General features: G+C 42.2%; 2 protein-coding genes across 2 annotated transcripts in view; both read right to left on the reverse strand.

The window, feature by feature from the left end:
* Positions 1-17,356: 17,356 nt before the first annotated feature.
* LOC139385284 (C-Jun-amino-terminal kinase-interacting protein 1-like) lies at positions 17,357-72,663 on the reverse strand. Its single transcript, XM_071130450.1, has 13 exons — positions 72,634-72,663; positions 72,243-72,377; positions 71,967-72,116; positions 71,263-71,385; positions 68,282-68,408; positions 65,879-66,988; positions 52,934-53,009; positions 47,359-47,531; positions 37,697-37,800; positions 35,520-35,636; positions 34,558-34,628; positions 34,223-34,321; positions 17,357-20,507 (listed from the first exon to the last, which is right to left on the reverse strand). Exons 1-13 carry the CDS (start codon positions 72,661-72,663, stop codon positions 20,435-20,437), a joined length of 2,388 nt encoding a protein of 795 aa, XP_070986551.1. The 3' UTR covers positions 17,357-20,434.
* Positions 72,664-138,904: 66,241 nt separating this feature from the next.
* LOC139385202 (axoneme-associated protein mst101(2)) overlaps positions 138,905-144,179 on the reverse strand; it is a 280,755-nt gene continuing 275,480 nt past the window's right edge. Inside the window, exons 65-67 of the mRNA XM_071130313.1 lie at positions 142,189-142,233; positions 141,439-141,474; positions 138,905-141,225 (exon numbers count right to left, since the gene is read on the reverse strand). Of these exons, the coding sequence (XP_070986414.1) occupies positions 141,143-141,225; positions 141,439-141,474; positions 142,189-142,233 (164 nt within the window). The 3' untranslated portion in view covers positions 138,905-141,142. The remainder of the gene's footprint in view (positions 141,226-141,438; positions 141,475-142,188; positions 142,234-144,179) is intronic.

Here is a 144,179-nt window from a genome sequence, read left to right on the forward strand (position 1 = left end):
CCCTCTATTAGCTGGTAGAATGCCGTGTTTCGGAGTTGTCTTTCTGCTTCGAGGATATATTGTTGGGTAGCCAAGATGACAATAGCTGAGCCTTTATCTGCTGGTTTAATGATAATGGTGGGGTTGTTTTTAAGTTGTTTAAGCGCTGTGGTTTCCTCCTTCGTGAGGTTATTGGTAGGTTCCGGGGAGAAGGCAGTGGTGTTGAAGGTATCCCAGTCTTTATCCATAATATCTATTATCAGGGGGGGGTAGGTCTGCAATTGGGGGTACCCAACCTGTGGGTGTGCGTAGCCGTGCTAGTTTGTCCCTGTGGTCTGTAGTTTTGTGTGGTAGGGGTTCCTGCTGGTGAAAGAATGTAGCCACTTTGAGTTTGTTGTAGTTGTTGATTTCTGTTTGTAGTGTGGTACCCGTTTTTGGTGGTAGGGATGTAGGTGAGGCCTCTACGTAGGAGGCTAAGTTCCGTGGGGGAGAAGGAGCGTGATAGGTTAATCACCTCGGAGCCTTTAATAATTGGTGTTGTGTCTATGGGTATCGAGGGTGGTAACAGGGAGTTTACCCTAGTTTCAGGAGCAGGTGTGTGTGGGTTATCTGACTTTTTAGATAATCTGCTTTTTTTGGGAGGAGGGTCAAATAGTGGGGGGAATGTAATTTTTCTAGTCTTCTGTTCGGTAGGGAAGGGGAGTGCTGTCTTCAGCGTGGGTGTGTGCCTGCTCCCCCTGGTCAGGGTAAGAGAGGTAATGTGTTATGCGGTGTGTTGTTTCCACCATTTCCAAATGGCTGTGGCAGTCGTGGGAGTCCAGTGGAGGTAGTCCTGAAGGGTGTAGAATTTGGCTGTAGGTAGGAGAGGGATGTGTGGGTGGTTTTTGATAATTCTGTTGATGACGTCCAGGTTGATTCTCTCAAGTGGCATTTTGGGAGAGTAGTTGATGAGCGGGATAAATATCTCTGCGTTGGGGAAGGCTAAGGTAGCCTTCCCTAGTTCTTTTTCTAGTGTGGTAGAGGTTGGAGACGTAGGTGCGGTGTTGAGTGGCGTTCCCTAGTTCTCTGTTGTTGAGGCCGAATGAGAGGATTAGTTTGGTAACCATTGCGCTATTTGCAGCGCATTCTTCTCTGTTCCAAATGTTCCAAATACCCATATTGTTCCATTAGTCCTCTCCTCCAATCAGAGCTTTAGCTTGTTCCAAATTGGAGAAAGAGAGCAAAAACCCACCAATGAAAAGTCTAGCTTGTTCCAAATGTTTTTCAGCCAATCATCACTCTCGAAAGTCCTGGAACGTAACTTCACCACAAAAAAAATATTTTCGGGCAGCCATTGTTTGATCATACCTACCTGGTGAGTATCTGTGGTAATTTTGCTTAATTTGCAAAGAAATCCACATCAAGGACTATAAATGTGATGAAATATGACATTAACACCTCTAGCCAACCGCATTTTTTTACTACAGAGGCTACCCGAACTGTGTAATTTAACAACATCTGTAGATCGCTAGCTACTGTAAACAAGGTTTACAAAAACTCAAGTTTATTTGACTGCTGACAACCCTATAAAACCTTAGCTAACATCTATATCAACTCAAACTTGGAATTGTATACTGTTTAATTGTCTATTTTTCTTCGTTTTTTGATGGCATGCGTTTGAAGTGTATGTACAGTGCCTTGCGAAAGTATTCGGCCTCCTTGAACTTTGCGACCTTTTGCCACATTTCAGGCTTCAAACATAAAGATATAAAACTGTATTTTTTTGTGAAGAATCAACAACAAGTGGGACACAATCATGAAGTGGAACGACATTTATTGGATATTTCAAACTTTTTTAACAAATCAAAAACTGAAAAATTGGGCGTGCAAAATTATTCAGCCCCTTTACTTTCAGTGCAGCAAACTCTCTCCAGAAGTTCAGTGAGGATCTCTGAATGATCCAATGTTGACCTAAATGACTAATGATGATAAATACAATCCACCTGTGTGTAATCAAGTCTCCGTATAAATGCACCTGCACTGTGATAGTCTCAGAGGTCCGTTAAAAGCGCTGAGAGCATCATGAAGAACAAGGAACACACCAGGCAGGTCCGAGATACTGTTGAGATACTGTTGTGAAGAAGTTTAAAGCCGGATTTGGATACAAAAATATTTCCCAAGCTTTAAACATCCCAAGGAGCACTGTGCAAGCGATAATATTGAAATGGAAGGAGTATCAGACCACTGCAAATCTACCAAGACCTGGCCGTCCCTCTAAACTTTCAGCTCATACAAGGAGAAGACTGATCAGAGATGCAGCCAAGAGGCCCATGATCACTCTGGATGAACTGCAGAGATCTACAGCTGAGGTGGGAGACTCTGTCCATAGGACAACAATCAGTCGTATATTGCACAAATCTGGCCTTTATGGAAGAGTGGCAAGAAGAAAGCCATTTCTTAAAGATATCCATAAAAAGTGTAGTTTAAAGTTTGCCACAAGCCACCTGGGAGACACACCAAACATGTGGAAGAAGGTGCTCTGGTCAGATGAAACCAACATTGAACTTTTTGGCAACAATGCAAAACGTTATGTTTGGCGTAAAAGCAACACAGCTCATCACACTGAACACACCACCTCCACTGTCAAACATGGTGGTGGCAGCATCATGGTTTGGGCCTGCTTTTCTTCAGCAGGGACAGGGAAGATGGTTAAAATTGATGGGAAGATGGATGGAGCCATATACAGGACCATTCTGGAAGAAAACCTGATGGAGTCTGCAAAAGACCTGAGACTGGGACGGAGATTTGTCTTCCAACAAGACAATGATCCAAAACATAAAGCAAAATCTACAATGGAATGGTTCAAAAATAAACATATCCAGGTGTTAGAATGGCCAAGTCAAAGTCCAGACCTGAATCCAATCGAGAATCTGTGGAAAGAACTGAAAACTGCTGTTCACAAATGCTCTCCATCCAACCTCACTGAGCTCGAGCTGTTTTGCAAGGAGGAATGGGAAAAAATTTCAGTCTCTCGATGTGCAAAACTGATAGAGACATACCCCAAGCGACTTACAGCTGTAATCGCAGCAAAAGGCGGCGCTACAAAGTATTAACTTAAGGGGGCTGAATAATTTTGCACGCCCAATTTTTCAGTTTTTGATTTGTTAAAAAAAATTGAAATATCCAATAAATGTCGTTCCACTTCATGATTGTGTCCCACTTGTTGTTGAGTCTTCACAAAAAAATACAGTTTTATATCTTTATGTTTGAAGCCTGAAATGTGGCAAAAGGTCGCAAAGTTCAAGGGGGCCGAATACTTTCGCAAGGCACTGTATGTTACATTAAGACCTAGATTCAGTCCATAGCGCTGAAGATTCATATTCTAGCACAATTGAAATTTAAAGGTAATTTCCGATTGAGCATATGCAGAGTTTACCACGAATGCAGTCTCTGCCAATGTCGGAACATTGCCTTTCAATTCTACTGTAGAGCGGATATTCAGCATTACGGGTGAATCTAGCCCTTACATGCTGACCACACTGCTAATTTCGCTTGCGCTAGCGTTGCAAAATAAATGCACACATACATGTTATTCAGTCATTGCACCCACACTGCTCAAGCGCGCCAATGAGAGTCTGCGTTGCCAAGCTCGAAAATAGAAGTCAGTTCTATTTGTGACACTGAACGCAATGCAAATCCTGCCTCTACCATCTCCTCATTGGGTTATAGAAGCAAACACCCACGTGCCATCTCCTCATTGGTTATACCCATGTGGGTGATTGAAAGATGAACTGAGTTCATACTAATACTAATACTTTGAAAGTTTGATGCCAATCGCCATATAAAGTGCAAAGAAGAAAAAGACTGGAAGGAGGAGAGATGACTAGAAACGATTCAGTTGACCGTCTTGTGTGGATTAATTGTCGGTGTAGAGGACCTTGTTTATTTCCGGTGAAATAACCACTCACGTTTATATCCCAGGACAAATTAGCTAGCAACAGCAAGCTAGCTAAATAGGACAAATTAGCTAACAACTGCAAGCTAGCTAGCTAAATTGCCATGAATATTTAATGCTTTTTGACCTGTCCCCAAATTAATATAATTTGTTCAGAGTTCGTTTTGATATTCCAACCTGCGTGTTGTGATCGCGTTTGGTGTTGGGGGTCAAAATCAATTTGCGCACGATGGGGCACGTGTGCGTCCAGTTTGGGTACGGTGTCAGATGAACATTGTTTTGTACTGTTCTATCTGTCATGGAAATGCAGAGGGTGGGAATTGGAGTGTTGCACTGGACAGATATCAGTTTGAGTTCTCAAAACCTTGAATCTTGAAGTAACTTCAAGTTCAGCAAAATGCTGATTTGCTGCTAGACAGGAATTTCATAGCACTGATGCCAATGAGAGAAGGTTTTGGCAGCTACTTTACCTGAGGTCTCTAAAGTTGGATCACAGACGCATCAATCTGACCAATGCTTCAATCATTAACTACGCAAACACAGAATCCCACCCACTCAGCGAAGGTTGCTAAACTGTACAGATTTTACCATGCATTTTAAGCAGACAAATTGTCAAATATATGTTGGTGATTTTGTTGTATAGAGAGTATTTTGTACAAAGGGAATTCATGCTTGTTTTGTCTTGTATTAATATTACTCATTGGAGAAGGACATTTTGTTTTGCTGGATTATTTAACCACTGTGTTTTCAAACCTTGTAAATTATAGGGTTGCTGCCTGTTATTTAATAATGCTCTTTTATGTTATGAAATATTGGTCACATATAACTGTTGTAAAGGTAACTAACAGAGATATTTATGATTTCTTTGTTTGGTTGTCACTTGATGTGTAAATATAAAAAAGACTTATGTATTTCCTGCAGTACTAACAAGCTGTGATATCTTTTAATATAAAATTGCATTTTAATGGAAATGTGGCACACTTTTTTTGTTGTCTCACAAGTTTGAAATAATGAATCTTCCTCTCTGCAGATTTTACAGAAGCCCTGAAGTCCAGGGTTAAAAAGAAAGAAAAAAAAACATACTTAATATCTAGTTTGAACGACTTAATTGTTATGTTGTCTCTTAGGCCTCATCTGTTATGCTCCTTATCAGACCCTGTAATTGTTGCTGCAGCCATTCATTCACTGATTCCATCCATTGATATGATTATTAATTGACAATTATTTAGGCCTATTTGGTTGTAATTATTTAGCCTACCCCACCCATAGTAGCCCATATCTACTTTCTGCTCCTGAGTGGCGCAGTGGTCTAAGACACTGCATCCCAGCACAGTCCCAGTACCTGGTTCAAATCCAGGCTGCGAATTCCAATTCTCTTAGGGTGGTGCACAATTGACCCAGTGTCTTCCGGTTTTGGCTGAGGTAGGCTGTAAGTAAGACTTTGTTCTCAACTGACTTGCCTAGTAAAATGAAGAAAATAAACGTTTTGGGGGGGAACTATACCTATACTAACTACACTATAACACTATAATATAAATCAATTTAATTAAGCTAAAATATCAGAAATAAATCATAAATAATAAAAGACCGTATTAGTTTCTTTTCATAAATAAAAGGGAATAAATCATCTCAAATTAGAGTGGTTAGATGATTTGTGCACCAAAGGAAGCACCAACAAGCTTGTGCAATGAGCGTGTGAAATGTGCTTTAACAACATACTTTTATTAGCCTACCAGAATTGCCTGCAAAAAGGTTTGCTTTAGGCCATCAATTGAAAGGTTTAAATTGTTATCACCTACAGTTCACAGAAAGGTTATTTTGTTTTTATATAAATATCAATGTATTTATATATATTATAACAAATATATATAAAAACACAAAATTATAACCTGCTTTGGGCCAAAAAAGTATTTAGTCAGCCACCGATTGTGCAAGATCTCCCACTTAAAAAGATGAGAGAGGCCTGTAATTTTCATCATAGGTACACTTCAACTATGACAGACAAAATGAGAAAAAAAATCCAGAAAATCACATTGTAGGATTTTTAATGAATTTATTTGCAAAACCCATAGGGGAGGGTCTAGGTGGGCATCTGTCCACGGTGGCGGCTCTGACGCGGGACGTGGACCCCACTCCACCTTAGTCTTGGCCCATTTAGGTGGCGCCTTTGGAGCGGCAACCCTCGCTGCCGACCTCGGACTGGGGACCCTTGCATCGGCCCCAAATAGACGGGAGACCCCTGCAACGCCGGACAGGCGGGAGACTCCGGCAGCGTGGACAGGAGGGAGAACCTGGAGGGAGGAGACAGAGAGACAGCCTGGTGCGTGGGGCTGCCACAGGAGGCCTGGTGCGTGGAGGAGGCACCGGATGGACCGGACCGTAGAGGCGCACTGGAGGTCTCGAACACAGAGGCTGCACAACCTGTCCTGGCTGTATACTCCCGGTAGCTTGGCAAGTGCGGCGGGGTAGAACAGACCGCAATGGGCTGTGCTGGCGAACCTGGGACACCGTGCGTAGGGCTGGTGACATATAACCCAGGCTGAGGAAACGCACTGGAGACCTGATGCGCTGAGCCGGCTTCATTACTCCTGGCTCGATGCCCAATCGAGCCCGGCCGATACGAGGAGCTGCGATGTAGCGCACCGGGCTATGCCTGCGCACTGGGGACACCGTGCGCCTCACCGCATAACACGGTGCCTGCCCGGTCAACCTCTCGCCACCGTAAGCACGGGGAGTTGGCTCAGGTCTCCTACCTGACTTAGCCACACTCCTCGTGTGCCACCACCCAATACATTTTTGGGGCTGCCTCTCGTGCCTGTTGCGCTGCCGTGCTAACTTCTCATATCGCCACTGCTCGGCTTTAGCTGCCTCCAGCTCTTCCCTGGGGCGGCGATTTTCCCCAGCCTGTGCCCAGGGTCCCTTACCGTCCAAAATCTCCTCCCAAGTCCAGGAGTCCAGAACCCTCTGCTCCTGGTTACCACGCTGCTTGGTCCGTTGTGGTGGGTGGTTCTGTAAAGGAGGAGTATGAAATATTGGACCAATATGCAGCGTGGTAAGTGTTTGTCATATTTATTACACTGAACACAGAAAACAAACGAACAAGAGAATAAAGGAAAACCGAAACAGTCCCCTATGGTGAAAACACTGAAACGGAAAATAACCACCCACAAACAAAAGTGGGAAAACAGGCTACCTAAGTATGGTTCTCAATCAGAGACAACGATAGATAGCTGCCACTGATTGAGAACCACACCCGGCCAAACACACAGAAATAGAACACAAAAACATAGAATGCCCACCCCAACTCACGCCCTGACCAAACCAAAATAGAGACATAAAAAGGATCTCTAAGGTCAGGTCGTGACAGTATAATGCGTATGAGATTGTGTTTGTATGCATGTGTCTATGTTTGCATTGCTTCACAGTCCCCGCTGTTCCATAAGGTGTATTTTATTTGTTTTTAAATCAAATTTTACTGCTGGTATGAGTTACTTGATGTGGAATGGAGTTCCGTGAAGTCATGGCTCTCTATAGTACTGTGCGCCTCCCATAGTCTGTTCTGGACTTGGGGACTGTGAAGAGATCTCTGGTGGCATGTCTTGAGGGGTAGGCATGGGTGTCTGAGCTGTGTGCCAGGTGTTCAAACAGACAGCTCAGTGCATTCAACATTTCAATACCTCCAAAAAATATAAGGAATCATGGAGTCAATGCTTCCTCCACTTTGAGCCAGGAGAGATTGACATGTGAGAGAATGTTTGCTCTGTGTACACCCAAGGGCGAGCCGTGCTCCCCTGTTCTGAGCACTTGACCACACAACTGAACAGTAGTCCAGGTGCGACAAAACTAGGGCCTGTAGGACCTGCCTTGTTGATTGTGCTGTTAAGAATGCAGAGCAGCGCTTTATTTCTCCCCATTTTAGCTACTGTGCTATCAATATGTTTTGACCATGACAGGATTACTCCAAGCAGTTTAGTCAACAAAACTTGCTCAATTTCCATATTATTCATTACAAGATTTAGGTTTTTTTTCTCCATTTTTTTTCTCACCTTTATTTAACCAGGTAGGCTAGTTGAGAACAAGTTCTCATTTGCAATTGCGACCTGGCCAAGATAAAGCATAGCAGTGTGAACAGACAACAACAGAGTTACACATGGAGTAAACAATAAACAAGTCAATAACATAGTAGAAAAAAATAATCTATATACATTGTGTGCAAATGGCATGAGGAGGTAGGCAATAAATAGGCCATAGGAGTGAATAATTACAATTTAGCAGATTAACACTGGAGCGATAAATGATCAGATGAACATGTGCAGGTAGAGATACTGGTGTGCAAAAGAGCAGAAAAGTAAATAAAATAAAAACAGTATGGGGATGAGGTAGGTAAATTGGGTGGGCAATATACTGTACCGATGGACTATGTACAGCTGCAGCGATCAGTTAGCTGCTCAGATAGCAGATGTGTAAAGTTGGTGAGGGAGATAAAAGTCTCGAACTTCAGAGATTTTTGCAATTCGTTCCAGTCGCAGGCAGCAGAGAACTGGAAGGAAAGGCGGCCAAATGAGGTTTTTGCTTTAGGGATGATCAGTGAGATACACCTGCTGGAGTGCGTGCTACGGGTGGGTGTTGCCATCGTGACCAGTGAACTGAGATAAGGCGGAGCTTTACCTAGCATAGACTTGCAGATGACCTGTAGCCAGTGGGTCTGGCGACGAACATGTAGCGAGGGCCAGCCGACTAGAGCATACAGGTCGCAGTGGTGTGTGGTATAAGGTGCTTTAGTAACAAAACGGATGGCACTGTGATAAACTGCATCCAGTTTGCTGAGTAGAGTATTGGAAGCTATTTTGTAGATGACATCGCCGAAGTCGAGGATCAGTAGGAAAGTCAGTTTTACTAGGGTAAGTTTTACGGCGTGAGTGAGGGAGGCTTTGTTGCGAAATAGAAAGCCGACTCCAGATTTGATTTTGGATTGGAAATGTTTGATATGAGTCTGGAAGGAGAGTTTGCAGTCTAGCCAGACAACTAGGTACTTATAGATGTCCACATATTCTAGGTCGGAACCATCCAAGGTGGTGATGCTAGTCGGGCGTGTGGGTGCAGGCAGCGAACGGTTGAAAAGCATGCATTTGGTTTTACTCGCGTTTAATAGCAGTTGGAGGCCACGGAAGGAGTGTTGCATGGCATTGAAGCTCGTTTGGAGGTTAGATAGCACAGTGTCCAAGGAAGGGCCAGAAGTATACAGAATGGTGTCGTCTGTGTAGAGGTGGATCAGGGAATCGCCCGCAGCATGAGAAACATCATTGATATATACAGAGAAAAGAGTCGGCTCGAGAATTGAATCCTGTGGTACCCCCGTAGAGACTGCCAGAGGACCGGACAACATACCCTCCGATTTGACACACTGAACTCTGTCTGCAAAGTAGTTGGTGAACCAGGCAAGGCAGTCATTAGAAAAACCGAGGCTACTGAGTCTGCCGATAAGAATATGGTGATTGACAGAGTCGAAAGCCTTGGCCAGGTCGATGAAGACGGCTGCACAGTACTGTCTTTTATCGATGGTGGTTATGATATCGTTTAGTACCTTGAGCGTGGCTGAGGTGCACCCGTGACCAGCTCGGAAACCGGATTGCACAGCGGAGAAGGTACGGTGGGATTCGAGATGGTCAGTGATCTGTTTATTGACTTGGCTTTCGAAGACATTTGATAGGCAGGGCAGGATGGATATAGGTCTGTAACAGTTTGGGTCCAGGGTGTCTCCCCCTTTGAAGAGGGGGATGACCGCGGCAGCTTTCCAATCCTTGGGCATCTCAGATGATACAAAGGAAAGGTTGAACAGGCTGGTAATAGGGGTTGCGACAATGGCAGCGGACAGTTTCAGAAATAGAGGGTCCAGATTGTCAAGCCCAGCTGATTTGTATGGGTCCAGGAATTGCAACTCTTTCAGAACATCTGCTATCTGGATTTGAGTGAAGAAGAAGCTGGGGAGGCGTGGGCGAGTAGCTGCGGGGGAGGGGGGGGGGGGGGGCGGAGCTGTTGGTCCGAGGTTGTAGTAGCCAGGAGGAAGGCATGGCCAGCCGTTGAGAACTGCTTGTTGAAATTTTCGATTATCACGGATTTATCGGTGGTGACCATGTTACCTAGCCTCAGTGCAGTGGGCAGCTGGGAGGAGGTGCTCTTGTTCTCCATGGACTTTACAGTGTCCCAGAACTTTTTTGGGGTTAGAGCTACAGGATGCAAATTTCTGCTTGAAAAAGCTGGCCTTTGCTTTCCTGATTGACTGCGTGGTTGAGGTTTAGTGAATGATTTATCCCAAATGCAATGCTTTTAGTTTTTGAAATATTTAGTACTAACTTATTCCTTGCTTCCCATTCTGAAACTGCAGCTCTTTGTTAAGTGTTGCTGTAATTTCAGTCGCAGTGGTAGCTGAAGTGTATAGTGTTGAGTCATCCGCATACATAGACACATTGGTTTTACTCAAAGTGGCAGGTTGTTAGTAAAGATTGAAAAAAGTAAGGGGCCTATGCAGCTGCTCTTGGGTGATTCCTGATTCTACCTGAATTATGTTGGAGAGGCTTCCATTAAAGAACACCCTCTGTGTTCTGTTAGACAGGTAACTCTTTATCCACAATATTGCAAGGGGAGTAAAGCCATAATTCATAAGTTTTTCCAGCAACAGCCTTGTATTATTTCTTACATTGTTAGCCCAGAAAATCTTAAGTGTTATTACATACAGCTGGGAATAATTTTTGGGATATCAGAGCGACATCAACCTACAGGGAAATGGTTGCTTTCCAGAGAGACATCAGGGGTTGTAACATACTCTGTTTCATGGAAACATGGCTCTCTCAGGATATGCTGTCGGTACAGCCACCTGGATTCTCATTGCGTCGCGCCAACAGGAATTAACATCTTTCCGGGAAGAAAAAGGGTGGGGTGTATGTTTCATGACAAATGACTCAAGGTGTAATTGTTACAACATACAGGAACTCAAGTCCTTCTGTTCACCTGACAATCAATAATTCTCTTCGGTTATTGTCACAGCCGTGTATATCCCCCCTCAAGCCGATACCACGACGGCCCTCAAGGAACTTCAATGGACTTAATGCAAACTGGAAACAATATATCCTGAGGCTGGATTTGTTGTAGCTGAGGATTTTAACTAAGGAAATTTGAGAACAGGGCTACCTAAACTCTATCAACGCTGGAAAAACACTTTACCACAGTTACTCTAACTTCCGCGATGCATACAATGCCCTCCCCCACACTCTTTTGGCAAATCTGACCACGACTCCATTTTGCTCCTCCCTTCCTATGGACAGAAACTCAAACAGGAAGTACCTGTGCTAAGGAATATTCAATGCTGGTCTGACCAACCAGAATCCACGCTTCACGATTGTTTTGACCACGCGGACTGGAATAAGTTCCAGGTAGCCTCAGAAAATAATATTGACGTATATGCTGATTCGGTGAGTGAATTGATAAGGAATTGTACAGGAGATGTTGTACCCACTGTGACTATTAAAACCTAAACTAACCAGAAACTGTGGATAGATGGTGGAATTCGCGCAAAACTGAAAGCGCGAACCACCACATTTAACCATGGAAAGGTGACTGGGAATATGGCAAGGCAATCAAACAAGCTCTATCAGTATAGAGACAAAGTGGAGTCACAATTCAACGACTCAGACACAAGATGCATGTGGCAGAGTCTACAGACAATCACGGACTACAAAGGAAAACCAGCCACGTCACGCACACCGATGTCTTGCTTCCAGACAAACTAAACACCTTCCTTGCCTGCTTTGAGGATAATACAGTGCCAACAAGGTGTGGCCCGCTACCAAGGACTGTGGGCTCTCCTTCTCCGTGGCCGATGTGAGTAAAACATTTAAACGTGTTAACCCTCGCAAGGCTGCTGGCCCAGACGGCATCCGTAGCCGCGTCCTCAGAGCAGGCGCAGACCAGCTACCTGGTGTGTTTATAGACATATTCAATCAATCCCAATCCCAGTCTGCTGTCCCCACATGCTTCAAGATGGCCACCAATGTACCTGTGTCCAAGAATGCAAGGGTAACTGAACTAAATGGCTATCGCCCCGTAGCACTAACTTCTGTCATCATGAAATGCTTTGAGAGACTAGTCAAGGATCATATCACCTCCACCTTACCTGTCACCCTATGCCCACTTCAATTTTTTTTACCACCTCAATAGGTCCACAGACGATGCAATCGCCATCACACTACACACTGCCCTATCCCATCTGGACAAGAGGACTACCTATGTAAGAATGCTGTTCATTGACTTTAGCTCAGCATTCAACACCATAGTACCCTCCAAGCTCACCATTAAGCTTGAGGCCCTTGGTCTCAACCCTGCCCTGTGCAATTGAGGCCTGGACTTCCTGACGGGCCGCCCCCAGGTGGTGAAGGTATATGACAGCTTGGGGCGGCAGGGTAGTGGTTAGAGTGTTGGACTAGTAACCGGAAGGTTGCAAGTTCAAACCCCCGAGCTGACAAGGTACAAATCTGTCGTTCTGAACTGCCCCTGAACAGGCAGTTAACCCACTGTTCCTAGGCCGTCATTGAAAATAAGAATTTGTTCTTAACTTACTTGCCTAGTTAAATAAAGGTTAAAAAAAAACATACAAAACAACATCTCACACCTTCTATCTCAAGGCCATCAGACTGTTAAACAGCCATCACTATCACAGAGAGGCTTTGGTTACTTTAATGATGCCACTTTAATTCCGTTTTGCTGGTTAAAGCAAGGTTTTTCTGGTTGGTTTCCAACATCTCACAACCTAGATCCTAAATGTTTAATCTTGTGAACTAAGTTTATTTGCCACTTTAATAATTTGTACATATATTGCCTTACTTATCTCATACTGTATCAAATCGAATCAAATGTATTTGTCACATAGACATGGTTAGCAGATGTTAATGCGAGTGTAGCAAAATGCTTGTGCTTCTAGTTACGACAATGCAGTGATAACCAACAAGTAATCTAACCTAACAATTCCAAAAAGAGCATGTACATAAAGATATATGAATGAGTGATGGTTCAGAACGGCATAGGCAAGATGCAGTAGATGACTGGGAAGTTAGAATACTATTCTAACTTCCATCTAATGCATCTTAGCCTATGCCACTCTGTCATTGCTCATATATATATTTATATATTCTTATTCCATTCCATTCCTTTACTTGATTGGTGTGTATTAGGTATTTGTTGTGGAAGTGTTAGATATCACTCATTAGGTATTGCTGCAATGTCGGAACTAGAAGCACAAGCCTTTTGCTACACTCGCAATGACATCTGCTAACCATGTCTATGTGACCAATAAAATGTAATTTAATTTGATCGATAATGTCAAAAGCCGCACTGAAGTCTAACAAATCCTTAGATATCGCAAACCCTTGGATATCTGCATGAACCCTAGCCTAAATCATGAATCAGCCACATTAAAATTGGCTCAATTATTTATTTACTGGCTCAATTATATATTTGGGTTACTACATGATACAAAGAAAAAGTCCCTAGCGGACGTAACCTATATGACGGCTTGTTAGACAAAGGAAAGGGATGGGGACTGAGAAAGAGTGGCAAAAACCAAATGGATTCACTACTCATTCGAGAATAATTGCAATGTATATATTTACGCCCGTATGTCGTTGTTGTCTTCTCTGTTGGAATCCGGTCCATCTGCTGGAGAGTCTCTGGTTGTGTTCATAGTGGATACATCAGGCGTACCCATGGTTGTCGGATAGAATAGTTGTTTTGGCGGTTGTCGGAATTCTCGTACTAGACTTATGTAATTTCAAGCTGCAGACTAATAATTATACGTCTAGGATTTGCTAGATTTGCAAGAGATTGATAGTCTCAGATTTGAACCTTTTCCAGCCGTGTAGCCAAAACTACAGTTGTATTTTCTTCGTGGCCTATAGAATTTTAGCCATTCCAACATAGGGAATCTGTTCTGGCGTTCTCTGACTTAATGTAGGAAGTGGGTTTCATACTCTGTGGAAAAAGGAGCGATTCCATGACGCCAACATAATGTCTATTTTCACGTGGGCATGACCACTAATTTGGTTAACTAATATAAAAACCCATGTTTTCTCATTTAGAAGGTTAACCTCACTAGGGGGTGTGGGACAGTAGCATCCCACCTGGCCAACATCCAGTGAAATTGCAGAGCGCCAAATTCAAAAACAGAAATAATCATTATAAAAATTAATCTCGGTCTCGGTCGTGCGCATGAAAAAGCTCTGGGCCACTGCAGTGTCCACTCATTCAGAGAGGTCTTACTCCCTCATTTTTCAGAATACAAGCCTGAAACAATTTCGAAAGACTGTTGACATCTAGTGGAAGGCATAGGAAGTGCAATTTGAGTCCCAAGTCAATGGATACTGTAAAGACATTCAATAGAAAACTACAAAAATGAAACAATCCTACTTCCTGGATGGATTTTCCTCAGGTTTACGCCTGCCAAATCAGTTCTGTTATACTCACAGTTTTGAAAACTTTAGAGTGTTTTCTATCCAAATCTACCAATTATATGCATATCCTAGCTTCTGAGCCTGAGTAGCAGGCAGTTTACTTTGGGCATGCTTTTCATTCAATATACCGAATGCTGCCCCCTACCCTAGTGAAGTTAACATCACATTACATCTTTTCACAAATAGTTTCATGTTTAAATCACATACATTTTACAACATTTAGATGGAAACCTGACTGCTGGGAAATGTACACTTTAAGAGACAGTTGTGTGTTTCCAGTCCTCATGAGATCACCAAATGAAACACACTCGTCATGACTGTCCCTTAAGTTTCCACAGACCACTCCCACATTCTTAAACATATAAACATTGTTTAATTATTCAAACTTTTGATGTCCAAGGGTCTCTCTATGTTCCACAATTTACATTCCAATCTCGAACACTACAGAGCATAGGGGCAGCATATTTTATGACCGACCATAAAACAGCTGACTTCCCGCTCTCCCCCTCTATGAGAGATAGCACGCTGTAGAGTGGACCCCTGTAGAGTGGACCCCCTTTAACTTCTTGGGGATAGTGAGACACTAACGTCTCAAGTGGCCAATAGCCTCGGGAAATGCAGAGCGCCAAATTCAAATAAAACGCTATAAAACTCAAACTTTCATTAAATCACACATGCAGGGTACTCAATTAAAGCTACACTCGTTGTGAATCCAGCCAACATGTCAGAATGCTTTTCGGCAAAAGCATGAGAAGCTAATATCTGATAGCATACACCCACCTGAACTAGTTGTAAACAAAAGAACTAGCGTAGCAGGCGCTACACAAAACGCTGAAATAAAATATAAAACATGCATTACCTTTGACGAGCTTCTTTGTTGGCACTCCAATATGTCCCGTAAACATCACAATTGGTCCTTTTTTTCAATTAATTCCATCCATGTATACCCAAAATGTCCATTTATAAAGCAGGTTTGATCCGGAAAAAAACAGCTTTCCAAAACACAACGTCACTACAAAACATTTCAAAAGTTGCCTATAAACTTTGCCAAAATATTAATAATTAAATAACTACTTTTGTAATACAAATGTAGGTATTTTTAAACGTTAATAATCAATCAAATTGTAGACGTGGCAATCTGTATTCAATAGAGCAAGTCAACAAAACATGCACCATTTTCCCTCTTGCGTAACTATCAACAGTGTAACGTTGTTCCAGGATGTGCCTCTTCTTCATTTCACCAATGAGTAACTTCAACCCAATTCCAAAGACTGGTGACATCCTGTGGAAGTCGTAGGAACTGTAAAATGGTCGCTATCAAATTTCCCTTGGCAAAGACAACTGAGGGAACGGTCAGAGGAAAAAAATGGTGGTGGGGGATCGCATCTGATAGGCGAAATAAAGGGAGCACTGGAGATGGAGTACCGTCATACTTCTCCGGAAGGGACAGTCGGGCATCGCTGACCTGGGTGGATGGCTGGGTAGGCTGGGGGACTGGCTTACTGTGACGACCCATTTTAGGAAGGCCCTACATCAGAGGTATAGAGAACCTCACTGGTGGTGTCGAGGCGGTGGAGAATGTGGACGACCTCCTTCATGATCATACCCAGTAGAGCCAGCTGGTCATGGTGTTGGTGGAATAGATTACCCTGTTCCTCAACCGTCTGGAAAATGGTGTTAACTTCTACTGCTTCCATTACAAAACAGGAGAAGCATACTGAACGTGAACAAAAACCAATACTGCCTAAAGACTGAGGCCACTGAGGGCTAAATAAAGGGGAAGTAATCAGTGTAATGCTGAAGTCCAGGTGTGCAAAACGATGGGGAGCAGGTGTGCGTAATGATGGTTGCCAAGACCGGTGGTTAGTAGAGAGAGTGAACAGGAGTAGGCGTGATAGCTGATCCCTGGGGTGGCAAGGTAGCCTGGTGGTTAGAGGTGGTTAGAGCTTTGGGCCAGTAACCAAAAGGTTACCGGATCGAGTCCCCAAGCTTACAAGGTAAAAATCTGTTTTTCTGCTCCTGAACAATGCAGCTAACCCACTGTTCCCCTGTAGCCAGTCATTGTAAATAAGAATTTGTTCTTAAATGACTTGCCCAGTTAAATAAAGGTTACACACACATTCTAGCTGAGAAACCTGGCCAACCCTACTCCGGACCTCAGTGAAGACCAAATGACACCACTGTTGAAAGGTGAAGCATCACATGCTCACTTAATGGGTACGGAAGGGTCATAGTGAGTGTGTACTTCATCTGAATTTATTGAAGAGTTCTCTGAAACTGTATTCACTGTAAATGTTGCATATTTCAGATCAATTGGAGCTTGTTTACCCTCAAGCAATCTGTACTTTGTTCCAAACAAAATGGAGATCATGAAAACTATGATCCCTTATTGATATCACCTGTTAAATTCACTTCAACCAGTGTAGATGAAGGGGAGGAGACAGGTTAAAGAATGGCTGTATGTCTGCCATTCAGAGGGTGAATGGGCAAGACAACATATTTAAGTGCCTTTGAATGGTGTATGTGTGTCAAGAACTGCAATGCTGCTGGGTTTTTCACGCTCAACAATTTCCCATATATATCAAGAATGGTCCACCACCCAAAGGACAGCCAACTTGACACAACTGTAGGAAGCATTGGAGTCAACATGGGCCAGCATCCCTGTGGAATGCTTTTGACACCTTCTAGAGTCCATGCCCCAACGAATTTAGGCTCTTCTGAGGGCAAAAGGGGGTACAACTCAATATTAGGAAGGTGTTCCTAATGTTTTGTATACTCAGAATATAAGGAGGTACAGCCTTCTCACTCATCATGAATAATAATGAGTGAGAATTTTACAAAGGCTACAAAAAACAGGCAAACCTCTCACCATTACCAATAACTTTCTCTCTCATTATTATGCACTATTCATTCATGATTATCCATAATAATGTTAGCATTCTAATTAATGTAGAAGTGTTCAGAAACATATTTTATTCTTACTTACAATAATTAAGTAAATATCAATAAACACAACCAAAACGAACTGCAAATGCATCCAATAACTTTGTAGACACAAGCTTGGTGTAGTCATTGATTGCAAGGAATATTGGACAAAGTTCTACACTTCTGTCTACTTTAATACACTATACTTGAATTTAAACAAACACTTTTGTGTTTGTTTAAACAAACACAAATGACTTCTTCAAATGTGAGGGACTAGATATGTAAAGTGCTTTCATTTATAAATGGTAAAACAGATATGTATGAAAATACCCTCAAATAAAACATTTGATCTCAAATCCTGTATGCTGGAGTATAGAGCCAAATAAAATGTTTTAGCTTCACTGTCCAAATACATATGGAAAATAAGCCATTTACAGTCCCTCTTATTGCCAGAAGCTTCTTCTGAAAGACCCCTTTCAGAAGAAGGGTGAGAAATCAGACCACTAAGCCAAAAAGGACACTGACATCGTGAGGACAACCAGAGAGTTGAACCAGAGAAGTGCGTCATTGAGAAGGCTAAACGAGACCTTCAACACGTAATTACATCATTATATTCTGACTGATGTCAATGCGGCAGTTCGGGGCAAGGTTAGGGTTAAAATAAGCATAGCTGACAAATTCACCCAAATGTATATTTCTCTCTGTACTTTCTCCCTTTCGCTCTTTTTCATATCCCCATTTTGGGTAACACGCATCAGAGTGTGTTGGCCCGTTGTACTAAGTTCTAATCAATAGCCTAGACTGTGTTTTGTGTATGTGTATCTTTTATTATCATTTTAGCTTTCTAGTAAATAAATAATCAACTAAAATTGGTGTGGTACGAACTCATTGGTGGGACTCGGATGTGTGCAGATTCCCGGATTATGCGACGTTCAGAATGAGACTGGAGGAAATTGATTAATTAGTGACTGTTGTAAAATCGATATTCTTTGAGTTAATTTTCCCATGGTGCCCCAGGTTAATGAGTTAATAATTGCCTGATTAATTGAATCACGCAATTATAAACCGTTAATCATTCGATGAGCAGCAGTTGTTACATTAACTAATACAACGTCACGACAGCAGTATTGGGATGGATCCACCTAGCCTTCCAGTGAACTTAGGGTATAATTGTGGTTCCATCAGAATCTACAAGCAACAAATGGGTAAGAGCGATTGGCTGATTTCAGACCAGGCCATTGTTTCCAGAAACAAAGAACTGGCCATGGGTTGGCCATTTTGAGGTGAGGTCCTATCTTATTATGTTGAACCTTGATCTAGTCTTACTTTACTCTTGTCTTACTATCTCAACACACACATGATATCTCCTCCGCAAAAACAGCCTGTTTTCAACCTCTCCTATCAACACACCATGTGGTATATCTAAATGATATAGTAATAACTACAATGATCCTTCAAAGAGGCATTACTTGTAACACCAGTCTCCCACTGCCTTGTACCTCCTAGTCAGAGCACCTCTGTAATAGACTTAGGCTTTCCTTTAAAACTACATCTCCCATCATCCATTTCCTACACATTTCCTACAAACCTTTCATGTCCTTTTTGTGAGGGTCAGAGGTAATTCCCTTTTATGTTACCAGGGTAACAGCTTGAGTAAGCGTCTTTATCTTATACCCAGTTATCTGAATAGCAACCCCATCTGAACTCTCAATATGAACTCTCATTTCATGTTGAAACTGAGCATGAGAAGAACTATGAGGCAGTCCACAGTGACCCTTCCTGCAAATTAGAAGGCTAAAACATCCTTAAAAGCAAGCCAAATCGGTTGACTGGAAACTCTGTGGTCCACCTCTTTGTTCCTGATCATGAAATTACAATACTGTAATTCAATTAAGGAGTGTACCCTTAATGATTTATCAAGAATCAGTCTTCCCACAAATAAAATAATAACTAGGGTCATGTTCAGCACAAACAAAAGGAAACATTTTCGAACAGAAAACAACGTGAGCGCTTTTATTGGTAGGAATCTCCTTTTTTTAAATGTTCGCTTGATTCCTTAATGTGAATATATTTGAAGGCTCTGACAATGTACCAGAGATACTACCAAAGGCTTTGCAGCATATTAAAGGCTTTGCAGCATATTAAAGACACATTCCTGGTCAACAGTGTGACCCTAATGCTTACTTGTTTTTGTTTTAGTGGGAGCAACCACATGGAAAATAAGTAACAGTTAGCCACTGATAATTTGGCAGATCATTTGTCATCCCCTTAATTGTAAAGGTTGGGGTAGGGTAATTTGATCCTAGATCATTAGTTACCTTCGCCCACAGGACTCTCCAGTGAGGCCTTATCACCCTCTCCAAACACACTGCACAATTAGCTCATGCAGAATCAGTTTCCCTCACGCAATGTATCACACCAAAATGTGAGATTCCAAAGAATTAGGGATTAGAATACTCAAATACTAGTAATTTAATAGGATCTTTATGGCAGGTTCATTCATTAGTTAATTTATTTTCCCTGACCTCCATTTGCTGTTACCTTAGTGACTACTGTTTTTTCTGGGGTTCACCAAGTCCACAAAGCTCAGTGTTCTACCTGGGATTCAAGCTCCAAGTCCACAAAGCTCAGTGTTCTACCTGGGATTCAAGCTCCAAGTCCACAAAGTTCAGTGTTCTACCTGGGATTCAAGCTCCAAGTCCACAAAGCCCAGTGTTCTTACCTGGGATTCAAGTCGACAAAGATTAGTCTCAGACTATTCCAGTCCAGGTCACTATGATTTGAGCATTGTGCTTTGAGTGGACAGCCTGAGGACACCATAGGCACATTAACTTCCTCATCAGTGACTCCATTTAGCATATTTTGCAACCCTCTCTTCAACGTCTCCACTATGTTTGGATCAATTATTTGTTCAATCTTCATACTGTTTGACATATTTGGATAAACAGTAGACACCAATACCTCTCCTTCTTTCTCTCTCTCCATATTTTTGTCAGATATATTAGTTCATATTTGTTAGAAATGTTTTCTCCGTCATGCAACTTTATGTTATGATAATCTGTAATGTACAGGGTTGTGGGGGAAGTTGGGGCGGGTGCTATTCCAGGTAAATATCCACTGTTGGACAGGAGTAATCTACAAATTCCTTATAGTACAACTGGAAGGCTTTCCTGTAGAAGAGACAAGAGGGGAGAACAGAGGGGGGGGGGGGGGGGGGGGGGTAGATAAACAAAAAGGTTATTCAATCATTCAGTTCCTTATCTGACAGGTATGACAACTCTCTACAGAAGCATACACTCAGTTGTCAGTTTATTAGGTACACCCATCCTGCACCGGGTCGGAGCCCCCTTTGTGTATAAGGTGGCTGTTGTGAAATTGTTAGGTTAGATTACTCGTTGGTTATTACTGCATTGTCGGAACTAGAAGCACAAGCATTTCGCTACACTCGCATTAACATCTGCTAACCATGTGTATGTGACGAATACAATTTGATTTGATTTGCCTCCAGAACAGCCTTCATTCTTTGTGGCATGGAAACGTTGCGCAATTGGTATCAAAAGACCGAACGTGTGCCACGAAAACATTTCACACACCATTGCACCACCGCTACCAGCCTGTACCGTTGACACCAGGCAGGATGGGGCCATGGGCTCATGCTACTTACGCCAAGTCTCGACACTGCCCACAGCATGATGCAACAGCATGATGCAACATTCATTGCATCAATTGTCCAGTGTTGGTGATCGCGTGCCCACTGGTGCCACTTCTTGTTTTTAGCTGATTGTAGTGGAACCCGATGTGGTGTGGTTGTCTGCTGCAATAGCCCATCTGTGACAAGGACTGACGATTGTGTGTACTCAAATGCCGTTCTGAACACCACTGTTGTACTGTGCTGTTATTTGCCTTTGGCCCACATATTAGCTTGAACGATTCTTGCCATTCTCCTTCGACCTCTATCATCAACGTTTTTAGTTTGTCGCATTATTCTCGGTAAACTATGGACACTGTTGTATGTAAAAAGCCCAGGAGGGCTTTTTCTGAGATACTGGAACCGGCGAGCCTGACACCGACAATCATACTATGCTCAAGGTAGCTTAGGTCACTCGTTTTGCCCATTCTAACATTCAATCGAATATTAACTGAATGACTCAATGCTTGTCTGACTGCTTTATGTAGCAAGCCATGTGACTAACTGTCTAGGAGCGAGCCATTTTCGTGAACGGGGTGGTGTACCTAATAAACTGGGTGTACTGGGCCAACTGCAACCAACAGGCAGAATTTAGAGCTGGATTTCTTAAAACGCTACCTACAGGATGCTAAAACATTTGCTTGCAACCAAAAGCCCACAAAAATTAACTAGCAGATCAGTTGATGTCATGTTGTCACTGTTTCAAAAGAGTTAGATGCCAGACAGCTGCGTCTAGGTTCTCTACTCTTGGCCCAATGAAGTATTGGGAACATTGAAAATAGCAAGGCTGGTAATTAATAACACATATTTATTGTTAGAATATAAACCGAATGAATTTTAAGAAACTCGAGGACAGTAAACTCAAGCAGTGTATAGTTCAGTACAGGAAAATAGAGTATAGTTCAGTACAGTAGAAAATAGTTCAGTACCTTAAAGTTCAGGAGAGTAGAGTATAGTTCAGTGAAGTAGAGCACAGTACTGTACTGAAGTGAACTATTCTCTACTGTACTGTACTGAACTCTACTTTCCTGTACTGTACTGAACTATACTTTACTCGAGTTTACTGTACAGTAGAGTACGATACTGTATAGTTCAGTACAGTAGAGTACAATGCAATATAGTTCACTACAGTAGAGTAGAGTATAGTTCACTTGAGTACCGTACTCTACTGTACTATACTCTACTGAACTATACTGCCTGAACTATTTTGTACTGTACTGCACTGAACTATACTCTAGAAAAAACATATGGTATAGTACAATAGAGTACAGACTGTACTGAACTCCACTCTACTGTACTGAACTCTTCTCTACTTTTCTATACTGTACTGAACTATACTCAAATTTATTGTACAGTAGAGTAGAGTACAGTAATGTGCAAGACAGTACATTATAAATACCTATGTTTGGGCCACAGAATATAATTTGTAATTTGACACATTGATTATACTATAATTAATACACATATAGATTATATTAACTCAATCATGATTGGGTTGATTAGGTTACTAATTTTAGATGTAGGCAGTTCAGGAATACTTTATTTTCTCATTTTAATAAGAAATGACCATACTGTATTAAAATGTCTCTATTAATGGATACAAAACATTTGAAATTAAAAGTAATCTAACACAAGCTGTACATAAGTAAAATGTGTAGAGTAAAGATATTACGTTTAAGGGCTAAATAGTCTTGAAAAATGTTGGAAGCAAACAGGACTTAAAGGTCAACTGCCCCTTAGAACCACACTTCTCTGGGTTTAAATGGCTTATGTGGCATAGATATGAGTTAGAAACATTAATTACAGTGTCAAAATTGACTACAAAGTGTAAATCGGATAATTTTGGTTATAAAGGCAGTCTTGTCCAAAACTGAGTTTTGTAAGTTAGTTTGTTACGACTTGGGTATGGTTGGGTATGGATTACTTACTTATCATGTGAACATTTGCTGTCAAGTCAAAGTGCAACGCACGCACATTTAGCTCGGCAAATAGGAGTTAAAATGGGCTTCCATAAAGTTGGTCCAAACTTCCAATGCATTTCAACAATATGATAGATTTGATCCGACACGGTCACTTCTGCTGTTAGCAAGCCAGGCCAGCTATGATACCACATATTAAAAGGGGAATGATACTATATCTAGCTAAATACAGTGCCTTATGAAAGGATTCACACAACTTGACATTTTCCATATTATGTTATGCTACTGCCTGATTGATTACATTTAGATTTTGGGTCACTGGCCTACACAAAATACCCCATGATGTCAAAGTGGAAAATGTTTAATTTTTTTTTACAAATTAATAAAACATTTAAAGCTGAAAGAAGTCAGTAAGTATTCAAACCCTTTGTTATGGCAAGCCTAAGTACAGGATAAAAAATGTCCTTAACAAGTCACATAGGTTGCATGGACTTCTGTGCAATAATGGTGTTTAACATGATTTTTGAAGGAGTATCTCATCTTTGTACCCCATACATAAAGTTATCTAGTTATCTAAGTTATCCATCTTAGTCGAGCAATGAATTTAGAACACAGATTCAACCACAAAGACCAGGGAGGTTTTCCAATGCCTCACAAATAAGAGCACATATTGGTAGATTAGTAAAAAAAAAGCAGACATTGAATATCCCTTTGAGCATGGTGAAGTTATTAATTACACTTTGGATTGTGCATTAATACACCCAGTCACTGTCACTCCCTGACCTTAGGTCAGGGTGTGACTAGGGTGGGAAATCTATGTTTTCTATTTCTTTGTTGGCCTGGTATGGTTCCCAATCAGAGGCTGCTGTCTATCGTTGTCTCTGATTGGGGATCATATTTAGGCAGCCTTTTCACACCTGTTGTTTGTGGGATCTTGTTTTTGTGTTGTGCCTGTGAGCACACCATTACTTCACGTTTTGTTTGTTTCTGTATTGTTTTGGTGAGTTTCAATATTTAAACATGTGGAACTCTACGTACGCTGGCCTTGGTCCATTTATTCTTCCAGCGATTGTGGCAGTCACTACAAAGATACAGGCGTCCTTCCTAACTCAGTTGCTGGAGAGGAAGGAAACCGCATATGGATTTCACCATGAGGCCAATGGTGACTTTAAAACAGCTACAAAGTTTAATGGCTGTGATAGAAAACTGAGGATGGATCGACAACATTGTAGTTACTCCACAATACTAGCTAATTGACAGAGGGAAAATAAATCTGTACATAATTACCTTCTTTGGGACTGGGGGCAGTATTGAATAGCTTGGATAATAAGGTGCCCAGAGTAAACTGCCTGTTACTCAGGCCCAAAAGCTAGAATATGCATATTATTAGTAGGTTTTGATAGAAAACACTCTGAAGTTTCTAAAATTATTTGAATGATGTCTGTGAGTATAACAGACCTCATATGGCAGCCAACCAGGATGTGGGAAATTTGAGGTTGTAGTTTTTCAAGTCATTGCCTATCAAATATACAGTGTCTATGGGGTCATATTGCACTTCCTAAGGCTTCCACTAGATGTCAACAGTCTTTAGAACCTTGTTTGAGGCTTCTACTGTGAAGGGAGAGAGAATGAGAGCTGTTTCAACCAGGTGTCTGGCAGAGTGCCATGAGCTCAGTCTCGCGCGTGTCTGTGAGAGTTAGCTAGGTTCAATTGCATTTCTAAAGACAAAGGAATTGTCCGGTTGAAACATTATTGAAGATTTATGATAAAAACATCCTAAAGATTGATTATATACATCGTTTGACATGTTTCTACGAACTGTAATATAACTTTTCATCTGAACTTTCGCCTGGACTTGCCCGCGCCTCGTGAGTTTGGATTTGTGAACTAAACTCACAAACAAAAAGGAGGTTTTGGACATAAATGATGGACTTTACCAAACAACACAAACATTTATTGTGGAACTGGGATTCCTGGGAGTGCATACTGATGAAGATCATCAAAGGAAAGTGAATATTTATATTGCTATTTTTGACTTTTGTGACACCTCACTTTCCTTGGCTAGGTATGTTTCTCTGTGGTTAGGTGCTGAACTGACATAATCACAAGGTGTGCTTTCGCCGTAAAGCCTTTTTGAAATCTGACACAGCGGTTCCATTAAGGAGAAGTTTATCTATATTTCCATGCATAACACTTGTATCTTTTATCAATGTTTATTTTGAGTATTTCTGTAATTTGATGTTGCTCTCTGCACTTTCACCGGATGTTTGTTTGAGACAATGCACTTCTGAACATAAAACACCAATTTCAAATGAGGTTTATGGACATAAAGGTTAATTATATCGAACAAAACACACATTTATTGTGAAACATGAAGTCCTGTGAGTGCCATCTGATGAAGATCATCAAAGGTTAGTGATTAATTTAACCGCTATTTCTGACTTTTGTGAGGGCTCTCCTTGGCTGGAAAATGTCTTTATGGTTTTCTGTGACTAGGTGCTGACCTAACATAATCGTTTGGTGTGCTTTCACAGTAAAGCCTATTTGAAATCGGACACTTTGGCTGGATTTACAAGAAGTTAATCTTTAAAATGGTGTAAAATACTTTTATGTTTGAGGAATTTTATTTATGGGATTTCTGTTGTGTTTAATTAGGCGCCCTGCAATTTCACTGGCTGTTGGCGAGGTGGGACGCTAAAATATTCCAAAACATGCATCCTGTTTGCAAGAAGGCACTAAAGTAATACTGCTAGAATTGGGGCAAAGCAATTCACGTTTTGTCTTCAATACAAAGTGTTATGTTTGGCAGCTCCAATACAACACAGTACTGAGTACCACTCACCATTTGTTCAAGCATAGTGGTGGCTGCATCATGTTATGGGTATGCTTGTAATCATTAAGGAGTGGGGTGTTTTTTCATGATTAAAAATTAAACGGAATGGCGCTAAGCACAGGCAAAATCCTAGAGGAAAACCTGTTTCATACTGCTCTCCATCAGACACTGGGGGATGAATTCACCTTTCAGCAGTACAATTGTCATGTCTTGTCATGTTATGTCTTGTTCCTGTTCTTTCTCTTCACTCTGTCTCCCTCTGCTGGTCGTATTAGGTTACCTTCTCTTTCTCTCCTCCTCCAGCTGTTCCTCATCTCCTCTAACTACCTCGTTCACCCTCTTCCCACCCTTTATCCCTCTGATTAGGTCTCTATTTCTCTCTCTGTTCCTGCCTCTTTCTTTGTCAGATTCTCGTTTGAGTTTCTCATGCCAGAAACAAACTATCGTCTCGTTTGCTTCACCCTTGTCCTGTCCCGTCCTGTCGGAATCCGCCTGGCAAGTGCATCCTGTACTCAGCTAACTGTCTTGTCGTTTGTACTGTGTCCAGTTCATCTGATGCTACGTGAGATCAGGTACCACTGTTCCTCTACGACCCGCGCCTACCCAGAGAGACCTGCAGCCTGTCGCCGCTAACCCAGCTATTCTCCTCTGCTGCTAAGAAGGGGGCTCTTTTGTAATTATCAGGACTTTTTTTTTCATTTGTCGCCCTGTCTGCGGATTGTCTATTTTTCCATTATCTACATCTGAAGAGGATCTATGTCTTCCCTGTGTTTACATTAAAAGACTCTATTTTTGTTAAACCGCTTTTGGGTCCTCACTCACCTGCACAACAGAAGAATCTGACCAAGATGGACCCAGCGACTCCGGATCCTTTCCACTCAGCCGTCGAGATCCAGGGAGCGATGCTAGGCAGACACAAGGAGGAATTGTCTGCTGCTCGACATGCCGTTGAGACCCTGGCCGCCCAAGTCTCCGACCTCACAAGACAGATTCACCATCTCCGCCTTGATCCACCGGCCACTTCCAGGGCTTCCGAATCTCCGGAGCCCAGAATCAATAACCCGCCGTGTTACTCTGGGGAGCCCACTGAATGCCGCTCGTTCCTCACTCAGTGTGATGTTGTGTTTTCTCTCCAGCCCAACACTTACTCCAGGAGCACAGCTCGTATCGCCTACGTCATATCTCTCCTTACTGGACGGGCTCGTGAGTGGGGCACGGCAATCTGGGAGGCGAAGGCTGAGTGTACTAACCAGTATCAGGACTTTAAGGAGGAGATGATACGGGTTTTTGACCGTTCTGTTTTTGGGGAGGAAGCTTCCAGGGCCCTGTCTTCCCTATGTCAAGGTAATCGATCCATAACAGATTACTCTATTGAGTTTCGCACTCTTGCTGCCTCCAGTGACTGGAACGAGCCGGCTTTGCTCGCCCGTTTTCTGGAGGGTCTCCGCGCGGAGGTTAAGGATGAGATTCTCTCCCGGGAGGTTCCTTCCAGCGTGGATTCCTTGATTGAACTCGCTATTCGCATAGAGCGACGGTTTGATCTTCGTCGCCGAGCTCGTGGAAAGGAGCTTGCGTTCTCCGTTGCCCCCCTCTCCGCATCACTACCATCTTCCTCCGCCCGGCTCGGGTTCTGAGCCTATGCAGCTGGGGGGTATCCGCATCTCGGCTTAGGAGAAGGAACGGAGAATCACCAACCGCCTCTGTCTCTATTGCGGTTCCGCTGGTCATTTTGTCACTTCATGCCCAGTAAAAGCCAGAGCTCATCAGTAAGAGGAGGGCTACTGGTGAGCGCTACAACTCTGGTCTCTCCTTCAAGATCCTGCACTACCTTTTTGGTCCATCTCCGCTGGACCGGTTCGTCAGCTTCCTGCAGTGCCTTGATAGACTCTGGGGCGGAGGGCTGTTTTATGGACGAGACCTGGGCTCGGGAACATGACATTCCTCTCAGACAGTTAAGGGATCCCACGGCCTTGTTCGCTTTGGATGGTAGTTCTCTCCCCAGGATTCAGCGTGAAACGCTACCTTTAACCCTCACTGTCTCTGGTAATCATAGCGAAACCATTTATTTTTTAATTTTTCGTTCACCTTTTACACCTGTTGTTTTGGGCCATCCCTGGCTAGTTCGTCATAATCCTTCTATTAATTGGTCTAGTAATTCTATCCTCTCCTGGAATGTCTCTTGTCATGTGAAATGTTTAATGTCTGCTATCCCTCCTGTTTCCTCTGTCTCTTCTTCACAGGAGGAGCCTGGTGATTTGACGGGGGTGCCGGAGGATTATCACGATCTGCGCACGGTGTTCAGTCGGTCCAGGGCCACCTCTCTTCCTCCGCACCGGTCGTATGATTGTAGTATTGATCTCCTTCCGGGAACCACTCCCCCCCGGGGTAGACTATACTCTCTGTCGGCTCCCGAACGTAAGGCTCTCGAAGATTATTTTGTCTGTAGCTCTCGACGCCGGTACCATAGTCCCCTCCTCCTCTCCCGCCGGAGCGGGGGTTTTTTTTGTTCAGAAGAAGGACGGGTCCCTGCGCCCCTGCATGGATTATCGAGGGCTGAATGACATAACAGTTAAGAATCGTTATCCGCTCCCTCTTATGTCTTCAGCCTTCGAGATCCTGCAGGGAGCCAGGTTTTTCACTAAGTTGGACCTTCGTAACGCTTACCATCTCGTGCGCATCAGGGAGGGGGACGAGTGGAAAACGGCGTTTAACACTCCGTTAGTGCACTTTGAATACCGGGTTCTTCCTTTCGGCCTCGTAAACGCTCCAGCTGTCTTTCAGGCATTAGTAAATGACGTCCTGAGAGACATGCTGAACATCTTTGTTTTCGTTTACATTGACGATATCCTGATTTTTTCACCGTCACTCCAGATTCATGTTCAGCACGTTCGACGCGTCCTCCAGCGCCTTTTAGAGAATTGTCTTTATGTGAAGGCTGAGAAGTGCACTTTTCATGCCTCCTCCGTCACATTTCTCGGTTCTGTCATTTCCGCTGAAGGCATTAAGATGGATCCCGCTAAGGTCCAAGCTGTCATTAATTGGCCCGTTCCTAAATCACGCGTCGAGCTGCAGCGCTTTCTCGGCTTCGCGAATTTCTATCGTCGTTTCATCCGTAATTTCGGTCAGGTGGCAGCTCCCCTCACAGCCCTTACTTCTGTCAAGAAGCTTTTGATCTTCTCAAGAATCGTTTTACATCCGCACCTATCCTTGTTACACCTGACATCTCTAGACAGTTTGTTGTCGAGGTTGACGCGTCAGAGGTGGGCGTGGGAGCCATTCTTTCTCAGCGCTCCCTCTCTGACAACAAGGTCCACCCTTGCGCGTATTTTTCTCATCGCCTGTCGCCGTCGGAACGTAACTATGATGTGGGAAACCGCAAACTGCTCGCCATCCGCTTAGCCCTAGGCGAATGGCTACAGTGGTTGGAGGGGGCGACCGTTCCTTTTGTCGTTTGGACTGACCATAGGAACCTTGAGCACATCCGTTCTGCCAAACGACTTAATGCGCGTCAGGCTCGTTGGGCTCTGTTTTTCGCTCGTTTCGAGTTCGTAATTTCTTATCGTCGGGGCTCTAAGAACACCAAGCCTGATGCTTTATCTCGTCTCTTCAGTTCTTCAGTAGTCTACACCGACCCCGAGGGGATTCTCCCTGAGGGGCGTGTTGTCGGGTTGACTGTCTGGGGAATTGAGAGGCAGGTAAAGCGAGCACTCACTCACACTCCGTCGCCGCGCGCTTGCCCTAGGAACCTTATTTTCGTTCCCGTTCCTACTCGTCTGGCCGTTCTTCAGTGGGCTCACTCTGCCAAGTTAGCCGGCCACCCCGGCGTTCGGGGTACGCTTGCTTCCATTCGTCAGCGTTTTTGGTGGCCCACTCGGGAACGTGACACGCGTCGTTTCGTGGCTGCTTGTTCGGTCTGTGCGCAGACTAAGTCCGGGAACTCCCCTCCTGCCGGTTGTCTCAGACCGCTTCCCATTCCCTCTCGACCGTGGTCTCACATCGCCTTAGATTTTATCACCGGACTGCCTTCGTCAGCGGGGAAGACAGTTATTCTTACGGTTGTCGATAGGTTCTCTAAGGCGGCTCATTTTATTCCCCTCGCTAAGCTCCCTTCTGCTAAAGAAACGGCACAAATCATCATCGAGAATGTTTTCAGAATTCATGGCCTTCCGTCAGACGTCGTTTCGGACAGGGGCCCGCAGTTCACGTCTCAATTTTGGAGGGAGTTTTGCCGTTTGATTGGGGCTTCCGTCAGTTTCTCGTCCGGCTTCCACCCTCAGTCTAACGGTCAAGCCGAACGGGCCAATCAGACTGTTGGTCGCATCTTACGCAGCCTTTCTTTTCGTAACCCTGCGTCTTGGTCAGAACAGCTCCCCTGGGCAGAATACGCCCACAACTCGCTTCCTTCGTCTGCGACCGGTCTATCTCCTTTTCAGAGTAGCCTCGGGTACCAACCTCCACTGTTCTCGTCTCAGCTCGCCGAGTCCTGCGTCCCCTCCGCTCAGGCTTTTGTCCAACGTTGTGAGCGCACCTGGAAGGGGGTCAGGTCTGCACTTTGCCGTTATAGGGCGCAGACTGTGAGAGCCGCTAATAAGCGTAGAACTAAGAGTCCTAGATATTGTCGCGGTCAGAGAGTATGGCTCTCCACTCAAAACCTTCCCCTTAAGACAGCTTCTCGCAAGTTGACCCCGCGGTTCATTGGTCCGTTCCGTATTTCTCAGATCATTAATCCTGTCGCTGTGCGAGTTGGGTTCCCTCTCGGGACGTGCTGGACCGTTCGCTGATCGATGATTTCCTCCGTTGCCGCCAGGTTTCCTCCTCGAGTGCGCCAGGGGGCGCTCGTTGAGTGGGGGGTACTGTCATGTCTTGTCATGTTATGTCTTGTTCCTGTTCTTTCTCTTCACTCTGTCTCCCTCTGCTGGTCGTATTAGGTTACCTTCTCTTTCTCTCCTCCTCCAGCTGTTCCTCATCTCCTCTAACTACCTTGTTCACCCTCTTCCCACCTGTTCCCTTTTTCCCTCTGATTAGGTCTCTATTTCTCTCTCTGTTCCTGCCTCTTTCTTTGTCAGATTCTCGTTTGAGTTTCTCATGCCAGAAACAAACTATCGTCTCGTTTGCTTCACCCTTGTCCTGTCCCGTCCTGTCGGAATCCGCCTGGCAAGTGCATCCTGTACTCAGCTAACTGTCTTGTCGTTTGTACTGTGTCCAGTTCATCTGATGCTACGTGAGATCAGGTACCACTGTTCCTCTACGACCCGCGCCTACCCAGAGAGACCTGCAGCCTGTCGCCGCTAACCCAGCTATTCTCCTCTGCTGCTAAGGGGGCTCTTTTGTAATTATCAGAAGGACTTTTTGTTTCATTTGTCGCCCTGTCTGCGGATTGTCTATTTTTCCATGATCTACATCTGAAGAGGATCTATGTCTTCCCTGTGTTTACATTAAAAGACTCTATTTTTGTTAAACCGCTTTTGGGTCCTCACTCACCTGCACAACAACAATAGCCTAAAATGGCAAAGCCAAATATACACTGGAGTTGCTTACAAAGAAGACAGTGAATTGTCCTGAGTAGCCGAGCTACAGTTTTGGCTGAAAAACGTCTTGAAAATCGATGAAAAGACTTGAAAATGGTTGTCTAGCAATGATCAACAAACAACTTGACAGAGCTTGAACAATTTTGAAAAGAATAATGGTCAATATTGTAATATCTAGGTGTGCAAAGCCCTTAGAGACTTACAGAGAAAGAATCCCAGCTGTAATCGCTGCCCAAGGTGATTATAACATGAATTGACTCAGGGTGTGAATACTTATGTAACTAAGATATCTTTGTACTCCATGTTCAATACATTTGCATAAACGTCAAAAAATGTCATATTTTATTTATTTCATCACATTCCCAGTGGGTCAGAAATGTACATACACTCAATTAGTATTTGGTAGCATTGCCTCTAAATTGTTTAAGTTGGGTAAATATTGGCTGATGTAACTGAGTCAGGTCTGTAGGCCTCCTTGCTCGCACACGCTTTCTCAGTTCTGCCCACAAATTTTCTGTAAGATTGAGGTCAGGCCTTTGTAATGGCCACTCCAATACCATAACATTGTTGTCCTTAAACTAAATTTGCTTGAGGTCAATGTCCATTTGGAAGACCCATTTGTGACCAAGCTTTAACTGATGTCTTGAGATGTTGCTTCAGTATATCCACATAATTTTCAATTCCTCATGATGCCATCTATTTTGTGAAGTGCACCAGTCCCTCTTGCAGCAAAGCACCCCCACAACATGATGCTGCCACCCCCGTGTTTCACGGTTGGGATGGTGTTTGTCCGCTTGCAATCCTCCCACTTTTTCCTCCAAACATAATGATGGTCAATATGGTCAAACAGTTCTATTTTTGTTTCATCAGACCAGAGGACATTTCTCCAAAAAGTACCATCTTTGTCCCCATGTGCAATTGCAAACCGTAGTCTGGTTTTTGTATTGCGGTTTTGAAGCAGTGGCTTCTTCCTTCCTGAGCGGCCTTTCGGGTTATGTCGATTTTGGACTGGGATTGATTTGCACTTTTCACATCAAAGTACATTCATCTCTAGGAGACAGAACACGTCTCCTTCTTGAGCGGTATGATGGTTGTGTGGTCCCATGGTGTTTATACTTGCGTACTATTGTTTGTACAGATGAACGTGGTACCTTCAGGAGTTTGGAAATTGCTCCCAAGGATGAACCAGGTCTTGGCTGATTTCTTTTGATTTTCCCATGATGTCAAGCAAAGAGGCACTGTGTTTGAAGGTAGGCCTTGAAATACATCCAAGGGTACACCTCCAATTGACAATTGAAATGATGTCAATTAGCCTATCAGAAGATTCTAATGCCATGACATATTTTTGGGGAATATTCCACGATATTTAAAGGCACAGTCAACTTAGTGTATGTAAACGTTTGACCCACTGGAATTGATACAGTGAAATATAAGTGAAATAATCTCTCTGTAAACAATTGTTGGAAAAATTACTTGTGTCATGCACAAAGTACATGTCCTAACTGACTTGCCAAAACTGTAAGTATTGTTATGAGACTTGTTTCTACACCTTGATTACACCACCCGCTCTGGTAAATTCAATTGATTGGTCATGATTTGGAAAGGCACACACCTGTCTATATAAGATCCCACAGTTGACAGTACATGTCAGAGCAACAACCAAGCCATGAGGTCAAAGGAATTGTCTGTAGAACTCTGAAACAGAATTGTGTCGAGGCACAGAAGGGTACCAGGTTTGAGGGATAGATGAACGGAGCATAGTACAGGACCTTAGACTGGGGCGAAGGTTCAGCTTCCAATAGCACAACGACCCTAAGTACACAGCCAAGACAACGCAGGAGTGGCTTCGGGACATGTCTCTGAATGTCCTTGAGTGGCCCAGCCAGAGCCTGGACTTGAACCCGGTCGAACATCTCTGGATAAATCTGAAAATAGCTGTGCAGCAACACTCCCAATCCAACCTGACAGATCTTGAGAGGATCTGCAGAGAAGAATGGAGTAACTACCCAAATACAGGTGTGCCAAGCTTGTAGCTCCATACCCAAGAATACTCGAGGCTGTAAATCGTTGCCAAAGGTGCTTCAACAAAGTACTCATGTAAATGTGCTATTACATTTTTTCATTAACATTATATATATATATATATTTTTTTTAACCTATTTTTGCTTTGTAATTATAGGGTACTGTGTGTAGATGTTTTTTTTTTTAAATACATTTTAGAATAAGGCTGTAACGTAACAAAATGTGGAACAAGTCAAGGGGTCTGAATACTTTCCGAACGGACTGTACATATAAATTATATTCCGGACTCTGCCCTTGCTCGTTATAATATTTCTTAATTCCTTCCTTCTTCTGTTTTGGTTTTGTTAGGTATTACTGCTAGGTATTACAGCTACGAACATAAGCATTTCGCTAGACCCGCGATAACATCTGCAAAATATGTGTATGCGACCAATGCAATTTATTTTGAAGTCCACAACTTCAAAACATTGTTCTCTCCATAGCAACGCTACCTTACTCGCTGTACTCATTACTGCACCCAAGAAACACCCACATCAAACCACACCCCCAAGATAACTCTTGTTCACCTTCCGCATTTCTTAATGGGCATTGATGAAAAACGAGGCCAAATTACAAAGTGCAGTTTCCCTTTAAACACTGACATTAGCTTTAGGGAGCGATAATATAATGGCCAATAGTAGTTGCAATTGAGATCAACTGTTCAGGTGAACTTAGCGCATATTGGTGGTTTAACGAGAGAACACCTCGTGTTGAGACATTGTTCAGTGTTGGTTGTAATTGACCCACTATGGCTAAGAACCTCTTGAAACCTCTGACAATATAAAAGAGGGAGAAAGAGCAAAAGAGTGATATGTATATTTTTTAAGCCAGAAACAAACAAGTCCTCAAACCTCACCCAACAGACTCTGCCAGGGGTTTAGTAGAATCTTCAGACACAAACACATGACAAGCAAATCTCTGGTCAGCTGGGTGTTTTGTGATGAAGCCAAAGTACCTAAGGGGAAAACATACAAACCACACATGGGTAAAAAAAGAAGAAGAAAGTACAGGGGTCAGAGGAGCGAAACCCCAGAGGGAACCAGGTTCCGGGAGTAAAATGCAGATTTTACAATGGAAGAGTGATTATTTTTTCTCCATTTCCTCCACTGCTTGCGCTATGACTCTCCCAAAAAGCACATTTTTATTTGAATACAGTGACTGGCATAATTTAATCCAGGTCCAGGTACTTACTTGCTGTTCTTAGGGTGATAGCCACAGAAGGAAACATTCTTCAACTGGAAGAAGTGGCTGCACTGGTTACTCTGTGATGACAGACAGACACACATCTATATTATAAACTAGTGGCGGATTTGAGGCCTTAAATTTTGGAAGGAATTTCTTCATTTTGGGCTCAAAATAAGCGCATCGCCTGGGACCATGGAGGGGGGGGGGAGGGGGACGGACTGTGATGTCCCAAGGCAATGCACACTACATATGAATGCAACATAATTATTTGGTACAAACCTCATTGACCAAATTCTATGGCTCCGAAAAACAGGTGTTGGGGGTAAAAAGTATCCACCCTCCATGTCAACAACTGCATTTCTCATGGAATTTGCTATCTGCTTACACCACATCATCTGTAGGAGCTGTAGCTAGTGAACCTTCTGATTGGCAAATTAGATTAGCTATTAAAGCAAATCATAGCCTTAATGTCAACAAAGAACCCACTGATGGTTACATATCTTTACTTCAGTTTAGGTGGGCATCGCTGTTGCCAGATGAAATTCTCACTTGCTTCTATACAATACAACTGGATTAAGATGTGTGGACTGCAATACCCTGTAGTGCCCACACTGAGGCGTTATCAACCTTCTTTACTGGGAATATTTCCCTCAGTGTGATCTTGCTGGTCAGCGGTTTGGATAAAACATCTCTTTGTATCTAGTCTTGCAAGCCAGACGCAAAGCTTTGTAGTTGTACTTTGGTCCAAACTAAACTGCTGTCTTTCTAACATGTGCTGAAGGTGTGCCTTAAGAAGTGTGTGTGAGTGTGTGTGTGATGTAAATGCTTGTGTTGAGTGTGTGCATAAATCTGAGTATGTCTGTCTGTGTACCTGTCCCGTGTGTCCGTGTGTGCACCCACGTGTGTGTGTATGTGCAGATGCGCGTGGATGTTTACAATGTGTGTGCATTTGAGTGTGGAAGTCTTACTCTGTCAGAGGCATAGTAGTCGTCCTGGACTAGGAGCTTCACGCCTTTCATGTTGATCTCAAGGATACAAGATGAAGGTGGGTTATACTGCACTGTCATCCTCCTATTGGTGGCAATCTGGTGACAATCAAAACAGCATCAGCATCCCGGTTTAGATATTGAAATTATTTGTTAAAAAAAGCACCCTTATTCAATTAATTGGAATTTAGAACATTTAGAACATGAACAGGGAAAGAGGTGGGTTATTGGTCTTAAACTTATAGTGGCATCTCAGCTAGAAATGCACACTATATATACAAAAGCATGTGGACACCCCTTCAAATTAGTGGATTCAACTATTTGAGCAACACCCGTTGCTGACCGGTGTATAAAAATGAGCACACAAAAAGTCAATCTCCATAGACAAACATTGGCAGTAGAATGGCCTTACTGAAGATCTCAGTGACTAGAGCTGCCCCGGTCAACTGTAAGTGAAGTGGGAAGATCTAGGAGCAACAAGGGCTCAGCCGCAAAGTGGTAGCTCACAAGCTCACAAAACGGGAACGCCGAGTGCTGAAGTGTGTAGCGTGTAAAAATTGTCTGTCCTCTGGAAGCAACACCAGAACAACAACTGTTAGTCTGGAGCTTCACCAAATGGGTTTCCATGGCTGAGCAGCCACACACAAGCCTAAGATCACCAGGCACCAATGCCAAGCATCAGCTGGAGTGGCGTGAAGCTCGTCGCCATTAGACTCTGGAGCAGTGGAAACGTGTTGTCTGGAGTGATGAATCACACTTCACCATCTGGCAGTCCGACAGACGAATCTGGGTTTGGCGGATCCCAGGAGAACGCTACCTGCCCCAATGCATAGTGCCAACTGTAAAGTTTTGTGGAGGAGGAATAATGATCTGGGGCTGTTTTCATGGTTCAGGCTAGGCCCCACAGTTTCCAGTGAAGGGAAATCTTAACGCTACAGCATACAATGACATTCTAGACAATTCTGTGCTTCCAACTTTGTGGCAACAGTTTGGAGAAGGCACTTTTCTCTTTCAGCATGACAATTCCCCTGTGCCCAAAGCAAGGTCCATACAGAAATGGTTTGTCGAGATCGGTGTGGAAAAACTTGACTGGCCTTCAGAGACCTGACTTCAACCCCATCGAACACAATTGGGAGGAATTGGAACGTCGACTGCAAGCCAGGCCTTATCACCCAACATCACTGCCTGATGTCACTAATGCCTAGTTAAATAAAGGTTAAATAAATTCAAATGAATAATGCTCGTGGCTGAAGTGAAGCAAGTCCCCACAGCAATGTTCCAGCATCTAGTGGAAAGCCTTCCCAGAAGAGTGGAGGCTGTTATAGTAGCCAAGGGGGTACCAACTCCATATTAATGCCCATGATTTTGGAATGAGATGTTCGACGTTCAGGTGTACACATACTTTTGGTGCTGTAGTGTTGCTTTTGAGCGATGCCTCTTTTCAACCTGCCTCTGCCTCTGTCCTCTTTTCTTTTCTAAAATGTTTTAATGATTTCCTGTCTTAACCTTTCTAATTTGTGATCTAAGATTATTCTACTGTCAATGCTTGTTTGTGTTATACAGGGTTGAGGTCAATTCTGAAATGAGTTGCGAATTCTATTCTTAAATTTGAATTGAATTTGAATTGCCCACACCCCACAGGAAACAGACTTTGAATTGAATTCAAATGGCTTATTTATTCTACACATTACTACACAAATACAAAATTGTAACCAATACTATGTATAAGAATCAAACTATGTGGTTGAATCAAAGGAATTACACTCATGTCTTATTTGAATTGCTTTGAATTAATTTACTTCCTTTAATTAAAATTAAATTACAATTTTCTTCCTTAGGGATGTTTTAAATGAATGCGTTGAATTCAATTCTGAATTCCGACCCCAACCATGGTGTAATAGAATACTATTTTCATAGAGAATGTACTAACTATACTGTTTACCTCTCACACTTTCACCCCATTATTTTCCATCTTCCTACTCAATCCATATGTCTCTTCATCCATATCTGTCTCTTCCTCCTCCTCTCTCTCAGTTAAAGATTATGGATTTCATTGGTAATGTGCCAGTTGACATCTCTCTCACACTCTTTCTATCTTCTCAATCTTTCTACACTCTCACTCTTTCTTTCACAAGAACACACACAGCACCTCCCCATACCTTCTGCATAGCTGCACACAGAACATCATTGCCTTTGTGGTAGGGCACTTGGACCGAGCCCAGGAATTTCATGTGGTATCTGTCTATCCATTCACTGCTCTTCACTGTGGGAGAGAGAGATAGAGAAAGATAAAAAATATATATAAACTATGGATGCTACAGTACATTTAAAGGCGCAATATGTAGAAATAGCTCTGCCATTTCATGGTTTCTAATGACAAAAGCAAAATATAACATAGAGAATAATTGTACCATCAATAACTGTCATGGACTGCATAAAGATTTACCCTCACCTGTTTTCGTATATTGCAGCATAGTAACTCATAACCACTTAACTATCCTAGAGGTAAGCAACATTCCATCCTTCACAATCCTGTAACTAATAATTCGACATCTGTAAGTATTCATATTCAAATCAAATAAAACTTCATTTGTCACATGCGCCGAATACAACAAGTGTATGCTTACTAACAATCCCTTAACCAACAGTGCAGTTCAAAAAGAGTTAAGAAAATATTTACCAAGTAGACTAAAATAAAAATAAAAAATGACACAATAAGAATAACAATAAGAGGCTATATACAGGGGGCACCGGTACCGAGTCAGTGTGTGCGGGTACAGGTTAGTTGAAGTAATTTGTACATGTAGGTAGGGGTGAAGTGACTATGCATAGATAATAAACAGCGAGTAGAAGCAGTGTACAAAAGGGAGGGGGGTTCAATGTCTGGTGGCGATTTTATTGATTGTTATGGCTTTGGGGTAGAAGCCTTTTAGTCCTAGACTTGGCGCTCCGGTACCGCTTCCTGTGCGATAGCAGAGAAAACGTTCTATGCTGTGTGTCTGGAGTTTCTGACAATTTTATGGGCTTTCCTCTGACACTGCCTATTATATAGGTCCTGGATGGCAGGAAGCTTGGCCCCAATGATGTACTGGTGTTACGTGCCTCCTAGAAGGAGGGAGGTGCAGGAATCAGGAGCAGGAGAGCAAGGAAGTCCCAGTGGCACAATCGTTTATTCAGAAGTCCCACCTTAACAACAACATGGGGGGGAACATACCCAAACGAGGTCGCCACATACAGGGAAATAAATGCTACACACGGAGGAGAAACCTCTACTCCTAAACACATACCAAAACGGTACAACTGCCGTGAGAAAGAAAACCCTGTGGTGCAAACACGTACCCCAAACAAAGTAACCACAGCAAACAATCCTGCACAAAGACTAGCAGGCAGTGGAGGTTAATAAACCCACCGAAATCAACTAAATGGACACAGGTGTAAACAAAACAGACAGAGACAAACAAAAAGGAAAAATGGATCGGTGGCAGCTAGTAGGCCGGCAACGACGACCGCCGAGCACCGCCCGAACATGGAGAGGAGCCACCTTCGGTGGAAGTCGTGACAACTGGGCCGTTTGCGCTACTCTCTGTAGCACCTTATGGTCAGATGCCCGAGCAGTTGTCATAGCAGGCAGTGATGCAGCTGTAGAACCTTTTGAGGATCGGGGGACCCATGCCAAATCTTTTCAGTCTCCTGAGGGGGACACGGTTTTGTCGTGTCCTCGTCACGACTGTCTTGGTATGTGTGGACCACGATAGTTTGTTGGTGATGTGGACACCAAGGAACTTGAAACTCTCGACCCGCTCCACTACAGCCCCGTTGATGTTAATGGGGGGACTGTTCAGCCCGCCTTTTCCTGTAGTCCACGATCATCTCCTTTGTCTTGCTCACATTGAGGGAGAGGTTGTTGTCCTGGCACCACACTGCCAGTTATCTGACCTCCTCCCTATAAGCCGTCTCATCGTTGTCAGTGATCAGGCCTACCACTGTTGTGTTGTCAGCAAACTTAATAATGGTGTTGGAGTTGTGTTTGGCCGCGCAGTCGTGGGTGAACCGGGAATACAGGAGGGGACTAAGTACACACCCCTAAGGGGCCCCAGTGTTAAAGATCAGCATGGCAGATGTGTTGTTGCCTACTCTTACCACCTGGGGGTGGCCCGTCAGGAAGTCTAGGATCCAGTTGGAGAGGGGGGTGTTTAGTCCCAGAGTCCTTAGCTTAGTGATGAGTTTCGTGGGCACTATGGTGTTGAACGCTGAGCTGTAGTCAATGAACAGCATTCTCACAAAAGTGATTATTTTGTCCAGGTGAGAAAGGGCAGTGTGGAGTGTGATTAAGATTGCCTCATCTGTGGATCTGTTGGGGCGGTATGCAAATTGAAGTGGGTCTAGGGTGTCTGGGAGGATGCTGTTGATTTGAGCCATGACCAGCATTTTATAGCACTTCATGGCTACTGACGCGAGTGCAACGGGGCGGTCATCATTTAGTGTCACGTTCTGACCTTTATTTCCTTTGTTTTGTATTTATTTAGTATGGTCAGGGCGTGAGTTGGGTGGGCAGTCTATGTTTGTTTTTCTATGATTTGGGTATTTCTATGTTTCAGCCTAGTATGGTTCTCAATCAGAGGCAGGTGTCATTAGTTGTCTCTGATTGAGAATCATACGTAGGTAGCCTGGGTTTCACTGTGTGTTTGTGGGTGATTGTTCCTGTCTCTGTGTTTGCACCAGATAGGACTGTTTAGGTTTTCACTTTTCTTGTTTTGTTTAGTCTGTTCATGTATAGTCAGTCGTCTTTATTAAAAACATGAATAACCACCACGCTGCATTTTGGTCCGCCTCTCCTTCACCACAGGAAAACCCTTACAGGCAGGTTACCTTTGCTTCCTTGGGCACAGGTAGGTCAAGCAGACCACAGGGTGGTATTTACAGACTCGGTCAGGGAGAGGTTGAAAATGTCAGGGAAGACAGTTGACGGTTGCACATTTTTTGAGTACACGTCCTGATAATATGTCTGGTCCAGAGGCTTTGTGAATGTTGACCTGTTTAAAGGTTTTGTTATTCCTTGTTAAAACTGGTTAAGGATAGGGGGCAGTATTTCCCCTTTGGATGAATTGCGTGCCCATAGTGAACTGCATAAAAATCTGTCCTAAATTGCTAATATATGCATATTATTATTATTGTTATTATTATTATTATTATTATTGGATAGAAAACACTCTGAAGCTTCTAAAACCGTTTGAATTATGTCTGTGAGTATAGCAGAACTCACAGGGCAGGCAACTTTGACGTCATCGCCCCCTCCCTTCCCAACAAGTTATGGATCTGGAAACACTTCCTATGTCTTCCACTAGATGTCCTCATTCAGTAGAAAGTGTAATGGAGCATTTGCTGTGAACTTTGAACTAATGGGAAGTAAAAGTAGTAAGTGTCGCAAAGATTTTCATGTGCTTGAGGGCGCGTATGCGTTAGAGTGCTTCGTCTGTTCCAGTCAGCCCCAGATGAACTAGGATTGCCCGGTTGGAATGATATTCGATATGTATGATTATAACATCCTGAAGATTGATACTTAGTTTGACCAGTTTCGGCGATGTGTAATTTGGAAGTTTTGATGCAAAATTATTCTGGACCAGAAGTCATTTTTTGGGCATTTGAGCTGAAAGTGGTAGCAAATGCTGCTACTTGGACACTAGAATTGAACATTATGAAACAAAACTATTTATTGTTGAACTAGCACTCCTTGCACTACATTCTGATCGAAGACCATCAAAGGTAAGGGAATATTTATGTTGTAATTTTGTATTTCTGTTGACTCCAACATAGCGGAGAAATATTGTTACGTCTGAGCGCTGTCTCAGATTATTGCATGGTAGGCTTTTTCCGTAACGTTAAAAAAAAATGTGACACAGCGGTTGCATTAAGAACCAGTGTATCTTTTTAATTATATGTAGAACATTTATCTTTAGTCAAAGTTTATGATGAGTATTTCTGTTATCTGGCGTAGCTTTCTATAATTCCTCCGGACATTTTGGAGAATTTTCTGAACATGGCGTCAATGTAAACCGAGATTTATGGATATAAAATGCATATTATCGAACAAAACATAAATGTACTGTGTAACATGTCATATGACTGTCATCTGATGAAGATTTTCAAGAGGTTAGTGAATGATTTTTTGTTTAAACCTGCTTTTGTGATTTTATTTTTATTTTTTTCTGTTTTGGTGGTGGTCTAACATAAATATATGCTGTGTTTTCGCCGTAAAACGTTTTAAAAATCTGACACGCTCGGTAGATGAACATGGTGTTTATCTTTCATTTGAGGTATTGGACTTGTTAATGTGTGGAGGTTAAATATTTCTAAGAATATTTTTGCATTCCCTGCGCCACCATTTCAGCTGAACGGGGGGTGTAGTTCCTGTAGGGGAACCCATAGGCTTAACAAGTTGACCAGCATTTTATAGCACTTCATGGCTACTGACGTGAGTGCAACGGGGCGGTCATCATTTAGGCAGGTTACCTTTGCTTCCTTGGGCACAGGTAGGTCAAGCAGACCACAGGGTGGTATTTACAGATTCGGTCAGGGAGAGGTTGAAAATGTCAGGGAAGACAGTTGACGGTTGCACATGCTTTGAGTACACGTCCTGATAATATGTCTGGTCCAGAGGCTTTGTGAATGTTGACCTGTTTAAAGGTTTTGTTATTCCTTGTTAATGTGTGTTCATGTACTTCTCATTATTTCACCATGTATTACTTTAATGATGTTAAAAAGATCGCTAGATAAAACGGGATTAGCCGACCCCATTGAAATGTATGGTGTTTAGCTTGGCAGTTAGCTAGCCCCATTGCTATTAATATTTCTCTCTTTAATCGTCATGTAAACTAGTCAGCATGGATGTGTGTGTATGCAAATGTGTATTTGTGTTAGTATACTCACCTGTGTCCTACCTGTTTAGTCTATTTTGGTTCATCCTGGATGTTCACCTCCATGTAAAATGCCCTATCTACAAAGGACTATTGTAGCCTATATCTACCTTGTGAGACCTCATTATTCTCTCCAAACATGTTATGTGTTACTGTTTAGCTTTGATACATCCAATTCTACGTGTATCTATATATACAGTACCAGTACACCTACTCATTCATTGTAGAAAAATAGTGAAGACATCAGAACTATGAAATAACACATATGGAATCATGTAGTAAACAAAAAAGTGTCAAACAAATCAAAATATATTTTATATTCGAGATTCTTCAAATAGACACCCTTTGCCTTGATGATAGCTTTGTACACTCTTGACATTCTCTCAACCAGCTTCATGATGTAGTCACTTGGAATGCATTTCAATTAACAGGTGTGCCTTCTTAAAAGTTAATCTGTGGAATTTCTTTCCTTCTTAATGCATTTCAGGCAATCAGTTGTGTTGTGACAAGGTAGGGGTGGTATACAGAAGATAGCCCTATTTGGTAAAAGTTCATGTTATGTCAAGAACAGCTCAAATAAGCAAAGAGAAACGACAGTCCATCATTACTTTAAGACATGAAGGTCAGTCAATACAGAAAATGTCAATAACTTTGAAAGTGCAATTGCAAAAACCATCAAGCGCTATGATGAAACTGGCTCTCATGAGGACTGCCACAGGAATGGAAGACCCAGAGTTACCAGGATAAGTTCATTAGAGTTACCAGCCTCATAAATTGCAGCCCAAATAAGTGCTTCACTGAGTTCAAGTAACAGACACATCTCAACATCAACTGTTCAGAGGAGACTGTGAATCAGGCCTTGTTGAATTTATTATGGATTTATTATGGATAAATGAATAAACAATATCCCCATTTGAAATATAATTGTATCTAGGTAAACTTATACTCTGTTTATAAGTAATAGACAATATGAGTTCATAAGAAGGAATTGTGTGACAGGACATTAATAAAAAGTTAATGAACACCATTCTTACTAGGCAGGAACAAATGGGTTGTGGACTGTGTAAACACATAAGGTCGTTAGCCTATGGTTGACCCTACTGAGACTTAGCTCTGGGGTTTTTAGATAAGACAGTGAGTGCATTCCTAGGTTTTCTGTTAATTAAAACTGTCAGTTCAGTGGTGATCGATAATGTTGAGGGGTCAAAAGTTATCTGGGAGTGTGTTAGTAAGTTAGAATGAACTTTTCACCTCACTTTGTCCCGGTCGAGAGGAGGGGATTCGGTTAAGGCAGTGTAATGACGTCATGATCTGTATATAAACTGATGCATGTGTTTGAGTGATAGCGCGCTCCGAGAATAAATTCTATTACCTATTATTTAAAGACTGGTCTGCGTCTATTTTATGCAAACAAGAAATCTTACAAATTCTCATAAAATAGATTAAGGGCTTTCAACTGATGAAAGCACATTGGCATAATTAAATTATACTAACAGGCCTTCGTGTTCGAATTGCTGCAAAGAAACCACTACTAAAGGACACCAATATGAAGAAGAGACTCGGTCCAAGAAACACGAGAAATGGAGATTAGACCAGTAGAAATTTGTACTTTGGTCTGGAGTCCAAATTGGAGAATTTTGGTTCCAACCGCCATGTCTTTGTGAGACGCGATGTGGGTGAACGGACGGTCTCCGCATGTGTATTTCCCATCGTAAAGCATGGAGGAGGAGATGTTATGGTGTGGGGGTGCTTTGCTGGTGACACTGTCTGTGATTTACTTAGAATTCAAGGCCCACTTAACCAGCATGGCTCCCACAGCATTCTGCAGCGATATCCCATCTACTTTGGGCTTAGTGGGACTATCATTTGTTTGTCAACAGGACAATGGCCCAACAACCTCCAGGCTGTGTAAGGGCTATTTTACCAAGAAGGAGAGGGATGGAGTGATGCATCAGATGACCTGGCCTCCACAATCACCCGACCTCAACCTAATTGAGATGGTTTGGGATGAGTCGAACTGCAGAGTGAAGCAAAAGCAGAATATGTGGTAACTCCTTCAATACTGTTGGAGAAGCATTCCAGGTGAAGCTGGTTGAGAGAATGCCAAGAGTGTGCAAAGCTGTCATCAAGGCAAAGGGTGGCTATTTGAAGAATCTCAAATATAAAATATATTTAGATTTGTTTAACACTTTTTTGTTTACTACATGATTCCATATGTGTTGTCATAGTTTTGATGTCTTCACTATTATTCTACAATTTACAAAATAGAACTCTAAAACTTTTGCCCGGTAGTGTATATGAGAATATCATACTTACCTTTTGTCATGCTGTGCTTATCATTTTTGTGCGTACAGTTTTAGACTTCTGAAATTCAATCTTCAAATTCAATCTCTAGCCTGGTTGTTGGAGGATTAGCGTGAAGAAAAGTTTAGCTGGCTATCTACCTAATGAAGCGCTCATTGGAGCATGACTTTAGTGAGAACTGCAAACATAATGTATTATCAGCTGTTTGAAGTTGTTGTGCAGAACTGAATGTAAAAATACACAAAAATGTAACTCATGGAGTGGGAGAATAGACATATTGTACATAGAACATATCTACATCTTATCAGTCTTGCTTTCAATGAGAATGACATGTCAACTCCCATTTATATGTGATCACGTATATCTACTGTATGTGATCATCATGGTTGCACCATTTCTGTGCAGTAAGCAGTTTGTTTCTACCTCTCTATATACACTGCTCCAAAAAATAAAGGCAACACTTAAACAACAAAATGTAACTCCAAGTCAATCACACTTCTGCGAAATCAAACTGTCCACTTAGGAAACAACACTGATTGACAATAAATGTCACATGCAAATGGAATAGACAACAGGTGGAAATGATAAGCAATTAGCAAGACACCCCCAATAAAGGAGTGGTTCTGCAGGTGGGGACCACAGACCACTTCTCAGTTCCTATGCTTCCTGGCTGATGTTTTGGTCACTTTTGAATGCTGGCGGTGCTTTCACTCTAGTGGTAGCATGAGACGGAGTCTACAACCCACACAAGTGGCTCAGGTAGTGCAGCTCATCCAGGATGGCACATCAATGCGAGCTGTGGCAAGAAGGTTTGCTGTGTCTTTCAGCGTAGTGTCCAGAGCATGGAGGTGCTACCAGGAGACATGCCAGTACAACAGGAGACGTGGAGGAGGCCATAGGAGGGCAACAACCCAGCAGCAGAACCGCTACCTCCGCCTTTGTGCAAGGAGGAGCAGGAGGAGCACTGCCAGAGCCCTGAAAAATGACCTCCAGCAGGCCACAAATGTGCATGTGTCTGCTCAAACGGTCAGAAACAGACTCCATGAGGGTGGTATGAGGGTCCGACGTCCACAGGTGGGGGTTGTGCTTACAGCCCAACACCGTGCAGGACATTTGGCATTTGCCAGAGAACACCAAGATTGGCAAATTCGCCACTGGCGCCCTGTGCTCTTCACAGATGAAAGCAGGTTCACACAGAGCACTTGACAGATGTGACAGAGTCTGGAGACGCCGTGGAGAACGTTCTGCTGCCTGCAACATCCTCCAGCATGACAGGTTTGGCGGTGGGTCAGTTATGGTGTGGGGTGGCATTTCTTTGGGGGGCCGCTCAGCCCTCCATGTGCTCGCCAGAGGTAGCCTGACTGTCCAGGAGTTGGCGGATGCTTTAGTCCAGGTCTGGGAGGAGATCCCTCAGGAGACCATCTGCCACCTCATCAGGAGCATGCCCAGGCGTTGTAGGGAGGTCATACAGGCACGTAGAGGCCACACACACTACTGAGCCTCATTTTGACTTGTTTTAAGGACATTACATCAAAGTTTGATCAGCCTGTAGTGTGGTTTTCCACTTTAATTTTGAGTGTGACTCCAAATCCAGACCTCCATGGGTTAATACATTTGATTTCCATTGATAATTTTTGTGTGATTTTGTTGTCAGCACATTCAACTATGTAAAGAAAAAAGTATTTAATAAGAATATTTCATTCATTCAGATCTAGGATGTGTTATTTTAGTGTTCCCTTTATTTTTTTGAGCAGTGTATATAGGTATATAGACCAAGTTCAAGGTCAAATTGCGGATAAAATCTACCCAGGACATCATGTCACTTTTCCGGTACCGGGTTTAATTTTTATTTAATTTGTTTCATTACGTGTTTTGCTAGTTTGAGACCTATACTTATGTAAGCAGATGAAGGGTCATGGTTGAAAAAAATACGTTAAATAGTCATTTGACCCGGAACAGACGGGAGGGTTAAAGTGCTCTACACAAGGTTGGTTCAATGCCATTAATACTGTAATGTGCATCAATATCTTCACCTTTAGAGCTGTCAACACAATAGTGTTCTTTAAAGGGGCAATCTGTGATTGGTTACACACCATGGCAAAGAAATATGACTTTACTTACATGTCATGTGCTTGAATCATTTGATTATATGAGGGTCAAACTATTTAATATTTGCTCTCCTTAAAGAGGCCATTTTCAGTTGTTACGTTCATTTTTAGACTTTTCAAATAATTATATACTGTAGACCCATTGATTCTTGAAGAATATTACTTCCATATTCTCATGAGTTTAGTTCAAAACTATCAGCTTGTTTTACTCCACTGTGTATAAACAATTTAATTGTAAATAGTTACATAGCCTATTACATAGTTTTTACCATGTTTTGAGGCTATCATTTTGATATCATGAATGGTCAGTCCTTGCATCCATAGCTCTGATGAGTGGTTACATTTCTCCAGTCCCATCCCTCAGCTGTTTACCAAATCAAATGCAGGGTGTTGGCTTTGTTATTGTTTGAACTACAGATGGCCCCTTTAAAGTGCTGCAAATACTCATTTAGCATTTTAGCACTGTCTAAATAAGCAGGGATCAAAGCACTGAACCTTTGATGCTCTCTGGCTTCTTGGCGACCTCTATGGCGTAGTAAGCAGGGAAGATGCCGCGGGTGCCTGTACGCATGTTGTAGCCTTCGTACCAGTAATCCTCTGCTTGTACCTCCACCAGTAGAGGGTCATCCACCTCCAACTCCAGCTCGTCATCATGGCGAGGGACGAACCTGTAGCCATCACAGAAACAGGGGCAAATAACCAGACAGAACAACACGTCAGATTTTAGAACCTGTTCATGCTTAGAGAGACAATTTGTTAACTGTGTAACATTCAAGTCCACACCTGTGTACTTTGGCTGGTAACAGATACAGTGCACTCAGCTTATACAGATATACAACTGAACTGCTCATAGTGGTCAAACACCATAACTAAGAAATACTCCTGCTGTGTCATTTGGTGTCATGTGTCATGAATCATTTGGTTTAATCATCATGATCAAACTGTTTAATATGTGTCTTCCTTAAAGGGGTAATCTGCAGTTGCTACATACATTTTTTAAAAACTTTTGAATTAATTATACATTGATTCTTGAAGAATATAACTTGTATCATAAGCTTAGTTCAACTGTCATACGCCACCAGAACCCAAAATATAAGCGTGTTTTAATCCCTTGTTTTGCTAAACAGAGGGTGCATGACAGTACATGAAGGATTACTTGTCTTATACTGTTCAAATGTATGATGAAGTTACGAGTAATGGTAAAAGGATCACCAAATTGAAACATTTCTGTGGTAGTACTTCCATGAATTTCACTGTAGTATTTGCCCTCTCTGTTGAACACAGACCAACAATACACCAAATGACGCGTATTGAGCAGCCCGTTGGTTTGGCAAAATCTGTGTCCAAATCAGTCAAACACTCAATATTTATTGAAAATGTTATTGTATATTTTGCTTTTAAGAGGTCTGGGGGTCTCATTTTTCAGAGAGCCGATCTGTGACCTGCCAAATAACATTCTTATTTAATTGATTTTATGACTCCAGATTTGTCCACCTTGCCGGCTTGGGGATTCAAACCAGCAACCTTTTGGATACTAGCCCAATGCTTAGTTTAAAGATAATTGACATTAGATCATAGTTAGCTTAGCACAATTGCTGGAAGTCTCAAGGTACAGTAGCCAACTCCTCTCAAAAGCATGGAATAAATATCTCCTAGCTACTCCAAAGCTGGATGGTTAGCACTTTCTATGTATTTTTACAAGTATGTATAAAACTATACAATTTCAATTCTAGTTGTTTTAAATGCAGTTATTTATTGAACAATTTGATGTAAAATACACATTTAAAAAAAATCTGCTGTAGGCGCAAGAAAAGGCTCTGTGCAACCTATCAAGTCAACAGACAATGCTTCAGTTCTGAGCTAGACAGCTGGTAGTTTGTTTAGTGTTCTTCGCCTCTACTAACTCCACATCTCGCATGTGGGAGCGTAATCATCGCCTGACACTAATTTCCATAACGCATCGGACATAAATATCCCAAGAAAATATTCCTATTCATGAAAATCACCAATGAAATATATTAGCCTTTTGTTAATCACCCTGTCATCTCAGATTTTCAAAATATGCTTTACAGCCAAAGCTAGACAAGCATTTGTGTAAGTTTATCACAGCCTAGCATAGCATTATGCCCTGCTAGCAGCAGGCAACATTTTCACGAAAATAAGAAAAGCAATCAAATTAAATCATTTACCTTTGAAGAACTTCGGATGTTTTCACTCACGAGACTCCCAGTTAGATAGCAAATGTTCCTTTTTTCCAAAAATATTATTTTTGTAGGCGAAATAGCTCCATTTGTTCTTCATGTTTGGCTGAGAAATCGACCGGAAAATGCGGTCACTACAACGCCAAACTTTTTTCCAAATTAGCTCCATAATATCGACAGAAACATGGCAAACATTGTTTAGAATCAATCCTCAAGGTGTTTTTCACATATCTATTCGATAATATATCCACCTGAACAATTGGTTTCTCATTAGAAGCGATTGGAATAATGGCTACCTCTATACTTTACGCAAGATTTTCTGCGGGAGCCATCATGTGACCACTTGCTCAATGTAGTCCCTTACGGCTATTCTTCAACATAAATGCGTAAAAATACACCTTGGGGAATACGTAGAAAGCGTAAGCTCATTCGTAGCCCATTCACAGCCATATAAGGTGCCATTGGCATGCAGCGCTTTCAAAATATGGGGCACTTCCGGATTGGATTTTTATCTGGGTTTCGCCTGTAACATCAGGTTCTGTTATACTCACAGACAATATCTTTGCAGTTTTGGAAACGTTAGAGTGTTTTCTATCCAAAGCAGTCAATTATATGCATAGTCTAGCATCCTGTTGTGACAAAATATCCCATTTAAAACGGGAATGTTTTTTTCTCCAAAAATGAAATACCGCCCCCAGAGTTTCAAGAGGTTTTAAAGAAGATGTATTCATATCACGCTGCGTCTTGGTCTCCTCACTATTACGAACGTGACAATTACCTTCAAACTGCATGCTGAGACATAACAATGGTATTGATGAGTTCATCTGACTAGGTAAGTAGAATAAAGAGTTAAATCCCCAAATCTCGCAGCATCCCTTTAAAAAATAATAGTTTCACCATATTAAAATGAGAGTTCAGTTCACATAAAAAGGGTTGACCTTAATATGAGGACAGACATAAATGAATCACTAATCTCATGAAATCAATGATCTTCGGAAATTACTTTGCCAATACAAAAACATAACTATGGCTTTCCAATGATGGTGAAAACGTGGAGAAATGTTGAGGAATAAGTGGGTTAAAATCTTCCCAGAAGTCACATGGCGAGTGACATTACAAAATGCAGATTTCTTGCTTTTCATAAAAAAATGTATTTATTGACTTGTCCATGTGGTCAACATTAAATACAATTTAATATACTGTAACAGTCTTTTAAAATGCAATATTCGTGCACAATTTCTACTGAAAACATAAAATTCCCTATTTGTGGAATGACGCAACTATCCATAGGTTTTTCTGCTCTTGATTCCAAGAGACTCATTTGGCCTGTTAAATCTATTTGTCATGGAGGATAACTTTACAAGAAACCTTACTAAATACTACAAAGCAAGGCTGAAGTGCAAAAGGTCAATTACTTTAGTGGTTAGGATTACCAAAGTGCTCTGTATAAGTATGACGTTAGAGGTCTTTGTTTAATCAGTGCTAGGATGTAGTTGTGGGTTCAATTCCCACATAAGCTATACTCAGCAAAAAAAATAAATGTCCTCGCACTGTCAACTGTGTTTCTTTTCAGCAAACTTAACATGTGTAAGTATTTGCATGAACATAACAAGATTCAACAACTGAGACATAAACTGAACAAGTTCCACAGACATGTGACTAACAGAAATGAATAATGTGTCCCTGAACAAAGGCGGGGTCAAAATCAAAAGTAACAGTCAGTATCTGGCCCTAGACCTCACCCTCCGATCCAACAGGTCCCAGACGTGCTCAATGGGATTGAGATCCGGGCTCTTCGCTGGCCATGGCAGAACACTGACATTCATGTATTGCAGGAAATCTCTCACAGAATGAGGAGTATGGCTGGTGGCATTGTCATGCTGGAGGGTCATGTCAGGATGAGCCTGCAGGAAGGGTACCACATGAGGGAGGAGGATGTCTTCCCTGTAACACACAGCGTTGAGATAGCCTGCTATGACAACAAGCTCAGTCCGATGATGCTGTGACACACCGCCCCAGACCATGACAGTCCCTCCACCTCCAAATCCATCCCACTCCAGAGTACAGGCCTAGGTGTAATGCTCATTCCTTGATTGATAAACACGAATCCGATCATCACCCCTGGTAAGACAAAACCGCGACTCATCAGTGAAGAGCACTTTTTGCCAGTCCTGTCTTGTCCAGCGACGGTGGGTTTGTGCCCATAGGCGACGTTGTTGCCGGTGATGTCTGGTGAAGACCTGCTTTTGCTTTTGTTGTAAACAGGCCTACAAGCCCTCAGTCCAGCCTCTCTCACCCTATTGCAGACAGTCTAAGCACTGATGGAGTGATTGTGCGTTCCTGGTGTAACTTGGGCAGTTGCTGTTGCCATCCTGTACCTGTCCCGCAGGTGTGATGTTTGGATGTACTGATCCTGTGCAGGTGTCCGTCCTGTCTCCCTGTAGTGCTGTCTTAGGCGTCTCACAGTACGGACATTAAAATGTGTTGCCCTGGCCACATCTGTAGTCTTCTTGCAACATGCATAAAGCAAATTCACGTAGATAAGCAGGGACCATAGGCATCTTTATTTTAATTTTTAATGGTTCATTGAATAAGCATGTTTAACCTTTTATAACTAGGGTGCGCTATTTTAATTTTGGGATGAAAAACGTTCCCGTTTTAAACAAGATATTTTGTCACGAAAAGATGCTCGACTATGCATATAATTGACAGCTTTGGAAAGAAAACACTCTGACGTTTCCAAAACTGCAAAGATATTGTCTGTGAGTGCCACAAACTGATGTTACAGAAAAAACCCAGATAAAAATCCAATCAGGAAGTGCCGCATTTTTTGAAACCGCCTCATGGCAATGACTCCTTATATGGCTGTGGAGGAGCTAGGAGTCAGCTTACGTTTTCCACGTTTTCCCCAAGGTGTCTGCAGCATTGTGACGTATTTGTAGGCATATCATTGGAAGATTGACCATAAGAGACTACATCTACCAGGTGGTCGCTTGGTGTCCTCCATCGCAATTATTGCGTAATCTCCAGCTGCAGTATTTTTTCGTTTGCCTCTGATGAGAAACCGACTGCCACGAATGATTTTTCATCGAATAGAATTGTGAAAAACACCTTGAGGATTGATTCTAATGATTTGCCATGTTTCTGTCGATATTATGGAGCTAATTTGGAAAAAAGTTTGGCGTTGTAGTGACTGCATTTTTGTTTTTTTTCCTTAGCCAAACGTGATGAACAAAACGGAGCAATTTCTCCTACACAAATAATATTTTGGGAAAAAAATGAACATTTGCTATCTAACAGAGTCTCCTCATTGAAAACATCCGAAGTTCTTCAAAAGTAAATTATTTTATTTGAATGCTTTTCTTGTTTTTGTGAAAATGTTGCCTGCTGAATGCTAGGCTTAATGCTATGCTAGGCTATCAATACTCTTACACAAATGCTTGTGTAGCTTTGGTTGAAAAGCATATTTTGAAAATCTGAGATGACAGTGTTGTTAGCAAAAGGCTAAGCTTGTGTTTCAATATATTTATTTCATTTGCGATTTTCATGAATAGGAAACGTTGTGTTATGTTAATGAGCTTGAGGCTATGATTACGCTCCCGGATACGGGTTTGGAGTCGCAAGAAGTTAAACCTTTTACAATGAAGATCTGTGACGTTATTTGGATTTTTACGAATTATCTTTGAAAAACAGGGTCCTGAAAAAGGGCCGTTTCTTTTTTTGCTCAGTTTATATACTGAAGTATGTTCTTAATAAGTCACTTTGTATAAATACCTGCCAAATTTCATTTGCAGTAGTGCAGTTGACAACAACGATGATGGTGACCAAGACAATAATGATGTGATGATGATAATAAAGGTATATCTCACCTGTAGACGGCTCTGTGACTCTGTTCCCTCTCCTCCCCATTAATGAAGCAGGAGAACAAGCCAAATGACTTTGCACCTGGAGAAGTCAAAAGCAAAAGAGAATTTGTTTTTTATTCTGAAGTACTGTTTTCAAAGTATACCTAACAGAATACACACTGTACTTACAACAATCACTTTGTTTATTTATCCCTTATTTAATAAAAGGCATCCCGCAAGATTCTACTCTGGGTCCAGTATTTCTTAATGTCTACAGTGCCTTCAGAAAGTATTCATAACCCTTGACATATTCCACATTTTGTTGTGTTACAGCGTGGATGAAATTTGTTTTTCTCCCCATCTACTCATAATAACCCATAATAATCAAGTGAATATGTTGAATACATACACTACTGTTCAAAAGTTTGGGGTCACTTAGAAATGTCCTTGTTTCTAAAAGAAAAGAAAAAAAATTGTCCATTAAAATAACATCAACATTGATCAAAAATACAGTGTACACATTGTTAATGTTGTAAAGGACTATCGTAGCAGGAAATGGCATTTTTTTAAATGAAATATCTACAGAGGCCCATTATCAGAAAGCATCACTCCTGTGTTCCAATGGCACATTGTGTTACCTAATCCAGGTTTATAATTTTAGAAGGCTAATTGATCATTAGAAAACCCTTCTGAAATTATGTTAGCACTGCTGAAAAAATGTTGTTCTGATTAAAGAAGCAATAAAACTGGCCTTTAGGCTAGTTGATTATCTGGAGCATCAGCATTTGTGGGTTCTATTACAGGCTCAAATTGGCCAGAAACAATGAATAGAAAGAAGAGTGGGAGGCTGAGGCTGACAACTGAGCAAGAGGACAAGTACATTAGTGTCTAGTTGGAGAAACAGATGCCTCACAAGTCCTCAATTGGCAGGTTCATTAAATCATACCCGCAAAACACAACAGTGAAGAGGCGACTCCGTGATGCTGGCCTTCTAGATAGAGTTGCAAAGAAAAAGCAAAAAAAAAAAGCAAAAGTCAGAAGTTTACATACACTTAGGTTGGAGTCATTAAAACTCATCTTTCAACCACTCCATACATTTCTTGTTAACCTCTTGATCCTACTTGAGATGCAGACGTCTCAAGTAGGCACCTGGAAATGCAAATGCGCTACGCTAAATGCTAAATGTACTCGTTAAAACTCAAACGTTCATTAAAATACACATGCAGGGTATTGAATTAAAGCTACACTCGTTGTGAATCTAGCCAACAAGTCAGATTTTTAAAATGCTTTTCGGCGAAAGCATGAGAAGCTATTATCTGATAGCATGCAACACCCCAAAATGCCTGAAGGCGACGTAAACAAAATAATTAGCGTAGCCGGCGCTACACAAAAACGCAGAAATAAAATATAAAACATTCATTACCTTTGACGAGCTTCTTTCTTGGCACTCCTATATGCCCCATAAACATCACTATTGGGTCTTTTTTTCGATTAAATCGGTCCATATATACCCAAAATAGCCATCTATGGAAACTGTGTAATTCAGAATTGTTGTTTCAAAACGCTGCGTCATTTTTTTAAATTAAAAAAGTTGACGATAAACTTTCACAAAACACTTCGAAATACTTTTGTAATCCAACTTTAGGTATTAGTAAACGTTTATAATTTATCAAAATGATCACGGGGCGATGTGTATTCAATAGCTCCACGTCTTGAAATCATGGTCGGAAAACGTTCCTCCAAAACATCCTGTCAGAGACCGGAAGAAATGGAATCCCCCTCCTTTGATTTCCCAAGAAATAACTCTCAGGAAAATGACGACAATGGCGACATCGTGTGGAAGCTGTAGGAATTGCATCCGTGTCCATATTTAATTTGGTGTCCTTTAAACAATATCATGCAAGTGGCGCATGGAAATTATTTTCAGCTTTCAGTGACCAGTTTTTCTTGCGCTTTTCGATGAAACACACGCTCTGTTATAGTCACAGCCGTGATTTAACCAGTTTTAGAAACTTCAGAGTGTTTTCTATCCACACATACTAATCATATGCATATACTATATTCCTGGCATGAGTAGCAGGACGCTGAAATGTTGTGCGATTTTTAACAGAATGTTCGAAAAAGGAGGGGGTAAGCTTAAGAGGTTTTAACAAACTATAGTTTTGGCAAGTCGGTTAGGACATCTACTTTGTGCATGACACAAGTAATTTTTTCAACAATTGTTTACAGACAGATTATTCCAGCGGGTCAGAAGTATACATACACTAAGTTGACTGTGCCTTTAAACAGCTTGGCAAATTCCAGAAAATGATGTCATGGCTTTAGAAGCTTCTGATAGGCTAATTGACATTTCAATTGAAGGTATACACTTGGAAGTATTTCAAGGCCTACCTTCAAACTCAGTGCCTCTTTGCTTGACATCATGGGAAAATCAAAAGAAATCAGCCAAGACCTCGGGAAAGAAATTTAGGCCTCCACAAGTCTGGTTCATACTTGGGAGCAATTTCCAAACGCCTGAAGGTACCATGTTCATCTGTACAGACAATAGCATGCAAGTATGAGCACCACGGGCTCACGCAGCCGTCATACCGCTCAAGAGGGAGATGTTAAGTCTCCTAGAGATGAACGTACGTTAGTGCAACAAGTGCAAATCAATCTCAGAACAACAGCAAAAGACCTTGTGAAGACGCTGGGGGAAACGGGCACAAAATAATCTATAGCCACAGCAATACGCGTCCTATATCGACATAACCTGAAAGGCCGCTCAGCAAGGAAGAAGCCACTGCTCCAAAACAGCCATAAAAAAGCCAGACTACGGTTTGCAACTGCATATGGGGACAAAGATCATACTTTTTGGAGAAATGTCCTCTGGTCTGATGAAACAAAAATAGAACTGTTAGGCCATAATGACCATTGTTATGTTTGGAGCAAAAAGGGGGAGGATTGCAAGCCGAAGAACACCATCTCAACCACGGAGCACAGGGATGGCAGCATCATGTTGTTGGGGAGCTTTGCTGCAGGAGGAACTGGTGCACTTCACAAAATAGATGGCATCATGAGGTATTGAAAATTATGATATATTGAAGCAACATCTCAAGACATCAGTCAGGAAGTTAAAGCTTGGTCACAAATGGGTCTTCCAAATGAACAATGACCCCAAGCATACTTCCGAAGTTGTGACAAAATGGCTTAAGGACAACAAAGTCAAGGTATTGGAGTGGCATCACAAAGCCCGGACCTCAATCCCATAGAGCATTTGTGGGCAGAACTGAAAAAGCGTGTGCGAGCAAGGAGGCCAACAGACCTGACTCAGTTACTCCAGCTCTGTCAGGAGGAATGGGCCTAAATTCACCCAACTTATTGTGGGAAGCTTGTGGAAGCCTACCCTAAACTTTTGACACAAGTTAAACAATTTAAAGGCAATGCTACCAAATACTAATTGAATGTATGTAAACTTCTGACCCACTGGGAATGTGATGAAAGAAATAAAATATCTACTATTATTCTGACTTTTCACATTCCTAAAATAAAGTGGTGATCCTAACTGACCTAAAACAGGGATTTTTACTCAGATTAAATGTCAGGAATTGTAAAAAACTGGTTTTAAATGGATTTGGCTAAGGTATATGTAAACTTCCGACTTCAAATGTATCTCAAACTGGCCAATAAAAAGAAAATAAGGAGAAGGACAAATAAACACAGACACTGGACAGAGGAACTCTGCATCCCGGAGATGCCTCTTCACTGTTCATGTTGAGCCTGGTGTTTTGCATGTACTATTTAATCAAACCCACAAATGCTGATGCTCCAGATACTCAACTAGTCTAAAGACCAGTTGTACTGCTTCTTTAATGAGAACAACAGTTTTCAGCTGTGCTAACATAATTGCAAAATGGTTTTCTAATGATCAATTAGCCTTTTAAAATAATAAACTTGGATTAGCTAACACAATGTACCATTGGAACACAGGAGTGATGGTTGCTGATAATGGGCCTCTGTACGCCTATGTAGATATTCCATTAAAAAATCTGCCGTTTCCAGCTACAATAGTCATGTACATCATTAACAATGTCTACACTGCATTTCTGATCTATGTTGATATTATTTTAAATGGACAAAAAATTGTGCTTTTCTTTCAAAAACAAGGACATTTGTAAGTGACCCCAAACTTTTGAACAGTTGTGTAAGTCTTCCCACCCCTGAGTCAATACTTTGTAGAAGCACCTTTGGTGGCAATTGCAGCTGTGAATCTTTTTGGTTAAGTCTCTAAGAGCTTTCCACACCTGGATAGTGCAATATTTGCCCATTATTCTTTTTAAAATTCTTCAAGCTCTGTCAAGTTGATTGTTGGTCATTGCTAGACAGTCATTTTCAAGTTTTGCCATAGAGTTTTAAGGCGATTTAATTCAAAACTGTAACTCGGCCATTGTGGTCCATTCAATGGGGTCTTGGTAAGGAACTCGTGTAGATTTGGCTTTGTGTTTTAGATTGTTGTTTAAGGTTACTGAAAGGTGATTTGTCTCCCAGTGTCTGTTGGAAAGCATGAAACAGGTTTTCCTCTGCTTATAGCTGTTTTCCATTTTTTTTATCCTAACAAAGTCCCTAGTTCTTGCTGATGACAAGCATATCCATAATGTGATGCAGCCACCACCGGGCTGGAAAATATGAAGAGTGGTACTCAGTCATGTGTTGTGTTGGATTTGCCCCAAAGATAACGCTTTGTATTCAGAACAAAAAGTAAATTTCTTTGCCACATTTTCCAGTATTTACTTAACTGCTTTGTTGCAAACAGGGTGCATCTTTTGGGGCAGCAGGGTAGCCTAGTGGTTAGAGCGTTGGACTAGTAACCGGAAGGTTGCTCGGATCCTCGAGCTGACAAGGTACAAATCTGTCATTCTTCCCCTGAACAGGCAGTTAACCCACTGTTCCTAGACCGTCATTGAAAATAAGAATTTGTTCTTAACTGACTTGCCTAGTTAAATAAAGGTAAAATAAAAAAACATATATTTTTAGTAAGTACAGACTTCCTTCTTTTTACTCTGTCATTTAGGTTAGTATTGTAGAGTAACTACAATGTTGTTAATCCATCCTCAGTTTTCTCCTATCACAGTCATTAAACTCTGCAACTATTTTAAAATCACCATTGGCCTCATGGTGAAATCCCAGAGCAGTTTCCATGCTCCAACAACTGAGTTAGGAATGATGCCTGTATCTTTGTAGTGACTAGCTGTATTGATACACCATCCAAAGTGAAATGAATAACTTCACCATGCTCAAAGGAATATTCAGTGTCTGTTTTTTACACATCTAAATAATCGGATCCCTTCTTTGCGAGGCATTAAAAAACCTCCCTGAACTTTGTGGTTTAATCTGTGCTTAAAATTCCCTACTACTACACCAGAGACCCTGGGTTCACGCACAGGCTCTATCGCAACCGGCCACGTCCGTGGGGTGATGCACAATTGGCCTAGCGTCGTTCGGGTTAGGGATTGCTTGGCCGGTAGGGATATCCTTGTCTCATCGCGCACCAGCGACTCCTGTGGCGGGGCGGGCGCAGTGCATGCTAACCAAGGTTGCCAGGTGCACGGTGTTTCCTCCGACACATTGGTGCGGCTGGCTTCCGGGTTGGATGCGCGCTGTGTTAAGAAGCAGTACGGCTTGGTTGGGTTGTGTATCGGAGGACGCATGACTTTCAACCTTCGTCTCTCCCGAGCCCGTACGGGACTTGTAGTGATGAGACAAGATAGTAGCTACTAAAAACAATTGGATACCACGAAATTGGGGACCCAGACCCTGGGTCTCGACCCCGCCCCGTGAAACTGGGTACTGGACTTCCTGACGGGCCGCCCCCAGGTGGTGAGGGTAGGTAACCACATCTCCACCCCGCTAATCCTCAACAATGGGGCCCCACAAGAGTGCGTGGTGCTAGCCTCTCTACACTTACTCCAGTGCTAGCCTCTCTACACTGGCTTCCTGTCAAAGCAAGGGCTGATTTCAAGGTTTTACTGCTAACCTACAAAGCATTACATGGGCTTGCTCCTACCTATCTCTCTGATTTGGTCCTGCCGTACATACCTACACGTACGCTACGGTCACAAGACGCAGGCCTCCTAATTGTCCCTAGAATTTCTAAGCAAATAGCTGGAGGCAGGGCTTTCTCCTATAGAGCTCAATTTTTATGGAACGGTCTGCCTACCCATGTCAGAGACGCAAACTCGGTCTCAACCTTTAAGTCTTTACTGAAGACTCATCTCTTCAGTGGGTCATATGATTGAGTGTAGTCTGGCCCAGGAGTGGGAAGGTGAACGGAAAGGCTCTGGAGCAACGAACCGCCCTTGCTGTCTCTGCCTGGCCGGTTCCCCTCTTTCCACTGGGATTCTCTGCCTCTAACCCTATTACAGGGGCTGAGTCACTGGCTTACTGGGGCTCTCTCATGCCGTCCCTGGAGGGTGTGCGTCACCTGAGTGGGTTGATTCACTGATGTGGTCATCCTGTCTGGGTTTGGCGCCCCCCCCCCCCCCCCCCCCCCTTGGGTTGTGCTGTGGCGGAGGTCTTTGTGGGCTATACTCAGCCTTGTCTCAGGATGGTAAGTTGGTGGTTGAAGATATCCCTCTAGTGGTGTGGGGGCTGTGCTTTGGCAAAGTGGGTGGGGTTATATCCTTCCTGTTTGGCCCTGTCCGGGGGTGTCCTCGGATGGGGCCACAGTGTCTCCTGACCCCTCCTGTCTCAGCCTCCAGTATTTATGCTGCAGTAGTTTGTGTGTCGGGGGGGCTAGGGTCAGTTTGTTATATCTGGAGTACTTCTCCTGTCCTATTCGGTGTCCTGTGTGAATCTAAGTGTGCGTTCTCTAATTCTCTCCTTCTCTCTTTCTTTCTCTCTCTCGGAGGACCTGAGCCCTAGGACCATGCCCCAGGACTACCTGACATGATGACTCCTTGCTGTCCCCAGTCCACCTGACCGTGCTGCTGCTCCAGTTTCAACTGTTCTGCCTTATTATTATTCGACCATGCTGGTCATTTATGAACATTTGAACATCTTGGCCATGTTATGTTATAATCTCCACCCGGCACAGCCAGAAGAGGACTGGCCACCCCACATAGCCTGGTTCCTCTCTAGGTTTCTTCCTAGGTTTTGGCCTTTCTAGGTAGTTTTTCCTAGCCACCGTGCTTCTACACCTGCATTGCTTGCTGTTTGGGTTTTAGGCTGGGTTTCTGTACAGCACTTTGAGATATCAGCTGATGTACGAAGGGCTATATAAATACATTTGATTTGATTTGAGTTCTGAGCCCTCTCCTGTACTCCCTGTTCACCCATGACTGAATGGCCATGCACGCCTCCAACTCAATCATCAAGTTTGCGGACGACACTACAGTGGTAGGCTTGATTACCAACAACGACGAGACGGCCTACAGGGAGGAAATGAGGGCCCTCGGAGTGTGGTGTCAGGAAAATAACCTCACACTCAACGTCAACAAAACAAAGGAGATGATTGTAAACTTCAGGAAACAGCAGAGAGAGCACCCCCCTATCCACATCGACGGGACAGTAGTGGAGAGGGTAGTAAGTTTTAAGTTCCTCTGCGTACACATAACGGACAAACTGAATTGGTCCACCCACACAGACAGTTTGTGAAGAAGGCACAGCAGCGCCTCTTTAACCTCAGGAGGCTAAAGAAATTTGGCTTGTCACCAAAAGCACTCACAAACTTCTACAGATGCACAATCGAGAGCATCCCGTCGGGCTGTATCACCGCCTGGTACGGCAACTGCTCCACCCACAACCGTAAGGCTCTCCAGAGGGTAGTGAGGTCTGCACAACACATCACCGGGGGCAAACTACCTGCCCTCCAGGACACCTACACCACCCGATGTCACAGGAAGGCCATAAAGATCATCAAGGACAACAACCACCCGAGCCACTGCCTGTTCACCCCGCTATCATCCAGAAGGCGAGGTCAGTACAGGTGCATCAAAGCTGGGACCGAGAGACTGAAAAACAGCTTCTATCTCAAGGCCATCAGACTGTTAAACAGCCACCACTAACATTGAGTGGCTGCTGCCAAAACACTGACTCAACTCCAGCCACTTTAATAATGGGAATTGATGGGAAATGTAAAATATATCACTAGCCACTTCAAACAATGCTACCTAATATAATGTTTACATACCCTACATTATTCATCTCATATGTATATGTATATACTGTACTCTATATCATCTACTGCATCCTTATGTAATACATGTATCCCTGGCCACTTTAACTATGCCACTTTGTTTACATACTCATCTCATATGTATATACTGCACTCAATACCATCTACTGTATCTTGCCTATGCCGCTCTGTACCATCACTCATTCATATATCTTTATGTACATATTCTTTATCCCCTTACACTTGTGTCTATGAGGTAGTAGTTTTGGAATTGTTAGCTAGATTACTTGTTGGTTATTACTGCATTGTCGGAACTAGAAGCACAAGCATTTCGCTACACTCGCATTAACATCTACTAACCATGTGTATGTGACAAATAACATTTTATTTTATTTGATTTTGATATCTGAAACTGTAGCTAGATTCTTACCCGTATACATGGATGAAAGCTTCATGGCAGACTATAACCCCTTTTATTAAATAAAATGCCCTGTGTCGTTTCCGTTTAGTTTGCACAGCTTGTTTGGCCCGTTGTGTTCCCAATGATTTCAAAACTCGGTCAACTTCTTCCGTGACAACACTGTTGACTGACATTTCTTCCACATCACTGTCATCGGAAGACTCTACAATGTCTTCTTCAATTAAAGTGTTTTTACCTAAATCAGGGATTTCCTCATCGTCTGATTCATTTTCGGAGCCAGAGAGAGCCAACATGGCACGATCGTCCTCCAGAAAGTAGACCTTCACAACCTCTTCCCACTGACCTTTGCCGATAGCGCCTGATGAATTCAGGACAGCAATGTTATTGAGAGCAGTAACAACATATTTGCAATTCTCCATGGCTAACGTTATATCTTCTGAAAAACTGCAGTAGAAAGGACTTTCTATGTATAACGAGCAGCTCATTTTATAGACACATGATGCTACACCGCAGATCAATCTGAAACGTATCTCTCGGCATGTCCAGCCCACTCATTATCTCAGCCAATCATGGCTATCGGGACTTTTTCTTTGGCTAAACCAACTAGGCTTGTAATTTAACAACTTTATTTGTATTTGCAGTTGGCATAACAGTTTGTTATTAAGGCACATGAAAGTTCACATGTTCGAGAAGGTATTTCTGCCAAAAAACTTGCAACATACCGCTAATTTCCTGAATCGGGTCACATTATTACTCCTGAACTTAATTAGGCTTGCCATAACAAAGGGGTTGAAAACTTATTAACTTAAGACGTCAGCTTTAAAAAAAAAAAATAATTTAAAAGGAAATTCTACAAAGAAAATTCCACACTGACATTATGAGGTATTCTCTGTAGATCGGTGACACAACATCTTAATTTAATCAATTTTAAATTCAGGCTGTAACACAACAGAATGTGTAAAGGTCAAGGGGTGTGAAAACATTAACAATGTAGAGTTGTCTGTGGAAAAATTTTAATCTGCTCCTGTATGCGGATGATACTGTTGTGTATTCTATTGCCCCCACTGTGTACCAGGCACTCTGACCTACAGAGTTGTCTTACAAAAAACACTTATTGACCTTAAATAATTATTGAATGCGGGAAAAACAAAGTACATGTCGTTTTCTAGAGCGCACAACAATGACTCTAAATATTTAAACATCTGTACCATGGATTGTGCCCACATTGATTGTGTCCCTGCTTGGGCATTAAGTTGTCTTTTAAAAAACATATAAATAAGTTAACTAAGAAGCTGTCCTATACTATGGTGACATCATCTTCATGAAAGCAGTTGGCACTTTATTTATCCTGTTAGATGCGGTTTTAGGTTTTCTCTATCAACAAGTAGGCTGGGCCTCTGACGACGCATAGGCTGATTCTGTTTTGCAAAAACTCCAGCATTACCTAACTCACTAACCTATAGAAATGTGAGATACCATACCTGGTCCCAGTCTTGAAATTCCTCCTGAAATTCCTTCTTAAACCAAATTTAAGTAAAACAGATTTTAGTTTCTTTGCTCCTCATTTATGGAACAATCTTCAGAATATTCCATAATTGGATGCATTGGTGTCTTTCGGGCAATTCAGATTGTTGGTTGAGGACCTCTTCACTGAGGAATGTGGTTGTTTCTTATGATTTTGTTCAGTATTTTCTTTGTATATTTCCTATGCTGCCTAGATTGCCTATGTGTTCGTCATTCAGAGTTCCCTTTTAAAAGAGACCTTGGTCTCAATGGGACTCAATGGCACCCTGCCTAAAAAAAAGTTTAAATTCAAAAATACTGTAAATAGGATTTGGGTGCATCATATTTTTGAATATACTGAAATTCAATTCATGGTGATCTCATGGTGGTTCTGATGCAGAAAACATTTAATTATCCACAATTTCACAAATTTAGCAGAACCAGAGCTGCAGGTCAGCTGACTTTAAGGGGAATTTTACATTTGTGTGACTTGCAATATTGTTGTCATTCATCCCTGATTTTCAGGCTAATTTATGCACAGAATGCAGCTGTTATTTGAAATATAATGCTTCCCTGAATATATGACATGAGCTAGACTTCCATCTAATTGGCAACAGATTTCCCACCTGAGGTGTCTCTATCAGACTGAATTGTTGCGGATAAAATGATGTATGACATAGTGCACATAAAGTGTTTCTGGGCTTTATCCTCTCTTGGGTAGGGGGGAGTATTTTAACTTCCGGATGAAAAGCGTGCCCAAAGTAAACTGCCTGTTACTCAGGCCCAGAAGCTAGGGTATGTTTGTTTTACCTTTATTTAGGCAAGTCAGTGAAGAACAAATTCTTATTTTCAATGACAGCCTAGGAACAGTGGGTTAACTGCCTGTTCAGGGGCAGAACGACAGATTTGTACCTTGTCAGCTCGGGGATTTGAACTTGCAACCCACTAGGCTACCATATCCTGCCCCTGAACAAGTCAGTTAACCCACTGTTCCCCAGAAGGCTGTCATTGTAAACATGAATTTGTTCTTAACTGACTTGCCTACACTAAAAGATAACACCATTATGAAATTGTGGCACTTTTTTGGGGGGCGTATCACTAGTGTTGGCAAATGTGATTATTGAGGCAACCAAGCAAACAAGATATACTGTACTCTGCATCTTTTGAGCAGAAGCTAAAATATTTATCCAAGTTCAAGTGAGCCGTTTCATTGAATACATTCATATTATATAAGGAATGACAGTGTCCTGAGTAAAAATCATCTCCAGCACCAGGGGTCTACTAAGCTAACATGGAATTGTTTTAAGGTGGTCATATTATGAATCATTTAGCTTTTGAATTTTGGGCTTCCTTTAGGTATAAAAATACGTACAAAATTATTTTATAAAATATTGACTATAGCCCATAGAAACACCTTGAATAACACATTCATAAATGGAAAAAAATATTTTGAAGTGTCTGTCCTTTATCTAGGAGATATAAGAAAGCTCAGGAAATATGTGTTTTTTGGACACATATTTAACCCCTTATTTTTGTTTGCACAAAACTACCGCCATACTTCCATTCATTTATATGGGTTACATTCAGACGAGTTCCGTGACACTTGTGGATGTTGTAGAGCAAAACGGACACTCCGACCGTTCGGAAGCTACAGAAGATTTATTGAGAAGTTCTGCCACCTTCCACCGCAGATGCAAAAGGCTCCTGCCACTAAAACTCTGAGGAGGAAGGGGATTCCTCATCAGTGAATTTCAGACACATTTTTATGCATGAAAAAAGTTATCCTTTTCAGATAAAACTATACGAAATATATTCACGTCACCAAATAATTTATTAATACACACTGTTTTGCAATGAAGGTCTACAGTAGCCTCAGTAGCACTCTGTAGGGTAGCACCACAGTGTAGCAGATAGCTTCTGTCCTCCTCTGGATACATTGACTTCAATACATAACCTAGAGACTCTTGGTTCTCACCCCCTTCCATAGACTTACACCGTAAATATGACAACTTCCGGAGGACAACCTCCAATCTAGTTCTTGCAGCATGCACTGACATGTTGTTCACCCAATCGAATAATCAGATAATTAATCTAGTACTGAAAGCATAAGCTACAGCTAGCTAGCACTGCAGTCTATGAAATGTGTTGAGTAGTTGACTCAAAGAGAGAGAAAGACAATAGTTGAACAGTTTTGAACAAATTAATGTATTCCAGAATGAAGGGAGTAGAGAGAGAGAGAGAGAGAGAGAGAGAGCTAGCTATATTTCGTGATATGTTTTTCTCTTTCACTTACTTAGCTAGAGTCTAACGCAGCTAGCTAGTTAAGCCTACTCAAACACCCATGTCTAACAGAGAAGGATGCTATATTAGATAGCTGGCTATGGCTATCCAACACTGGAACTCTTACAAGGTAAGCTTTTAGTTTTATAATTTTTTTGCCACCGGGGTCCGCAGGTGTAACTGCTAAACTGCTTGCTGCTGATTGTACACTGTACTGTATGATTGTAGCAGGTTTACTAACATGTTAGTTCTAGTAGCTATGTTGACTATGATGTGACAACATTATAGGCTGTGAAAAAAGATATCTCTGAAGGATTTTAATGGAGATTTGTTTAATTATGTTACTTAGATTGACACACGAGTGAGTCAATAGACTCTTAAGGATTAAAATGTTGTAACTTTTGATGGCGTCATCGGGTAGAACTTTTGAACTTTATATTTGTTTCTACAAAACGTAGAAATGTGCCATTTTCACAAATGTTGACACTGGTGTTGTGCTGGAGATAATGAAAATGAGGTTGAAAAATTATGGAGTTGCCCTTTAAGCCTATCGTAAGAAACTGCAGTGTCTGAACACAAGATGGTGTCCTTGTGGTTCAGTGGTGGTACCTACTGGAGGATCGTGACCATCCGTTCATGAAGATGTTGAGGAACCTCTTAGAGAAGTGCAGGTTCGCCTCTGGGGTGTAGTCCTCTGACAGACAGGCGGTGGCTTCTCTCCTCACCATTCCCACTCTCACTCTCTCCTTCTCGTCCTCTTTCTCTTCTTCCTCTTCCTCTTCCTCCTCATACTCCTCCACTATGGCCGACTCATACGGAGACGAGATGCAGTTGTTGTAGACGGTCGCAGAGTCGCTGTCGTCGCTGTAACATTGGTAACACTGCCGCATACTCACCAGTTCGAGCTGCGCGTGCTCGTCCACGACGAGTGTGTACTTCACAGAGTCGTAAGACAGACCATTTGCTTCTGAGCTCATTAAATTCCTCGGGGGGGCACCACAGCCGCCACGTCCCAAATACCGCCTGCCTACCACATTCCTTACCCTCTTATCCTCAGCCTCCCCCTCTCCCCCAAATGTCTCATCCTCGGCATCTACATACTCCACCCATTCCCCTGCCCTCACCATCGCCCCTGCTCCTCCTTCCCTCAGGCTGAGGTTCAGGGTTAAGGCTGGGGGTTCCGTGGGGGGGACAGTAGAGGGAGGGGTGAGGAGAGCCTCCACACAGGAGGCGTAGGAGGGAGGGGGCACATACACCTCGACCTCCTCACAAATGCAGAGGTTGGTCTGCTCGGGCAGAGGCTGGTAAGGGGGCGGGCCCTCTGTGTCAGAGCTGATTGACATGCGTCCGTGCTTTGGCTGCTGGGACAGGAATGGGCGGTCCTGCTCGGAACGGTGCACAGGAGTCAGATAGATCTCCTCGGTGGGTTCTAGGAATACGTCTGTGTGATAGCGAATCTTCTCTCTGTGTGTACCCCCCTCGCCATTTCCTAAGGGGCCCAGAGGTGCGGGTGTGTAGTTTTGGGGAGGCGGGGTTGCTGGGGGCTTCTCCTGCAGTTTGGAGCGTGTCCCCGCTGTGGAACTGTGGGTGTGTCCAAAGGTGTGTTTGTGTTTGCAGGGAGCGTCAGTGGATGTGCCCCGGTCCTTGGTCTCTGTCCCACCTCCCTGCTGCAGCTTGTCCTCGTCTCTCAGACAGCTGTGCTCATGGGGAGAGGTCAGCCCACCTGGGGGAGAGACACAGACCCAAGCATATGCAGACACACAGACATTCAAACAAGATACAGGCATACAGACATGCAGGTGCACAGACAGAGACAAGCAAACATGCAGACATACATACACAGACACACATGTGCACATTAACATACAAAATACACAAACACACACAAGAGCACATAGATAAAAACCCAGATGGAAACATATGCAGCAGTTCACATACAGTACACATAGACAACACACACATAACATACAGATCAACATGCACAGACAAACACACACAAATTCTGAAATGTCTAGTTGGTTAGGTAACACTGGGATCCATGCTAATTCCCCATTACTCATCATATTCAGTGGGCAGCAAATAGAATGTGATTGACCTAGTATGTCATAATCCACTGTCAAAAACAATTAGAGCCTTGCAGGGATACTAGCTATTCACCATGCTGTCACTGCTATCAGAGGACACTAATACACACTTTGAGAGCAATGTATTTAAAGCTTTTTATGAATTAATGTATAATTACAACCATTACTAATGACTTGGGGTGGGAAGCAATGAACACAACATATATTGTCATTATAAGGAGACAAATGCATCCCAGAATGTATGTAGTTGGCCAATATACATTATTTTACCAGGAAGTGCCATTGGAATGGAGAAATATATTTTCAAGAGATATCTGATCAAGAAAACTGCAATATAAAGCACACAATCATATTGAGACTAGTGGACCTAAAGCAGATACGGTTATATATTAGAGAGACAGATGTAACTTCAAAATAGTGGTTTGTGTGTACTAGCCCTATGTGTTCCAAGAATAAAAAGTAACCCATTTTTTATTTCATTCTGTTATCCTTTCTTTCCATATACATTTAGTGACAGCTAGGCTAATAGAGGCTTAAAAGTTGTGCAGCATCGTTCATCTTTTTAACATCTGAATCTGCGGTGCTAGTCTGTAACTCAACACACTCTGCTAGTTTTAAATATAGTTCATAGAGGCCATTTTATGTATGACCTGTAGTAGCTCTGGGCTGCTAGCCACAGCAGACTGTTCAATATGGCTAGCCTAGGCTACACTGGCATTGTCACTGTCACTGACGCTAATGAGCCACTGAAAGTCATCACAAAAAATGTTGGACAATGTTACAATGGATAATAGGAAATATGTATATAGTTTTAGTGGCAGTAGTTGATTCTGCAGTCATTGCTGTGTTGCCTAATTATATCTACTAAATCAGCAACCCCCTAAAAGATTAAACTGGTGGTATGAGCCAGCAGTCTCCTGTAAGCAGCTCACCTGTTTTGAGGGGGGAGGATGTGCGCGAGACCTTCTCCTGCCAGCTGTACTTCTTACCAAATGAGTTGTTGTTTAATGTGTCCTGAGAGTTGGAAAAAGAGATACAATTCAAGAGAGAATGGTAAAAAAAAGATGGAGAGATGACGCGAGAGAGAATGACACGGAAAAATGTGAGATTTGAATGCACAAAGTCAATGTGCACAATCTCTTTCTCTCTCTCTCTCACTCACTCTCTTTCATACACACAAAGCTTTTATTATGTTGAATGACCAGGGATTATTTTGTCTGCGCTCCATGGTGTGCATTTAAAGGGACCCGTAGGTCCCTTTTCCAAGCTTGTGAAACACACCCACATTCACAGAGGGGGATTGTTTTCAGAAGCCTGGGGGCTGATACTGTAGGATGGGGGCCAACAGCTCCCCTGTCATACAGGCAGAACCCCCACTCATCTCACTTCTCTGGTTTGGGGTAGAATGTTCTGAATGTCTATGTCTCTGTCTCTGACTTTGTCTCTTTCTCAATTCAATTCAAAGGGTTTTATTGCCATGGAAAACATGTTTGTCACACCCTGATCAGTTTCACCTTTCCTCGTTATTGTCTCCACCCGCTCCAGGTGTCGCTTGTTTTCCCCAGTGTATTTATCCCTGTCTCTCTGTGCCAGTTCGTCTTGTATGTTTCCATGTCGACCAGCGTTTTCCCAGTTCTCCTGCCGTTTGCATTCTTCTTTTTCTAGTCCTCCTGGTTTTGACCCTTGCCTATTTCTGGACTATGTGCCTGCCTGACCATTTTGCCTGCCTTGACCATGAGCCTGTCTGCCACTCTGTTCCTCCTGGACTCTGATCTGGTTTTTAATAAACATTGTAAGACTCCAACCATCTGCCTCCTGTGTCTGCATTTGGGTCTCACCTTGTGCCTTGATAATGTTTACATTGCCAAAGCCAGTGAAATAGATTAACAAAAATAAACATTACTCACAAAAGTTCCAAAGGAATAGACATTTCAAATGTCACATTATGGCTATATATTGAAAGATTATTGGAATCTGTGTGTAGCCGGACATGTAGGATGCCTGGCAATAGTGAAGGTGAACAGGTGTGGGCATGGGTCAGGTGATTGAGAGGAATGGAGGAGACTGCGTGTAACAACGGGAAGCAAGTCCAGGGGGGGAATAAATGAAAACAATACAAAAATGAACAACGCACAGACATGAAACAGAAACAATGACGCCTGGGTAAGGAACCAAAGGGAGTGAGATATACACTGCTCAAAAAATAAAGGGAACACTTAAACAACACAATGTAACTCCAAGTCAATCACACTTCTGTGAAATCAAACTGTCCACTTAGGAAGCAACACTGATTGACAATACATTTCACATGCTGTTGTGCAAATGGAATAGACAACAGGTGGAAATTATAGGCATTTAGCAAGACACCCCCAATAAAGGAGTGGTTCTGCAGGTGGGGACCACAGACCACTTCTCAGTTCCTATGCTTCCTGGCTGATGTTTTGGTCACTTTTGAATGCTGGCGGTGCTTTCACTCTAGTGGTAGCTTGAGATGGAGTCTACAACCCACACAAGTTGCTCAGCTGTGCAGCTCATCCAGGATGGCACATCAATGCGAGCTGTGGCAAGAAGGTTTGCTGTGTCTGTCAGCGTAGTGTCCAGAGCATGGAGGCGCTACCAGGAGACAGGCCAGTACATTAGGAGACGTGGAGGAGGCCGTAGGAGGGCAACAACCCAGCAGCAGGACCGCTACCTCCGCCTTTGTGCAAGGAGGAGCAGGAGGAGCACTGCCAGAGCCCTGCAAAATGACCTCCAGCAGGCCACAAATGTGCATGTGTCTGCTCAAATGGTCAGAAACAGACTCCATGAGGGTGGTATGAGGGCCCGACGTCCACAGGTGGGGGTTGTGCTTACAGCCCAACACCGTGCAGGACGTTTGGCATTTGCCAGAGAACACCAAGATTGGCAAATTGGCCACTGGCACCCTGTGCTCTTCACAGATGAAAGCAGGTTCACACTGAGCACGTGATAGACGTGACAGTCTGGAGACGCCATGGAGAACGTTCTGCTGCCTGCAACATCCTCCAGCATGACCAGTTTGGCGGTGGGTCAGTCATGGTGTGGGGTGGCATTTCTTTGGGGGGCTGCACAGCCCTCCATGTGCTCACCAGAGGTATCCTGACTGCCATTAGGTACCGAGATGAGATCCTCAGACCCCTTGTGAGACCATATGCTGGTGTGGTTGGCCCTGGGTTCCTCCTAATGCAAGACAATGCTAGACCTCATGTGGCTGGAGTGAGTCAGCAGTTCCTGCAAGAGAAAGGCATTGATGCTATGGACTGGTCCGCCCGTTCCCCAGACCTGAATCCAATTGAGCACATCTGGGACATCATGTCTCGCTCCATCCACCAACGTTGCACCACAGACTGTCCAGGAGTTGGCAGATGCTTTAGTCCAGGTCTGGGAGGAGATCCCTCAGGAGACCATCCGCCACCTCATCAGGAGCATGCCCAGGCATTGTAGGGCACTCATACAGGCACATGGAGGCCACACACACTACTGAGCCTCATTTGGACTTGTTTTAAGGACATTACATCAAAGTTGGATCAGCCTGTAGTGTGGTTTTCCACTTTAATTTTGAGTGTAACTCCAAATCAAGACCTTTTGATAAATTTGATTTCCATTGATCATTTTTGTGTGATTTTGTTGTCGGCACATTCAACTATGTAAAGAAAAAAGTATTTAATAAGAATATTTCATTCATTCAGATCTAGGATGTGTTATTTTAGTGTTCCCTTTATTTTTTTGAGCAGTATATATATATATATATATATATATATATATAGGGTAGGTAATCAAGGAGGTGTTGGAGTCCTGGTGAGTGTCATAATGCGCGTAACGATGGTGACCGGTGTGCGTCATAACGAGCAGTCTGGTGACCTAGAGGCCAGAGAGGGAGCACAAGTGACAGTACCCCCTCCCCGACATGTGGCTCGAGCCGCAGGACGCCGACCAAGATGATGATCAGGAGCAGACCGTCACCTATGCTAAGGTGCGGGAACCTGTCGATCCAGCTGAGGTGCAGGAGCATGGGGGCCTAGAGCGCCGGAGAGAGAGCACACGTGACAATACCCCCCCCCCCCCCCCCCCCCCCCCGTGCGTTTGGCTTCCCAGGGATCAGGAGCAGACCGGTTGCCTCCGCTAAGGCACAGAAACCTGACAAACCGGCTGAGGTGTGAGAGCCTGATGAGACCTCCCAGGTTCAGGCACCTGTTCACCTAGCTGAAGCATGGGAGCATATCGAACCCTGCTGAGGCATGGGAGCCTATCAAACCCAGCTGAGGCATGGAAGCCTATGGAAACCTGTCGAGCCAGCTTAGGCAGGGGAACCCATCGAACCCGCAGAGGCATGGGAATCTGACAAACCGACTAAGGCCTCCCAGGTAGCTCTGGTTCTGACACCCAGACCAAACATCACCTCCAAAACAAAAATAAAAAAACACTCCCTTCCAGTGCGTCCTGGGATATTAGCTGGTCCTGGCCCCGTGGACCCCGAGCCTGACCAAAGCCCCTGCAGGGGAACGAGTGGTTCTGGCACAGAGGAAATTTTGAATGCTGCCCACATGATGCTCCAGCAGAAATAAAACAAATATTTAAAACTCCTTGCACACAGAATACCCAGCTGGTGATTAATGAGTGGATTGCCACCGCAGTGAGGCTCCCATGTTCCTCCCTGGTGATCGTGTCTGGCTCTGCACCAAGGAACCTCCTGCTCCGCCTGTCTTGCTGGAAGCTGAGCCCCCAGTTTGTGGGGCCCTTCAAGGTCCTCTGGAGGGTCAACAAAGTAACATATATGTTACAACTCCCCACCAACTACTGGATCTCACCTTCTTTTCATGTTTCCCTCCTAGGTCACTATTGGACTCCCAAGGTCCTGGGGGTCGGCTTCAGTACCTGGTGGACTGGGAGGGGCACGGTCCAGAGGAGCACTGTTGTGTCCCGGTGACCGACGACTTGGACCCCAACATCTTCCGGGATTTCCATCTCCTCGCCCTCAGGGCCGTACTCCTGGCCGGCGTCGTCCTGCAGCTGGAGCCGCGAGTCAGGATGGGTGGGTACTGTCAAACGTACTCCCGCTCCCCATCTGAGGCGCTCAAAATGGCCGGTCTACTAACTACTGGTCCGGGCACCATCATTATGTGCACCTGGTCCTCATCATCATCACCTTGATTACTCTCCCTTTATTTAGCCCTCAGTAGCCTCAGTCATCAGGCAGTATTGGTGGTGTTCATATTCAGTACGCTTCTCCTGTTTTATCTAACTTGTTCATGTTTATTAAACTCACCTTCTGCACCTGCTTCCTGACTCCAAGCATATACGCTAAATCAATGAAATCTAAAAATACTCTGGATACATTCAGTAACATAATAAGAATATACATTTACATTTTGGAGTTGGTGCAAGATAAAAAATGTACAGTTTGAGTTGGAGGTCTAACTGTGGTCTACACACCCCTCCAAAACGTGCACAGTTCCTAAGTAATTTAAATGCACTTTTATAACAAAGAAATATACTTTTTTTTTGCTCTCCTAGCTTTACCATTGAGGATCTGAAGCAAGTACACTTGTATTGTTTTTTGTTTGGAACACAGTCCCGCATTCCCACTATCATACATTCCAAAAACGTTCCTTTGTAAATTGTAGTCTGGGTCAGGTGGGCATCATTTGACAGGTTATTATATTGCCAACAAGATAGAAAATAAGATTTTATAAAGTTAAGCTTTCAAAAGGTAAACATATTGTCATTTTGGTGCGCATATAATGGAGTCATGAGTACATTCAAGTGAAGTGCACATTTGGACTCACAGGTTTGTGGTTTTTATTAAATTATTTATTAAAATCCTCATCTTTCAGAACACATCCACTCCTCTTGCTTTACAGCATTCCCCTCACTCATACAACCACAAATGTGCAAAAGTAGCCCAATTAGCGAACATCTTTTTGTGCACGCTGCTCAATTTTTAAACGCCTGTCAGTCAAAACCTATACAGCGCTGTGAAGCGGAGAACCTGAGCTTTGATAGCATGTTAACTGCATTCCAATTCATGCCCTTATCAATAACAAAATCTGCCATTTTCAACCGGGATACTGGATAACGGGCTGTGAGTGGAAAGGGCTTACTGTGTTATCACTGATCAAATAGCATAGCCAAATTACCTCGATTGCAGTTGAAATTACAATAAAAGTACATAGTACAAGTGGGGTGGCAGGTAGCCTAGTGGTTAGAGCATTGTTTAGTTTAGTTTATTAATTTGACCATTTTAAAAAACAAGCACACATAAAACTGAAAAGCCATACATGCACATGAATAAAATCATTGAGGATAACACATAAAAAAGTCTGGGACTGATTTCCATTGTGGTCCTCTTGAGACAAGATGGAACACAGTATGGCAGTGAAATAATTAAACAAAAACATAGAAGAAGAACATCTATCTAATAATTCCTGTTACATCATAGGGGTTATTCATATGGGCACAGCAGACATCAAACATATTTTTACTTTCTTTTTAAAGCTGTCCAGAGAGGACGTTGTTTTTATTGGCAGAGGCAACTCATTCCATTATGAGGCTCCAGTATACAGGAAAGTACCTTTCCCAGCATTGTTTCTAATCCTGTATAAGCACACACATCAGCAACACCTGATCTGGTGCTGTGATTGTGTGCATCCCTAACACGAGGAAAGTAATCACTTAGATATCTGGGCACAGGACCATAAATACTCCTGTAAACCAAACCTAGTCTAATCTGGGACACCCTAGCCTCAACAGGCAGCCAGTTTAGTTCCTGAAAGCAGCTCCTGCCTGCAGTGGGGCAAAAAATAATTTAGTCAGCCACCAATTGTGCAAGTTCTTCCACTTAAAAATATGAGAGAGGCCTGTAAAATTTTCATCATAGGTAGACTTCAAATATGACAGCCTAAGTGAAAGAAAAAATCCAGAAAATCACATTGTAGGATTTTTTATGAATGTATTTGCAAATTATGGTGGAAAATAAGTATTTGGTCACCTACAAACAAGCAAGATTGCTGGCTCTCACAGACTTGTAAGTTCTTCTTTAAGAGGCTCCTCTGTCCTCCACTCGTTACCTGTATTAATGGCACCGGGTTGAACTTGTTATCAGTATGAAAGACACCTGTCCACAACCTCAAACAGTCACACTCGAAACTCCACTATGGCCAAGACCAAAGAGCTGTCAAAGGACAACAGAAACAAAATTGTAGAACTGCACCAGGCTAGGAAGACTGAATCTGCAATAGGTACGCAGCTTGGTTTGAAGAAATCAACTGTGGGAGCAATTATTAGGAAATGGAAGACATACAAGACCACTGATAATCTCCCTCAATCTGGGGCTCCACGCAAGATCTCACCCCGTGGGGTCAAAATGATCACAAGAATGGTGAGCAAAAATCCCCGAACCACATCGGGGGACCTAGTGATTGACCTGCAGAGAGCTGGGACCAAAGTAACAAAGCCTACCATCAGTAACACACTACGCTGCCAGGGACTCAAATCCTGCAGTGCCAGACGTGTCCCCCTGCTTAAGCCAGTACATGTCCAGGCCCGTCTGAAGTTTGCTAGAGAGCATTTGGATGATCCAGAAGAAGATTGGGAGAATGTCATATGGTCAGATGAAACCAAAATATAACTTTTTGGTAAAAACTCAGCTCGTCGTGTTTGGAGGACAAAGAATGCTGAGTTGCATCCAAAGAACACCATACCTACTGTGAAGCATGGAGCTGGAAACATCATGCTTTGGGGCTGTTTTTCTGCAAAGGGACCAGGACGACTGATCCATGTAAAGGAAAGAATGAATGGGGCCATGTATCGTGAGATTTTGAGTGAAAACCTCCTTCCATCAGCAAGGGCATAGAAGATGAAACGTGGCTGGGTCTAATAAAATACATAACTCAGAAGTCCATGAACTTTGCCAAAGTACTGAATGGTGATATGCCAGAATTTGGACTGGTCAAAAACATATTTCTTGATAATTCTAGGCTTTATTGTTTGGAATTATCAACCATTTCAAACTATACGCTTTGATTGAATACGTCATTGCTTATCAAGTTGAGGTCCCACACCTTGTACAGGCCACTGAGTTCGTGGATGCGTATTACTACACAATTAGCAACAAGAGCCAAACTTATATACAGGTCAAATACCATCTTGGGGATGTAATAGTATTTGTACAACAGTTCAAATGACTCATAGTGTGTTCCCCAGATATGAAAAGGGTACTGTCTTTGTTCTGTACTGTATTTTGTCTACATGATTTCTGTGCTGTGTGTAAGATTGACAATAAAACAGTGAATTCCATTTGGTCATTATCTGTTCTTAATATGTGAAGAGATGAAAAGGTTAAGATGCTTGAAATAAGAAATTCTGACAAAGCAGTTTTGTACTTGTCCGTGTTGATCAGCTTTATAATTCTGATAATTCTAGTTTTGAGCATTAAGTTACTCAGAACCAGTAATACAATCTCAGTAACAAGTTATATTATTTTATTAAGAATATTAAGTACAAAAAAGCTTGAAACAAGTTAAATGCTCCAACATAAAAACTGTCTGGTTAGAATATCTATCTTGTCAGACAAAAAACAAGCACATATTGCCTTGATTTAAGATAGTTAATCTTTCTTAGATTTCAATACAAAGCTTTCTTAGTGTCCCAACAAGCTTTCTCTGCCCTTAACCTTGTTCTGAATAGCTCCAAAACAAAGGTAATGTGGTTTGGTAAGAAGAATGCCCCTACTACTTCTGAGGGTTTAGAGCTTGAGGTTGTCACCTCATACAAGTACTTGGGAGTATGGCTAGATGGTATACTATCCTTCTCTCCGCACATATCAAAGCCGCAGGCTAAGGTTACATCTATCGTAATCGCTCAACTTTCACCCCAGCTGCCAAACTAACCCTGGTTCAGATGACCATCCTACCCATACTAGACTACAGAGACGTAATTTATAGATCGGGAGGTAAGGGTGCTATCGAGCGGCTAGATGTCCTTTATCATTCGGCCATCAGAGGTCAAAGGTCCCCGAAGCACACAAATCCCTGGGTTGCTCCTCTTTTCAGTTTGCTGCAGCTAGCGACTAGAATGAGCAGCAAAAAACACTTAAACTGGACAGTTTTAGCTCCATCTTGTTGTAAATAATAATTTGTTCTAAACTGACTTCCTCTATTGAACATGAGGGGCGACAGAAAGCTGGTTTCAGGGCGCAGCAGGTGTTTATTGCAAAGGACCACAGGAGGAGCAGGTACAGTGCCTTGCGAAAGTATTCGGCCCCCTTGAACTTTGTGACCTTTTGCCACATTTCAGGCTTCAAACATAAAGATATAAACTGTATTTTTTTGTGAAGAATCAACAACAAGTGGGACACAATCATGAAGTGGAACGACATTTATTGGATATTTCAAACTTTTTTAACAAATCAAAAACTGAAAAATTGGGCGTGCAAAATTATTCAGCCCCTTTACTTTCAGTGCAGCAAACTCTCTCCAGAAGTTCATTGAGGATCTCTGAATGATCCAATGTTGACCTAAATGACTAATGATGATAAATACAATCCACCTGTGTGTAATCAAGTCTCCGTATAAATGCACCTGCACTGTGATAGTCTCAGAGGTCCGTTAAAAGCGTAGAGAGCATCATGAAGAACAAGGAACACACCAGGCAGGTCCGAGATACTGTTGTGAAGAAGTTTAAAGCCGGATTTGGATACAAAAAGATTTCCCAAGCTTTAAACATCCCAAGGAGCACTGTGCAAGCGATAATATTGAAATGGAAGGAGTATCAGACCACTGCAAATCTACCAAGACCTGGCCGTCCCTCTAAACTTTCAGCTCATACAAGGAGAAGACTGATCAGAGATGCAGCCAAGAGGCCCATGATCACTCTGGATGAACTGCAGAGATCTACAGCTGAGGTGGGAGACTCTGTCCATAGGACAACAATCAGTCGTATATTGCACAAATCTGGCCTTTATGGAAGAGTGGCAAGAAGAAAGCCATTTCTTAAAGATATCCATAAAAAGTGTTGTTTAAAGTTTGCCACAAGCCACCTGGGAGACACACCAAACATGTGGAAGAAGGTGCTCTGCTCAGATGAAACCAAAATGGAACTTTTTGGCAACAATGCAAAACGTTATGTTTGGTGTAAAAGCAACACAGCTGAACACACCATCCCCACTGTCAAACATGGTGGTGGCAGCATCATGGTTTGGGCCTGCTTTTCTTCAGCAGGGACAGGGAAGATGGTTAAAATTGATGGGAAGATGGATGGAGCCAAATACAGGACCATTCTGGAAGAAAACCTGATGGCGTCTGCAAAAGACCTGAGACTGGGACGGAGATTTGTCTTCCAACAAGACAATGATCCAAAACATAAAGCAAAATCTACAATGGAATGGTTCAAAAATAAACATATCCAGGTGTTAGAATGGCCAAGTCAAAGTCCATAACTGAATCCAATCGAGAATCTGTGGAAAGAACTGAAAACTGCTGTTCACAAATGCTCTCCATCCAACCTCACTGAGCTCGAGCTATTTTGCAAGGAGGAATGGGAAAAAATTTCAGTCTCTCGATGTGCAAAACTGATAGAGACATACCCCAAGCGACTTACAGCTGTAATCGCAGCAAAAGGTGGCGCTACAAAGTATTAACTTAAGGGGGCTGAATAATTTTGCACGCCCAATTTTTCAGTTTTTGATTTGTTAAAAAAGTTTGAAATATCCAATAAATGTCGTTCCACTTCATGATTGTGTCCCACTTGTTGTTGATTCTTCACAAAAAAATACAGTTTTATATCTTTATGTTTGAAGGCTGAAATGTGGCAAAAGGTCGCAAAGTTCAAGGGGGCCGAATACTTTCGCAAGGCACTGTAGCTGCGTCCAGGGGCAGGCAGAAGGTCATACAGAGGGGGTCCAAAAGGGCAACAGTACAGGCAGGGAAATGGCTAATAACTTAATCCGGGAGATCAGGCAGGTAGATAACAGGAAATCCAATAGGCTAAAGTACAGGCAGGGAATAGGCAAAAACTATCACACGCAGGAGGAGTACATCACAGAGAAAAACAGAGCTCCGAAAGACGTGTGTCACAAAGCAAACAATACCTCACAGTGATGGGGTGCAAAGAACAGAACTAAATAGTGTGTGATAATGACATACAGGTGTGTGAACAGGTGATTAGAATACAGGTGATTGGGATCTGGAGAGTGAGCTGCGTTTAGGGGATCTAGGTGTTTGAGGGTGTCACGTTCTGACCTTTATTTCCGTTGTTTTGTATTTATTTAGTATGGTCAGGGCGTGAGTTGGGTGGGCAGTCTATGTTTGTTTTTCTATGTTTTGGGGCATTTCTATGTTTTCGGCCTAGTATGGTTCTCAATCAGAGGCAGGTGTCATTAGTTGTTTCTGATTGAGAATCATACTTAGGTAGCCTGGGTTGCACTGTTTGTTTGTGGGTGATTGTCTATGTCAGTGGCTTGTGTCAGCACAGGTCTATTTTGTTAGCTTCACGGTCGTCATTTGTTTATTGTTTTGTATGCAGTGTCAGTATTTTCTTTATTAAAGATTTACCATCGACACTTACCACGCCGCATTTTGGTCTTCCGATCCATCTCGCCTCTCCTCTTCAGATGAAGAGGAGGACGACCGTCACAGAATCACCCACCAACCAAGGACCAAGCGGCGTGGTAGAAAACAGCGACGACAGCAGCAGCAGCAGCAGCAACAACAGCGGACGGTATCACAGGACTCCTGGACATGGGAGGAGATACTGAACGGAGAGGGACCCTGGGCACAGGCTGGGGAATATCGCCGCCCCAAAGCAGAGCTGGAGGCAGCGAAAGCTGAGCGGCGGCGATATGAGGAGGCAGCACGGCAGTGCGACAGGTACGAGAGACAGCCCCCAAATTTTTGGGGGGGGGGGCACACGAGGGGTGGAGCTAAGCCAGGTAGCAGACCTGCGCTCACTCCTCGTGCTTATTATAAGCAGCGCGATACTGGGCAGGCACCGTGTTATGCGGTTAAGCGCACGGTGTCGCCAGTACGTGTCCATAGCCCGGTGCGCTATAGGACAGCCCCCCGAGAGTGTCATGCGAGTGCGGGCATCGAGCCAGGGCGTATGGTGCCTGCTCTGCGGGTCTGGTCGCCGGTACGCAGTTTTGGTCCAGGGTATCCTGCGCCGGCTCTGCGTGCTGTGTCTCCGGGGCGCTGGGAGGGTGCAGTGCGTCCTCTGCCTGCGCTCCGCTTGTGCCGGTCGAAGGTGGGAATGGAGCCTAAGGGAGAGGTGCGTATAGTAAGCACTAGATCTCCCGTGCTTACCCACAGCCCGGTTCAACCTGTGCCTGCACTCCGGAGGGTCCGGGCTAGAGTGGTTATCCAGCCTGGGAAAGTGGTGCAAAGGTTGCGCACCAGAGCTCCAGTGCTCCCCCACAGCCCGGTCTTTCAGGTGCCTCCTCTTAACCCCAAGCCTCCTGAAGGTCTCCCCAGCCTGGTGGTTCCTGTGGCAGCCCCACGCACCAGGCTGTCTCTCTGTCTCCTCCCTGCAGGTGGTCCCGCCTGTCCGGCGCCGCTGCCGGAGTCTCCCGCCTGTCCGGCGCCGCTGCCGGAGCCCCCCGCCTGTCCGGCGCCGCTGCCGGAGCCCCCCGCCTGCCCGGCGCCGCTGCCGGAGCCCCCCGCCTGCCCGGCGCCGCTGCCGGAGCCCCCCGCCTGCCCGGCGCCGCTGCCGGAGCCCCCCGCCTGCCCGGCGCCGCTGCCGGAGCCCCCCGCCTGCCCGGCGCCGCTGCCGGAGCCCCCCGCCTGCCCGGCGCCGCTGCCGGAGCCCCCCGCCTGCCCGGCGCCGCTGCCGGAGCCCCCCGCCTGTCCGGCGCCGCTGCCGGAGCCCCCCGCCTGTCCGGCGCCGCTGCCGGAGCCCCTCTGCCCAGAGCCGCTGCCGCCCCTCTGTTCCGAGCAGCTGCCCCTCTGTCCCGAGCAGCTGTCCCTCTGTCCCGAGCAGCTGTCCCTCTGTCCCGAGCAGCTGTCCCTCTGTCCCGAGCAGCTGCCCCACCTCTGTCCCGAGCTGTCCCTCTGTCCCGAGCAGCTGCCCCACCTCTGTCCCGAGCTGCCCCTCTGTCCCAAGCAGCCCCTCTGTCCAGTGGGGTCATTGAGTAGGGTGGCCATGGTGAGGAAGCCACGGAGGCGGACAATAAGGCGGACTAAGACAATGATGAAGTGGAGTCCGCGTCCCGCGCCAGAGCCGCCACCGCGGACAGACGCCCACCCAGACCCTCCCCTATAGGTCAAGGTTTTGCGGCCGGAGTCCGCACCTTTGGGGGGGGGGTACTGTCACGTTCTGACCTTTATTTCCATTGTTTTGTATTTATTTAGTATGGTCAGGGCGTGAGTTGGGTGGGCAGTCTGTTTGTTTTTCTATGTTTTGGGGCATTTCTATGTTTTCGGCCTAGTATGGTTCTCAATCAGAGGCAGGTGTCATTAGTTGTTTCTGATTGAGAATCATACTTAGGTAGCCTGGGTTGCACTGTTTGTTTGTGGGTGATTGTCTATGTCAGTGGCTTGTGTCAGCACAGGTCTATTTTGTTAGCTTCACGGTCGTCATTTGTTTATTGTTTTGTATGCAGTGTCAGTATTTTCTTTATTAAAGATTTACCATGGACACTTACCACGCCGCATTTTGGTCTTCCGATCCATCTCGCCTCTCCTCTTCAGATGAAGAGGAGGACGACCGTGTCAGAGGGTGTGAGTTGGAAGCAGACATTACACATTAGTAATAGCTACTACAGTACTGCCGTTTAGTAATAATTAATAGATTTATTTAGAATTCAAGGCACACTTAAACAACATGGCTACCACAGCATTCTGCAGCGATATGCCATCCAATCTGGTTTGGGCTTAGTGGGACTATCATTTGTTTTTCAACAGGACAATGACCCAACAACCTGTAAGGGCTATTTTACCAAGAAGGAGAGATCTGCTGCATCAGATGACCTGGCCTTCACAATCCACCGACCTCAACCAAATCGAGATGGTTTGGGACGAGATGGACCGCAGATTGAAGGAAAAGCAGCCAACAAGTGCTCAGCATATGTGGGAACTCCTTCAAGACTGTTGGAGAAGCATTCCAGGTGAAGCTGATTGAGAGAATTCCAAGAGTGTGCAAAGCTGTCATCAAGGCAAAGGTGGCTATTTTGATTTTGAACACTTTTTTGGTTAGTACATGATTCCATATGTGTTATTTCATAGTTTTGATGTCTTCACTATTATTCTACAATGTAGAAAATAGTACAAATGTTTGACTGGTACTGTACTGTGGGGACGACATCGTCAGTATTGATGAAGCCGATGACTGAGATGATAATGCTAACCCGGAAGCTTAACTCTGACCGGTGTATGAAGTTTGTTTCTCCTCATTTGGTAATGCAGAAATTAACCACCACACATGCCTACCACTTTGAAGATGCAAAATATGTTTTATTGTAAAACAAACCAAATAAGACAAAAACAGAACTTGATCGTGCATAACTATTTACCCCACCAAAGTCAATACTTTGTAGAGCCAACTTTTGCATGTATCTTGGGGTATGTCTCTATAAGCTTGGCACATCTAGCCACTGGGAGTTTTGCCCATTCTTCAAGGTAAAACTGCTACAGCTCCTCCAAGTTGGATGGGTTCCGCTGGTGTACAGCAATCTTTATGTCTTACCACAGATTCTCAATTGGATTGAGATCTGGGCTTTGATTAAGACATTCCAAGACATTTAAATGTTTCCCTTAAACCACTCAAGTGTTGCTTCAGCAGGATGCTTAGGGTCCTGCTGGAAGGTGAATCTCTGTCCCAGTCTCAAATCTCTGGAAGACTGAAACAGGTTTCCCTCAAGAATTTCCCTGTATTTAGCAGCATTCCTTCAATTATGACCAGTTTCCCAGTCCCTGCCGATGAAAACATCCCCACAACATCATGCTTCAATGTGGGGATGGTGTTCTTGGGGTGATGAGAGGTGTTGTGTTTGCACCAGACATAGCGTTTTCCTTGATGGCCAAAAAGCTCAATTGTAGTCTCATCTGAACAGAGTACCTTCCTTTTGTTCCATAAAGATTATTTGTTATATCCAAAATACCTCCGTTTGTTTGGCACGTTATGTTTAGAAATCCACAGGAAACAGCGGTCACGACAACGCAGACAAATTCCAAATAATATCCGTAATGTCCACAGAAACATGTCAAACGTTTTTTATAATCAATCCTCAGGTTGTTTTTAAAATATATAATTTATCAACCACAACGGTCTTGTTCAGTAGGAGAGGGAAAGGAAATGGGTGTCCGAACTCTGTTGCGCGAGCAAAACTCATGTGACCACCTGAAGCGATGTTATCTTTCTGACTCATTTTTCAAAATAAAAGCCTGAAACTATGTCTGAAGACTGTTGACACCTTGAGGAAGCGATAGGAAAATGAATCTGGTTGATATCCCTTTAAATGGAGCAATGGGAGGCTATGGAACATGGAGTTTTCAAAATAGAAGCCAATTCCTGATTTGATTTCTCAGGGTTTTGCCTGCAACTTCAGTTCTGTTATACTCACAGACAATATTTTGACAGTTTTGGAAACTTTAGAGTGGTTTTCTATCCTAATCTGTCAACTATATGCATATTCTAGCATCTGGTCCAGAGAAATAGGCCATTTACATTGGAAACCCCACATAGCCTGGTTCCTCTCTAGGTTTCTTCCTAGGTTTTGGCCTTTCTAGGGAGTTTTTCCTAGCCACCGTGCTTCTACACCTGCATTGCTTGCTGTTTGGGGTTTTAGGCTGGGTTTCTGTACAGCACTTTGAGATATCAGCTGATGGCTATATAAATACATTTGATTTGATTTGGAACGTTATTTTTCCAAACATAAAAATAGTGCCCCCTAGCTTCAAGAGGTTAATGCCTTCCTTGCCTGGTCTTGGGGTTTTGGTGGGCGGCCCTCTCTTGGCAGGTTTGTTGTGGTGCCATATTCTTTCCATTTTCTTATTAATGGATTTAATGGTGCTCTGTGGGATGGTCAAAGTTTCTGATCTTTTTTTATAACCCAACCCTGATCGGTACTTCTCCACAACTTTGTCCCTGACCTGTTTGGAAAGCTCCTTGGTCTTCATGGTGCCGCTTGCTTAGTGATGTTGCAGACTCTGGGGCCTTTCAGAACAGGTATGTACAGTGCCTTGCGAAAGTATTCGGCCACCTTGAACTTTGCGACCTTTTGCCACATTTCAGGCTTCAAACATAAAGATATAAAACTGTATTTTTTTGTGAAGAATCAACAACAAGTGGGACACAATCATGAAGTGGAACGACATTTATTGGATATTTCAAACTTATTTAACAAATCAAAAACTGAAAAATTGGGCGTGCAAAATTATTCAGCCCCCTTGTTGATGCCAGGAGTTCCTCTAGAGGAACACCCCCCCCCCCCCCCCCCCCCCCCCCGTTCAGCTCAAACCGTGGCGCATGGAACGCAAAAATATTCTTAGAAATATTTAACCTCCACACATTAACAAGTCCAATAGCTCAAATGAAAGATAAACACCTTGTTCATCTACCCAGCATGTCAGATTTTTTAAATGTTTTACGGCGAAAACACACCACACATTTATATTAGACCACCACCGAAACCAAGACAAGCGGCAGCCATTTTGTCCCAGAAAATATAAAATTATAAAAGCAGGATTAAAAAATAAATCGCTCACTAACCTTTTGAAAATCTTCATCAGATGACAGTGATAGGACATGTTACACAGTACATTTTTTTTTTTTCAATAATATGCCATATATATCCATAAATGTCCATTTACAATGTGCTCATGTTCAGAAATTACTCAAAAATGCCCGCAGGAAATCTAGGTAGCTCGGCAAGATAACGTAAATAGACATCATAAACTTTGGCTAAATATACATGTTCTACATATAGTTAGAAAGATACACTGCTTCTTTATGCAACCGCTGTGTTAGATTTATTTTTAACGTTACAGAAATCGCACACTATTCCATATGCTGAGACAGCGCTCAGTTCCAAGCTACATTTCCACGTAATGTTGGAGTCAACAGAAACACAGATTTAAGCATAAATATTCCCTTACCTTCGATGGTCTTCGTTCAGAATGTTCTGGAAGGGTTCATACTTACCCAATACATCGTTTGGTTTCAAGTCTTGCGTCTTTGTATTAGCTACAGCTAATAACATCAGCTGAAATGCACCCAATTCGTCCTCTGGTCCGGAAACGTTGCGCATCAAAACTTCAAAATTACATATTATATGTCGACTAAACTGGTCAAACTAAGTGCAGAAGCAAGCTTTATGATGTTTTTAACACACAAAACAAATTTCAATTCAACCGGGCATCGTTTGCTCTTCCCAGGAGTGCTGGAACAAAGGAATGGCTGTGACCAATTCGCGCCCTAACGCACAGGTTTTTTTCTCGCGACACTTACTCAAATCACTCCCATAGGGCCAATCCTCGCGCGATTTGAACGATTGAACGCTCTAAAGAAAGAGGACATCTAGTGGAAGAGATGGAAAGTGTCCCCAGATCCATAAGTGGTCGGGAAGGGTGGGGGCCATGACGTCAAAGTTGCTCCAACTTTCATGACCACAAAAACTAGTTTGGAAGAATGCATGCCCTGTGAGTTCTGCTATACTTACAGACATAATTCCAACGGTTTTAGAAGCTTTAGAGTGTTTTCTATCCAATAATAATTATTATATGCATATATTAGCAATTTTTGATATTTTTTTTTTCAGTTTACTAGGGGTACCCAATTTCTCCAAAGGGGGCGTAAATCTGCCATGCCCTCAAAAGGTTAATACTTTGTAGCGTCGCCTTTTGCTGCGATTACATACCTTAAGGGAACATTTCGGCATTTCGTGTATGATCAGTGAGAAAGTCCATATTGCAAATGTACGGTCCCTTACTAGACGTCCGAAATCGTTTGTAAAATTCGCGGTCGGCGTCGGGCCGTGCGGTAGGGCCAGACCTACCGGGAAGTCATCAAATGAACTTTGTCGGACATTCGGTTTCCGTTTTATAAAATAAACACGTTTTTGACCGTTTTTCCGCTATCCCGGAATTTCCCACAGGAGGGCATACGGAATCATATGGCAATTTGGCAAAACATCACGAATCACGACGGGGCCTTATCTCGAAAACGGAAAATATTTCGAAGCCGAAACTTGGTGAGCGTAGGTTTGGCATAATGGGCAGTTGGCCCCGAACAAGATGGCGTCTAGGCCTCGACGGTTTTTGAGTTATGGCCGTTTTTCTGGGATTAAAGGTCCTAAATGGAAATAGAGAAATTATTTTTCCACTTCAGGTCAAAGTCAAGGAGCCTCCGGTGTCAATAAAAAAAGAACCAGCCATTTATCTATCGTCATTTAAGAGAAACGGAACAATGACAACTTGGCGATGGTCACAAATAGGCGTTTTTTTTTTTCAACGGTTACAGATCCAGTTGCAGGGTGTTCATACGAATCTTTTTAAAGTGTGCTGTGGAGCTCTGCGAGATTTCTGTGATTTTCTATGATTTTCTGAAATAACACACACATACTAAACCCTCCGTAAATAACTCAGTTGTTAACGTAAAGACTTAAAACTCAGGATTCTGTAACAGCATACCCCAATGAGGATATGTGGTGATTTATAGCTTCCTGTGCCAACCGGAAGTGCCATAATTGGTGTCTCAGGGGCTGTTTCAAAGGGTTAAAAAAGTCTGATCTGTCCAAAACTTCATATATGTGATTAGGCAACCCCCATGAACTGTAAATCAGTCATTTTTCCCCAAAAAATTCAAAGGAAAAAAAAATCACACTAAAACACAACTTGAATGGAGGGACGTATTGGGGTGCGTAGAGACAGACAGTGGCTGCAATAGTTAGCTTTGTTCGAGCTAAAAAAGAACCGTCAGACCTAGAGTTCCGAAACTTTAGAAACCTGTTCTAGACCTCCGGTCGATGGTGCGTGGTGAGTTACGTGGCTCTAGACGGTTCTCGGACCGAGAAACAGCCTCGTACATTTGCAATACCTTCAATTAATTTTGACCATTACGAAAATGACGACGTTTAGAAAAGTCTCAGAGACGCAAGGCTAGGTGCATTGAAACCGGCTCGGCCCATAGAGACAGACCCCAACGTTTCTGTCCGATAGCTCGTTCAAGGACCCCGTAGCAAGGCATGGAAAAAAGTGGATTTTCAGCACCAATTAGGGTTTTTCTCGGACACCAAATGACCTATCGAGCCGAAACTCGGGATTCGGGGTCGCCTCACATAGGACTTCACATAATGTCCGAACTGGACCCGCAGCTAGAACGTAACTATGTGTTTTACCTTTTTATTATGTTTTAAACTAAAGGCGCTGTGAATTATGGGACTGCTCTGACATATGTGATAGTTGGCTTCTAAATGAGTAGTAAAAAGTGGGTTTGGTGTCATAATGACATCTAATTGACTGGTGGACACTGACTTGCTAGTTGACTTTTGTGCATTTGCAATATGTTTAAACGGAGAGGGACCATCACCAAAATGTCCTTCTGAAATCAACACAAAAAATGGCAGCACCATAGTCTCCAGACTGTGACGAGTTCAACGAGCTATCCCGCTTGACCGTAGCTCGCTCGGTCTAGGCGCAGCGACCATTAGAATAGTAGGCCCAAAATGAAGCCTGCCCCACAACGTCATTTGATTTTGGGTGAGAGTGAGAGAACCGTTAGGGTGAGAAGAAAAATTCCACCACAGGAATGTTCCTAAGGTCCTCCCGATCCGTGCAAGCCTAACCTTGACCGTGTGGCATTAACCCTTAACAGTAAAACAGTGTTTTTTGATCTCACAGAATGCAGTGTCATCTCTCCCCATAGGAATACATTGCCTGCACCCCTAATTTCAACCTGAAGTCTATATGGGTTATGAATGCCGTATGAACCTGTCTTCGGTACCAGTCCATCAGGCCACTATGAGGTCTACCTGTGTTGATTCTGAGCTTCCTGGACCAACCGGAAGTGGTTAAAATGCCCCTAAAAGTGTTTACCCATACCCTGCCTGCAGTTTGACAGACATAGTGCATTCAACCCTGTGTAAATCAGTCAGTTCTTAACGTAAGGACTTAAAACTCAGGATTCTGTAACAGCATACCCCAATGAGGATATGTGTTGACTTGTAGCTTCCTGTGTCAACCGGAAGTGCCATAATTGGTGTCTCAGGGGCTGTTTCGAAGGGTTAAAAAAGTCAGATCTGTCCAAAACTTCATATGTGTGATTAGGCAACCCCCATGAACTGTAAATCAGTCATTTTTCCCCAAAAAATTCAAAGGAAAAAAAAATTACACTAAAACACAACTTGGAAGGAGGGACGTATTGGGGTGCGTAGAGACAGACAGTGGCTGCAATAGTTAGCTTTGTTCGAGCTAAAAAAGAACCGTCAGACCTAGAGTTCCGAAACTTTAGAAACCTGTTCTAGACCTCCGGTCGATGGTGCGTGGTGAGTTACGTGGCTCTAGATGGTTCTCGGACCGAGAAACAGCCTCGTACATTTGCAATACCTTCAATTCATTTTGACCATCACGAAAATGACGACGTTTAGAAAAGTCTCAGAGACGCAAGGCTAGGTGCATTGAAACCGGCTCGGCCCATAGAGACGGACCCCGACGTGTCTGTCCGATAGCTCGTTCAAGGACCCCGTAGCAAGTCATGGAAAATAGTGGATTTTCAGCACCAATTAGGGTTTTTCTCGGACACCAAATGACCTATCGAGCCGAAACTTGGGATTCGGGGTCGCCTCAGCTAGGCCAACACATAACTTAAGAAATGGACCCGCAGCTAGAACGTAACTACGTGTTTTATGGTTTTTTTATGGTTTGAACCCAAGGCGTTGTGAATTTTGGGCCAGCTCTGAAGTATGTAATAGTTGGCTACTAAACGAGTTGGAAAAAGTGGGTTTGGTGTCAGTTTGGTGTCAGAATGATATCTAATTGACTGATGGACTCTTGTCCACTTGACTCTTGTACATTTGCAATATGTTTAAACAGTGAGGTACCATCACCAAAAGCGACATTCTGAAATCAACCCTAACGAGCGATTGAGATGAACCAGAATCACTGCAAAGCCATCCCGAGTTCATCGGGCCAGTCAATTTCACATTCCTGCAGGATTTTTATAGCATGACCAATTCGTGATGGTACCTGCCCATTGAAACATATTGCAAATGCACAGTGACTTTGAAAAAGTAAGGAAACATAAACAAAAAAAATCCAAAATTTTTATTTTTGGGTGACCAGTTGCACGTGCATTTGCAATATGATTCTATAGTGAAAAAACATATTGCAAATGCACAGTGACTTTGAAAAAGTAAGGAAACATAAACAAAAAAAATCCCAATTTTTTTTGGGGGGTGACCAGTTGCACGTGCATTTGCAATATGATTCTATAGTGAAAAAACATATTGCAAATGCACAGTGACTTTGAAAAAGTAAGGAAACATAAACAAAAAAAATCCAAAATTTTTTTGGGGGGGTGACCAGTTGTACGTGCATTTGCAATATGATTCTATAGTGAAAAAACATATTGCAAATGCACAGTGACTTTGAAAAAGTAAGGAAACATAAACAAAAAAAATCCAATTTTTTTGGGGGGGGTGACCAGTTGCACGTGCATTTGCAATATGATTCTATAGTGAAAAAACATATTGCAAATGCACAGTGACTTTGAAAAAGTAAGGAAACATAAACAAAAAAAATCCCAAAATTTTTTGGGGGGTGACCAGTTGCACGTGCATTTGCAATATGATTCTATAGTGAAAAAACATATTGCAAATGCACAGTGACTTTGAAAAAGTAAGGAAACATAAACAAAAAAAATCAAAACATTTTTTTTTTGGGTGACCAGTTGCACGTGCATTTGCAATATGATTCTATAGTGAAAAAACATATTGCAAATGCACAGTGACTTTGAAAAAGTAAGGAAACATAAACAAAAAAAATCCCAATTTTTTTTGGGGGGTGACCAGTTGCACGTGCATTTGCAATATGATTCTATAGTGAAAAAACATATTGCAAATGCACAGTGACTTTGAAAAAGTTAGGAAACATAAACAAAAAAAATCCAAACATTTTTTGGGGGGGTGACCAGTTGTACGTGCATTTGCAATATGATTCTATAGTGAAAAAACATATTGCAAATGCACAGTGACTTTGAAAAAGTAAGGAAACATAAACAAAAAAAATCCAAAAATTTTTTGGGGGGTGACCAGTTGCACGTGCATTTGCAATATGATTCTATAGTGAAAAAACATATTGCAAATGCACAGTGACTTTGAAAAAGTAAGGAAACATAAACAAAAAAAATCAAAACATTTTTTTTTTGGGTGACCAGTTGCACGTGCATTTGCAATATGATTCTATAGTGAAAAAACATCACCAAAAGCGACATTCTGAAATCAACCCAAACGAGCGATTGAGATGACCCAGAATCACTGCAAAGCCATCCCGAGTTCATCGGGCCAGTCAATTTCACATTCCTGCAGGATTTTTATAGCATGACAAATTCGTGATGGTACCTGCCCATTAAAACATATTGCAAATGCACAGTGACTTTGAAAAAGTAAGGAAACATAAACAAAAAAAATCCCAAAATTTTTTGGGGGGTGACCAGTTGCAATTTGCAATATTTTATAGTGAAAAAACATATTGCAAATGCACAGTGACTTTGAAAAAGTAAGGAAACATAAACAAAAAAAATCAAAACATTTTTTTTTTGGGTGACCAGTTGCACGTGCATTTGCAATATGATTCTATAGTGAAAAAACATATTGCAAATGCACAGTGACTTTGAAAAAGTAAGGAAACATAAACAAAAAAAATCCCAATTTTTTTTGGGGGGTGACCAGTTGCACGTGCATTTGCAATATGATTCTATAGTGAAAAAACATATTGCAAATGCACAGTGACTTTGAAAAAGTTAGGAAACATAAACAAAAAAAATCCAAACATTTTTTGGGGGGGTGACCAGTTGTACGTGCATTTGCAATATGATTCTATAGTGAAAAAACATATTGCAAATGCACAGTGACTTTGAAAAAGTAAGGAAACATAAACAAAAAAAATCCAAAAATTTTTTGGGGGGTGACCAGTTGCACGTGCATTTGCAATATGATTCTATAGTGAAAAAACATATTGCAAATGCACAGTGACTTTGAAAAAGTAAGGAAACATAAACAAAAAAAATCAAAACATTTTTTTTTTGGGTGACCAGTTGCACGTGCATTTGCAATATGATTCTATAGTGAAAAAACATCACCAAAAGCGACATTCTGAAATCAACCCAAACGAGCGATTGAGATGACCCAGAATCACTGCAAAGCCATCCCGAGTTCATCGGGCCAGTCAATTTCACATTCCTGCAGGATTTTTATAGCATGACAAATTCGTGATGGTACCTGCCCATTAAAACATATTGCAAATGCACAGTGACTTTGAAAAAGTAAGGAAACATAGAATCAAATTATTTTTTTTTGGGTTACCAGTTGCACATTTCAGATCACCAGTTGCACATTTCAGATCACCAGTTGCACGGAGGAAAATCGTTACTTTTGACTTTGACTTTTGACTTCCTATGACATCATATTGCAAATGGACAAAACATATTCCTTATGCACAAGTAAAAAAAATAAAATTATGATAATAACATTTTACAAAAGTATATTCATACACTTCTTACACATGATTAATTGTCTTAAAATCGAAACAATTTCGAAAAACGGTCCAGAAAGCACTTTTTTTAGTTTTTAAAGTTTAAAAAAAAAATCAAATTTTCGACTTTTGACATCCTATTAAATCATATTGCAAATGGACAAAACATATGCCTTATGCACAAGTAAAAAAAAAAAAAAAAATTATGATAATAAAATACGAATAAAGTATGTTGATACAGTTCTTATACGTGTGTAATTGACACAAAATTCGAAAGAATTTTGAAAAACGGTCCAGAAAGCACTTTTTTAAGGATGTGTGAAGTTTTTTACCAAATTTTGACATTTTTGACTTTTGACTTTTGACTTCCTATGAAATCATATTGCAAATGGACAAAACATATGCCTTATGCGCATGTAATTAAAAAAAAAAAAATTTGATATCAAAATTGGACAAAAGTATATTCATACAGTTCTTACACATGTGTAATTGACAAAAAAAGCGAAAGAATTTCGAAAAAAGGCCCAGAAAGCACTTTTTTAAGGGGTGAAAAGTTTTTGAAAAAAATATCCTTTTTTCAAAATTTTTCTTTTGGATGTTGACTTGGGTTGCATTTCCAATATGAAAAACCCAGGTGGAACGCACTCGCCCCCTGTTGGATTTTTGAGGTGTTACAATTGGCAATTGCCATATGGCATTTGCCATATACTTTGCACGAATCAACGCCGCTTTGGGTGGTATTGGACATCGTGTACATGGTTTGTCCAATGCCAATATCTTGACATTCATTTTTGTACAATTCAGGGGGGTATTCCCTTACAGCTGTAAGTCGCTTGGGGTATGTCTCTATCAGTTTTGCACATCGAGAGACTGAAATTTTTTCCCATTACTCCTTGCAAAACAGCTCGAGCTCAGTGAGGTTGGATGGAGAGCATTTGTGAACAGCAGTTTTCAGTTCTTTCCACAGATTCTCGATTGGATTCAGGTCTGGACTTTGACTTGGCCATTCTAACACCTGGATATGTTTATTTTTGAACCATTCCATTGTAGATTTTGCTTTATGTTTTGGATCATTGTCTTGTTGGAAGACAAATCTCGTCCCAGTCTCAGGTCTTTTGCAGACTCCATCAGGTTTTCTTCCAGAATGGTCCTGTATTTGGCTCCATCCATCTTCCCATCAATTTTAACCATCTTCCCTGTCCCTTCTGAAGAAAAGCAGGCCCAAACCATGATGCTGCCACCACCATGTTTGACAGTGGGGATGGTGTGTTCAGGGTGATGAGCTGTGTTGCTCCCACCTCAGCTGTAGATCTCTGCAGTTCATCCAGAGTGATCATGGGCCTCTTGGCTGCATCTCTGATCAGTCTTCTCCTTGTATGAGCTGAAAGTTTAGAGGGATGGCCAGGTCTTGGTAGATTTGCAGTGGTCTGATACTCCTTCCATTTCAATATTATCGCTTTCACAGTGCTCCTTGGGATGTTTAAAGCTTGGGAAATCTTTTTGTATCCAAATCCGGCTTTAAACTTCTTCACAACAGTATCTCGGACCTGCCTGGTGTGTTCCTTGTTCTTCATGATGCTCTCTGCGCTTTTAACGGACCTCTGAGACTATCACAGTGCAGGTGCATTTATACGGAGACTTGATTACACACAGGTGGATTGTATTTATCATCATTAGTCATTTAGGTCAACATTTGACCATTCAGAGATCCTCACTGAACTTCTGGAGAGAGTTTGCTGCACTGAAAGTAAAGGGGCTGAATAATTTAATTATGTGACTTCTGAAGGTAATTGGTTGCACCAGATCTTATTCAGGGGCATTTGAGCAAAGGGGGTGAATACATATGCACGCACCACTTTTTCTAGGCACTGTATTAAGTGTGTGCCCTTAGTCCCCTACTCTACTACCACATATCCACAACACAAAATCTGTGTTTACGTGTGTGCATAGTGCATATGTTATTGTGTCTTTGCCTATGTTTGTTACTTCACAGTACCCGCTGTTCCATTAGATGTATCTTTATCTGTTTTTTTTATCTAATTTTACTGCTTGCATGTTAAGTGTACATGAGTGTTATTATAGTAATAAATCATAATTATTTGCTATTAAATGACATAGACAAATAATATTGATTTTAAACCAAATTTTTGTCCAATTTACACCTAATCTAGTAATCACACCTGTACCCAAAAAAGGTTGGAAACCACTGGGCTAGATTATAGGGAAAAATGTTGTATAATATAGTAGCCAAACCTATCGATGTTACATTGAGCTGGGGGAATGGAATATGAATGACATTGAATGGCACCGACCACCACTGATGCACAGTCACAAGCCTCAGTCACACATATACACAGTTGTCACACACAAAAGGAGATGGGTACCAAAAACACACTCTATCTCCTGACAATCCCAGCCATTGTTTTGACCAGCATAACACACTCACAGAGAAAAACAGACATGGTGTCTGGGGGTGATATCATCACAGGTTTTCCCCACTGATTTTATACACACATATAGGCTAGATACAGTAAAGAATTTCAGCTTTATCCTCACATTCTTATACATATAAATCTATAATTTCATTCTTCCATCCTTCCAGCTCTCAGTATTCACTCAGCTGTCACAAACAGAGGTTAAAAACAAAGAAATAAAAGGGGACAGTGAGTGCAGTCAGCCAGCGAAAGGATGAGGAAGAGTACTGAAGGGATAACGGAGGGTTCATTTGGACTCACCTGAGTGTGTGGCACCATGGGGAAAAGGTTAAGGGTTGTGGGTCTCTTAGGGCGGTATATATCCATGGTTACTAGAGCCGGGTCCTCGGTTATTGGCAAGGGTGCTGTGGAAGATAGCTCCTTGGATGACTCCTTGTCGTCACGGTAACCATCGGCCCCGTCAATCAGATCCAAATGGAGCATCTCGGCCTGGAGCTGGCCGACAGCACCCAGCTCTGCCTTCCCCACCACACTATTGTGGCCCCGCCTCACACAGCCCTGCAGGGATTGGACGATACTCACGTCAGTCAGTCCAGAGAGAGCGAAAGGCAACGGAAGATATAAGCAGAGACACACAAAGGGAGACAAAGATTGAGAGAGAGAGGAAATGGAACAAGATGAGAAGGTAGAGAGAGGAATGGAGGAAGGAGAAAATAGGGGGGATGGGGGATTGAGTTGGCCAATTAGAGGCTGATCTGACATCAGCTTGCACACTGTCACTGCCGACGCTGAGCCACTTATATCAGGGAGAGAAAAATAGAGCGGGAAAGAGCCAAATGGAGAGATCAAGGCAGACACTATTCATAGCAGTAGTTTGTTAACTGACAGTATCTACATAAATGGATTGATGGACATGAATGCCACTACTTGTAGAGCTCAACATTACTCTTTCTCTGAGGTGCTGGAAATAACTGAAGGTACACACACACACACACACACACACACACACACACACACACACACACACACACACACACACACACACACACACACACACACACACACACACACACACACACACACACACACACACACACACACACACACACACACACACACACACACACACACAATACTGTAAAATGTTGTGGACAGGGAAATAATTGTATTTTTAATAATATTGTAATTCCACCCCACAAAATACAATACTTTTGCATGATATTATTGTTTCTGGCTCATTTACATATTTTGAGACGTGCCTTCAAAATGGCTATATTTGTTGCATCTGTTAGTCAGAGTGCAGTACCAGTTTAACTGATAGGAGTGCCTCATCAATTTCAAATGTATAGGGGACAGATTGGAGTGCCAGCAAGTCATGGTTGAGCATTTTGCCATGTCCTTTTTGTATGTTGCTGTTTAGTCACTGCCGGTTTGGAACCCTTTGCTAAAATCCCAATGCTGTCAAAATTCTGTGTTTGATGTGTTTTGTATATTATTGTACAGCTGGTGAAACTAACACTGTAAAAAGTGTAAATGTTATCAGTGGTATTTCCTGATAGTTGCTGATTGATATTAGTTGCACTCTACACCGGAGTTTCGGCTTACCATGGTGACATCACCATGCTGTAAATTGGTTTATAGACCAAAAACAGTTCAAAATCTCTCTGTCAATAACAGCAAGTTTTCAGTTTTCACATCCCACTCAGATCACTCCCAGAAGGTCCTAGCAAAATTCTTGCTTGAAATTTTTTTTTGCTTCACATTTTTGGGGGATTACAGTAAGGTACTTAATTTGTACCCAGAAAGGATTTGATATTGATAGAAAAATGTCTGCATTGGGCCTCTAGAAGTGCAAGGGATATAAAAAAACAAAATATTGACCAACTCAGTGGTCTTGTGGTTTGAATGTCCGCCCTGAGATTGGAAGATTGGGAGTTTGATCCCCAGCCGTATTATACCAAAGTCTGTAAAAATGGGACCCAGTGGACCCAAGGCCCTGCGATATGCTAGCATCCTGTCCAGGGGGTGTACTTGTAAACCAAGCTACATCATTCTACAGAAACAGGAGATAGGCTCCTGCTCCTATGAGCCGTTCCGGCTCACACAAGCCAAGGCTAGTGCAAGGCTAAATACTTATTCACTGATATGCTGTAATTAATATGTAAACACCTTACCTACCAGCCGCCAACCTGCTTGCACCAATCATGTATAATTACAGTAAAATACAAACCCATCTCCCCTTAATGAATTGAATTAATCTATTCATGAATTCCAATTACAAATGCATGAACTATTTTACAGTATAATACAGTCAATTTGACAGTATTGTATTGTGTGTAGTTGCTCTGATATTACAGTAGAGGCAGTTAATGGAAAGTAAATTACTGTGAATATTACAGTAACCCCTTTACAGTGTACGTCAACATTATTGTATACACAGTATACACATTTGCGTACAAATAATAATCTAGCATACTGTTAATAAATGTAACAGATTGGGACGGTTGCGGTAGTGTGCCCTTAAGCAGAGCATGTAGTTATCAGGAGTAAGTAAAAAATAAAGAGTTCTTTGCACCCCATCACAGTGAGAATATTTTTCATTTTGTGACACACGTCTTTCAGAGCGCTGTTTGTCCCGTGATTTACGACTGCCTCACTAACGACGCCTTTTGCCTATTCCCTGTCTGTACTTTATCTGATTTCCTGTTATCTACCTATTGCATGATCTCCCAGACTATGTTACCAGCCATTTCCCTGCCTGTACTGTTGCCCTTTTGGACCCCCTGTGTATGACCTTCTGCCTGCCCCTGGACCCAGCTACCTGCTCCTCCTGTGTATGACCTTCTGCCTGCCCCTGGACCCAGCTACCTGCCTCCTCCTGTGGTCCTTTGCATTACACCTGCTGCGCCCTGCGCTTGAAACCAACTCTGTCTCCCCTCGTGTCCATTACAGGTAGGGTAACCTCGAGGCATTTATAGGTTATATTCTTCAATAATTAATGGGACAATATTAAGAATTTAAATGACCACTGAATAGCTGTGCCTATCCCAGACTGTAGCTTTAATGATACCAGAAAGAGACACCCAGCGCAGGTGTAATATGTTATGATGTGGACGCTATTCTGCATCTACAATATATACTCCTATCTCAGAGCTATATAATCAGTCAGTTGGACAGCTGGTGCTTCTGAATAGCAACCTCCATCTTCAAAACCTCCATCCAGTCAGGACGCATTGTGCCAGCTCTACACTCCAGATCTCCAGTGCGCCTCCACAGTCCAGTACATCCTGTGCCTCCTCTCCTCACTCGCCCTGAGGTGCGTGTCATCAGCCCGGTGCCACCTGTACCGGTCCCACGCATCCGGTCTCCAGTGCACATCCACAGTCCAGTACATCCTATGCCTCCTCTCCCCACTCGCCCTGAGGTGCGTGTCAACAGCCCGGTACCACCAGTACCAGTCCCATGCATCAGGCCTCCAGTTCGCCTCCACAGTCCAGAGCTTCCGGCGACAGTTCCCAGGTCAGAGCTTCCGGCAACAGTACCCAGTCCAGAGCTTCCGGCGACAGTACCCAGTCCAGAGCTTCCGGCGACAGTTCCCAGTCCGGAACCTCCAACGACGGGCCGCAGTCCGGGACCTCCAACGACGGGCCGCAGTCCGGGACCTCCAACGACGGGCCGCAGTCCGGGACCTCCAACGACGGGCCGCAGTCCGGGACCTCCAACGACGGGCCGCAGTCCGGGACCTCCAACGACGGGCCGCAGTCCGGGACCTCCAACGACGGGCCGCAGTCCGGGACCTCCAACGACGGGCCGCAGTCCGGGACCTCCAACGACGGGCCGCAGTCCGGGACCTCCAACGACGGGCCGCAGTCCGGGACCTCCAACGATGGGCCGCAGTCCGGGACCTCCAACGACGGGCCGCAGTCCGGGACTTCCAACGACGGGCCGCAGTCCGGGACCTCCGACGACGGTCCCCAGCCCGGGGTCTCCAGCGACGGTCCCCAGCCTGGGTTCTCCAGCGACTGTACCCAGCCCGAGGCTCTCCAGCGAAGGTCCCCAGCCCGGGGTCTCCAACGATGGTCCCCAGCCCGGGGTCTCCAGCGACAGTCCCCAGTCCCGGGTCTCCAGCGACGGTCCCCAGTCCCGGGTCTCCAGCGACGGTCCCCAGTCCGGGGTCTCCAGCGATGGTTCCCAGTCTGGGGCCTCCGGCGATGATCCGCAGTCCAGAGCCTCCGGCGATAATCCACGGTCCGTTTCAACATAGGCGGAGGGATCAGCTAAGGAGGGGGGGGCTGCGTCCAGAACCGGAGCCGCCACCGAGGGTAGCTGCCCACCCGGACCCTCCCTATTAGGTTCAGGTTTGCGGTCGGGAGTCCGCACCTTAGATATCTCTGTTTTCTTTATATTTTGGTTAGGTCAGGGTGTGACGAGGGTGGGTTTGCTAGTTTTTGTATTGTCTAGGGTTTTGTATGTCTAGGGGGTTTGTAGGTCTAGGTAATTTGTATGTCTATGGGAGCCTGATATGGATCCCAATCAGAGGCAGCTGTTTATCGTTGTCTCTGATTGGGGATCAAATTTAGGTAGCCATTTTCCCTTTTGTGTTCGTGGGTTCTTGTCTCATTTGTATAGCTTCACGTGTCGTTTTGTTATTTTGGTTAGTTTGGTATAATAATAAAGAATGTACGCATACCACGCTGTGCCTTGGTCCGATTCATACGACGAACGTGACACAGTGCATTCGGAAAGTGTTCAAAACCCTTCATTTTTTCAAAAATGTTGTTACGAATACAGCCTTTTTCTAAAATGGACCCCAAAATCCTCATCAATCTACACCCAATACCCCATAATGACCAAGCGAAAACATTTTTTTCAAACATTTTTGCACATTTATAAAACATTACAAACAGAAATACCTGCTTTACATAAGTATTCAGACCCTTTATTGCTTTATTTAGACAGGTAGCAGTTTATCATCCAGTCGGGTCCATGTGGCCTCTGTTTCGAAGATACAGTAATGAAATAATCTGATTATCCAGCAATCTTCACTTCTTCTTGTGTAATACAGTGGGTGTTTCTCAAAATGCATACTACTCCAAGCACGCAAATTGGAGCATGCAAATAGTTGGAGTATGAATCCAAATTAAATTATGCGAAACGGAGCACGTAGGGCATTTCTTGGATGCGTACTTCATTTCTACACATTTTGAAGCATGCATCGATGGCGTCCGTTGTCAAGCTAGCCTGCGATCTATGACACTACTGTGGGTATTCTAGACAGTTAAACATGCCTAAATGAACACCATGTATTTATTAACCTATCAAGATAATCCACTGTAGTCAGGAAACATATAAGATGTGAATTGACAACAATTCATTCTAAAGTCAGAGTTTATTTCATGTTCATTTAGGCATCTTTAACTGGCTAGAATACCCACAGTAGTGTCATAGATAGCATTCTAACTGACGAAGAATTTGTAGCTAACGTTGGCCATTGCATACTTTGATTTAGACTCCGACCGTTGTACGCCAAAATGTATGTGCTCGGCCTAGCGCACAATGGCATGCCCGTTGATGAGTCATCAAGCTCCCCACTAGGCACTAACTGGTTTTAAATCAACATTGTTTCATTTCTCAGTGTATTGTGGTGTGGAATCTGCGTGTAAAATACAATTGATTTGATCTTCAACGTTATATCCACTATCAGAAAAAGAACAACAGGCTGGGCTGCACCTCATACTGGAGAATTTATCCCTTTGGTCACCCATCCAACATTTTAACCAAATCCAGACCTGCTTAGCTTTGATATTTGTCACTGACTACTACCAATGTTCTATAGTGAGAGTAATCGTTGAGCGATCTCCACTTAAAAACGAAATTGATTCACTGTTGTTATTGAAGTCCTTCCAAATGGTACTCTCTCAAAGTGCTAGTTAATAACTTCTTCCAGATGAAATGCCTGCCCAAATTCAACTGCCTGCCCATCCCCAGAAGATAAGATATGCATATTATTAGTGGATTTGGATAGAAAACACTACGTTTCTAAAACTGTTTGAATCATGTCTGTGAGTATAACAGAACTTATGTAGCAGGCGAAACCCAGAGGAAAAACCATTCAAAACCATTTGAGGTTAATCTCTTTTCAATGGGTTTTCATTCGGAATCCAGATTTCTAAGGGACCTTCTTGCAGTTCCTACCGCTTCCACTGGATGTAACCAGTCTTTAGAAATTGGTTGAGGTTTTTCCTTTGTGCAATGAAGAAGTAGCCCTGTTCAAAACGAGGGTCACTCAAAGTGTACTGTTAGATAGAGGCGCGTGATTGTTTTCTTCCTGTATTTATATATTCCTCAATTTTATTGATTATTTACTTTAAAACATACCTAAAGTTGTATTACAAAAGTAGTTTGAAATGTTTTGGCAACGTTTACAGGTAACTAGATATTTTGTAGTCACGTTGCGCAAGTTGGAACCGGTGTTTTTCTGAATCAAACGCGCCAAATAAATGGACATTTTGGATATATATCAACGGAATTAATCGAACAAAAGGACCATTTGTGATGTTTATGGGACATATTGGAGTGCCAACAGAAGAAGCTCGTCAAAGGTAAGGCATGAAATATATCTTTATTTCTGCGTTTTGTGTCGCGCCGGGAGGGTTGAAATATGATGGTCTGTGATTGTTAGCTGGGGTGCTATCCTCAGATCATAGCATTGTTTGCTTTCGCGGGAAAGCATTTTTGAATTCTGACACGTTGGCTGGATTCACAACAAGTGTAGCTTTAATTTGATATATTCAATGTGTGAATTCATGAAAGTAAAATTTTTATAGTAATTTATTTGAATTTGGCGCTCTGCATTTTCACTGGATGTTGGCCAGGTGGGACGCTACCGTCCCACATATCCCAGAGAGGTTTTAACAAGAATTTAAAGCTTTCAGCTTAAAACACTTGCATGTACCAACATTTGTTTTTTCGTGACGCTGCATGATTTATAACTGTCCTGTTGACGGGAATCAATGGCTGATTCAATGGCTGATTCTGAATCTCTGCTTATTCAAATCAAATCAAATTTTATTTGTCACATACACATGGTTAGCAGATGTTAATGCGAGTGTAGCGAAATGCTTGTGCTTCTAGTTCCGACAATGCAGTAATAACAAGTAATCTAACTAACAATTCCAAAACTACTGTCTTGTACACAGTGTAAGGGGATAAAGAATATGTACATAAGGATATATGAATGAGTGATGGTACAGAGCAGCATAGGCAAGATACAGTAGATGGTATCGGGTACAGTATGTACAAATGAGATGAGTATGTAAACAAAGTGGCATAGTATAGTATAAAGTGGCTAGTGATACATGTATTACATAAGGATACCGTCGATGATATAGAGTACAGTATATACGTATGCGTATGAGATGAATAATGTAGGGTAAGTAACATTTATATAAGGTAGCATTGTTTAAAGTGGCTAGTGATATATTTACATCATTTCCCATCAATTCCCATTATTAAAGTGGCTGGAGTTGAGTCAGTGTCAGTGTGTTGGCAGCAGCCACTCAGTGTTAGTGGTGGCTGTTTAACAGTCTGATGGCCTTGAGATAGAAGCTGTTTTTCAGTCTCTCGGTCCCAGCTTTGATGCACCTGTACTGACCTCGCCTTCTGGATGATAGCGGGGTGAACAGGCAGTGGCTCGGGTGGTTGATGTCCTTGATGATCTTTATGGCCTTCCTGTGACATCGGGTGGTGTAGGTGTCCTGGAGGGCAGGTAGTTTGCCCCCGGTGATGCGTTGTGCAGACCTCACTACCCTCTGGAGAGCCTTACGGTTGAGGGCGGTGCAGTTGCCATACCAGGCGGTGATACAGCCCGCCAGGATGCTCTCGATTGTGCATCTGTAGAAGTTTGTGAGTGCTTTTGGTGACAAGCCGAATTTCTTCAGCCTCCTGAGGTTGAAGAGGCGCTGCTGCGCCTTCTTCACGATGCTGTCTGTGTGAGTGGACCAATTCAGTTTGTCTGTGATGTGTATGCCGAGGAACTTAAAACTTGCTACCCTCTCCACTACTGTTCCATCGATGTGGATAGGGGGGTGTTCCCTCTGCTGTTTCCTGAAGTCCACAATCATCTCCTTAGTTTTGTTGACGTTGAGTGTGAGGTTGTTTTCCTGACACCACACTCCGAGGGCCCTCACCTCCTCCCTGTAGGCCGTCTCATCGTTGTTGGTAATCAAGCCTACCACTGTTGTGTCGTCCGCAAACTTGATGATTGAGTTGGAGGCGTGCGTGGCCACGCAGTCGTGGGTGAACAGGGAGTACAGGAGAGGGCTCAGAACGCAACCTTGTGTGGCCCCAGTGTTGAGGATCAGCGGGGAGGAGATGTTGTTGCCTACCCTCACCACCTGGGGGCGGCCCGTCAGGAAGTCCAGTACCCAGTTGCACAGGGCGGGGTCGAGACCCAGGGTCTCGAGCTTGATGACGAGCTTGGAGGGTACTATGGTGTTGAATGCCGAGCTGTAGTCGATGAACAGCATTCTCACATAGGTATTCCTCTTGTCCAGATGGGTTAGGGCAGTGTGCAGTGTGGTTGAGATTGCATCGTCTGTGGACCTATTTGGGCGGTAAGCAAATTGGAGTGGGTCTAGGGTGTCAGGTAGGGTGGAGGTGATATGGTCCTTGACTAGTCTCTCAAAGCACTTCATGATGACGGATGTGAGTGCTACGGGGCGGTAGTCATTTAGCTCAGTTACCTTAGCTTTCTTGGGAACAGGAACAATGGTGGCCCTCTTGAAGCATGTGGGAACAGCAGACTGGTATAGGGATTGATTGAATATGTCCGTAAACACACCGGCCAGCTGGTCTGCGCATGCTCTGAGGGCGCGGCTGGGGATGCCATCTGGGCCTGCAGCCTTGCGAGGGTTAACACGTTTAAATGTCTTACTCACCTCGGCTGCAGTGAAGGAGAGACCGCATGTTTTCGTTGCAGGCCGTGTCAGTGGCACTGTATTGTCCTCAAAGCGGGCAAAAAAGTTATTTAGTCTGCCTGGGAGCAAGACATCCTGGTCCGTGACTGGGCTGGGTTTCTTCCTGTAGTCCGTGATTGACTGTAGACCCTGACACATGCCTCTTGTGTCTGAGCCGTTGAATTGAGATTCTACTTTGTCTCTGTACTGGCGCTTAGCTTGTTTGATAGCCTTGCGGAGGGAATAGCTGCACTGTTTGTATTCGGTCATGTTACCAGACACCTTGCCCTGATTAAAAGCAGTGGTTCGCGCTTTCAGTTTCACACGAATGCTGCCATCAATCCACGGTTTCTGGTTAGGGAATGTTTTAATCGTTGCTATGGGAACGACATCTTCAACGCACGTTCTAATGAACTCGCACACCGAATCAGCGTATTCGTCAATGTTGTTATCTGACGCAATACGAAACATCTCCCAGTCCACGTGATGGAAGCAGTCTTGGAGTGTGGAGTCAGCTTGGTCGGACCAGCGTTGGACAGACCTCAGCGTGGGAGCCTCTTGTTTTAGTTTCTGTCTGTAGGCAGGGATCAACAAAATGGAGTCGTGGTCAGCTTTTCCGAAAGGGGGGCGGGGCAGGGCCTTATATGCGTCGCGGAAGTTAGAGTAACAATGGTCCAAGGTCTTTCCTCCCCTGGTTGCGCAATCGATATGCTGATAAAATTTGGGGAGTCTTGTTTTCAGATTAGCCTTGTTAAAATCCCCAGCTACAATGAATGCAGCCTCCGGATAAATTCTCTGGCTGCCCTCTGTTGAGGACGGGTCTGATCTGCACAGTGTTCTGGTGTTAAGACACACTATAGTCCTTTTTAAATATATTTACCCTGATAGATTCAGGTTTTCATCCCCAACCTCCTCTCATCAATGACCTCTAGTGGGTCAAGTTTCAATCCCACCACAGATTTTAGAATAAATTCTAAGGTTTGTAAGGTTATTCAGTACTAAATGAATTTCAAGCAAATGCCTGTGCCAGTCTACGACTTTAACCCTGAGTTGATTTAAAATATCCATGGTTGCTTTGTGGTTAAACCTTTGCTTGAAACTCATATAGGACTGGGTAACCTTATCATTCATTCTAAAATCATGAGAACCTCTATACTGTAAAGTCTATTCAACATAGGGTGTGACTTGTTAAGTAATTTGTGTTACATGCATCTATCTTGGGTTCAGATACTTATGCACACAATACATTTCCGCTTTCTACGGAAGCCCTGAAGCCCAAGGCAACAAGAATTTGGAAAACATACACTCTTGGAATTATCTCGTTTGAACTCATTCAAACGAGATAGTATCTTGTTTAAATTACTTATTATCTAATTTGAACGACTTAACCCATTACAGTCTAAGCTGGGGAGGGGTTCTACTAAGCTATAAATAATTGTTTTAAGATGGTCATATTAAGTATCATTTTGCTATTTGATTTAGAATTGTATGACCCCTTAAAGTATTAGATATTCTATTTCAAATAGCACCGATGATCGCAACCTACTAATTTGATGACAAGCATAAAAATATTTTGGAAAGCATCCTCGAAAAGGAGTGCAGGAGACTGAGGACCATGCGTATTGAATGGTTTTAGTGGACGGGTTGCAAAATAAATCCTTGCATGGCAGGGATCAACAGATGTATAGCCTCATGCCGTAATAGCAATAATAATAATAAAAAGTGCAAGCAGCATTGCCGGGGTTCAGCTGTGTGCCCAGTGCCACCATCAGAACACATTGCCCTAGGACGAGCAATTGGCGTTAGCTAAAGGGGATCCCAATAAAATTCTAAATTCTGTACCGTTTACCACGCTTGCCAAAATTAGAACTCAACATCGAACAGGTCATACAATCATACATGTTTTTGAGTTATTTTGAACCTTTTTTTATAATGATGTTGACTGCTTTAAACTTTTACTGCAGCGTCACACAGAGTGTTACTTGGTAGTCTTCTAGTTTGAAACAAAAGTATACAGTACACCTCACACACATGGTTATGGGCGTAAAAAGCTAACACTCCTGTACCATGTCAGATATGTAATGTAACAGTTGAAATGTATTCAATTTTGAGTTTGCATCCCAATATTATAATAACTCGAAAACATTATATTGTGTGACCTGTTCGATGTTGAGTTCTAATTTTGGCAAGCGTGTACATCACAGAAGACTGAAATATAACAAAACGTTTTGACATAGAAACATCAGATTTTCGGCTATTAAAAAAAATATGATGTTGATTTAACTATTATGAAAAATATGAATAACCTTCCACCCATGAGACCACTAGGCCATTTGACAGCAGGAAAGGGTATATTGGTAAGTTTCAGCTCTGAACCCATGTCATTAAACACAATTTTCCATGTCTCTGGCTCAAACAATATGGCTGCTATGAGCTTACATTCATGTTTTTTCATGTCCAATTGAACCATACTTCATAGGTTAACTAGACTCATATCCCTGAGCATGTGTCCCAAATTTCATAATTCTGACTCAAACAGATATAAACATGTGCCTGTCATAGAGCAACTGTGTAGTCGATCTGAATATGTGCTCAAACATGTTGAGTCTTTGAAACGTGTACCAAGTTTTGTAAGAATACGAATATCCCTGACAGATTAACATGCATTTATATGCCAGAACACACACATATGAATGCTTATTGGTCAACAGCGGCCATGTTGTTTTAAGCACTAGTCTGGAAAATGTTTTGTTGAGAGAACTTTGCCACATATAACATTTCATACAGATCTGTTATTCAATGCCAGATGAATAGTATTTTAAGTGTTTTTCACAAAATTCAAAATGGAAGAAAATCCATCATGGCGGACCTTATGGATTCAAAGGCAAATTTGTTCCTTGTGATGAGATGGACATTTGTACCGCATTTTGTGACTCAAACAGTGTCAAGGTTGTGACCTTTCAATGTTTGCCTTTTCAATCGCTTGTTATAGCGCCACTATGTGGTCAACTGGCCCTTGACCATCCTGCTAGGTTGCACCCTCCTAGGCCTTACCATCTCATGGGAATTTGCATTTTAATTTGGCCTTTACGGTGCTTGAGAATGCCTAATAATAATGAATGCCAACAAATACAATAGGTAATAGTAATGAACGATTACTACCTTACCATTCTGTGCAGGCTGACGCAAACAAATTAGGCAATTTCAAATAAAAATCTAATCAAATTTTATTTGTCACATGTGCCGAATACAACAGGTGCCGAATACAACCTTACAGGGAAATGCTTACATACAAGCCCTTAACATATTACCTCAATTACCTCAACTAACCGGTGCCCCCGCACATTGACTCTGTACCGGTTCCTCCTGTATATAGCCACACTTGTTATTTTTCTGCTGCTGTTGAATTATTTCTTGCTTTTATTGTCTATTTTTTATTTAACATTTATTTTTCCTTGTTAAAACTGTTTAAAGCATTGTTGGTTAAAATAAGGCTAGGTGTCCCACTAGCGGGACAACTTCCGGTGGACCTGGAGTGTGCGCAATTCAAATAATATCCATCATTTTTATGATTGTTTAAACATTTAGGTACATACAAGTGTCTTCTATCGGTTCGGGAAATGGGTTTGGGATGCTAGCCATCCCACCTCGCCAACAGCCAGTGAAATTGCAGGGCGTCAAATTCAAAACAACAGAAATCTCATAATTAAAATTCCTCAACCATACAAGTACACCTTTTTAAATATACACTTCTCGTTAATCCAACCACAGTGTCCGATTTCAAAGATATCATTATGTTAGGTAAGCAACTAGTCACAGAAAGCATTCAGCCATTTTCCAACTTAAGGGAGGTGTCATAAAAAGCAGAAATATAGGTAAATTGGCCTCAGCCTAGTCCACTTATTGAAACAACTCTTATTCGACACCCTTCCACAATAGAAGCCTCAAACAACCTTATAATGACTGTTGACATCTGCTGGAAGCCTTGGGAAGTGCAATCTGGCCCCATAGACACAGCATATTGGATAGGCAATCACTTAAATGAAACTACAAACCTCAGATTTCCCACTTCCTGGTTGGATTTGTCTCAGGTTTTCGTTCACTCTGGGCACCTTATTCATCCAAGCTACTCAATTCTGCCCCCTGTCACCAAGAAGTTAAAAGCTTAAATTCTTGTTAATCTAACTGTCCGATTTACAGTAGGCTTCACAGCGAAAGCATACCATGCGATTGTTTGTGGACGGCGCCCCCACATCGAAATATTTTTCCACCGGCACAGGTTTCATAAATTCACAAATAGAGGTCAACTTGTTATGGCTGCAATCCAAATACCGGGATCGATATGACAACTATCAGTGAAAATAGAGGGCGCCAAATTCAAACCACAGAAATCTCATAATTACAATTCCTAAAACATACATGTGTTTTATATAATTTTAAAGCTATTCTCGTTGTTAATCCCACCAAAGGGTCTGATTTCAAAGCACTTCAAATGATTATGTTAGGTCTCCACCAAACCATAATAAGCACAGCCATTTTCCAGCAAAATATAGCATTCACAAAAAGCATAAATAAAGATAAAATTAATCACTAACCTTGAATTATCTTCATCAGATGACACTCATAGGACTTCATGTTACACAATACATGCATGTTTTGTTTGATAAAGTTCATATTTATATTTAAAAAATCTGAGTTTACATTGGCGCGTTAGAAGTGATTTTGCATAGCCACATCGTTTCAACAGAAACACTCATCATAAATGTAGATGATAATACAAGTTATACACATGGAATTATAGATATACCTCTCCTAAATGCAACCGCTGTGTCAAATTTCAAAAAAAGTTTGCGATAATTTGAGAAGGCGCTCAGAACAGTAGCCAAATTAGCCTCCATGTTGGAGTCAACAGAAACCAGAAAACACATGATAAATGTTTCCTTACCTTTGATGAACTTCATCAGAATGGAGTCCTAGAAATCCCAGGTCCACAATAAATGCTTGATTTGTTTGAAAATGTCCGTTATTTATGTCCAATAAGCTACTTTGGTTAGCACGTTTGGTAAACAATTCCAAAGTCACAAAGCGCGTCCACTATAACGTGACAAAATGTCCAAAAGTTCCGTAACAGTCAGTAGAAACATGTCAAACGATGTACTGAATCAATCTTTAGAATGTTGTTTACATTTATCTTGAATAACGTTCCAACCGGAGAATTACTTCAGATGAGCGGTGGAACGCAAGTAGTTCCCCTGTGAACACGCCTGGTGAAAGCATGGTCCACCCATGGCTGTGGTGACTATTTCCTGTGTCAATCGACCCCCCCCCCCCTTCACATTAGAGTCATCAGACAAAGTTCTATTGACTGCTGACATCTAGTGGAAGGCGTAGGAAGTGAAAACTCATCCATATCTCGCAATAATTTAAATGAGACCTTGGTTGAAAATCTGCCCCCTCCAGAAAAAAGACAGAAAGTGGAATTTCTCAGGTTTTTGCCTGCTATATGAGTTCTGTTATACTCACAGACATAATTCAAACAGTTTTAGAAACTTCAGAGTGTTTTCTATCCAATACTAATAATGAAATGCAAATATTAGCAACTATGACTGAGGAGCAGGCCGTTTTATATGGGCACCTTTCATCCAATATACTCAATACTGCCCCTGCAGCCATAAGAAGTTAAACATTCACGTACTATTTGAAAATGTTGCTCTTATTTGTCATCCAAAGGGTCCCAGCTGCTATCTGAGCAGCTAACCGATCGCTGCAGCTGTACATAGTCTATCGGTAAATAGGTAGGCGAATAATTACAATTTTGAAGATTAACACTGGAGTGATATATGATCAGATGGTCATGTACAGGTAGAAATACTGGTGTGCAAAAGAGCAGAAAAGTAAATAAATATAAACAGAATGGGGATGAGGTAGGTAAATTCCTTTTGCACACAACGTATATAGACTCTTTTTTTTCTTTTTTTTCTACTGTGTTATTGACTTGTTAGTTGTTTACTCCATGTGTAACTCTGTGTTGTTGTCTGTTCACACTGCTATGTTTTATCTTGGCCAGGTCGCAGTTGTAAATGAGAACTTGTCTCAACTAGCCTACCTGGTTAAATAAAGGTGAAATAAAATAAAAATAAAAACAAGATGTTGTGTCATTTTGTTAGATAAAATCCTTCTTTATATCCCAAAAAGTCAGTTTAGTTGGCGCCATCGATTTGAGTAAACCACTCGTTCAACTTGCAGAGAAAGGAATCCAAAAAGCTACCTCTAAACTTTGTTAAAATAAGTCAAAATACGTTTCTATTCTAATCCTCAGATACCCTAAAATGTAATTAAACTATAATATTTCATACGGAAATAAGTATGTTCACTAGGAAAATGATATTAGCAGGTGTGTGTCCTCTTTGTTGCACGTACATACACTAATTTCCAAGTCTGTGTCCCTGTATCAAAACTCTCATTATTCTTTCTTGTTTGGGAAGAAACAAGCCTGAAACCTTGAACAAAGACTACTGACACCCAGTGGAAGCCATAGGAATTGCATACTGGGAGATATATTTAATTTGTTTCCTATACGTTCCTTTGGACGAGCATGGGCTCTCAAAAAAGAAAATCTGGTTGGTTTTCTTTGGATTTTCTCCTACCATATCTATTGTGTTATAGTCTCCTACATTATTTTAACATTTCTACAATTGTCAGAGTGTTTTCTTTCCAATGGTACCAATTATATACATATCCTGACTTCAGGGCATGAGCAACAGGCAGTTTACTTTGGGCACGTCAGTCAGGTGGAATTGGAGAAAAATAGACCCCAGCCTGAATAAGTTGTTAAAGTGACTATGCATAGATTAGATTATAAACAGAGTAGCAACAGCGTAAAAGAGGGGTCTGGGTAGCCCTTTGATTAGCTGTTCAGGAATCTTATGGCTTGGGGGTAGAAACTGTTAAGAAGCCTTTTGGACCTAGACTTTGCGCTCCGGTACCACTTGCCGTACCAGGCAGTGATGCAACTAGTCAGGATGTTCTTGATGTGGCAGCTGTAGAACCTTTTGAGGATCTGAAGACCTATGCCAAAAATGTTCAGTCTCCTGAGGGGGGAATAGACTTTGTCGTGCCCTCTTCATGAATGTCTTAGTGTGTTCGGACCATGATAGTTTGTTGGTGATGTGGACACCAAGAAAATTGAAGCTCTGAACCTATTCCACTACAGCCCCGTCGATGAGAATGGGGGGTGCTCGGTCCTCCTTTTCCTGTAGTCCACAATCATCTCCATTGTCTTCATTATGTTGAGGGGGAGATTGTTGTCCTGGCACCACATGGCCAGGTCTCTGACCTCCTCCCTATAGGCTGTCTCATCGTTGTCGGTAATCAGGCCTACCACTGTTGTGTCATTGGCAAACTTGATGATGGTTTTGGAATCATGCCTGACCATGCAGTCATGAGTGAACAGGGAGTACAGGAGGGGACTGAGCATGCACCCCTGAAGGTGGTTGAGGATCAGAGTGGTGGATGTGTTGTTCCCTAGCCTTACTACAAGGAGGCAGCCCTTCAGGAAGTCCAGGATCCAGTTGCAGAGGGAAGAGTTTAGTCCCAGTGTCCTTAGCTTAGTGATGAGCTTTGAGGGCACTATGGTGTTGAATGCTGAGCTATAGTCAATGAATAGCATTCTCACATAGGCATTCCTTTTGTCCAGGTGGGAAAGGGCAGTGTTGAGTGCAATAAAGATTGTATCAGCTGGTATTGTTGTGAGCCATGACCCATTTCAGAGCACTTCATGGCTACAGACGTGAGTCATTAAGCCAGGTTACCTTAGTCCCTGTGCCCAAGAATACTATGGTGGTCTGCTTGAAACAACATGTTGGCATTACAGACTCAGTCAGGAGCTGGTTAAAAATGTCAGTGAAGATGCTTGCCAGTTGGTCAGCATATGCTCGGAGAAACATGTCCTGGTATCCTGCCTGGCCCTGCGGCCTTGTGAATGTTGACCTTTTTAAAAGTCTTACTCACATCGGCTACGGAGAGCGTGAACACACAGTCCTCCAGAACAGCTGGTACTCTCATGCATGTTTCAGTGTTCCTTGTCTCGAAGAGAGTAGAAGTAATTTAGCTTGTCTGGTACATTCGTGTCACTGGGCAGCTCGCGGCTGTGCTTCCCTTTTGTAGTATGTAGTAGTTTGCAAGCCCTGCCTCATACGACGTGCGTCAGAGCCAGCGTAGTACAATTCAATCCTGTATTGACGCTTTGCCTGTTTGATGGTTCATCGGAGGGTATCGCGGATTTCTTATAATTTTCCGGGTTAGAGTCCCGCTCCTACCCTTTAGCTCAGTGCGGATGTTGCCTGTAATCCATGGCTTCTGGTTGGGGTATGTACATACAGTCACTGTGGGGACATAGCTAGTCAAAAGCCACCTACTGGACCCAAAACATTTTTGGACAATAACGTTGCGTGGAGCTGTTTTTATTAGTGGGATTTTTTTTAAATATTGTCTAATTGTTGGGTCTATGGTAAACAAAAGTGCCACGCTACATATTTGCATATTTATCAATCAGGGCATTTGAAGCCAAGCGAAGTCTTCATGCCTTGTGCAAACCCAGTCTGATGTTGCAAAGAATATTTGTCCAATAATCTGTGTTCTCTTTTGGTGATATCATCATTGCGCATGCCCTCGGTGACAGTTCGTTGAATTACAGCCTTGAAAAGAACCTTATACTGGCCTTTATTAATTATAATTTATTTAAGATATTTTGGCGTGATTTATATTATGGTGTTTCTATTCCAAGAAACTAAAATACAGTGGTGTCGTGTCTGACATCATTAAAGGTGAAGACTTATTTTATCAAATCAATTCTCTAATTATTATGTAATTAAACTAATGATTATTGGTGATTATTCTTTACCTCACGTCAGTCTCATCTGAACGTCATAAATTGTTGGTTATCTGCACGAACCCAGCCTTTACTATAAATCATCCAATCCTTCGCACATGAACGGACGCTCATTCGAGAATAATTGCAAGTACATATTTATGGTGTATGTCATTGTTGTCTTCCCTGTTGGAATCCGGTCCGTCTGCTGGAGAGTTCATCCGAGTCTCCCTCTCTCTCTCTTTCTCTTTTTCCCTGAAGATGAGTTTTTCATGGTTAGATTGGATACTTCAGAGTACCATTAGGAAATGTGCTCATAGAATAGATGTTTTAGAGTCGTCCTCGGTTTACGTAATTTATAGCTGCAGACTAGTACTTCGTATCTAAGATTTTCTCATTTTCTGTAGGGATCGATAGTTTCAGAGTTGAACCATTTCCAGCCATGCAGCCAATGCTCCACGTGGTATGATTTTCTAATCTTGGTACTCAAACCTGTGCCACGTCAGTTTACACCGAGGTATGCGTGGTCTTCACCTGTTATGGCTGCATCCCTTTGTTCTCAATTTCCGCCTGTAGACATACCCTAATCTAACTGCCTGTAGCTCAGCCCCAGAGGCAAGGATATGCACATTCTTGGTATCATTTGAATGGAAACATTCTGAAGTTTGTGGAAATGTTAATATATGTGAATATAGGAGAATATAACACAGTAGATCTGGTGGAAGAAAAGAGAAAGAAAGAGCATACGTTTTCTGTTTTTTATTGTTGTAGTATCATCTTTCACATGTACTAGAATAGCCACACAGTCAGATAGGATGCTGGAGATAATTTTGATGGATAACACAAGAGGGCAACTATAGGTGTGCAAAGTTTCAGACTGATAACTTTGGGAATGGGTGAGCTACATGACATTTAGCATGAAGTCACCCAGGTGTCCCAAACAAGTTGCCCAAATGTACCCAAGTGGCCAAATTGGTGAAATGACCTATAACTTATAGAGCAGTGCAAATAACTATATACAACATATCAAAAAAATATTAGAAAAAAAATATTTAAAAAAACAGCACACCCTTTGGAAGTCCTCGTCACAATATTTTGCTGCCTGTGCCATGTCCCATAGCAGTCTCTTTCTGATGTAAAGCAGAGGCAAACTGAACAAGTGGTGCATTTCATGCGACACAGAACACAACGATGCCTCCATGCTGTGCCCTTTTGGCCCTGAGGCACAGTCATGCCTGCAGTAATGAACTATGGCATATGAACACCACTGGGGGCAGAGGTAGAGCGGGCAGCTTGACACCGGGGGCTCCCAGTCGGAGTCGCTATCACTGTGAAAGAAAACATTTAAAAAAATATTTGTATTGTATGAGCCTTTTATCATAACATAAAATAAACAGATATGTATTGTATAGAGCAGAGGGAACAGTCACTAAGGTGAAGTGCTGTTCCATTCAACTCCAGCCATTGTTGTGGGCCTGCCCTCTCCTGAACAGCACCCAATGGCTATTTCATATAGAAATGGAGAGGAGTAGCAGGCGCAGTGGCCATGTGTGTGTTTGCTGTTCTACTCCGTTCCGTTTGAATAAAAAAATGGAAAATATAATCTGATATGGGAAAAAATAAAAAAAAACGATATATATATATATATATATATATATATATACACACACACACACACACACACACACACACACACACACACACACACAAACACATTTCATTGCAATTTTTATTTATTTTATATATTTATATTTCATAAAACGGCATTAGCACTTACCTGTCCAGAAGTACGCCCTGTCCTTGCAGAAACAGCTCCTCAGTTCTTTTGAATCATAACACTCTAAGATTCCTCAAACAAAAGATCTGTCTCACTTTCACTTTTACTTTAGACTTTGACTTCACTTTTCCTGATTTATTCACCATGATATCTTCAATGAAATCGTTGAAAATACAACTTTCCGAAATACAGCTGCGCGTAAAAAGCCTTACAGCAACTCCTCTGATTGACAAGGCGAGAATGGAGTTCCTTACGCGTGCGATTACAAACAAGAAATGGTGGTCCAACCCAAAACCATTACATACTGGCGTTTACCTCAGGTCATTGACTATCTACCCAGCTAGATTTCAAGAAGATCAGTGGTCATTGGCCAGAAATATAGTAAATCAATGAAGCTTCGCTAAAATTATTGGTGCGTAAGGTAGTCATTCCTCATTGTCTTCAAATCAGTGCACTTCGGTCAATACTCTTAGCAAAAAAAACAATGAGGTTTGGCTGTGTTGCAAACATCCAGAGGAATGCACTGAAACGAACCATGACTAGATAAACGATTGTTTACTGTGTGTAATCACGTCGAATGCTCCGTAAAAAATTGATAGAGATGGAATTCACGGCACAAACGGTTTACAAAATGTTTCGATTTAGGACACAAGTGGACAGACATATAGTTTCATTTTCCCATTTTAGGGATTTAGGAGTTCGGCCACGTGAAATCCTTTGTGCACTATGTGGTCTCTCTCTCTGCATGAAAAGGAGGAGAGAGTCTCCGCCAGGAATTTATGACCTGAGATAACATAATCTGGGTCTTGGAGAGAGTGAGCGACCCAGAAAGGGCCACATCATGACAGTGGTCTGTATATTGCCTACCTAAAACATCCGTTAATACATATATATATTTTTTACCTTTATTTAACTAGGCAAGTCAGTTAAGAACAAATTCTTATTTTCAATGACAGGAACAGCGGGTTAACTGCCTGTTCAGGGGCAGAACGACAGATAACCTTGTCAGCTCGGGGATTTGAACTTGCAACCTTCCGATCACTAGTCCAACGCTCTAACCACCTGAAGTCCTTCAAAATATAAACTAGATATCCTAATGTTAAAAAGTAGAATATAAACTAGATATAGGCTACTGTTGCTGTGGTAGGCAAAATAATTACAAGTGAATTTGCCAATTAAAAGAATGGTGATAAAGGAAATGAAAACGCTAGGCAGAGCATGCCCAGAGCATTTGCAGAGCGCAATTGGAGAGGCTGACACAATTTTTTCAATCTGCTCAATTACATTCTGCCCTCACTTCACACTCACCCACTCTGACATTCAAAAGCAACCCTGCTTTAAACTATCAAGAACTGTCAATTAATAATCATATAAATTGGATGGAATCAGTGGATGAATGGCTGCAGCAACCATTACATGGTCTGACAAGCTGCATAACAAATGAGGCCTTATTAGACAAAAATAACAGTTAAGTTGTTCAAGTGAGATAGTCTATGTTTTTTTGTTGCCTTGGGCTTCAGGGCTTGTGTAGCTTTCTTTACATTTCATAATTTATTAAAATGTTCTAAATATGTTCAACATTTAAGACTGTAATGCAACAACATTGTTCAGTGGTGCACATACTTTTTCTTGGCATTGTACATGTATCACTGTTCTGATTATCTTAGAAATAGGTGGCAATATTTGGTAATAATTGCCTGCTATTTTAGTGGTGTTCTAACTTAATCTTCAGACCATTGTGTGTGTGTGTGTGTGCGACTATCCTAAAGCAACTGCAGGTTTGAAGCGCTACTTTACCTTAATCTCCAGGCCATTGCAGTTGAGACTCATCCCACACTCATCTGTGATCTCAGTGATCTCAGACAGGTCCTCATCCTCAAATTCATTCAGGCTGATGTCATGGGTCAACCTGGGGGGTGGAGGGGGGGGGGGGGGGAGAGAAGGAGAGTGGAGGGAGATTGATAAGGGGGTGGGACAAAGTGAGCAGACACAGGGAAAGGAAATGTTAAACTGTCTGAACCCTCCAAAGCACAATATATTTTCCCCTCGAAGTCTGTACAATCTGTCTGATCAATCTAACTGGCCCTTTTAAAATATATTACTGTTGGCAAAGAAACCAGATTGTTCTGACTTTGTGACTTTTTCTAAGTATGGGACATGGTTAGACACTAAATAACACACACTTTTACGCAGTTAATTTTTGGCACTATGATGCAACATTGTGAATGGGGCATATATACAGTCAACAAGATGTTGATTACATTTTACATACATAATGTTGATTACATTTACATATTTTACATACATATTACATTTTTAATAGAGTAAAAACATAGTATATGACATCATACAATACGAAAAAATATTTTGCTTGGATGTGGATATCCAGTAAACTCGTGTTTATGCCCATTCTTATAACCAAACATACTGTAACTCAGGACACTTGTGAAACATTTAGGCAACTAGTCTGTGGAAAATATGCACAGTGAGTTTGGGAGAATTTGTGTTGACCGGTGCAAAATGGCGATTGCAATAAACGAAAACTTTTGCCGACTCATGCACTGCACCATGCATAGGGCCTTGCATTTTGTTTGAGTTCTTTTCTACTCTGCATTTTGATCATCCCACCTCAAGAGGGCGATATAGCACATTCTCACATCATGTGTGAACTAATTGTCACGTGTGCATACCATAATCATCGAAACGAATTATCCAATTATTCCAAAATAACTTCCCAATCATGTGGATTGACTTAAAAAATATATGTCTGACGACACTCACAGCACCATCGTCATCAGCAGCCTATGCTTTAATGCACCAAATTATTAGGTCATCTCAAAGACATTATCAACACAAGTATTTCACTACTTATTCATTGTGTGTTTTAGTTTTGCAGGGTATACCGAACCTTCTGTACTTTTTTTATACTAGAACATTTCTGTCAAATGCGTCTCAAAAATCAACTCTGTCTATCTGCGAAGCAAATGACCCCCTTATAGCGTGAAAGCACTGAGTCTGGGCTGCATCATGTTAGCTTCCACTCATGTTGCACAGAAGTTAACACACTTGAATAATAAGGCATGTAGAAATGTTTAAACTGTTAATGACTGTTCGCAAAAAACTATGTCCATACATGCTAGAACACTTTACAATGCAAGAAGATACTGGTAGCATCCAGCTTTGTAGGTTAACTTTTCTGTTTAGCTTACAGCTAAAGCTATCATCAATTCACTACGCTGGTACTATGTTTCCGATAATATGCAAACCATAAAGCAAAATATGCTGATTTCAGAGTTGATTGCCACTAAAACTTTATTCTTTCAGTCTCTATCTCACGTCTCTCCCAAAGATTATATATTGCCTCAGTAAAGTGACTCAGGGCACTCCCACTCTTGCCTCATGAATGGCGTAATTACTGATTAACACTAGAACAGCCACTGATGTGCTTACAAGCAGAAAGGTATTTAGAGCCATTTTTTAAGGAAAAAGGTAAAATGGGTATTCCATAATTACTTTCCCATTGTTCCTCAGATGCAGTGTATGGTATACCATTTTGTAGCTCTGTGTCTTTTCTTTTATCCAAAGTAAAAAACACAATTTCAAATTTTGCTCCATAAGACTGAATCATATGTGACCCGTTTCAGGAAGCTAGGCGTATGTCGCACGCCAGGACTTCACAGGAGATGCATTTAAACTTTTTTTTAAATCAAAAATAATTTTAAAATGATATAAAAATCAAACTTTCATTAAATCACACATGTAAGATACTCAATTAAAGCTACACTCGTTGTGAATCCATGTCAGATTTTTAAAAGGCTTTTCGGCGAAAGCATAAGAAGCTATTATCTGATGATTGCACTATAGCAAACAAAGAGGGTAGCATATTTCAACCCTGCAGGCGTTACACAAAACGCAGAAATAAAATATAAAACATGCATTACCTTTGACGAGCTTCTTTTGTTGGCACTCCAATATGTCCCATAAACATCACAATTGGTCCTTTTGTTCGATTGATTCCATCCATATATATCCAAATGTCCATTTATTTGACGCGTTTGATCCAGATAAAAACGCTTCCAAAAAACGCAACGTCACTACAAAATATTTCAAAAGTTGCCTATAACTTTGCCAAAATATTTCAAACTAGTGACTAGGGGGCAGTGACTAGGGGGCAGTATTTTCATTTTTGGAAAAATAACGTTCCCGTAGTAAACGGGATATTTTGTCAGGACAAGATGCTAGAATATGCATATAATTGACAGTTTAGGACAGAAAACATGTTAAAGTTTCCAAAACTGTAAAAATATTGTCTGTGAGTTTCACAGAACTGATGTTGCAGGTGAAAGCCTGAGAAAAATCCAAACAGGAAGAGACTCTTATTTAGAAGGCTCTGCGTTCCTATGCGTCCCTATTGAACAGTGAATGGGCTATCAACCAGATTACTTGTTCTATGGCTTCCCTAATGTGTCTAGTGTCACAATACATAGTTTTAGGCTTTTATTCTGAAAAATGAGCCTGAACGTCAACATTGCGTTAGTGGTCAGCTGAAGTCTCTCATAGTGTTTGGTGCGTAAAGGACAAATGCGGCCATTGTTTCTCTCTATCCTACTAAGAAGCCACCAGTCCCGGTTAATATATTATCGAATAGATATTTGAAAAACACCTTGAGGATTGATTATAAACAACGTTTGCCATGTTTCTGTCGATATTATGGAGCTAATTTGGAATATTTTTTGCCGTTTTCGTGACTGCAATTTCTGGGCGATTTCTCAGCCAAACGTGAAGATCAAATGGGGTTATTTCGCCTACAAAAATAATTTTTTGGAAAAAAGGAACATTGGCTATCTAACTGGGAGTCTCGTGAGTGAAAATATCCAAAGCTCATCAAAGGTAAACGATTTAATTTGATTGCTTTTCTGATTTCCGTGACCAAGTTACCTGCTGCTAGCTGGACAAAATGCTATGCTAGGTTATCGATAAACTTACACAAGTGCTTGTCTAGCTTTGGCTGTAAAGCATATTTTGAAAATCTGAGATTAACAAAAGGCTAAACTGTGTCTCAATATAATTAATTTGTGATTTTCATGAATAGGAATATTTTCTAGGAATATTTATGTCCGTTGCGTTATGCTAATTTGTGTCAGATGATGACAACGGTCCCGTTCACGGGATGGGGTGTCACTAGAGGTTAAACGTTAATAATCAATCAAATTGTAGACGGGTCTATCTGTGTTCAATACAGGAAGACAACAAACCATGCTACTTTTCACGTCTTGCGCATTCTCAACAGTGTTACCCAGTTCCTAGATGGCCTACTTCTTCATTGCACAAATGAATAACCTCAACCAAATTCTAAAGACGGGTGACATCCAGTCGAAGCGATAGGAACTGAAAACAGGTTCCTAAGAAATTGAATTTGCCAATGAGAGGGCAGTGAACAGACAGAGACCAAAAAAATAATATTCTGAACGGTTAGTCCTCTGGGTTTTGCCTGCTACATAAGTTCTGTTATACTCACAGGCATGATTCAAACGGTTTTAGTAACGTCAGAGTGTTTCCATCCAAATCTACTAATAACATGCATATCTTATATTCCTGGCATGAGTAGCAGGAAGTTGAAATTGGGCACGTTATTTATCCAAAAGTGAAAATGCTGCCCCCTATACCTTAAGAAGTTAAGGAACCTAGTTGGTTTAGACATAGAAAAAGACATGGAACCTTCACGCTAGCCATGATTGGCTGAGAAAATGGGTGGACTCGACATGCCTGGAGATGAGTTTGGATTGGTCTGCCATTTAGCATGGTTCTGTTTATAATGTGAGCTGCTTAGTAAGTGTTGATAATCTTTTCTACCGTGGCTTTTTTAAAGATATAATGTTAGCCATCGAGAACTACAAAAGTTTTGCTACTTTTATCAACAAAATTGATCCCTTGAATTTAGCAGGCGCTATTGACGTATCTGACAATCTGGATGGTTATTGAATTTCTTTCACATGACCCATCAATTTAGACAGGTGTGTCTGGGTAAGCGCCATCTAATCATTATAACATATTTTTATCTGGACCCTTTCTGTTTTTGATATTGCTACTATGCAAATATGCAAGTAACCATTTCTATGTACCATTTACACCTTCTGTATCCTGTATATGTGACAAATGAACTTAGATTTTATTTGACATAGTGTGTGTATTCCAGAGACGGTAATGTGAAGAACAACATGACCTGCACCAAAGTCAGATTAGGATATAGGCCAAGGACTAGATAAAGTGTATTTTTACCTGGAGTTTTTCCTTATCGTAAGCTACTAGTTTTAGTCTTGAACTCTTCGGTTGTTTACTACACTACTCACTCTGTTTAGCACATGGGCTCACATGTGGATCCTTATAGGGTTGGGTGTGAACGATGCTGAATGGATGTAGACAAAGACGAGCTCTCCAGTAGATGTACCAAAACATTCAAGGTCCATTTTCTCAAAAGTGGGTAACATGTTTGTACGATATACCATTTTGTAGTACTTTTATCAAATGTAAAAAATAAAATAAAAAGTATTTATTTTTATTTTTCATTTTGTTACATTGGACCGAATCCTGGTGGTGGGTCACATATTTTCATGAATATTTCTTCATACAATTCATCCTTTACAATAGCTTATGAACTATTTATCAAGGGTTCTGTGCAAATGTTGTTAATCAGTACAATAAAATAAGTCCCAAATGGAAGGGAAAACGGTTGTTTTGTCATCTGTATCACCTTGAAATCAGCCAAAACAAGCTCAATAACTAAATGCATGGACACTCATTGATTTCATGGGAATAAGCTCGGTAAATCTTGATTCGCCCAGTTTATCAATAGAGATTTACCATTCAAAGAAATGGATTACCATTATGTTGCTATGTAGTTGGATTGGTAAAAACAAAACAAGTCAAATTGATTATATGATTGTATAATTGATTCATTAATGCGTTCATGGCAGTCACTGAAATATGTTGAAGTTACTTTAACATATTTCAGTGACTGCCATGAACGCATTAATGAATGTCAATGCAATGATATTAAATGTAAGAAAAAATGCCAAACGATTGATGAAAGCAGTAACTGAGTTTATCTGTCTGGATCAATTGCCCCTCTGTGACTCTGGTTAATATGCCTTCTTTTTTTGCAGTGGTATCATTTTGGAATTGAGTATCGTGAAGGTATTGAGAAACATGATACTAAACCTGGTATCCGTATCTAAGTCAGAATTCTGGTATCGTGACAACACTACAGTGTTTAAGGAGATGATTTTTGGGCAAGATTCACAGTTGAGTTTTTTTGCTTCATTTAACCCTGCTTGTTCAAGTCCAACTTCTTTCTGACTGAGTTGGGTAGTCTTTTTTGTAATGTATTTTACTTTTGCAAAATACAAACAATACGATAATGACAATAACAAGACAACCATTAGAACTGAGGATGATATACAGTGCCTTAGGACAATATTCAAACCTCTTGACTTTTCCCACAATTTGTTATGTTACAGCCTTATTCTAAAATTAATCTACACACAATACCCCACAATGATGAAGTGAAAACAGGTTTTAAAAAATGTTTGCAAATGTCTTAAAAAATAAAACTACCTTATTTACATAATTATTCAGACCCTTTGCTCTGAGACTCGAAATTGAGCTCAGCTGCATCCTGTTTCCATTGATCATCCTTGCGATGTTTATACAACTTGATTGGAGTTGAACATGATTTGGAAAGGCACACACCTGTCTATATAAGGTCCCATGATTGACAGTGCATGTCAGAGCAAAAACCATACCATCTGGTCGAAGGAATTGTCCATAAAGCTCCAAGATAGGATCGTGTCATGGCACAGATCTGGGGAAGGGCACCAAACAATTTCGGCAGCATTGAAGGACTCCAAGAACACATTTCTTAAATTGAAGAAGTTTGGAACCACCAAGACTTCCTAGAGCTGGCTGCTCGGCCAAACTGAGCAATCGGGGGAGAAGGGCCTTGGTCAGGGAAGTGACCAAGAACCCGATGGTCACTCTGACAGAGCTCTAGAGTTCCTCTGTGGAGATGGGAATATACTTTCCAGAAGGACAACCATTTCTGCAGCACTCCACCAATCAGGCCTTTATGGTAGAGTGGCCAGACAGAAGCCACTCCTCAGTAAAAGGCACATGAGAGCCTGCTTGGAGTTTGCCAAAGGGCACCTAAATGACTCTCAGACCATGTGAACCAGTATTCTCTGGTCTGATGAAACCAAGATTGAACTCTTTGGCCTGAATGCCAAGCGTCACGTCTGGAGAAAACCTGGCACCATCCCTACAGTGAAGCATGTTGGTGGCAGCCTCTTGCTTTTGGGATGTTTTTCAGTGGCAGGAACTGGGAGACTAGTCAGAATTGAGGGAAAGATGAATGGAGCAAAGTACTGAGAGATTGTTGATGAAAACCTGCTCAGGACCTCAGGCTGGGGCGAAGGTTCACCTTCCAACAGGAGAACGAGCCTAAGCACACAGCCAAGACAGCACAGTGGCTTTGGGACAAGTCCTTGAGTGGCCCAGCAAGAGCCCGGACTTGAACCCGATCTAACATCTCTGGAGAGACCTGAAAATACTTTAACTGTACAGCGGTGCTCCCCATCCAACCTGACAGAGCTTGAGAGAATCTGCAGAGAAGAATGGGAGAAACTCCCCAAACACAAGTGTGCCAAGCTTGTAGCGTCATATCCAAGAAGACTAAAGGCTGTAACTGCTGCCAAAGGTGCTTTAATTAACAAGGTAGTTAGTAAAGGGTCTGAATACTTGTGATATGAACGTTTTTTTATTTTTTATATTTGCAAACATTTCTAACAACCTGTTTTTGCTTTGTCATTGTCATTTGTCACTAAATCCATGTGCATGTACGTTGTGTGTATATATGCCAATGTTTGTGTTGCTTCACAGTCCCCGCTGTTCCATAAGGTGTTTTTTATCTGTTTTTTAAATCTAGTTTTACTGCTTGCATCAGTTACTTGATGTGGAATATGTTCCATGTAGTCATGGCTCCATGTAGTACTATGTGCCTCCCATAGTCTGTTCTGGACTTGGAATGTGAAGAAACCTCTTGTGGCATGTCTTGCATGGTACGCATGGGTGTCCGAGATGTGTGCCAATAGTTTAGACAGACAGCATGGTGCATTCAACATTTCAATACCTCTCATAAATAAAAGTAGTGATGAAGTCAATCTCTCCTCCACTTTCAGCCAGGAGAGATTGACATGCATATTATTAATATTAGCTCTTTGTGTACTGTACATCCAAAGGCCAGCCGTGCTACCCTGTTCTGAGCCAATTGCAATTTTCCTACGTCCTTTTTGTGGCTCCTGACCGCACAACTGAACAGTAGTCAATGTGCAACAAAACTAGGGCCAGTAGGACCTGCCTTGTTGATAAATGTTGTTAAGGCAGAGCATCGCTTATTATAGACAGACTTCTCCCCATCTTAGCTACTACTACATCAATATGTTTTGACCATGACAGTTTACCATCTAGGGTTACTCCAAGCACTTTAGTCATCTCAAATTGCTAAATTTTTAGTTGAGGTCAAATCAAATTGTATTTGTCACATACACATGGTTAGCAGATGTCAATGCGAGTGTAGCGAAATGCTTGTGCTTCTAGTTCCGACAACGCAGTAGTAACCAACGAGTAATCTAACCTAACAATTTCACAACAACTACCTTATACACACAAGTGTAAAGGAATGAAGAATATGTACATAAAATATATGAAAGAGTGATGGTACAGAACGGCATAGGCAAGATGCAGTAGATGGTATCGAGTACAGTATATACATATGAGATGAGAAGTGTAGGGTATGTAAACATATAAAAGTGGCATTGTTTAACCTCTCTAGGGTAGGGTGCAGCATTCGGAATTTTGGATGAAAAGCATGCCCAAATTTAACGGCCTGCTACTCGAGCCCAGAAGATATGATATGCATATAACTGGTAGATATGGATAGAAAACACTCTAAAGTTTCCAAAACTGTTAAAATAGTGCCTGTGACTATAACAGCAGAAGAAAACATGAGGAAAATCCATTCAGGAAGTTTTTTTTTGGGGGGGGGGGGGGGTTTGTAGTTTTCAATTCAATGCCATTACAGTATCCATTGACATAGGACTCCATTTGCAGTTCCTATGCCTTCCACTAGATGTCAACAGTCTTTAGAAATAAATTGTTTCAGGCTTGTATTCTTATAAATGAGGGAGTAAGACCAGTCTGAATGAGTGGACCCAAACGTGACGCAGAGTTTTTTCAGGCGCATGTGCATTTCTTGTTTACCTTTTATATTGACGACCTTATTGTCCGGTTGAAAGATTATAGATCATTTAGGCTAAAAAACAACCTTAGGATTGAATATAAACATCATTTTACATGTTTCTATGAACTTTACGGATACAATTAGGATTTTTTTGTCTGATTGTTTTGACTGAGTTTGAGCCTGTGGAGTACTGAAGAAAACTCGCTAACAAAAAGGAGGTTTTTGGATATAAAGAGACTTCATCGAACAAAAGGAACATTTATTGAGTAAATTAATGTCTTCTGATTAACACTGTCGTGTCTTTACTATCATTACATTGAAGACATAGTTTTATCAAAGATTCCCTGTAATTAGTATAACGCGATCAAAGTAATTAATCGTGTAACTGTAATTAACTAGGAAATAGGGGCACCAAGGAAAGTATTCAGATTACAAAGTTATAATTTCCCAATATAACCTTTCAGATATTTTCATATCTGATCAATAGTCTTCCGATTAATGATTTATTTATTTTACTTCACGTTAGTCTCATTCCAAACGTCATAAATTGTTGGTTATCTGCACAAATCCAGTCTTGACTGTGAGTCATCCATACATCAATTGTCTTAAATCATTTATTTATTACTAACTAAGTAATTCACAGAAATGCATAAACAAACAGTAAATATGGTTACATGAAATGATAGAATGTGCCCTAGTGGGCTAAACCGGCATCGCGGCTTGTTTGACAAAAGGGGAGTGGGGGGGGGGGGGGGGGGGTCGACTGAGAAGTCACTACAGAGTTAATAATTATACAAATTGAAATTATAATCCTGACAAACGAACGCTCACTCAGTTTTGAACAATTGCAATCAATATATATATTTCCGCTCAGTGTGTCGTCTTGATCGCTGGTGAAAAGTTAATTTCTTTTGCAGAATTGTCCGTCTCTCTCCCTCTCTCAGTTGTGGTTAGAGAGGCTTGTTCAGAGTGACATTCGTTATAGGATGGATGTTTCGGCGGTTGTCGTTCTTCGCGTTCAATGATGCCAAATTCCTAGTAATTAGTATCAAAGACTTGTTCTTATTCTGTCGGTATCGATAGTCTAAGAGTTTTAACCAAGTGGTATGGTTAAAAGATTCAGCAAAGGTCTGCAACCTTTAGTCCCCCTCCTACTGGAGAAAAAAATGGTATCCTGATCATTTCCCAAAGTGGGTTTTTATTCAGAATGGCAGAAGAGGGCTGTCTCAGGATGTCTGGTCCTAACTGGGCTCAGGGGCGGTCCTCTGATTTAGTTCAAATCAAAAGGGAATTGTATTTTTCTTCATTTAACAGTCCACAGTCATATTCCACCATTATTCAAACAGTATCATCCTCACTCATTCATCTTATACAACAATTAGATGTAAACCTCATATCTGAGGCTATTATATAAACAGCGTTATGATAATGTGGCCACACCGTCTCTCTTGAGCTTCCCAAGTTGTGACAAACGCACCAGTTCGTAGCGGGATTCTTCACCAATCTTTTACACTTTCTCTGGAAAATGAAATTTGTTCGTACCTCACGTTCTGTGAGGTGGAAGGATTTCCTTTGTCTCCATTAAACTACTCTCTATAACTGTGTGTCCATGAGGCAGGGTCTTCCTTAGGAATTTATGACCTCACTGCCCACAGCAGTCTGGTTGTAGAAGCAGAGAGCAAGATGTACTCAAAGAGGGCAACATCATGACAACACCATATGAAGATCATCAAGGGTAAGGGATTAATTTTCTATCTATTTCTGAGTTTTGTAACGCTTCTGCTTGGCTGGTTACTGTTTGTAATAATTTGTCAACTGGGCTATGTTCTGGGCTAGGTATGCTTTCGCCGAAAAGCATTTTATAAATATGACACTGTGGTTGGTTTAACAAGAAGTTAATCTTTAAACCTATATAAAATATGTTTTGTTTTCTGAATTTTTATAATGAAAATTTCTGTAATTGAATTTGGCGCTCTGCAAAATCATTGAATGTTGGCCAGATGGGACGCTAGCGTCCCACATACCCTAGAGAGGTTAAAGTGGCAAGGGATATATGTATTACATCAAGATGGCAAGATGCAGTAGATGGTATAGAGAACAGTATATACATATGAGATGATCAATGTAGGGTATGTAAACATTATATGAAGTGGCATTGTTTAAAGTGGCTAGTGATACATTTTTCATCCATTTTTACATTATTACAGTGGCTGGAGTTTAGTCAGTATGTTGGCAGCAGCCACTCAATGTTCGTGGTGGCTGTTTAACAGTCTGATGGCCTTGAGATAGAAGCTGTTTTTCAGTCTCTCGGTCCCAGCTTTGATGCACCTGTACTGACCTCGCCTTCTGAATGATAGCGGGGTGAACAGGCAGTGGCTCGGGTGGTTGTTGTCCTTGATGATCTTTATGGCCTTCCTGTGACATCGAGTGGTGTAGGTGTCCAGGAGGGCAGGTAGTTTGCCCCCGGTGATGCGTTGTGCAGACCTCACTACCCTCTGAAGAGCCTTACGGTTGTGAGCGGAGCAGTTGCCGTAACAGCCCGACAGGATGCTCTCGATTGTGCATCTGTAGAAGTTTGTGAGTGCTTTTGGTGACAAGCCGAATTTCTTCAGCCTCCTGAGGTTGCGTAGCTATTTCCTTGTAATTTCACCACCTGTGCTGTTAAATACACACACACACACACACACACACACACACACACACACAGAGACACATCTGCATAGAAATGCATGTACGTAAACTCAGGCCAAAAAAACACATGCGTGCAAACGAAGACACACACACACAGCTATCAACACTCCCTGACTCAGCACATCAAGAGCCAGGCCAGAGATGTTCCTAAACAGTTATAGGAAAGAGGGGAAAAGTAACAAGAAGGACAAAATAATGGTGTTTGTGTATATTCTTCTTCAATGCAGAGCCCTACACTGCACTGGATTAAAAACTATGTGCAACCAGAGGGAAAAAAATTCTCGAACACCTTTACTCCACACACACAGACTCAAAGAAATCTCTCCCTAGCCCTCCATTTGGCAAATCTGACCATAACTCTATCCTCCAAGATTCCTGCTTACAACCAAAAACGAAAGCAGGAAGTACCAGTGAATCACTCAATACGGAAGTGGTCAGATGAAGCGGATACTACACTACAGGACTGTTTTGCTAGCACAGACTGGAACATCACATCAGTCAATGGCTTCATCAATAAGTGCATTGACGACGTCGTCCAAACAGTGACGTACGTACAGTGGGTCAAAAAAGTATTTAGTCAGCCACCAATTGTGCAAGTTCTCCCATTTAAAAAGATGAGAGAGGCCTGTAATTTTCATCATAGGTACACTTCAACTACGACAGACAAAAATCCAGAAAATCACATTGTAGGATTTTTTATGAATTTATTTGCAAATTATGGTGAAAATAAGTATTTGGTCAATAACAAAAGTTTATCTCAATACTTTGTTATATACCCTTTGTTGGCAATGACAAACGTTTTCTGTAAGTCTTCACAAGGTTCACACACACTGTTGCTGGTATTTTGGCCAATTCCTTCATGCAGATCTCCTCTAGAGCAGTGATGTTTTGGGGCTGTTGCTGGGCAACACGGACTTTCAACTTCCTCCAAAGATTGTCTATGGGGTTGAGATCTGAAGACTGGCTAGGCCACTCCAGGACCTTGAAATGCTTCTTACGAAGCCACTCCTTCGTTGCCCGGGCTGTGTGTTTGGGATCATTGTCATGCTGAAAGACCCAGACACGTTTCATCTTCAATGCCCTTGCTGATGGAAGGAGGTTTTCACTCACAATCTCACGATACATGGCCCCATTCATTCTTTCCTTTACACGGATCAGTCGTCCTGGTCCCTTTTCAGAAAAACAGCCCCAAAGCATGATGTTTCCACCCCCATGCTTCACAGTAGGTATGGTGTTCTTTGGATGCAGCTCAGCATTCTTTGTCCTCCAAACACGACGAGTTTAGTTTTTACCAAAAAGTTATATTTTGGTTTCATCTGACCATATGACATTCTCCCAATCTTCTTCTGGATCATCCAAATGCTCTCTAGCAAACTTCAGACGGACCTGGACATGTACTGGCTAAGCAGGGGGACACGTCTGGCACTGCAGGATTTGAGTCCCTGGCGGCGTAGTTTGTTACTGATGGTAGGATTTGTTACTTTGGTCCCAGCTCTCTGCAGGTCATTCACTAGGTCCCCCCCATGTGGTTCTTGTGATAATTTTGACCCACGGGGTGAGATCTTGCGTGGAGCCCCAGATCGAGGGAGATTATCAGTGGTCTTGTATGTCTTCCATTTCCTAATAATTGCTCCCACAGTTGATTTCTTCAAACCAAGCTGCTTACCTGTTGTAGATTCAGTCTTCCCATCCTGGTGCAGGTCTACAATTTGTTTATGGTGTCCTTTGACAGCTCTTTGGTCTTGGCCATAGTGGAGTTTGGAGTGTGACTGTTTGAGGTTGTGGACAGGTGTCTTTTATACTGATAACAAGTTCAAACAGGTGCCATTAATAAAGGTAACGAGTGGAGGACAGAGGAGCCTCTTAAAGAGGAAGTTACAGGTCTGTGAGAGCCAGAAATCTTGCTTGTTTTTAGGTGACCAAATACTTATTTTCCACCATAATTTGCAAATAAATTCATTAAAAATCCTACAATGTGATTTTCTGGATTTTTTTTCCCTCATTTTGTCTGTCATAGTTAAAGTGTACCTATGATGAAAATTACAGACCTCTCTCATCTTTTTAAGTGGGAGAACTTGCACAATTGGTGGCTGACTAAATACTTTTTTGCCCCACTGTACATACTCCAACCAGAAGACATGGATTACAGGCAACAGCTGCACCGAGCTAAAGAGCTGCCACTTTCAAGAAATGGGACACTAATCCGGACGCTTATATGAAATCCAGCTATGCCCTTAAATAAACCATCTTAACAGGCAAAGTGTCAATGCAGATATAAATTGAATCCTACTACTCTGATGCTCGTCGGATGTGGCAGGGTTTGAAAAATATTACGGATTACAAAAGTAAACCCAGCCGCGAGCTGCCCAGTGACGTGAGCCTCCCAGACGAGCTTAATGCCTTTTATGCTCACTTCGAGGCAAGCAACACTGAATCATGCATAAGAGCACCAGCTGATGGATTTCTAGGATTTGTACTCAAAGCATGCATGGACCAACGGGCAAGTGTCTTCACTGACATTTTCAACCTCTCCCTGACCGAGTCTGTAATACCTACATGTTTCAAAAAGGCCAACCATTGTCCCTGTGCCCAAGAAACCGAAGGTAACCTTCCTAAATGACTACCAACCTGTAACAGTCACGTCGGAAGCCATGAAGTGCTTTGATCAAGGTCAAGGCTCAACACCATCATGCCAGAAACGCTAGACCCACTCCAAGTTGCATACCGCCCCAACAGATCTACAGATGATGCATTCTCAATCCCACTCCACACTGCCGTTTACCACCTGGACAAAAGGAACACCTATACCTATGTGAGAATGCTGTTCATTGACTACAGCTCAGCGTTCAACACCATAGTCCCCACAAAGCTCATCATAAAGCTAAGGATCCTGGTACTAAACCCCTCCCTCTGCAACTGGATCCTGGACTTCCTGATGCACCCCCACCCCAACCCAGTTGGTAAGGGTAGGCAAAAAACACATCTGCCGGGCTTCCCGAATGGTGCTGTGGTCTAAGGCACTGCATAGCAGTGCTAGCTGTGCCACTAGAGATTCTGGGTTCGAGTCCAGGCTCTGGGAGATCGATGGGGCGGCACAACATTTTCCAAGCGTTGTCTGGTTAGGGGAGGGTTTGGCCGGCAGAGATGTCCTTGTCCCATTGCGCACTAGGGACTCTTTTGGCGGGCCGGGTGCAGTGCACACTTCCGGGTTACGTGTGCATTGTGTCAAGAAGCAGTGTGGATTGGTTTGGTTGTGTTTCGGAGGACATACGGCTCTCGAACTTCACCTCTCCCTAGTCTGTACGGGAGTTGCAGCTATGAGACAAGACACTAACTACCACGGAATTGGGGAGAAAAAACAACACCTGCCACGCTGATCCTCAACACTGGGGCCCCTCAGGGGTGCATGGTTAGTCCCGTTCTGTACTCCCGGTTCAACCACAGTTGCATGGCCAAGCACGACTCCAACACCATCATTAAGATTTCTGACAACACAACAGTGATTTCTGACAACAATGAGACAGTCTATATGGTCAGAGACCAGGTAGTGTGGTGCTAGGAGAACAACCTCTCTCAATGTGAGCAAGACAAAGGAGCTGATCGTGGACAATAGGAAAAGGAGTGCCGGACAGGCCCATTAACATCTATGGGGCTGAAGTGAAGCTCAACGAGAGTTTCAAGTTAGTTGTTGTCCACATCACCAACAAACTATCATCATCCAAACACACCAAGACAGTTGTGAAGAGGGCACAACAACACAAATGCCCAGCCGGACTATTTACATTTTATTTTTTTATTTTTTATTTCACCTTTATTTAACCAGGTAGGCTAGTTGAGAACAAGTTCTCATTTACAACTGCGACCTGGCCAATATAAAGCATTGCAGTGTGAACAGACAGCAACACAGAGTTACACATGGAGTAAACAATAAACAAGTCAGTAACACAGTAGAATTCTTTTTTTTAAAGAGTCTATATACATTGTGTGCAAAAGGCATGAGGAGGTAGGTGAATAATTACAATTTAGCAGATTAACATTGGAGTGATAAATGATCAGATGGTCATGTGCAGGTAGAGATACTGGTGTGCAAAAGAGCAGAAAAGTAAATAAATAAAAACAGTATGGGGATGAGGTAGGTAAATTGGGTGGGCTATTTACCGATGGACTATGTACAGCTGCAGCGATCGGTTAGCTGCTCAGATAGCAGATGTGTAAAGTTGGTGAGGGAGATAAAAGTCTTTGATCCCCCCTTACCCTTTGTTTTTACAATGCTGCTACTCGCTGTTTATTATCTATGCATAGTCACTTTACAAAATGACCTCGACTAACCTATGGTACCTCCTGCATATTGCCTTGTTACTGTTATGTAATTTTCTTGTTACTTTTATACTTTTTTTTATACTCACCCCCCCCCCCCCCCCCCGGTAAATTTAGTAAATCAAATCTAATCAAATTGTATTTGTCACATACATATGTTTATCAGATGTTATTGCGGGTGTAGCAAAATGCTTTTTTCTTGAACTGCATTGTTGATTAAGGGCTTGTGACTAAGCATTTCACAGTTGTATTCGTCTCATGTGACAAATACCATTTATTTGGATTGATTTGATTTGAACACATCCTGACCAGTGAGGATAATCATAATCAGGGCCAGCCACAACCAAACAGTACCAACCTCGAAATCAAACATTTTATCGAACACAAATTTGAGCAAAACTCCAAACTCTGTAAAACTCATAATAAACCATAACACAGTGAGATAATCTGTTTACTGTGATTTATTGAATTACCCAATTACTGACATATATGGCTGTGAATCTTCCTTCATTTGCTGATTAAATTATCACATTTCTGGCTTCTCCATGTTAAGCATTAGACCCATGATTGAGTCATTAATACAGCCACGTCTGCCTGACTCTCTCTCCTGCTAATTTACCTCTTCATCCCAAATCAGGCATGTTAATAGGCTGCATTCAACATTACCGTTCATTCATCAATCTCGGCTGCTCACATTTGTTTTGTTCATAAGGACAGTGCCATCTAATGGGTCACCTTTTACATCCAACACCGTATGACAACAAACTCAGAGTCAGCAAGTCTGTGCTTTCAACATACCAGCATCCTGGTGATATCATCATATTCTGTATTCTTCTCCCAAGAGTTACAGTATATGACATGTGTCCAAATGATAAAAGCTGCTACATCTACCTCTAGTCCTCTACCTCCACTATCTCGCTGTCTTCTCTCTCTGCCTCTCTCCTATGCATCCTCTCTAATTCAAGGGCATCCCTGTCCTATGCTATAACACTGAGTGAAGCATAGGGAGCGACATATTTTCAGCAGTTACATACACACACACAAGGTCACCCAGCCCTCCACTAGATTTCTGACAGTGTGGTAGACACCTAGGATAGGAAAGATAGATGCAGTGTTTCCCTACCATTTCTCCCACTGGTCTTCCATCCACCCTTTCTCTCTTTCCCCTCCGGGGGTCCTTGCTGCAAGTGAGGGCATCCACAGAGGAGAGGAGAAGGAGAAAAGGGGGGGGGGGGGTGCTCAGCTGGGTCGATAGGATAGGCATACGATTCAAAGCCCTGCTCTGGTTATCCCTCCTTCCTCCTGTCGCCCTAAATGTTCCTGAGCCCAGAATGGGAATATAGGAGTATCGTCGTTTGCAGCGGCAGGAGCAGCCAGCGCAAAGTGCTATTAGGTGACCAACTCCTCTCTTCTCCTCTCCCACCGAGAGCCTTTTCTCGAATCATCAATGTTTACACTGTCCCGGATGTACATCAGATGTACTATACGAGAGTAGAAAGAGAGAAATCATTGTAGGATGCTTTGGCTGGGCTGAGAAGAGATCTCTCCAAAACACAACCCTCTTCAATTATTCATGGAGCAGATTGATCATGCTCGGGTTTTTCTCATCCTCTCTTTCTCATTATCCCTCTCCATTTCCTCCTCTCTCCCCTTTTCTCTAAACAAGATGGATGAAAGGAGACAGGGGGATCTGTTTCATCTCCAGAAGGGGGGGGGGGGGGGGGTGTACACTCCATTAACCCTGACACCTTCATGCCTTCTACAAAACTGTGTGTGTGTTTGTCATATTTTATTGAACACAGAAGGTGTACCAAGCAGGATGTATATTGTTGAAATATTATATGTTGTGTATAATATACCTGATCATTGATGTATTATTTTGGTTATTAATGTGCCTTAGTGTACCTTAGTATATGGCTCCCACTTTTGCCCATTGCGCTGTACAGAATAAATGGAGGAAGTTAGGCCTTGTGTAGTAGGAGTCCTAGCAAATTCTTTTGAAAATAGAATTTCACATAATCTATGATCTATATTAATCAGATAATACTTTTGTTTGGTTATTTAAAGGAAGAAAAATCCTATTTTTTTGCATCATATCCCTGGATCTCTGTGCTCTTTACCTTTTGGGAACTTTGTAGACTGTATGCATCAGAAACAACTCCGCTTCAGCTTGGGCAGTGACTATGTCAGCATGGTAAAGAAGTCACTACAATCAAGTCAAAATAATCAGTAAAGGATATTTAACGGAAGGAAGCTCCGCTTCAGACACATGCTGGATACAGTTCTAACTTTCTATTTCATTCGGAACGCAAGGACAGCTCAATGGAAAGACTTCAACTCCTAGAATTCGCTTGCCAGAAAATACCAACCCTACTGTTATGATTGTTTACACTGAGCTGCACTGGAAACGCAATCATGGTTACATTAAGACAGCATGGAGCCTGCACGAGATATGGGATAATGCAACCATGATGGCGTTTCCAGTGCAGCTCAGGCTTTTTCTGCAATTTTTTTGGGCCGCCTAAATAAAGAAATGCTGATAATCCGCCCACAAAAACCATATTAACTCCATCAGAAATGATGCATACAATGTCTGCAATACAGTAATCTCCCTAGCAGAAGGCGGTGCTGGTGCGCACATCATCTATGGAAAAACAATGTTCAAGACGATACACAACATTTCTGTGTCACCAGAGGATTTTAGTTCCACAGATCAATTATTAGACTGTATTAGTGATTTAAATATTTGGATGGCTCAACTTCCTCCAGCTAAATCAAGACGAGCAAGATAAAGCACAAGGTAAAAAACCTGGGTGTCATTTTAGATTCTGAACTCAATTTCAAATCACACATTATGAATGTGACCAAAATAGCTTTTTACCACCTCAGGAACATTGCCAAGGTGTGGCCGTTTCTTTCTCAGGCTGATACAGAGAGACTCATACATGCTTTTATTACAAGCAGGCTTGACTACTGTAATGCTTTCCTGTCTGGTCTATCCAAGGAAGCCATTGGTAAACTGCAAAAAGTACAGAATTCTGCAGCACGGGTACTGACCAAGACCAGACGGAGAGCACACATTACACTGGTTTTAATTGTGCACCCCAAAACATATTAGACATGCTTTTGAGTTATGTTTATAGTAGGTCCCTCAGGTCCTCTGGCACTGGCCTTTTAACTATTCCAAAGCCTAGAACAAAAAGGCATGGAGAGACAGCCTTTAATTGCAATGTCCCCAGTCTCTGGAATAGCCTGCCAGAGAACCTGAGGGAGGCCGAAACAGTGGACATATTTAAAAGAGGTTTTAAAACGCACCATTATACTAGCTGGTAAATTCGCTCTGGCTATCTACTCCGATTTCAGACCACGGGTAAGATAGTCTAGCTAGCTACGTTTTCATATATTACACATTTCTAATGTTGACAAAGTATTTTCAGTTCAAGTTAGAGTTTAATGTTAGCTAGCTAGTTGTTGGACAAGTCTGAGAGAACTCACTTTGAGATACATCACTTCAGCAGACAATGCTCTTAGTAGGCCTATGTCATATTTTGACAGAGATACCAAGGGCAAAATCATTTCATTCTTTACCTCTTAAAGCAAGAGGTCAAGATTGGAAGCTACGGTAAGGTGACCATGAATACATTTGTGAATATAATGTTTATCTAAACTTCTACTTCATTCTAATAATTGCTTTATACAATGTAAGAATTTATTATGTTTGGAAAATGAACTGTTAGTACTAGTGAACAGGTTGAGGGAGCTCAGTTTCGGCCAGAGAGACAGTGGTGAGCAATGAGTCTTCATTTAGGGACTTGATCAGCATAGATAATAAATCCAAAATATAATTTGTGACTATGTAAGTAGCTTATAAAGCCTTTAATAGGTATTATTAGCAATTTATTAGCAATTTATTCACTGTTTTCCTATTCACTACAGTAATAATGTACTTTTCACTCCATACAAAGTACTTGTTATATTTTTATACTTAGTAGGACAGGGAAATGGTCAAATTAACATACTTATCAAGAGAACATAGATGCCAGCTTCCACCCCAAGCCGTAAGACTGCTGAACAGTTAATCAAATGGCTTCCCGGACTATTTGCATTGACCTTGTCATGATGTGACTATCATTAATATGAGGACTGCTTTTTATCGAATAATTACCTACTAGGTTTAATTATTACTTGATTAAATTAATTATGTAACAATTAACTGTTTAGGTATCTGGGGCACCACGGGAAAACTTTGTTTAATGAGTTACTGTTTCCCAAATTAACTCAAGAATATATAAATATCCTACCAGTCATCAATTAATAATTTCCTCATATCAGTCTCATTTTGAACAGCGTACACTCCGCAAATCTGCACAAACCTGGGTCTCACTGATCATTCTGTACCACACAAGTTTATTTCATTATTTATTTACTAACAAGCTAAATGATAGCATAAGATACACACACAGCATAGGTTATTGATTAGAAACATAATACGATGACAACGTGTCCCTAGCGGACCAACACATTAATGACATGTGTTTCACAAGATGGAGACTTAAAAGAGAGAGAGCGAAAGCGTGAGAGAGAAAAAGAAACAACACTTGGATACGTTGGTAAACTACACTTAGTTTAGCCCTAATTCCTTGCCCCGAACTGCCGCTCTTATGGGTAAGAATAAATACTAAATACACCTCTGCTGTTTTCAACCAAGATCTCATCGATCACTGCCTCATTGCATGCATCCATAATGGGTCAGCGGTCAAACGACCTCCACTCATCACTGCCAAACGCTCCCTGAAACACTTCAGCGAGCAGGCCTTTCTAATCGACCTGGCCCGGGTATCCTGGAAGGATATTGACCTCATCCCGTCAGTAGAGGATGCCTGTTTTATTTTAAAATGCCTTCCTCACCATCTTAAATAAGCATTCCCCATTCAATAAATTTAGAACCAGGAACAGATATAGCCCTTGGTTCTCTCCAGACCTGACTGCCCTTTAACCAACACAAAAACATCCTATGGCGTTCTGCATTAGCATCGAACAGCCCCGTGATTTGCAACTTTTCAGGGAAGTTAGAAACCAATATACACAGGCAGTTAGAAAAGCCAAGGCTAGCTTTTTCAAGCAGAAATTTGCTTCCTGCAACACAAACTCAAAAAAGTTCTGGGACACTATAAAGTCCATGGAGAATAAGAACACCTCCTCCCAGCTGCCCACTGCACTGAGGATAGGAAACTCGGTCACCACTGATTAATCCACTATAATTGAGAATTTCAAGAAGAATTTTTATACAGCTGGCCATGCTTTCCACCTGGCTACCCCTACACCGGTCAACAGCACTGCGCCCCACAGCAACTCGCCCAAGCCTTCCCCATTTCTGCTTTTCCCAAATCCAGTCAGCTGATGTTCTGAAAGCGCTGCAAAATCTGGACCCCCACAAATCAGCCGAGCTAGACAATCTGAACTCTTTCTTTCTAAAACTATTTACTGAAATTGTTGCAACCCCTATTACTAGTCTGTTCAACCTCTCTTTCGTGTCGTCTGAGATTCCCAAAGATTGGAAAGAAGCTGCGGTCATCCCTCTCTTCAAAGGGGGGGACACTCTAGATCCAAACTGCTGCAGACCTATATCTATCCAACCCTGCCTTTCTAAAGTCTTCGAAAGCCAAGTCAACAAACAGACTACTGACTATTTTGAATCCCACCGCACCTTCTCCACTATGCAATCTGGTTTCAGAGCTGGTCATGGGTGCACCTCAGCCACGCTCAAGGTCCTAAACGATATCTTAACCGCCATCGATAAGAAACAATACTGTGCAGCCGTTTTCATTGACCTGGCCAAGGCTTTCGACTCTGTCAATCACCACATCCTCATCGGCAGACTCGATAGCCTTGGTTTCTCAAATGATTTCCTCGCCTGGTTCACCAACTACTTCTCTGATAGAGTTCAGTGTGTCAAATCAGAGGGCCTGTTGTCCGGGCCTCTGGCAGTCTCTATGGGGGTGCCACAGGGTTCAATTCTTGGGCCGACTCTTTTCTCTGTACATCAATGATGTTTCTCTTGCTGCTGGTGAGTCTCTGATGCACTTCTACGCAGACGACACCATTCTGTATACTTCTGGCCCTTCTTTGGACACAACCTTCCAGACGAGCTTCAATGCCATACAACTCTCCTTCCGTGGCCTCCAATTGGTCTTAAATACAAGTAAAACTGAATGCATGTTTTTCAACCGATCGCTGCCTGCACCTGCCCGCCCGTCCAGTATCACTACTCTGGACGGTTCTAACTTAGAATATGTAGACAACTACAAATACCTAGGTGTCTGGTTAGACTGTAAACTCTCCTTCCAGACTCACATCAAAAATCTCCAATCCAAAGTCAAATCTAGAATTGGCTTCCTATTTTGCAACAAAGCTCCTTCACTCATGCTGCCAAACATACCCTCGTAAAACTGACCATCCTACCAATCCTCAACTTCGTCGATGTCATTTACAAAATAGCCTCCAATACCCTACTCAATAAATTGGATGCAGTCTATCACAGTGCCATCCGTTTTGTCACCAATGCCACATATACTACCCACCACTGCGACCTGTACACTCGTTTGCTGGCCCTCGCTTCATACTTTTCGCCAAACCCACTGGCTCCAGGTCATCTATAAGACCCTGCTAGGTAAAGTCCCCCCTTATCTCAGCCCGCTGGTCACCATAGCAGCACCCACCTGTAGCAGGCGCTCCAGCAGGTATATCTCTCTGGTCACCCCCAAAATCAATTCCTCCTTTGCCCGTCTCTCCTTCCAGTTCTCTGCAGCCAATGATTGGAACGAACTAGAAACATCTCTGAAACTGGAAAAACGTATCTCCCTCACTAGCTTTAAGCACCAGCTGTCAGAGCAGCTCACAGATTACTGCACCTGTATATAGCCCATCTATAATTTAGCCCAAACAACTCCCTCTTCTCCTGCTGTATTTATTTATTTATTTATTTTGCTCCTTTGCACCCCATTATTTATATTTTGCACATTCTTCCACTGCAAATCTACCATTCCAGTGTTTTACTTCGCCACCATGGCCTTTTTTTTTGCCTTTTCCTCCTTATCTCACCTCATTTGCTCACATTGTATATATACTTATTTTTCTATTGTATTATTGACTGTATGCTTGTTTTACTCCACGTGTAACTCTGTGTAACTCTGTGTTGTTGTATGTGTCAAACTGCTTTGCTTTATCTTGGCCAGCTCGCAATTGTAAATGAGAACTTATTCTCAACTTGCCTACCTGGTTAAATAAAGGTGAAATCAATATAATAAAATAAATAAAAAGAAGTAATGCATGTATTTACATACCTCCCTTACATGATTAGTGGAATCAGCATAAATGCACTATTTCACAATCAGTCTTATCTTTTGCTCTCCACAAAAATATATGTGTTAACATTTTGTACAGGCTAAATGGGAATTTAAAGGCATTTCATGTACCAAAGTATCACATTCTTCTGCAACAAATACATGTTTTGTGCAGAGGTACCGAAACTGAAAGATGGAACAGTATCAATATTTGGCTACACATGTACTTCATTGTCAAAATTCAAGTTGTCACTTTAATTAAAAACATAAAATTAGCCAAGACGCAATTTAACTTAAGTAGAAGTAAGTTTATGTGTTGACGGCTATCCCAACTTGTCTTTCAGAGATTATAAAGTAATCAATCTGAAATGTTATACATCTGTTCATAACATAGCACAAAAATAAATACAATTGTCATACATGCATTATTATTACCATTATTGTTGATATTATAATTATATAAATAATATCATAATATATTGTTTTATTACTATATCACTTGATTATATATGATTCATAAGTCACTATACGCATCACAGAATGGTAAACTGGACTTGTTTATTTTTCCCACACCTTATTTCAACCAGTTTGCCAGTTGTGTAAACCCTACCAAAAGGACACTACTCTGTGACACTCATGAGCTATGCAGCTGTTCCTTTTGGTCTATCAATAAATAGATACGGGATACAAACATTGATTTTGATCATTAATATATGTATTCTCCTCTCATGTTCCAGTTAGTTTAAGGTCCTTGATGGTGTAATCCAGTGCAATAAATTATATCTAACTTATGTTGATACAAATGGACAACACCAACTTTAAATGAGTTCAAAATGGATTATCACACAAAATGAAATATTTCAACGACACCTGATTGCAACAAGTGCATTCCAACGGACGTGTTACCCATTAAAAATTATTCTTCAACCTCATTCTGGAGGTTCAGACAATGGAATGCTTAGAATCAGCACTCCTATCAAAATGAGGAGCATTTTGTAGAAGTATAGATGGTTGATAAGGCTTCAGAACACCATGACTGAGTCTGCCACTTGTCACCTGTGGGGAAGCCAGAGGGTGTTTTATCAGAATCTGGGAGCTCTCATGGACATATAGGTTATGGTTATTCCTTTCCAGACATATAGTACATACAATACAAAAACAACTTCACAGACTTCGAGGCACCAACATAATTTTTTTTAATGTGAGTATGAGGTCCCTGCGAATTTGATGAAAAGCTTTATGCTTCCTCAAAGTTAACAAACGCAGACTGATGAAGAGGAATAGAAGAAAATGGAAGAAAGCAATGTAGCCTGAAAATCAATGAGGAAACATATTCAGCTACAATGGAAGTACTATCTCATTGTGAGTTACCATTGTGAACAGAAGGGCAAGAAATGCAACATTAAAAACAAAAACGTCTCACAAAGTAAGGTAAAAATCCACTGAGGTTGTTGTATGTCATTTCAGCAAGCCATGACACACACCATCGCAGATTGATCTGAAATAATTTCATTTCTGTACTTAGAAACAGATAAGATTAGCATTTCTACAATATTATTTTGTTGAAATATAATTTAATCTCTGAGTACTTACACTAATTGATTGCACACAAATTGCCCATTTAAATTTATTGATTCCTCATGTCTCACTCCGATGTTAGGTAGTATAATTATTGTATATTATATGAATCATATAATATTCAATAAATATAGTACCTAACATCGGATTTGGACCAAACCTTTTTCTAACAAGGAGTAAGACATGAAGAATCGAAAGAAACTATCAAAAGCCACCCATGGACACTACACACCCCACGCCAATCCCACCCTAAAAAAGAGAATACAGTATTAGTTCTCTATGTTTGACGAATAGTATGGAGCTGTGACTCAGAGTGTTATTTCTTCATCCTATGTAATGTATTCTCAGTGAATTTGGTGATGTTTTTTTCTTCCTGTTCAGAGAAATTCATAATTTAAGTTAGGTTAATGCCCCATCCTACATCTTGATATTACAATGTTCTGACCACTAGATGGTGCTGTTCCTACTTGTAGTTATTTTTTTCAGAATCCCACTCAGTGTTAAAGGGATTGTTCACCCAAATGACATATTGTTTCCTTACCCTGTAAGCAGTTTAGGGACAAGTTATGACAGCAACCCATGTTTTGGTTTTGTTAATCTGGCCGGTGTTTGAAATGCTAACTTTTTAGCATTTGTGGCACAAATCCAATGCAAGTCAATGGTACCTAAGCATTTCCAAGCTTCATATCTAAATCATCTGTCAGTAACATAACAGCTTTAAATACTTCAGAATGATTTGGACATGAAGCATGAAAATGCTAATACAGGTACCATTGACTTAAATTGGAGTTGTGTCACAAATGCAAAACAGTTTGCATTTGAGTCAGTGGACAACAAAACCAACACATGGGCTGTTTAATTTATTTCTTCAAAGACTGCTAACAGGTAAGGAAACCAAATGTAATTACGTAATTTAGGTGAACTGTCCCTTTAACATGTGGGGGAGGAATTCCTTAAGAAAAGCAATCCTGGAGGTTAGTGTCTACATTTATTGAATGTAATGGCCAATTTGGGTGGAATCAATTAGCTTAATTTCTCAGATATCAAATTATATTTCAACATAATATTGTTGCAGGAACACTAATCTTATCTGTTCTCTAACAGAAACTATTTCAGTACAATCTGAGAAGGTGGGTGTCGAAAGCCTCTTTCTTGTGATTTTTTTTTAGATGGAACGACCCATTGATGTCTTAGTATGAGAGCAATGATATAGAGCCCATGTTCATGTAAATAAAGCGTAATTCAGAGTCCACAGCAACAGAGCAGCAGTCTGTAGTCCAGCCCAACCAAGCTCTTCGCCCAAAATCTAGAACAACACTGCTCGGCTTCCATATGCAGCTCCAATTCAACTGAATGTGATGACAGACAGAGAAATTGCTTGCGCTGCACTGAGAATTTGAAAAGTATGAAAGCCAACGGTACAATCTGTGTTCCAATTTGTTTAAATATACCATTCAATTGAGAAAACTGACAACTATCAAAGCGGGAATTGAATCAAGCAAATTAGCATGGCCCTAAAAAAGGCTAACCTGCAGATGTAAACACAGTATGCATTGTTTCATTCAAAATACTTATGTCCTGATATAGATCAACTCATGCCATATCAGCTATCAAAAACAAAATATAACACAAACACATTTGGACAGGAATGATGTTGGCTACCCATAAGAGCTCAACGAATTCACTCAAAGTGCTTTGCTGTCCTAGGTTTCTGTTGAAGACCAGCTCAGGACGCTAGGCTGCAACATAGCAGTAGTGGATTCCATGGCTTGGTTTTATTATGAACTCCACACTAAAGGTGTCGCCCATCTCGTCCCATTGCTTTCTATACTGTGCTCTTCACTGGAGAGGTGAGAAAGGGTAGAAGGGATACTGGGCCTCATCTTCATCCACAAAAAAGCACTGGAAGTAGGGCATCTCATCTGAAAATTATCCAGAGTATAAAAAAAGAAACAGTCCACTTCCCATCATTAGCTTATAAATCATTTGTGAAGCATTTATGTTGGCCTTATACTGCACAGGGCTTATGAAGGCCTCATAAATTATACTTTATTAAAAGTGTAACTGGTATGTGATCCATAGACTGCCCTTAAAATATAATATTTGGAGTGCTACTGTGTGAAAATAATATTTACCTTCTGTGGCGAAGGGGTCTGTTATAACAGGCTCTGCTGTTGAAGAAAGAGGTCATGATTTTAATGTCACGATGATCAATGTTTCAATGAGTCTAGACGTTCATGAGAAACACAGACTTGAGCTAATTGTTTTGAGGATGGAAACCTCTGTAAGTTACGTTTTGGAAAGAAGAGGTGTGGAATGAATGAAAAGTTGGTCGGGGGTGGCATAACTTGCAGGACTGCTATGCTGCAAGTGTCTTTGTTTTGGCATGTTTATTTTCTCTAACTTTGCCCTAACCCTAACCACCCTCTAGCATGCTTAAACCAAACCCTAGTCTCACGTGGCTAGCTTTCACAAATCTTGTCTTGTTGACACATGTATTAGAAGTTTAGACAAGCCTCGTGTTTGATTGCGAGCTAGATTGTTGCAAGTCAGAATTATTTTCAGAAACACCACTTCTGTTATGCAGCTCCACCCAAGATACATCTGATTGGTTTGATAAGTGGCAACGGGTCACCATCCCTTCTGACTATCTTTCTGCCAACAAATGCTACCCTAACAGATGCTACCCTAACCCATAACCACTTTAACCTCTTGTGCATGCATGCAAATTACGAATCACACAATGTTTAAGTTTCTTGTGAGATGAAATTGCTTCAGAATCACGGAGTGCCTTTAGATTTCAGTTGCTGAATAGGATAGAATAGAAAGAGAATAAAATAGAAAAGACTAGAATGGAATGGAATATAAAAGAATAGGGTTATTACCCTTTGCTTTCTCTTCTTTGGCAGGCTTCTTCTCAGCAGACTTCTCTATATTAGAAAGGGATACCAATAAAACAATTATGTGTTTCTGAAAATCTTCTAACCATTTTTGTGCCATTAACCAGGTTTCCATCCAACCTTTTGATGTTAGTAAAGTACAAAGTACAAAATGTCACGACAGGGTTGATGTAAACAGCAAAATTGTTGGTAAAATTGGTTGGTAAACTATGTCGACAAAACAAAATACGTTAGACAAGGTGGGATCTTTTAGACTCTGTAAAATGAATTATGTGAGAAATAGCAGTGGAAACGTCTTTATGCGCAAAAATTGATATAATAACCATCATATTAAGGTTGGTGTCACGACTCCTACCGAAGTGGCGCTCCGCGGTTGTCGTCACCGGCCTACTTGCTGCCACTGATCCCTTTTCCCCTTTTCTGTTTATAGGTTTCACCTGTGTTTGTTTTAGGCTGATTGGTTTGGCTTTATTTACCAGCAGGCCCGCCTGTGTTTGGGTTTTTTGCTGGACTGTTTAATTAAGTCCCCCGTGTTTGGGGCATTTGTTTTAGTGAGTCAGCACCAAACTCATGCAGAACCCCCTGTTGGTCAAATGTTTGTCTTGATTTTGTTTCTTGATTTTTTTTTCCCTCTTCCCAGCAAAAGGCGCTAGTCGATTCAGGCACAGCTGGGAATTTTATGGATTGTGGACTCGTCATCAAACTGGGTGTTCCACTAGTGCCGATAGATTCTCCCTTCCCCGTGCACTCCCTAGATAGCCGGCCATTAGGGTCAAGGTTGGTCAGGGAGGCCACGGTTCCACTGGACATGGTGACGCAGGGGAATTATAAGGAGCGGATTAGTCTCTTCATTATCGATTCGCCTGCGTTTCCAGTGGTCCTGGGGATTCCCTGGCTGGCTAGTCACAATCCTACGATTTCGTGGAGACAGGGAGTTCTCCAGGGGTGGTCAGAGGAGTGTTCAGGAAGGTGTATGGGAGTGTCCATCGGTGCCACGTCGGTGGAGAGTCCAGACCAGGCTTCCACTGTGCGCATTCCCCCTGAATATGCCGATTTGGCAATCGCTTTCAGTAAGAAGAGAGCGACTAAATTACCACCTCATCGACAGGGGGATTGTGCAATAAATCCCCAGGTAAACGCTGCGCTTCCCAAGAGTCACGTGTACTCATTGTCTCACAGGAGGAGACGTTGGCTATGGAGAGATATGTCACGGAATCTCTGGGGCAGGGGTACATTCGGCGCTCCATCTCACCCGTCTCCTCGAGTTTTTTTTTTGTGAAGAAAAAGGAGGGAGGTCTGCGTCTGTGCATTGATTACAGAGGTCTAAACGCCATCAAAGTGGGGTTTAGTTACCCCACTACCTCTCATCACTACAGCGGTGGAATCATTTCACGGAACACAGTTTTTCACAAAACTGGACCTCAGGAGCGCGTATAGTCTGGTGCGTATTCTGGATGGAGACGAGTGGAAACCCGTGTTTAGTACCACATCGGGCCACTATGAGTACCTCGTCAGGCCGTATGTGTTAAAGAATGCTCCAGCCGTATTTCAATCCTTTGTAGATGAAATTCCCAGGGAGCTGCACGGGCAGGGCGTGGTTGTCTATATCGATGATATTCTGATCTATTCCGCCACCCGCGCCACGCATGTGTCTCTGGTGAGCAAGGTGCTTGGTAGACTGCTGGAGCATGACCTATAAGTCAAGGCTGAGAAGTGTGTGTTCTCCAAATGAGCCATCTCCTTCCTGGGCTATTGCATTTTCACCTCAGGGGTGGTGATGGAGTGTGACCGCATTAAGGCCGTGCGTAATTGGCCGACTCCGACCACGGTGAAGGAGGTGCAGCGGTTCCTTGGGTTTGCCAATTACTACCGGAGGTTTATCCGGGGTTTTGGCCAGGTAGCAGCCCCCATTACCTCACTGCTGAAGGGAGGGGAGGCGGTGCGTTTGCGGTGTTCGGCAGAGGCGGACAGAGCCT

This window comes from Oncorhynchus clarkii, chromosome 26 (assembly GCF_045791955.1).
Source record: "Oncorhynchus clarkii lewisi isolate Uvic-CL-2024 chromosome 26, UVic_Ocla_1.0, whole genome shotgun sequence".
Classification (NCBI taxonomy): domain Eukaryota; kingdom Metazoa; phylum Chordata; class Actinopteri; order Salmoniformes; family Salmonidae; genus Oncorhynchus; species Oncorhynchus clarkii.

Coding starts and splice junctions, on each gene's coding strand:
- LOC139385284 (XM_071130450.1), bottom strand. CDS start 72,663: ATGCTTGGAGTCAGGAAGCAGGTGCAGAAG. Junction 72,117..72,242: donor TGCCCCTCCCAGTCCACCAG/GTACTGAAGCCG, acceptor TTGACCCTCCAG/AGGACCTTGAAGGGCCCCAC. Junction 68,409..71,262: donor AGCCACATGTCGGGGAGGGG/GTACTGTCACTT, acceptor TCTCCATCTTTT/TTTTACCATTCTCTCTTGAA.